Genomic DNA, 144,179 nt, shown 5'->3' on the forward strand with positions numbered 1-144,179 from the left:
CTTCCTGCCAAGCGAMTGCTGTATGGTGTTAAGAGAACTCAGTACAGAAGTGTGTGTCATGCCATTATCCACTCCTATCYGAAGCAATCTCTACATATTTTTTATCACCACCTGGATTCAATAAACAATTCAAGCATTTATCGACTTAGCCCAATACCTCTAATTTTACACAGCAAGGTCTCATGGAGCAACGGATCCCCTGAGGTCTTGAAGTCTGAGGATGGCACAATAAGATTTTTTTATTCTTCTTAGCTTTAAAGAAAATGTATTTAATGAAGTGTAAAAAAATACTTTCCTGTGGTATCTATCTTTCTGGTAAGGGTAATCAGCTGTTTAGAGTGGTCCCTGGAGCTCAGAAACACTTCTTTCCCTTCAGCTCTGGAGCTCAGAAACACTTCCCATAATAATGTTCCTTTTAAAGTCTGGGATGCAATGATGTCTCCTCCTAATTCCCAAGTACATCTGCCGTAGCCCACTGAAATTTCCCTGGTGGTTTCATCCCTTCAACATCTATTTTAAAAAATAAATTTGGGAAGTAGACAATCCTCTTTTGGAATAGTTTTTGATTTTAGCTTTCTTACCTGGTAGCCTTTAGAGCTCATAGTTGTTTATTTTTCTATCCCCGGAAAATGTAGAGACACTGTGACAGACTTTCCACCTCTCCCTGCTGAATACTGAGGCATAAGTAGTAATTCACTTTACCAGCAATATTCCTTTTTTTGTCAAGGTGGCCTCCCTGTTGCTCAGGAAAGTGATAGCTCTCTTCCTGAATGACCTTTGCCTTCCTATATGCCAAATTTATAAAATCTTTTATTGTGCTTACATCTTTTACTGCCTTCTTTTCCTTTCTTGGCTTTTTGGATCATTTTCTTGCATTCTTCTTTCACAATAGGCTCTTGTACCAATTCTTGCAATGCTCACCCTGCTGATTTATAGGTCTCATATTCTTGCCTTTTATTGCTGTTCGTATTTCCCTGGTCATACACAGTGGTCATTTCTACTCCAAATATATTTATTTCTCCATGGTATAGAGATTTCTTGAACTTTGTGGACTATAGTTTTGAGTGTTTCCCCATTGTAGTCTCTCTCTTCACTGTCTTCTGTAATTCGTTTAAAAATACATAGGCCTCTGCTAGGTTTTCTGGGAGTTAAATGCTCTTGCTCTTCTGATTTGGGGGAGTGATCAGTTCCTGATTTCAGAACTCATTAAATTTCAGTCTGCATTTTTATATCTTCTTCTGTTAGCCCTTCTGCATGATGCGTAGCAGATCTGGGTGGGTGCCAACTGCCACAATGCAAGCCCACAGCTTCAATTACGTATTCATAATCTTTGCTATAGTTCCCATATAGCGTGTGAGTGCTTCCCAGATATGAACAAGCTTGTTTTCCCACTGCCCTGTGAGAATAACAAGTATTATTGCTTACATTTTATGGGGAGGGAAACCAAGATACACAAATTAAGATCCGCTGTGAAGGCACTTAAGTGCCTAACTCGAACTCAGCTCAGAATAAAATCTGTTTTCTGATTCTTTGTTTGTGTAAGCTATTCCTTTTTCTCAAAGCCTGATAGCTTTTGTCTGAGAAGTTTTCCCATTTTCAAACTCCCGCTGACTCCCCTGTCCCACATGCAGTTCCTGCCCCCACCGCTGCTGCTTTGCTCATTCCTCATGCACATGTAATTCTCTCTCATCTTCTCCTCTACTCTCAAACAGAGCCTTAATTTACATGTCCTTAATTAAGATGGACTGACGGCCTGGTCAGCCTGCAGACTACATCGCTGTCTCTGAGACAGCAGGCTTTTTCCAGGCTTTTTTGTTTTCCCACACCACCTAACGCACAAAGGGCATGGATGAGAGATGTTCACTTTGTAGTGGTTTAAAGTGTTTAATTCCTCAGCATTAGGAATTTTCTTCTYACACATCCAGAAAAAAAACAGTGAGATGAACACCCCCAACACACCAACATCGATGAATGTAAGAGCCCACCACTGTTGTGAGTCCTCAAGCCCCAATCCACAYGCATTTGAGCTCCCCAGCCCCGATGCCAGCTCGCCCAGGGAGACCAGAAAACCTGCATGTTTCCCCACACTGAAACTCCACAGAGCCCATGGCTGCTCACGGCTGCAGACACAAAACCCATGCCAAGATGTTCACTTACAAAGCTGAGGTCCCCCCTGGCCCCTCCACCATGTCCCCCATCACCTTTGCTCTTCTGCCTGTTGCCYGAGCCCCCACACTCACTGTCAAAGTGGCCCAGAGGGGGCACCCAAAATCCCATGGCCAAGTCCATGGATGTTAAAGACTGAGGCTACCCATGTCTGCCCAAACCCCTGAAACCAGAGTACAGCTTGTACCTGGAGCCTGGATAAGGAGCCTACTGGCCTCCTTATCCCAAGGCATGGGAGGGGGTTGTCCAACCTGAGCCTGGTCCTTGGGAGCAGCGTCTCTCTGCCCAGGGGGGCTCCTGGGCACAACTGGGCACAAACAGTGTCCAACTGTGTTCACAGTGTGAAAAGCAATCATGCCACTCGTGTCACCACCAGGCCTGCAGATATGTGCAGTGAGGGAGCTCTTGCCAGAGAGGCTGGCTACCCCTTGCTTCGAGCTGAGAAATCTTGAGCCAACACAAAGAACCTCAGCTATAACGCCTGTCGTCTCTGGTTGCCAGCAGAAGATTTGAATTTCAGTTTTCCCATTAGAAAGAGCATCCACGTTTACCCTCATTGCATGTAGAGGGTCATGCAACAAAGGGACTCCAAATTTCTCCCAGGCTTTGCTGTTAAAGTTGCTCTGCATGATAAGATTTCGCTATGCGTTTTAACGTGAATCTGGAAACCAGGGATTATTCCTCTTTAGCTAACTGAGATCTAATCCATATCCTGAGTGGAGTTGAGACATCACACCTCACTCTGAAGCGAAGAGGTCCGCATGGCCAGCTGGTAAACCCTGGTGGCACTCACTAAACTCCTGTCCTCCAGCCCCATTAAGAGTGGGGACAACCCCCTCACCGTGGACACGCACAGGAGAGGAACCTCAAGATCAGCCAGGTGAAGCCAGCCCAGGTCTCCTAGCTGGCCAGGCCACCCTTCAAGCCACAGGATCTTCTCGCTCTGTCTCAGGTTCATCAGCGCATCAATGTGCTGTCCCACCTACAGATGCTCCCTGGACAGTCCCCTGCGGTGCTCGGGACAGGGGGTCCAGGCAGAGTCAGCACTGAARAGACAGCAGTGCTCTGCTAAAAGAAGAAACTTCCCAGGTGAAGGGAAAGTAATGAGGAAAAGCAGTAAGGACTTCTGCAGTGGTRTCAGAGCACCCTGCCTTCAGCTGCATCTCCAATTGATCCTAAATGACCCTATGTTATCAGGCACTTAGTAATCAATCACACAGTAAATACAGTGTCGGGTACTTTTATGTCACTAGCCATCTTACTGTTATCATAAGATACCGATATTTTGAACAGTTGGATATGGCCGTGTATACAATATCCCTTGCTATAAAATAAAGCAAAGCACCTGAGATCCCGCTTAACAATCCTACTAATGTACTACTGGAATCAGTGACATATCTGAACAGAAAGAGCCACCCTCGAGCTTTTTAAAACACACTGTCTCTATTACTGAGTTAGGAGCACAAGTGCTCTTTCCATGAGGGCATGTGGTATTTGAAAGGCAATTGCGCCAAAACACGAAGAAAAGAAATTAGATTGTTTGATAAGAGGTGACAGCAAAAAGCTTCCAACAAGTTACTTTATCTTYCCGTACCTGAGTTTCTTCAGCTCACGGACAGTCAGATATAAAACACAAACAGTTTCCTCCAGTGCTCTATCTGCAAAGCCATTTGTGAATCATGGATGGATGGAAACACAGTATTAAAGGTTACAGAGAATTATTCTTAAACGATCTTAGTTGATGTTTATTTTCACAGCATGGATTTGATACAGCAACTGCAGATAAAGCATATATCAAAAATGTTTCAGCAAGAGCACCTGTCACAACCTAAAATATGGAGTTCCAAGAGAGGAAAACGAAAATGGGAAACACAAAATCACAAATAGAAAGGGACAGTAGGGAAATAATGACAAATCAAATACAGCAACATTTTTTCTGTCTCATATGACACTTCTTATCAGTTAGTTTATGTCAAAGGGGGAAAAATATCCTGTGACTTTTTATCTATTAGATTTTGCTCTGAATACCTGGCATGCTCCAGAGCTGTGCCTATGAGTAGATGCAGCTCTGCCACACTTGGCTAACAGCCTTGATYGTTTGCTCTGCAATTATACTCACAAATACTCACCTGCATGTCCATATGACATTCAGCTTCAAACTAATAAGGAAAACCCTCAAATAATGTGAGGGTCAAATAATGATGACATGTGAGTGACTGACACTGCAGTAGAGCCTGCCCTTCCACTGCTGCATCTCCACTTGCATAAGTTAAGTTGCTGATGGTGAGATAAGTCATTGCCATCCACAAAGTGCTGGTGTTTAGTATACAGTATTTATATTTTATGAATGTTAACAAGAAAGAAGCCCTGCACAACTAAGCAGTTACGAGCTCAAAAGGCTTTGTGAGATATTTTCTCTGAGGGCTCATTAATGTGGTCTTTTAATGGAGTACTTGCATATCTGAATCTTTAACTGTAGCTATAAATAGGGTTTATAAGCACTTGACAGTGTGTGGCAAAGCTGTGTTAGCAGTGCTTGCCCAGCTTTTTTTTGCAAGTTACATTTGCACAGGATGTTTAAGAGGTGGGATTTAGATGTTTCCTAAAATGCAAACACGCATACATCCTGATAGCGCTGCATTGCAAGTACCATTTTCACTAGATTTAATGCATTTGGCATGTACCCTCCATTAGCTGAACATCACAACACACAACAAAACAGCTACCATTTCCATGCTAGTGGAGGGGAAATAAGGACATAAAGAGGTCAAATTACAGCCCAAATATTCCTCAGCAAGTCAAGAGCACAGTAGGGATGGGAAATAAAGACCTCTCGCTGCCTGCCCTTAGCATTTAACTCAGAGAGAGAAATTTTGCCATTATCTTCACTTTTGCTGAAGCAGAGTCACACCAGCCATGTAAAGGCGCTCACTTTYCACGAGCACTGGTGTAACAAGCAGCTTTTGCCTTTTATGCCCAGGCTCTGCTTTCCCTRTGAAATGTCCATACTATGCTGGCCACATGGCCTTTCATCCCTCTTGGTTGTCCATTTAGAGAGTTCATATTTTCATCTCACCAGCCAAAATGAAGCAACCTTAAATACAGTTTTGTGAAGAACCAACAGAATTGCTCAACTTAATGTACTATAAAGGAGTGCTTTTTATGATGATATAGTTTTTTTGATGATSTAGTAAAAACTGTTGGATGATCATAGCCTTTAATAAATCACCATCAAGTATTTTCTATAAAATTGCCRTTTCTGTGCACTGCAGAACTGGTGACATCTCTCTTATTTTGTCTGGTCACGCGGAGGGCATCCAYATAACCTGCAGTGTGTGAGCCCTTCTGCCCCAGCAAAGGAGCTGTCTTGGGCCGAGCCTGACAGATCTGAAGGGTTGATTTTCAAAATGYCGACAGCTGAAAGAATCTACCACAGTGCTGCAAGGTACAGATAGGCCTTTCTTCACCTGTCTTGCTCCTTTAACATAATAAAAACAAACAAACAAAAACCCTACAAATTATTGCCTTTTTCCTCGTTTAAAAGCCAAGCCTTGATGGTCTTTGTAGAGAAACACAGACTGGCACATCCACCTTCTCTTGACACAGCACTCTTCCTATATTGTTCATGCATTGGTGTACATCTCCAGGAACACGGCAAGGACTGAAGTCCAAATGGACCCAGCAAGGGAAACTCTGGTTTCTGGACTCAAAGGCAGTCTTTTCCTATTTGTACCTAGTTTCACCACTCTGTTATACATTTTATATATATATATATAAATCATATCATATATATATCATTTATATGTATATATGAAAATATATATTTTTTCAAATAAACCTATTTGAAAAAAATTACATATGTTTGCTGAGGTGGGGGCCCAAATACATTGACAAAGTCCTTTTAAGATGATGATAGCAGAGATGTTGTCCTCTCAGACTAACACCGGATTTAGGTCATTATTTGAATTTTATGCTAGTAATTCTGAAYACTTCCATTTTCAGCTCATCTCTGATGTGAATGCAATTGAGTTTTCCACATGCATACATCCTGCATTTATTTTCACTGTGCTCAGTGTTCGGAAGGTAAGTGAGGATGCTATTAGCCACCATCTATGAATGATGACTTAGTACTTCTTTGGTGGCTTGGTTCAGACGTGTGAGAGAATATGTTAGTTTGTAATGAGACTAGCGTGGGCTGAATTGTTTGAGGGAGCCTATTGTCAAATGGTTACTTTTATCTTGAGGGAAAAAAGGGAAAATCAACCAGAATAATTTATAGATCTAAAGTGCTGAGGTTTTTGTGAGCATGTATTAGATATTTTAACACCATTAAGCTATTGCAAAACAAAATATGATTAAATATTTAACCAAGCTTCTCTCTTTCCTATCCAGGGGTGATTATTTGTCTTGTATCACAATTTTATGCACTTCACATTTTTCAGCACCTTGATCTTTCAGTATGAGCTGAGGATCTCCACCTCCTACAGGAGCGGGCAGGTGGCTCCAAGGATATATCCTCAACAAGAAATCCAGCAGCTACATGCTATTGTAAGAACAGAGAAAGCAACAAAAAAACGAAGAGCTTTGCTTCCTGGTCATTCATCTCTGCCCACTGACCACAGGCATAAGTATCTTTCTTCCCTCTGTTGTTAAGTCACATTTTCATCCCTCTTCCCCACCATCAGTTATCCTTGCCTTGACCTCTGCCTTGCTGCCTTTCCCCTACTCTATGCTACTGTTTGCTTTTCCTTTCTCACAAAACACTTCCTCCTTTTCCCATTGTTTTTCATCTTCCTCTTAATGAGTAAAACATCTCAATCCTTCCAGCCTTTGGTGCTGAGAGCTTCCTAACATGCTCCCATACTGCCTCCTCCGGTCTTCCCTGCAAACCTTCGTTGAAGAGGAGCTCACCCCCATTTTTCCTGTTTTTCACGTGGCTCAAACGCGTTCCTGAACATGCCTCAGCCTGCTGAGCTAACAGAGAAGAGGAAGAGAGGCCAGGACAGGGTGGCCAGATCCAAGCCACRCTCTTTCATTTCTACTGCCTCTCCATGGCCTGGCAGGAGGACCTTTCCCTGGGAAATAATTTTATTCTGGCCTCTCTGCAGGTCAGCTCAGAATCACTCCACTGAAACAGCAACTATATATTTCTCTTTCAGCAATACAAAGCTGCCCATAAATGTTTGCCCCAGAGCCTTAACAGTGTATCAAAGGACAGGATTTGTTTCCTAGGAATTGTTTCTCCTAACATACATATCTGCTGCCACAGCAGCACTTGTTCTGTTCCGGTGTGCAAAAGGTTGCTTTACTTATTGACTCCAGCAACAGCAAAACATTCAGCTCAAGAAAAAGTATGATCATATCTAGATCATAGGACTGATCTAGAAGGCTGATGCTCTCCTTCCTTATTCAGGTATAAATCTGAGCAGTGGAGAAAGCAGGATAGGACCAGGACTCAGTATAGGCAGGAGAAGAGGACTCTACATTTCCCCATAAAGGCCTGTTTCGCTGAGGAAAAAGTAGGTTTCACCCTCCTGGGCAAGGCAGGTAACTCTGTGAGGAGGAACACTTCCTGCAGCAGACCCCAGGCCCCAACGAGAAGCAGGCAGAAACCTGCAATTCCCTTGGATGTGTTATGATCTGGGGGCAGTAAACAACATACTGCAAACGTTTCCTTCCTAGTGAGCCCTCTCTCTGACACCCCTTGATCACATGCTGGGAGCCAGGCCCAGCTGGCCTAGGTGCGTGTGTCCCAGGGGGCAAGAGCAGGCCAAGCTCTGGCCAAAACCACACTGAGGTGCTGACGTTTACACACTACCCCCAAGCACGGGACTCTGCTCTGACGCTGGTCAACTGACCAGCCCAGTCAAACCTGGGGTCCACAGGACAAGTCAGTCTGGGATCATGCGGAGTGCAAGTGGGGACTGATGCTGCTTATGGGTTGAAGTGGTCAGCTTAGGATTCCCAGGGAGGATTAACGATTTGGGTTTTGACCTATTAATCTTATTTAAGAGAGGTGGCTCCTGCAAGCAGTAAGGCTTTGGCTGGGCCAGTTCCTAACTGGAAATTCCTAGCGGCATGAGGAAAATTGCATCTTTGTCCCCAGGGCATTTTGGCAGAAGTAATTGAACCAGTCTGGAAGGGGTGGGAAGTGTCTGTAAACACAGGGACTTTTGAGGTGGTTGTCACTGATTTCTATGGTTGCAAATGATGACCACATCCCTCCTTCCCTTGGTGAGACATCACCAGTACCACAGGCATCTCTTTATAGGCAATTTATTCTCAGCTTGGATCAGTTCTAGGTGATTTACCATTCCTTTTCTCATTTCTGTTGATTTACTTGGGTCTTAGAGGCCTTCCTCCTTTCCACGGAGGTTGAGCTTTCAGCCCCGGTCCCCTCCAGCTCTGCTTTGGGCCACAGCCACCCCCCTATTTTCTGTGCTCACGTTGTCATCCTCCAGCCCTTCAGCAGGCACCCAGGGGCAGATGTGCTGGGACACCTCGTCCTGCGGCCTCGGGCAGGGCCATGCAGCTCAGTCCATGGGAAAGCCAGGCACCACATGTCCCAGGAAAGCCAGGCAGCGGCAAAGGCTGCAGTGGCGCTTCGTGGTGTTGGGTTTATTGCACTTCTATCGGACAGCTGCTGAAATAAGTGAAAGGGTGTTAAGTTCACAGCTAAAAAAAAAGAAGTCTTTCACAGTAAATTTCATGGTTCTCACTACTGTCTGATAACAGCAGTTTTGTACCAGTTTCTAAGCACCTCGCGTCACTGATTTTAACCTTGATCGTTCTTTAAAGCAAGGTGTGTGGTGCTTTTATATCAAATCCCAGAATGACATAAGAGACAGAGCTCTCTGGCCTCCTGAAATGTTCAATAGAAAGCCATTTAGAAATACAAATGCAGGTTATGAGCTAATGAGTAGAACAGAAAGAACAAAAAACAAACTGAAGCAGAGAAGCCAAAATGAAATGACCTTACAGCAATAAGATAAAGATACGGTTAAAATGCAAATACAGCTCTTCTAAAGTGCTGCTAAAGGTAGAAACAAATTACTGAGGAAAAACATGCAGCCAATTATACACATACAACATAAGTTTCAAGACAAGGTCAGGGGGCCAGTTCCCGCCCTCCTTTTGCATATGAATAGACCCTTTGACTTCATTAAGACCAATCACAAGGATACGACAAGCAATATTTAGCTGCAAAATTGGCTGCCTGCAACTACCGCCGGGAACGTGCTGAACCGAAACCAAGGCAGTCACATGGCTTCGCTTCCCCATTTCGGCTCAAGGAGGCCGGCGACGATGCCCGACACCAGCAGAGCATCAGCCGTGGTCAGCACGAGCGGCCGGGTCTTGTCCTCTGCGCTAGCACGCTCTGGTATCCGTGACTTCGGCCTGCTCAGACACGAGTGGAAGCGGCACCRCTTCCCTCGGTGCCGCAGCGACTCTCGCCCAGCTGCCCTCGCAGGACGGCGGCTCTCCAGCCTGCCCCGTGCTCTGGGCAATGCTCCTTCTCCTCTGCCCGGGAGCCAACGAGACACAGGCCTTTGCAGACTGCTGAAGTGAGTGGTCACAGGACTTGCTCCTGGTATTTATGGCATATACGTAGCTCCTGCACTTGCCTGCAGCAAGGTTAGCCAAGAGAAGCAGCGGAGATATGTCCCTTGAATGAATATCCTCATGTTGACGCTGTTGCTCTCAAGGCTGCTCCTCCCGAGCGCCAGGCACAGCAACCTGGCCTGTGCCTTTCTCCATGATGGTTGTTCTCTGTCACGGCAGGGATAGAGGCAGGAGATCAGAGACTTGGGCAGCTGGGTGCATCTGAAGCACCGTTGCCTACAGGCTGGAGGAAGGCTGAATGGTCTTGTTTGCCGGTGCTGCAAGAGCTCTTCCTAGACATGGATGGGGATGTCAGGAGTAAAAGTGCCAGTGTGGGCACAGCCCTGGCTTTACTCCCCCGCACCATGAGCCACAGCTGTGCCAGCCAAGACTACCCTCCTTCTGGTAGCCCTGGCCAGCAGAGGAGGGGTTTGCTGGCCCTGGGTGCAGGTGTGGATGGGCACTGCCACACGCGCATGGGCCAAGGACCTCCTGGCATCTGCCCTCTGGCCTCAGTAGCCGAGTTGGCACCAAGCACATCGTCCTCGGCTACATTTGCTCTTTGGATCTACTCAAGACATGGTCAACACGTGCTTTTGTCTCTAGCTCCCACCTTTGAGAATCCAATCCCAGATGTGGGGCTCCTCAGGGACCAAGAGCCCAGGGGGGCAGCCCAACAGCATTGCTGGATTTAGGAGGCCTCAGGGGTTCTTCAGGGGCAGGAACACTGACCTCCTTTTATTTTTGTCACCCCAGTTTCCAGCAGAGTTCCCACCTCCCGTAGCCCCATGGCTCCCTTTACCCAACTGCTGCAAGGAGGTCTCCCAGGTCTCTTCAGCCATCCTGTGAGGGTGGGGGAACCTCTCYCCCAGGAGAGATGATGATGAACGTCATGAGATGCATCTCAGGCAAAACAAATGAAACCTCTGGGTATAATTTAAGATCAGCGTTTAAATTTTCATGAGAAACTGAAACTGAAAACTGGAAATTAAAAACTACTGTTTGCACAACTGCCTTCTGTTGATCAGATTATAGGAAACAGCAATGACTGAAAAGCAGTGGGGAAACAAAGCATATACTCAAGACACCATCCATCCCTGTTCCCCAAATGTAATAATAAGGATATGTGAGACATACAAAGACAGCATAACACTACACATTGCTAATAAAAAGTTGAAAATATTTGCCAGTATGATGGGAAACTGGTGAACAGGGGCAATACAAACACCTTCTGGGGAGCTGGAAAATGCTCAGGGAGTAAAAACTTAAGAAAAAAAAACACTGAAAATAGAGAAACAGTATTTTTCTTTCTCTACTGGAGAGAACAATCTTAAAAGTATGTATGAAGAAACACTACAGAGTCTGCAATTATCTCAGTTTCCTTCTGCACATAGTACCCAACTTGTCTTATAATTAAAAGCTGCTACCATACAGACCATGAAACCCACTGCCATACTATATCAGCAGCAAAAATATTCATAGGAAATGGCCCTGCATGGTTTATTTATGCCCTGTTAGTCTTTATTGCCTTTAAGTAGCAGGATCCATCCCTTAAAGGCCAGGACACTGTGAAACAGGACCTTTTATACACATAGGATTCAAAAGCAAATAGTCAGATTTCAGTAGTTTAGATTTCTTTTCTGCAATGAGGATTTATTTTTCCCTTCTACTGATAAGGGAAAAACCTTATTAATGATGCCTCAGTGGTAGTTATACTATCCCTGGCGTACTGTAAGAGATGCACACATTTTTTTTTTCCCAAGGAGGGTTTAACTGCTTTGTAGATCCATAAAGATATTTCACAGAGAAAGCTTTATTCAATTGGAGCTCTTAAACCTCCTTTGTGAAATGTTGTGGTATTTTGTGAGATATGTGGCCTTTGCTATACACGTGACGCTGTTATGTTTCAGGCATGCAAGTTCAAGAGCTTTATTTTCCAGATACTTTTCAATCAATTAAGCCAGTTGGTAAAAGCGGGTGCACTTTAAAAAAGGAGGCAAAATAAAAATAACCACTAACGGCCTCTATCTGGTGTAGGAGCAGCTTGATTTGCTGCTGCTGTCGCTGCCTCTCTCCAAGCAGAGCGACTCTGCTGCTGGTTTTGGCTGTTTATGGTTTTGCGGCCCTGGAATGTTTCTGGTGGGTTTTTTTCCTCCTCCATCCTAAAGATTCTTCTAATGTAACGTGGGAGATTCCTAGCAAAACTGTAATAACCCTCGCAGCCCAGCTTATTTCCCCACTTTTGAATAGACAACTGCTGAGCTGCAGAAAACATYGCCCTGTGCCTACAGAATTCTTCATGGAGGATTTTTCCCTTAATGTTGCATTTTTACATGCTTGCACACCCAGCCCCTATGGGGGAGGGAACAAAAGGTCTTTTACAGGCAATCTTTTAAAAAGCTCCTATTGTGCCCTTTAATTGCACCAAAATACGTGTGGGCTCAGCTGCACATGGACATAGTTTTAGCTGTAGGTTGAGCTTAAGCAAGCCACACATTCTATACCAAAGCAATGTATAAAAGCAGCCACAAGAAAAAAAAAAAAGCTTTAATTTAGTCACATTACTCCAGTAAGTAGTAATGCATAGCAAGCAATAATTGGATGCAGGAAGTTTAGAGCAGATGTTCCCTTTACTTTGATTCTTGAGGCAGTGCAGTAGCAATTTCTTCCTTTGTAACAGACATAAATGATTCAGTATTAATAAAAAAGTTGCAAGCATGAAGTTCTTCAAGTGAATAGCTGAGGAATAAAACGCACACCATGAAATGTAGCATTAACAGCTAGGCCTCCGAGTACTCCCCTCCTCCCAGGGAGTATTTTGAGGGAGAGCTGGGTTTTATCCTTGGTCTTACAGTAATTGATTTAAAGCATTATTTCTGCTATGGATTCTTCTTTTTTTCTCTCTCCCTCTATCAGCAGGAGTTTGAGACACTTTCCATGGAGGAGAGGAAACACAGGGCATGACTGGCCCTAGCGGTGGTGACACGAGTGCTTCGAGGTCCCTCCGTCTCGGCCTGGGTCCCCATGGGCTGCTGGGCTCCGGAGCGGGATGTGGAGGCGACGCAGGGCACAGGCTGCCGAGGGGACCCGGTGCGCGGGGCCAAGCGCAACGTGGGCCAAGGACACAGGGGAGGCCTCGGGCATCCGCTCTCCCCCTGTGCCACCTTTGAGCAGTCATGGGATGGGGCTTGAAACAGCCCCTGGGAACAGCTCTGGCAGCGGCTGCACCTGACCCCTGRGGGGAAACAGGGAAATAAAGGCACTCAGCAAGCCCTGGGAAACCAGGCTGCGCTCTGCAGCACTTGCCAAGGTCTAGCGGCATCTCCATATGCCCCACTGCCAAGACCATGAGATGCAACTGTAGACAGTTCAGGGCAGAGAGGTGGGAATTGGGGGGTTAAACCCCAAACTCCACAAGCTGCCTCCTAGGAAGCGGGAGAGGCAAGGAATGAACACACAGAAAATATGACTTTAGAGTAACACAAGAAACCTTCATTTGACATCCACAGGGCCAGTGGACAACACTGCATGACTGACAACTGTGGATAGAGGCCCTGCAAGTGTCCCCGTACCCCCCAATCTTAAGCTCCAGCCTGTGATGACCATAATCAATACTCCTGTATTTGGCTYCAGAGCACAAGGTGAAGAACGGGGACTTCTCTTCACACAGTTCGTTTTGCTTTTGCGAGCTCTGCCACGGAAAGTTATGGATGTCAGCGCTGGAAACAGCCAAGTGTTTGGGGAGGACAAATGGCAGCCCTGAAAAGCAGGGGCTGGAGACGTATGGCCATACAGGCCCCATAAGTCTGAGAAATGCAGTCTCTCATGTCATGGGCCTGCCAAGAGCTTCCCGCCACTTGCTTTCATCCCAGCCCCCCTAGCTTCAATAGAACAGGTATTTTTCACCCAATATACTGCTACATTATGCAGATGGGAAGAGATTTACTTACAGAAATGCTTTGCCTCCACTACTGCCAAGGGAACAGTTTTGGGATGGGAAATACGCAAGTTCCCCAAAACCTGCATTTTCCAAAATGTAAACTGTAAAGGAAAAGCCTTTGCCGGAATAGCTGATCCCTTATGGCCATTTTATCATCTGCCTTCTACGTGTTCAGCTCTCGCAGCTTCTCCCTTCGGCTTGGTGCAACACTGCTGGGAACTGGAAGAAGCTGGAAGTGCAAACACTCAGAAATGAAGTAATGGGATTAATGCATAAGAGACAGCAAGATGTGAAGATCTCTTTCCCTGCCTCTAGAGACAGCATAAGGGAAGCCGAGCTGCTCTTCAATAATTACTCCTTAGGAAAAGGCTTAGAAATTGCACCCCCAAGAAAAAAAAATTGAAGGTTGAGACAGAACTATCAAGACCAGTTGCTAGCTCGCCATGACATATGTTGAGTTCACCCTTTCTAGACAATCTCTGATTCAGAAACCTCCTAAAACTTCTTCCTGGATGAGGAGTCCATTCACACCATTGCTTTGAACACTTAAGCAGCTTCAGAGTAGTATTCTATGGGACAGTGGTGTGATCCCACACAAGGGTCAGCAGATTTTATGGATGCTCATAGCCCTAGCAGCTTCATACAACTATGTCACATGGTACTAAAAACATCAGTATGTTTTTCTGCATTCACCTTAATGATGGTGGTGCCAATTGGGGTAACTCGCATGCTGTACATGTGAACATATGAAGGGCAGCAGGGATGAGCCCAGGGCRGACACGCTCCCGCTGTGGCACAGAATGGAGCGGGCCGAGGCGGCCGACAGGGTCACAGCCAATACCCTCCCTGCCTGTCCTCACAGCCCTCCTCCAGCCACCAACTTCTTTGTTTTTAAAGAACAAAGAAGGAAAACAAAACAAAACAAAAAAAAACAGACATGCAGATCAGCACAGGAAGTTTTGCTTGCCTATATGCCTTAAACTAAAGGTCCATCATTGTTATATTGCTTGAGATAGGGCTGCAACACCCAGTCCTTTGATCTCAGCATATTTAACCTCCCTCCACTAGGATACAGAAATACAGCTGGGATTTCACCTTTCTTCCAGTACTGACAAGGCAACAGGATTAGCTGCCATTTCCATTTCTCCAAGTCCTCCAGGCACCACATGCTTCCTTGTCACTAAAGTGCCCATACTCCAGTGACTAGAGGCTTTTCACCCCTCTGAGGGATTCTGGCAACAAAATAATTCAAAATCTGAGCAGATCCCTCCGTTTTCCCCTCACTCTGTGTGAGGAAAAGGAACCGCAGTCGCGTGAGGCCGGCAAGTACCATGGCTTGGGCCCAGCCGGATCAGACACTTCTGCTTCCCATGGGGAAGCGCGAGTGGAGCAGCGCGATGCCAACCCCGGCCGTGCCGGCCCCGTGTGGCGCTTCCAAGCCCTGYGGCACTGGCTTCCCCACATCACAGTGGGCACTTCTATCATATACAGACACCCCTGGGTGTTTGTAATGAAAAGAATGAATAAATAGGGACTTGTGGAGCTATGTGGTAAATACCAGCTTTTCAGGGACCTTCCTCTCACACTGTCCCCTGACTCAGGACACCCGCCCCACAGCTYGGGTGCCACATCAGGTGCTGCCAGCCAGGAATTGCACAGATGTACCCGCTACGCTTGCTGGGCAAGAGCGAGTGGGGCTAAGATCTGTCCCCGCGCTCGCCTTCCCTCCCCTCGCGCGCCGGAAGGATTATGGGGCCGGCGCAGGGAACGTCTTGTCCTGCCAGGGCACCAACCTTCCTCTGCCGGTCTCCAGGAGGCAGAGAGCGGCTCCAAGCAGTTGCGAGGCTTTGTGCAGAGTTCCTGCAAACATCACTGCTTCCTTTCAGAGCAGAAAACACAGGATGTTACAGATCAGTGGAAAAATGCCCCAGTGCCTACAGAACCCCTCAGACGAGGGGACGCTTTTCTGAGGGTCCCCAGACGGGATTAGGATGAGGCACAGTGTCTGGCTTAGCCTGCGCTGCACTGCTTGACTGCAGCTCTGCCTCACGCACCCATGGACACCCCTGCCCCCTCTCCAGCCAGGTCCATTACCTTCCCTCCTGCTTAAAGCTTCCCATAGACCTTTTGTGTTTTGCTCCTGGCAGGCCCTTTTCAGGCTCCTTTTGTCAGCTCCATCTCTTTGAAGCCCTGGAAAGTTACCAGCGAGCAGCCTGGCTCCAGCTCCCTGCGGCCAGGCCTGGCAGCGGCGGCAGCGGCCCAGGCCTCTGCCAGGCCGTGTCTGTGCCGAGCAAGGAGCGGGTGCCAGTCTCCCGCTCCGGCAGGAACAGAGCCTCCTCCATCACAGGGAACAGGAGCCTCCTCTCATCACACTGGTGGTTTCATGCAGGCGGATCATACCATTCAGCAACTCAGTCTGTATACTGACTACCATAGGTGTTCCAACAGCAACCTCAATGTCAGAGGGCTTCCCAAGACACAATACCCAGGAAAGAAATTTTCTTACTCAGCTTTGCAAAAGAGKCATTAAAGAACAGAAGTTCTTTTTTCCCTCTTCAATTTGAGGATTATACAAGACATACAAGGTCGCAGGTTTTTGTTTGTTTGTATATAAGCATGCAGTTTTTATGCTGTAATTAAATGAACACCAATTGATCTGAAGTAGCTAACGTTCATCAAAAAAACCTGGAGACATTCCATGCATTTTTTTTTTTTCAGAAAACCAGCACTTCACTTCTTCAGCACCCACAGGGCCCATTACTTTGTGGTACCTGAACATCCAGAGAGCACCAGAAGGCAAAAATCTTAGCCACTTCATTTGGGCACAACCAGGCTGCTTTTAATGAAGCTCTGCTTAWTTTATACTATTTGAAAAATCTGAGCCAGAAGGCCTTTTAATTGATTATAATTAGAAACTGTTGATTGGCCACCTGTAATATTGGTGACCACAATAACATCAGCTTGAGAAGAGAGACAGTTACTATTTTGAAACTAGAATTCCATTTTTGATCATGGTAAAATAGCTAGGCAGTGTATTGAATGACATCATATAACTCATATGCTTTAAGCACCTGGGTCCTTGGTCTTGTGCTTTTACAAAGTGCTCTGAGCAATGCCRTAATTGCCTATAAATATGCTGCTGATCCTGCTTAAAGGGACATTGTCAGGCCTGGCAGGACAACAGCTTGATGTAGTGAAACGATAGCCTAAAATGGCCTTATTTTTGCTGTTCCTAAATTGCCAACCCGTGTTTTTGCTTCTTTCTATTATTCCAACTTCTAGGATAAAAAAGGCTACTGGAGAACATTCATTTTTAAAACAAAGGTCCTGTCATAGAAATAGTATGATGCAGGCTACTTGAACATGCCAGTAAAAGAACTTAGCTGTAAAGCACCTTTTTCCTAATATGAATGGAGATAGCTTCTACCCTTACAGTTTGTAGTAAGATCAACCCTCGTTGAAGCAAAATACTACATAGGAGTCTCCATAAAAAAAGAGTGGTGCTGAGAGGATGGGGTGTGGGCAGGACTTGAGCTGTGCCACGTACCCTTTTCCATGACATCTAGCATCTGTCAGTCACTATTCTTGTCCTGGTTGACCAAATGGGGAGTGGATGTAGAGAGGGCCAGGGAACAGGCTCAGAAAGTTGGGGAGGAGTCTGCAACATAACCACATCCTGAGCAGTGCTGCTGGGATGCAGAAGGATAGTGGGATGGGGAGCTCTCTGGAGGAGAGCCCTTTGCTGTCCCTTCTGTGGGCAGCTCTGCAGCCAGAGCCTCAAGGGCAGTGGAACTGAAGCCAGCGATTGAGGAGCTTCTTGACCTCAGGCTTATGAGCGGTACTGAGCTTCTCTCAAAGGAGAATAGCCGAGAAAGGAAAAGTGGCCTGAAATGATTATTATTTGTTCATTATATGATTTGTTTCAGAGTGGAACAACTGAGCTCTCCAGCACAGTTTGTACTTGGTGTGCAATTTCAGAAGAATAATCCGTAGGTGCTATTAAAAGAATATGGCTCATCAGTGTAGGGGACAAAGACTGAGGTGGAACAGAGGGAGCAACTGTCAGCAAAGTKCCAGGGCTTGAAGAGACCCTCCTCAGAGGGAGGAAGTTAGAGCCCCTCTAGCTCTTATGTTTATTACCTTTGCTGGCCGTACTTGAGCAGACATTTCTAAGCTAGGACCCATTTCTGAGCTAGGATTCCCTGGAGTAGCTCCTACATTTGTGATCTATAAATGCTCTATTTAGAAAGAGATTCAAAAGAGTTCAAAAGGTGTTTCAGAAGACAAAATGTGGTTGTAGCCCTGCTGTGACATCCTTCTAGACTCTGTGCTGCAAGTTTTGAAGACAAAGCTCTAGCGTTGCCCAAGAAATATGCCCACAGACAGGCTCCACATTCCTTTCTGCTTGGGAGGTGAAAGATTTACAGATAGCCTAAAAGTGAGGCAGTGTATTTGATGTGCTCATCCATCACAGGCATCTGTCAGTCACAGGACAGACACTGCCTAAACTCTAGGGACTTGAGAGAGAAGCCTCAGCAATGTGCAAAAGAGAAATAAGAAATAACAATGACAAAAAAGCTCTCCAGAGCCTGGTAGAAAGACAGACCTGCAGCAGCCGTGCCTAAACCAGGGACTGGTGAGCTCTCATGGCCAGGGGCAGCACATGAGGTAGCAGTTCCTCAAAGAGGCAGGAAGAAAACAAATCTTGCCCCCAAATTTTTCTTCAGTTCCAGGAAAGAGAATAAAATAAAATAAAATAAAATAAAATAAAATAAAATAAAATAAAATAAAATAAAATAAAATAAAATAAAATAAAATAAAATAAAATAAAATAAAAAAATAAAGTAAATCTTCAGGTCGAAGATCTCATAGGACAGGATAAGGCAAAGCAAATGTCAGCCTAATGACACATTTGGCTCAATGGGAAGTAAGGTGCACCTCACCATTCCTTTACTCACCAAGAGAACAAAGCAGGATAAAGGACACGTCTCCCACATTGGCACTTCTATCACTGGGTGAACATGGACATGGACAAGCATTTAGAAAAAGTCTCATGCTCCTAACACAAAAAAGCCTTAACAGCTACAGGGAAACGCTTGCAAGTACAATGTCTGTGTATTTTAAGAGCTCCCAGCAACCAGAATAAAAACAAAGTGAGTTTAAAGTCTGTATTTTTTTTAATCTTTTTTTTTTTTTTTTTAAAATCTCATATCTCCTGATTTGCTTACTCAAWTTTTTTAAATGGTTGTCCCTGACAATTATAAACTTGTTTTTTTTTCCAGAGGTATATTTTAGAGCCAGTCTCGATAGTCTCATTAAATGTATAGCTGTATCAGTTCTCTGTTATGTGTAGGCAGGGAGAAACTAACTCTAAGGGTTTCCTCTAACAATAATGACTTTAGCTTTGCCACCCAGTGTCTTCTACATATATATGCTTATGTATGGCGTTTAGCATGATGAGGAGTGCCATTAGGGAGTGATATATTATGTATGCTGCATATTCCATCAGATATATTCAAGTTTTGCTTTTTATTTTTGTTTTGTTTCATTTGAAACTACACTTGTGCCTGATCGGAACAAATACGAACCCAGGTTTTACAGGAAGGCAAGCACCTGTAAGCCTCAATCATGAATGTGAAAGAAATAATAATTTTGTGACAGAGCTTTCTAATGGGCAGTATAGAATTTCCCGCTGTAACAGGTATATACATTGAACAGTTTTATTGTGTGTCAGGCACATTATTTTGCACAGCTGCTAGGGAGGCATTGCTGAACTGGTGTTTCTCTTCCATGACAAACACCTATTAAGCAGTCAGCATAAACTCTTCTTGTTACAGCCTCTGACATCACCCTCAGGGCAAGCGGACACGGAACAGCAATTGCTGAATTGCGTATGAAAATTATAGTTTTATTGTCTATACAACTGAAGGTTTAACTCTGATTCCTGCTCCAGTCAGTTCTGTTACAAAGAAGCAATTCTTTCTTGGAACAAACAAGCACAGTACACCATTGTAATCAAAGGAACAGGCACTATTTATGTATTGGAAAGACTTGTTCACAATAGTGCTAACAGTCTAAAGCCCCAGAAGCCACTATTTTAGCAGCTGTAGAGAAAAAAAGCATGACTAACAAGATGCCACACAGAGTTAGATATCGTTTTTTTTAGAGCACAAATGGAATCATCCCTTTTGACACAACTTAGTTTAATATGCACGACTGATAAGTCGGGATCATGTACTTAATGTTTATATAAGCAGTCTCTCCACCGTAGCGCTCGAAGGCTTCCAGTGTCTCCTGAATCAGATCTCCAATATTTTCACGCTTTTGCTGGCTGTAGTCTATCCCATCGCCTGAATTAACTGTTCAGAAAACAAAAGACAAAAGTTACATTAACGTTTGTTCTTAAATGTTTTGAAATAATGATATAGGGAATTTGAATTGCTGGCCAGTCACTGTGACTCTTTTGGAAATTTTGCTCTGTTATAGAAAACAGCTGTATTTCAAAACAGGACCTTTTCAAAATCATTTTAAGGCTGCTGCTCACATTTGATATTCTTTTAAAGTGTATTTATGTACTGCTTACTTTAATATCTAAGTGAAAATCCCCCCCCAAAAAACCCACATTTTACTGTAATATATAGATGGACTCTCTTAGATGATTAATCTCTCAAGATCATTACTACTTCAGTTCATAACATTGCTTATTTAGGACAAAATTCTACTGCCAGATGCCTAAATGCTTATCTACAAAATGTGACTTAAGCTAGCCTTGTTAKGATTTGAGATCCGCAATACATATTGTTTTGGGATTGTTCCATGTTAAACATCATATTCACAGGCTTGTGCTATTTTCGATAGAGGGGATGTCATTTGACCCAAAGGAGACTTTTGCTGTACTACATGGCACCTGTTCAATTCCTGCTCCCTGAAAAATGTATACATTAAGTCAGTGTCAAAAGGACAGACTCTTCCAGCTCTAAGATGCAGTAACGTTTACAGCTTAGTACTTTCTCTAACATGGACTAGAAAAGGCCACATATATTCACGTACACACGGCATAATTAAAAAAAGTCCCACTGTAAATAAGTATGACGACAAAAAATACTAGTAGGAAATAACAGCCTAAAATAATGCCAAGTGATTTAGAGGCAGAAAATATATTCCATTTTGTTTCAATTCAGTATACCTACAGGGTGCAGATCTAAAATCTCTATAGCCCTTACATCCTTTCCTGGATCCAAACCCTCTTTACCAGTAAAAAATGAAGAGCAATGCTCATGAAGGAAGAGCTGATAAACTCTGCAGTAAAAATCATCCTTTTGCTGAATATTCCTCTGAAATAGCTGCTCGTACACCAAGTTAATTATCTGTATCCCTGTTTTTCAAAATCACTATAAACATTTGTCTCTTTTCCTTTTGTAAAATGTTTACACAAATACAGATAAGAAAGTTTAAGAACAAGGCTTCTCAGTAGAAAGGCATTTCATTTTTATGATGATTACTTTTAAACACACAAACACTTTCCTGTATATTAACTATTTATTTCACTGTCATGAGAATCAAAGTTATGATATCAAAATTTACTACAATTGAAATGACTGTAATGTTTGATAAAATGGATTATGGCAGCCTGTAGAAAACACTGAAAGCTGTTAAATAAAATACAATTAATTTATACAAAATACATTATGCGGGAAGGAAAGCACATTAAAATTGAGTGCAGTATTGCTTAAGCMTGATTTGCTCTTGCAGAAAACACCTGATACAACTGTGTTGCACGTGCACTGCCAGCACTCCCCAAAACACCTGGGGGTATTTCTAATTTCACTAGTTTGAGCAAAGGAAACCCTGAACCTTGACCTAGGTCTTGGCAAATATGTAAAGGAATTTCTGACTTTCCAACCATTTGCCATTATCTGTAATTTTAAGCCTACACACATGCTCTGTAAATGAGCTTACACAGCTTTCATCATTCTTTCAGAGAAGTGGTTAAAAACTSGACTCTAAGGAAGCAATGGTGATAAACTGCATAATGGAGAACTAAGCAAGTCTGCCAAAGGCCGGCAGGACATGATGACAATGTTGGTGGCAGAGTGTATTTTCCAACCTCTCACACTACAGTCTTTATTATAATGCATAGTCTCTGCAATAAATGATACCTTAGATAGTTGATTAAAAGGTACCTAAGAAAAGGCAATAGTAATGGAAATAATTTGCAAAGAAGGGTTGCATGTGAGATGTACAGATCTTCATTGCAGTTTTTTTCCCGCCGACCATCTGTGGTATATGAGGGTTTATATCCTCAAAAGAGCCATAATTCACGCTAATGTCATGACAGAGGTTACGATGGACAATACCAGAAAGGTTATGTCAGCTCTGAAGTCACCCGGTAAGTCCCAAAATAGCGATCCTATGCGGTTGTAGGAATTACCAAACCTTTCAGACAGAAAAGATAATGATTAACCCAGCAGGACAACATCCAGCCTAGTACTGAATGTCAGCACTAAATGGATGAGTCAGATGGATCCGCTCAGCACACCTAAGGGTAAATATCTAGTCATAATAATGATGATTAGTTGGAAGAAAATAGTTCCCGAAGTATAGCGGTCTCAGCATGCTCTCCTTTGATTTGACTTCATTTCCAAGTTAGTTTGCACGAGGAGCCAACTTTGTCAGCCACAAAAATGCTGCATATGTAAAGCGTGAATGTGGATCTGATTCAAGCGCTTTCTGAGGTTGTCCTTTGTGAGGGAGAATATATCAACATAAAAATGCAAGGAAGCACATTTGTCATATCCTCGTCCCAAAGTGAAACGTCTGGCGAATTCAGCATGCACCAAGAACTCTTTTCAGAGCAAATGTTATTATTGTGTTTGGAAGAAATGAACTGATGCAGTGCTAAGACATTTAAAGATTAGAATCACAAAAATATCTCATTCTGCCTTTCTGGATCAAGAAGCTAGTTCCCAGTCTCCTAAATTACGCGCCCAAGGTTTCCGCGATGCCTAGAAGTGAAGCAAGAGGCCTTGCCCTGTCGAGACCTGCCTGAGGTGATGAAATCAGGCGCAGAGCAGGGCGAGGACGGCCCTCCCTGCCCTGCCGCGAGGGCTGCCGGAGCCGCTGCCGGAGCCGCTGTCAACGGCTGCAGCCGAGGAAACCCCGCGCTCACCCTCCGGGGCGGAACTCGGCTTTGGCAGGGAAACCAAAATTTCGGAGCCAAAATTTCTGAAATTGACGGAGCAAATGCATCTGAAATATGGTTTGTATCTGAGTCTAGACATGCTGTTTCTACTCATGATCTGGGGTGTTAAGGAAATTCCATTTTTTTTTCTGTATACCATTTCATTTTAAAATTTCAATGTGTTAGTATTACAAATTAAAACTGTAGTTCACTAAAGAAGGACAAGCCAGAATTCTCTCCAAGTGTTAAGAGTTTGACAAATAGGGTGGTTTTTAACTCCTGGATGGGAGGAGAAAGGTAAATCAACCGTTAAAGCTCAGTCAGATCTATTCTTATCTTTGGTGTTTGTTAGCATCCCAAAGCATCCTGGACRTTCTTCCAGTTTATCAGATTTCACTTCAAGGAGCACCAGGTTTTGAACAGAGAGCTTTTAATCCCTCAAATATGTCATAGTATCTCCCTGCAAAGCACAGACATGAAAGCCAAGCCTGCTTGTCATGGTGGTTATTTCGAAGGTTCTTCGAAAATTAAACAAAAATTAAAACACGCACCTGCTATTGGAGGATTGTCAGAACTTCAGCATATGTTAAATATTTCAGGAATGCTTTGTCTTGGAGAAAACAGTAATACTAAGAGATTTCTGAAGAGACTGTGAGGCAAGGCCTGTGCCTGTAGCTTAAGCAATGTTTTTAGTAATGAAATGTAATGATAAATAGTAATGATTGTAACTCAAAGACCATTGTTTTTTGATGGAACTTTTGAGTGCATAGGAACTTCAGCTTGCTGCCTGAACAGAAAATTTTGAGGCCATTACTAGTTAATAATAAAGAGCTCCTATATAATGATTTTTTATACACAAATCCTTAAAACTTCACTTGGAAAAACAATCATGCCCCTCTTTTTGAATCCCAGGAAACAGAGACCCTAGAAGGTAATGTGACTTCCTAAGAGCTGTGCAAAAGGTCAATCACAAATMATATATTTTTTAACTTTTTAGTATAAATAATAAAAGTGCTATTTTGCTAAACTACAACTATGATAAAAATATTTTAATATTTAAGGTGCTAATTCAGTTCTTCCTAGGAAAACAAGTTTTTTAGCAATTAAAATAATTATAGTAATCCCACGTACTAACCGCTCATCTGTAGAAGACTGTTATTCCAAAAATAAATGGAGTAACCCAAAAGAATGGTGATGGTATTGTGAAATGAAGACGTACTACTGAACAGGGAATCTATTCTTACAGAAGAGTCAATTACAGAACAATATACAGTTAAGGAACATAAACTAACAATAAAATATTTGGGGGCAATGTTCGGGCAACGTGGGGGCAATTTATCCCTTCTCGGAGAAAGCATCAGAAACAAGGAATAAACCAAAACTGATATCAGATATTCTGATCGCCGTGTATGTGTATCAGTGCTCACCTCTCAGGTTTACTGCTCAGGTACATTTAAGAGGATAATTCATTTTCCAAAGGTCTGTTGTGAAGACTGATTACTGTGCTATAAGGTAGCTGGCTTCCTGACTGCAGCGGAAAGTGAAGGCTCCTCTGGAGTCAGGGCAGAGACAGGGACAGAGGCCTCCTCCTCAGCGCTCCTGTCACTGCACCTTGAATTGTCCATGCTGGGAAGGATGAGCCTGCTCTCCTGGCCCTTTTCATTGAAAGTTTGTGAAAAGTTCCTGGGATAAGACTCTAAAACACTCCTGTCTGCTAAGAAATGTATTCCTTTTACTCAGATAAAGAAAAGCAACCAGAAGGTTATGATATTTAGTCATTACAATCTAGGACGGAAAAGACTCCTGAAGACTAAAAGCAGCAAAAATAACAGTTTTAAATGATTTTGTTGGTTTTTTTTTTTTTCTTTTTTTTCGAGCTTATGTAGATCACATGCACACAGACACTTCAACCAGCCTTGCACAGGCCAGTCCCACAGCTAGAACATCAGAAAGAAGAGTTCATAGTACAATCTGGGTGGACAGAAAACTCTGGAGTCACCTGGTCCAAACCCCTGCTTAAGGCCAGCTCCAGTTTCAAAGTTAGATCAGGTTGCTCAAGGTCAAATACCTGAATTCACTCTGCACAGACTAATTCCAGATCCAGAAATGGTACAGAGATCCTTGAGCTGGCACAGCTTTTCACCAATCATTTCAGTGAACAGAAGTGCTTAAATAGTGGTCCTACTAGTGCATGCTAATACTAGCACATAAACAAACAAACAAATAAATAAATAAATAAAAGCCCTTAAATTTTAATACATACTTGATGAAGACAGAGAGTTTTAAGTTTCATGAAGGGAACTATTATCTGTTTTAATACAAAACAAAAATAATTTTTTGGCATAATAACAGATTCTAACTTGCCTACACTGTTTTTGAAAGCTTTATCATACACCAGAAAAGAGACACAACATTAGCTGAAAAAATATATAAAAAAAAATGAGTTGAAAATTACATCTTTTTTTAATCATATTTGTATTTTCAAATCCAAATTTAACTTGTCTTTTTCAAAACACTTTAAAGCTGAAAGCAGTAAAGGACTTCAGGATGCAAAATCTTTGGATACGCACAGCCTCTTTTGTTGACCTTGTCAATGTTTAGAGTTCCTTGTGTCTTGGTTAGCTTGGCTCTTCACTCTGTTTTTCATCACTAGTGCTGAGTGTTAATCACATTACTACAGTACGGCAAAGCTTGCAGCAGAATGAAGAAAGCATGGATGCTTAGAATTTAAAACAAACACTAACACAGAAACATTTCTGCTTATTATGCGTTTTGTAAAGAAAGAAAAACTGTAAGCTCTGGGTATAAATTAACTGTTTAATGCCTAAATAAAATGCGTTCAAGATTGTCTTATTTCTTATCAGAGGCTTCTTGCTTTAATGTAAAATACACACTCGCTCTGTTGCCATCTTCCATATCCATCTAGATTTTAGCTTATTTCATAAATTAGCATTTATTTTAGAGTTAGTTTTCTTGCTATAAATACTATTCACATATTCCACGTCAACAGTTCAGTAAGTGGAGGAAGTGCTCTGATTGGAAAGGAAACATTTGACTGACTGACAATGTTTTTAATAATGATGCAAGCCCACTGGAGATACTCTTAACCACTTGTAAATTGCTGCAATATTAAAAAAAAAAAAAAAAAAAAAACTGAAAATGAGCCAAGATAGCAGCTGTTATCGCAGTTTTCCATTTCCAAGAAATGTTAGCAACATCAGATGTAACCCATTCTGAGCCCAGACTTTCTTCTTTTTTTGACTGAAATACTAAAGTGAAAATGAAATCACAGATTTTGTATCAAATGGTATTAACAAACATATGTGACTAATGAGTTAAAAAATGAGAAGCTTTCTGAAGAAAAAAGAGAAGTTTTTCCTTTTTTCTTTTTGCTTTTTGCTTTTCTAAGTACTAAAATACTTACTTTTACTCTAATGAATTTAGACTTTGACATTTGACCGTGTTTGTGCCAGTGATCAATATCAAGTGAAGTAGTGCTAAATAATCTTAGATAAACAGTGTGAACAACAGGGCAACAGAAACTCGAGGCTGAGATCTCTGTGGCCTTGATACACTGTTTACTGTTGCAAAATAATATATTAGGTCACAAACCATGCAAAAAGAGCAACAAGAATTACACCACTTACGTGAATCAGATGTTCTTCCAATTGTTTTCCTATATACAGGCAAGTACAAAGTAACTCCTCTTTGTTAGGTAGAAAACATGTTTGTTTGTGCAAAATTTGTATAGCTTTGCTGGGCTGACCTGAAGTATACTTGCACATTATTTCACATTAACTATTCATCCAAATACAGCAAAAAAAAAAAAAAAAAAAAAAAGCAAAAGGAATGAAAACCATGCAAAAAAAAAAAAACCCTTTTCATTCAGTAAACATTATTTATTGTATAAAGTTATTTAAAGTGACAAAGCAAAGTTTTAAAGTTCACTGATTTTGGTATAAAATATTGTCATATAATAGAATAGTCAATTATTAGCAGCAAGTTAATTCATACCTAAAATCAAGATCCTTGAAAAACCTTCTTCCTGCTCCCCTTGGAATAATTTCATTTATGTAATTAAAATGCTGTTGAGGGCAAGCCGTGGGATTTTCTTTACAAGCAAAAAGCTCAGTAATTCATTACTTTGTGTTAATAACAGTCGGTGTGTTTGCATGTCTGTCAAGTACTAATGAAATTTATTGTGCTTAAGTTCACTCTTCAAAATAGAAGTTTCAAAATCATTACTATTTAAGGACCTTGCCTGGCATAGCTTGCACAGCACAAATTTCTGTGACAACTGAATGACTTCAATGACAGCTTTTGTAACTTAGGGATAGTGGGGTGAGTCCATTAGTGTCATTAAAAAGCAACCATTTAAGATAGGTCAAATAGCCTAAAAATGGGTCAATACGTTGAAAATTTCCCATGATTATTTTGKCATTAAATTGCTAGATATGCCTATAAGTTGTTGAATATGCCTGAAATTGCCAGTTCTTCTGTTGCCTAATTAAGTGCAATAAACAAGAACTTTAAGTTAATTGAGCATTTTTCAGCAGCGATGTGAGCAGGGACAAGGAGATGGCTCTGAAAGGCTGGGTGGACTTGCCAAGAGTTCTTTCATCACCATGGGACAAAGACTGAATTTATGCAGCTTAAAGTACAGATAGCACTGAAAATGAAATGTACTGTTTTATCCTCAAGCCAGATAGAGAATAGTACACTCTCTCCTCCCCAACTATCTGTGCAGGAAGGGCCAGAAAATTTTCTTCTACTATGTATAAAAAAGAAAAAAAAAAAAAGACAAACTGAGTGATTTGATTACTGCTTTGTTTGAGTTTTTCCAACTGTATTGACGTCTATGAAAGATTAAAAAAAACCTCTAAGATATGAATGTGCATTCTTTTCATTTCTTTTCTTTTTTTTATGAATAACAAAAAGGGCATTAAAATAAATGCTCATCAAAGGCTAGTTAACAGCCATTCGTTTTACGGTAAGAAAACCTTGCATTTGAATTTATAACAGTTTTTCAAATAAGCAGAAGAAAGTCATTTTTTGACACAACTATAATATAATGTGTAGTCTTTACTTACAAGAACGTAAAATAGATAAAAGAAAAAGAAAATTGTATCCCCTAGGTGTGCTGCTTCCCATGTTGCTTTCAAAAGGCTTCAACWTTCACAGTTCAAAAGCTGCATTTTCATGGGGAGTGATGGGGGAACCAGGGGTCAGTAAAGCTTTAGGAATCTCTCACCAAATTATCTCTTCCTTAATGTTTTTCAAAATGTATTGCTTTCATACATTTTTCCTGCGTTAAGTGTGAAGAGAGATAAGTGAAAGTCAGATTTATAAGGGAAGCTACATGCAAGTTACGAGCGATACGGAAGCCGTATGGAAAAAAAAATCCAATCTATCAGGTCATAAGAAACTTATTTCGATTAATGCAGCAGTTCAGTCTTCTGAAGTGGTGCTTGAAGAGACTATGCTTGAAGAGAGGTATGCCAGAAAAGGCTCTCTTKTATTTCCCAGCACACAGGTGAGGCCATATGACCACTGTTATGAGAGAACATAGCATTCAGTCATCTGCTACACCCAGTCTCTGTGGATTTTTTTTTTGTGTCATTTTAAATTTATAAAGCCATTACTAAAGAATGAGAGATCTGAAGAACAGGAGATGCGAGAGCTTTCCAGTAGARCTTACAGAGTTCCTCAAATTTTGTTTTGAGTTAGCTTCTTAAAAAAGTGTTGTTTTAAATATTGTCATTCAAATATTTTCCTTCCAAAAACCCTTGAGCACTATTTACTTCTTTCAAATGAACTTCAGAAGCATCTTTTCCCTGAACATGTATTCCTTCTGAGATAAACTTGGAAAGCAARAATTGCTGGCATGGACAGCCCGTCAGTCTATGGGGAAGGCCAAAGAATTTTTCACGGGCGTATCTGGGCAAGCCCATGCACTCAAAGCATTGTATCTTCCTCAGTCCACAGCAAGAAATGCWATTGATACCATCAAATATGATCAGACAGATCATATCTGCATGTTTTTTCCAGCAAACTCTCCCACTACTAAGACAACCTACTGAGATATAACAAACTGAAACATTCTTGCAATACATAGAAACGTAATTATTGGCCCACTTATGCAAATTTATCACATTACTTCCTTTAATATCCAATATAATATCCTTATTTATTGTGCCATTTATGTAATGGGTATCATAGTTTATACACTATATATTTTTTAAATGCACCCCTATCACTTTCACAAAGGGACTGTGTCACAAGTTAGAAGAATGCTTGAATATCACTATTTGTAATCAAAGAAGTACAGGCACAGAACATGCATGTATGGAAATGGTTAGCAGTTTTTTTGAGATCAAAGATTATTCAAAGCTTATTCATATTAATATTTTAAGAGGAAATATTTTAAGAGGAAATTTTTTAAAATTTTATTTAGAGCTGACTTACTCATGTTTGTTATTTTTAGAAAATGGTCTTGTTTCAGTAAAAAAAGTTAATTCAGAATCTCTTTCTCATTTCCAGATAGTATGTTTGTGAAAAAATAAAAAGAAATCATAGGTTCTAGTTACAAGAGAAAAGATTCAGAATATGTTTATTTATTAATATGGTGATTTATTATGACCATTATGTTGTTTTACTGTTAGGATGCATACCAGCAGAGCATACATGACTTTAGGGGGAAAAAAAAAGAAAAACAAAAAAAGAACAGAAATACCCAACGCTGCCATTTCTTGAGCAGCAGCTCAAGAATAACAGAAGGCCCCGCATCGGAAAAATATTACTGAGCATTTTTGCACAATTGCAGCTAATGCAGAATGACAACTTTCGAAGGAAACCACGTGATGTTATTTTAAGGAAAAAGAATAACGCACGCTAGTCTATAAATCCATGTGAGCAAAATTCCTTATGAGTCACCAAGAAATTTCATCACTGAATGGTGATTTCTGCAGTTCCTCAATTACTCTTCCTGGAGCAACCCAAACTTATTGCGTACTGGGCTGGTAAGCAGAATACACAGTTCTTATCCTTGGGACAAGAATATAGACATGTATATTAAGTATAATAAGTAAATAAAAAAKAAAAATAAAGGATGAAATTGGAGGAAGCCACAAGCATTTACTTGGCTAATGAACTTATTTAAGTGTGTTTAACAATAGCTTGTTATACATTATGGATTAGGATGACTATTTCATAATGTAATTTTCAGGATCACACTAGATACAAATGGTTTCCTCTGTTGTTTGTAGTAAAGCAAGGTGGAAAGGCAGCTAGGCTGATCTGCTTAAGATGGGTTGGATCCTAACAATCTTTGCTTTACCTTTTTGAGTAAGAAATCACCTACTTACAAGTTTGCTTTGGGATATGATGAGAAGAAATGTCAACTGTATTAATATAAAGTACAAGGCTCCTACAGAAGCRTATGCTATCTGCATGTGTATTGATTTTTTAAAGATAGGGGTGGTGGAGTGKAGCTGTTGGCTGGTGCATGAAAGGAGAGGTAAGAGAGATTGCTCTTACCTCTCCTCTTTTATTGCCTGCCTTCCTTTAAATCATATGGATTAAAACTAGAGTCACTCAGATATCTCTTCCTGRTTTGGTAATGCCCTCATTATATAGAAGCATAAGCTTTCTTCTCCACTTAATCTCACAAAAAATGCTGAAGAGTCAATGAGTCATCTTAGGCATACTTGTTATCAGATCTAGTGCTTCAGCCATCTGCCAAACAGCTCCTGAAACTGCTGTCATTTGGCACGGAGGTTATAATCACGGCCACAGAATCCTCAGAAGGAAAACACGGAAGGAACAGAGCTAATATCAGTTTGTTTACATGTCCTCACCATTGTCACATACCCACATTCTGCAAGTCAGATTGCCTTAAAAAGGGATAATGGTTCCATTTTTTTGGTGGAAATGGTATGATATGATAAAAACAAGATTTTATAGGAGTCTAACAATAGTATTGCTCATAATACTGGCTTGACTACATACAGCCACGGAACATGACTATGAAAACAGGCAGCATCAGAGACACAGGGCAGATGAGATGATGGTGGATCCTCCAGCAATCAGAAGGGAAAGTTCAGATCAAGTTAGTCATTGAGATACTGCACGTCTGTCACAAGGGCTCTCTGTGAGAATCCGTGGGTATGCACTACATTGCCCCACTCCATGAAACAGGGGTTACATTYCCAGGAAAGCGTCCGAGCAAGGGAGAGGCTGAGCAGTGAGCGCCACAGAAGTAGCCAGCAGGGAACAGCAGGCAGAACAGAGTGACTAAAACCTTCTGTTCCTCTGAAACTCCAGGGCCTGCATCTACCTGGGTGCTGCAGCCCTGAATGTTTCCTGGGCATAGACATCCACTACCATTCCTACTGAGAACTGGGTGAGACCAGCTGCTTTCTTTAAAAGCATGTTGACTCACAAACCAGTAAYGACACCTGATTCCCGTGGATATGTGCCCTTTCTCTGCAACGCGTATTTAGAATAATAAAACAAGTTTTCCATAAGTTCTACCAGCACAAAGATAGTGTAAGTTAAGGCCTGTTCTGACATTCCAACTAATATGCATTTATGTACATTATATATCCACAGTATGTAATGACTAAGTTCTGCTTGCCTTTCTCTAAGCGTGGGCACAAATTTGGATCTCTCCCCTCTACGCAGCTGCTTACTTTGTAAAAAATGTTTCCAGTCTGACTGAACTGGGACAATAGGTCTAAAAGTAACAGGAATTGAGGGATGGGGGAACAGAGTGCTGGGAAAGAAAAACAGTGTGTCCCCACAGGCCTTGCATTATTAGCAAGGCCCACTACTGCCTTCTTACTGTATGAAAACCTAGAGGTGATGCACCCGTCCAGGAAGCAGGCAACAAGCACTGCATTCTTCAGCCTGTACGGCTTCAAATCAACATCTTTCCTCATCATGGAAATCTCAGATAGAGCAATGAGCAAGCCCTAGGAGGAACCTGTTATGCTGTGAACTCGGGACAGACATCCCAAGCTAAGCACCTGAATCCAGTTTTGGATAGGTGCCTACCTGAGTGGGCTGATCTTGGGCCCTCATCAGTTCCAAATGAGGGCTGCTGCGAAGCACAACATCTGTACATGAGGACAGTTACTTAAATGACTAAATGCAGATTTACATAAATATATCTGCCGTGCCAAGTTTTAAGTGTTTTGACTTGAAATAACTTCCTAACAGATGGTTATTCTACATCTATCTTCATTTATTTATGGCTGTTTATGTTTGTAGAGAAGTAATAACCAATCTAAAAGTGATATAAGCTTATTCTTTGTCTTCCAATTTTTTATATTACAATATGAGTTAACGATATTATTGTACTGGGCTTTCTATAGAAAATAGATAAAGATTCTGTGCAGTACTCGCAAGAGGTTTTTCTAAATATTTAAGAATAAAAATCCTGTCACCATAAAGCAAAATGAACAACAATCATAAATTAGATTTTACCATTCTCCATAATGCTGTAAGCTTAAATAAAAATATAACCCCCTGCACAACTTCTGAAAAAGGAGGAAGATACAACAATGTGGACACAAAGCACAGAATATGACAATACATGTGTCAGATGCTTCAGGAAACAGACTTCAGCAAAATTCATTCAAAATTGTCCTATTGTATAAATCTCATACTACATAAAAAGCAGTTCTTCGTACCAAAAGTGGATATAGGTTTGATTTAGGAAATTGTTACTTTAAGTGTATAAATAATTGGCACTAAACACATATTTATTTACATCAAAACATTTTCCTAAAGAAGCAAATAAGGCAAGCATGCATGAAGTACTGAGAAAGAAGAGCCTAACACTGCTTTTCACCTTTCAGCTTTTACTACAAATAAGTCAACAGGTTACAGAAGCCTAAATAAGATGCAGTTAACCCCCATCTTTCCACCACACTGACCAATTAGTTTAATTTTAATATGAAAAGACTTAACCGTGTTGTTATTCCATAACAAAGAAAAAAAATTAGATGCAAACTATAATATCCACTAGGAAAACAACATTTACTGTAATTATTTCCTTATACTTCTGCTACATGCCTTTTTAATATATGCAATATATGCAACTGCAATGATTTGAAGAAGATTCAGAAGATCATTACAGCTGCCAGCACCTTGTCTACACATGTATGTGTGTTGAAACACCATCATATTTCTACCAAGAAATCAGATCTAGAATGAAGCTGAAGGAAATTTTCCCACCAAATGAAAAAGACTGTTTATTTGCACAAGCCAAATGAATTTTTCAGGAAACATAAACTCCAAAAATTATTGATGTAGAACAGTTTTTATCGCATCAGCTGCAAAGCTCCACTGGGAAAAACAGAAAGAAGAAACCCTTAGGCCACATTTTGTGTGACCTAATTCTTTCAAGGGGATGTTGCTGCAAATTTTTAGGAAGTGACAATGCAAATGAACTACCGTTCCCACTGTGATCTTTTCATGGAATCTCTGCATAACCTCAAAATGGCACACATTACACCAAGACTACAGTACTTAGCTTCCTTGTATAGTTTAATTATTTTTGAATGTAAATGAGCAAAATAAACAATTATCACATACACATCCAGTAGGAGAAATGGTTATGCTTCTATAAATTTCTAGTATTCTGGTGCTGAGATTGTCAATTTAAAGCTTTGGTCTATACACTAGTGCTGCCAGTTAATGATAGTCTACTACCTTTTTGTGAAATTGCACTCCAGTCAAGGGAAATGAAGTAAAGATGAGGAAAAGAGAAACTAATATTGTTAAAGTCTAATTGTAAAGATGAGGAAAAGAGAAACTAATATTGTTAAAGTCTAATTAGAGCAGCAGGGACAGCGCTAGACTTAGCTGTGATGAGGTCTTCTTCCTATTAAGTTCAACTCACTGAATTCAGTAAGATCGAATTCTATGATTTGGTTTTCCTGGGTGAAGTGTTAATAGGAATGTGGATTAACCTTTTCTTCATGTTGTGAAATTGTTTTCATATCAATGTAAAGCAAGACACACAATCATTCTTCTCTCAGAGAATACCCTGCTAGCATTAGCCCACTGTCATTCACAATGATTAGTGCTATGCACTTTATTTTAAAGGAAATCACATATCTCTCAGAATGAAAATTTCGTTCTTTCTAATTCAGCATCATCAGCACTAGAACTTCATTTTCCTGACTTCCAGTGTCAGACAGCTGTTTCTTACTTACATAGTTTTAATTCACTCTCACTGGATTCCAAATAGGCATTGAAACCCAGATGAATGCATTTGTATTTAACAGCTTAAATGGAGTAAAGCACCTTTTAGCTATAGTTGATAAAAAAAAACTTGGTAATTAAAGAATATTTTTTTAGAAATGTCACTGGATTTCATCTCAAAAAAACCCCTCAAAAAAAAATGGAAAAATGAATATTGCACTTACCTTGGCAATATACTCTGTATTTTGACTCTAGAACATTTAGACATCATAATAAAACAAGAATTGGCATTCACAGTAGTTTTTTTTTTTAGCCATATACTTTGTAATGCTTGTGATTTCATGATATGTAGGAAATTTTAGAAACCTTCATCTGACACAATCACACTTGGTAAAATAAGCATTCATAATAAAACCTGTCTGCCCATAAATACATTTTATTGAGAAATGTTATGCAGAAGGCTTTTAATCCTTCCAACTACAATTCTTTAATACAAAGTTATCTGAAAAATATATAATTTACATAAGACAGATAATATTTTAAATGAAAAAGTTATTTCACTTTACATGGTGTACAAAGTTTATTTGCACTCTTTGCAGTAGATAGTAAAACTGAGTGCTTAGTCAGCTAGAACTTTAACTATTTCAGATATAACGCGTTATGGTCAATCAAATGGTTTAAATAGATTACTACAACAAACAAATAGTGGCATGTGTGTTTTTATCTCAAATGTTTCCTAAAACAGATTGGATTTGGATCACCTGGCATTGTAGAACACTGAATACCTTGAAGTTTTGTAAAAAATGGGCTTTCCACCTGAGATTGTATGCAATATATACACCTGAGCTGAACCCCATACCACTGTACTATGATTTTTCCATGTCTGGAAAACTGCCAGGATGAATTTCTGCAATTATTTTTACTTAGGAACAACAAACTTGATTATTGATATCCTATCTGCCATCCAAAGACATGGTCTCTGCCTTAAGTATCAAGGTCCCTTAGAAAATGATATTCCCATGTACTTCAGAGATGGTCTTCCTCAGTTGTTCTCTTTCTTATTAATTGTGAAGCTATCATTCTGAAAAATGAAGTCCATGAGAGCAGAAGATAATCTAATTCAATAAATAGAGAAAAAGATTTCAGACCCTCTGTCAGAGGATATCAGCTTGACCCCAACAGTCAACTTTCAGAAAAAGCTGAAAAATCACTGCAAATTAGTAATCTTACAGCCACTGTACAAAGAAGCTAAGAAGAAAATAGGACACAGAACAAGGTGGAAAAGGTGAGGTTAAGAATAAATTAGAGTGGTGATCTATTGTGATTCCATCTACCTAGATACTCAAGTCCTATGGTAGGTAAAATAAAAAAAAATCCTCTTATTTATATGAGAAAAATGAGAAATTCTTTATCCTGGAAAAGGATCTGATGTTGGGGAATGCTGACTTATTAGAAAATAAGATTTTTTAAATTTACATTTAAATAATCACATTAAGTAATAAATATTTTTGTTTTACCTTAATCACAATTTACTTCTTAGCTGTAAAGTTTTCTAAAAAGGAAAATGGTTTAAGTTAAGAAAGTGTGGTATTTAAAATGCATGCTTGTAGTACTCTGTATTTGAAATAAGATATGGATTATGACTGTGTAATTGACTGACATTCAATTAAAAAGCTTGAAATTAAGTAAAGTTGGCTGTGTATTGAACTGTTTCATTTTAGTGCGCTTCTGTTGGCAAATCAACAGATCACTCTTGAACTGTATCATCAAGGGTGTAGAATTATAAGTTGAAGAACAGAGTCTGTAATCAACACGCTTATCTGTCTCTCAGTGCTGTTATCTTGAGTGATGCACATTTCATTTCCATCTTTTGAACCAAACAAAATCTTAGAAAAAGTCAGAACAAATATTTAGATTGTTTTTCACAAAGTTAAACTACAACTTGCATAAAATAACTTCTCTGGAGTGAAGCATTTATATGAGCTGAAGATGACCAAACATTAATTCGTTTATTCTTTTCTGAAACAACAACAAAAAATCTAGCAAAACATAAAGGAATTATAATATAGACCATGAGGAATATCTTATGCAACAGCATTAAAAGTCTGGTATTCACTCAAGGTTTATTGACTTGGCAGAAAAGCAGTTTTATTTGAATCTTAGAATTACTAGTGCATAATATTCAGTTTGGTTTTAGAAGGAAGAAAAAGAGTAATAAAGAGAAATGAACTTTTAAGACCTCTAGATCATGACCTGAATGCGTGATGCAGGAACAAGCCAACCATTTGGTATTTTGAGCTTTCCTGAAACATTCCTTGGAGCTGTTTCACTTATTAATACGGTCATAACCATTACAATAGATTCTCAGCAGCCTATATGAACTAGGAAATGGCAAGGCTGTGGTCTTTATGGTTGTCTAAAGATTATAAAAAGAGGAATCTGATTTTGCTCAGCAAGCTGAAGTAAATGACAAAGGAAAATGTGTTTCCTAGATCTATGATCAACTAGGTCAACTATGATCTAGGTCAACTGCACTTCAGGAATTCCTGCATGTTTCCTATTTTAATTAATGGAGGTGAAAATAGGTCTGCAAACAGAAGCTAAGCTAAGGCAGCTTCTGTTCTAGACAGTAGTAACAACAGGCATGCAAAACCTACTAAATGGAGTTTACAAATTTGCATCCCAATACAAAATGCAGTATACAATAAGTGTAAAATAACTATTTATAATCCTGCAATACTTTGTAATTAATGATACCTTTAATTAATGATTTCTYAATTTTAACAGCCTTTGCAAGTTATGCTATATCTTATTGATTAAAACACAACAGCAGTAATTGCTTTATTTTTCAGAGAAATCAGTATTTCCTTATGGAGGCAGCAGCAAGCATGTAAAACTATTCTACTGTGCACCACAAGTTACCTCYTGCCATATATCTTTTATATGTTCCTGAGGAATTTTATGAGGTTCTTTTTTTAGTATGGTACCCATCACTGCTTTTTTTTTTTTGGTACAGTTAAACTGGTAAAACATATGTGCTTTCTCTGAATGAGGAAATGAAAAGTATGTTGTCAGCATGTTTGTTAAATTTTATTGAATTTTGCATGTATGCTGAAAATGCAGTCTCTTTTCTTTTTCTAAACTGGCAAATCACAAGTAACACTGAGTATAGCCTGCTATAAAATGTATGGATTACATACCATTATATCTCAATATCTATTACCTCCAACTTCATAATCACAATATATCCACCTTTTTTTAATTAGAAAACTTTTTTTTCCTGATGAGTTTTTCCTTTTCTAACATAACCTTCTGAAAGTTCTCTATTTCTGGGTCTGAAAATTAATTTGAATGATGATCTGAATAAATAGAATATTCCTATTTGGCTGGCCCCAAATAACTGAAGAAACACATTCACTAGAAAAGATAAAAACCAAATCATAATCCAAGGTATGAAGGGCTCTGAATTTCAATGGAAGTTGGTTGTCTGCAACATTTCTTGAACAAGCTCCACCAAAGCCCTGAATCCATCTGGGGCTCCTCCTGAAAAACACACTGGCTAGCATTAAATTCAAGAGTGTCACTCAAAAACAGGCCTCTATAATAACCTTTCCTTTCTCCTCTCTTCCCATCTTAATAATTGAAAGTCACTGTAATTTGATGCCTATGTTTACGCTTATGGTCATTTACTTTAGGATTTGCTAGTTGGATGATAAGTTGAATACTATTTGGATGGGTGTTTTCTTTTTTTTTTTTTTTTTTTACAGTTATGCTGTAATCTAGCTTGAAACATGGTTTCAAATTACCAGCTTCTAATCAACATTTAATATAAAAAAGCAGGTATGGCAAAAGGACATGCTGCCAGTCATTTTTTCTAGTTTTACTATTTAGGAAAATACTCCTTGAGCTATAACTCTTGATCACTATGCATACTAACTTCTACAATCCTTAGCAATATTAATAGCAGGAATTCTCAGTATTTATTGCAGCTCTGTTGACAACGGCATGAAAATAAATAGGTGCAGGAAAAAAAACCTCAAATGATCRACCAAATAAGATGCAGGATCTTCTCCAAAATCAGTTTGTCCAAGAAAAGAATAATCTTTAAATATTTTTCTCTTTCTATACAAGTTCTAGAGGTTAATGAAACATATAAAATTGAGTCAGCAGCAAGATTGCTCAACTAACCCTGAAGATTTCTAAGAGACACAAGATGAGGATCATCTAAGTTTATGCTGTAACCGCAGTAACCTGCATGATGAAATCTATGGACTATACAAAAAAATTAAATCAGCTTTAAATTAAATCAGGATAAAGGAAGAACATGTTTCAATATTATTACAGGAGACTTTTAGACTTAAGTGTATGAAGACAAAGAGAAGAAATATAGGTAGCATGGTGAGGTGACCCACTGAGTAGCTTTTCACCTCTGCAGATACAAGCTGAAATTCTAAATCAAGTCATAAAAGAAACACATTTTTGGGGGCCATTCTTGCCCATTTGTTCACTAGACAAAATCACCACAAAATTTGTCCAGATTAATTATGACCAGCAGCTATATTCAAATGGAATGGATCCATAAGAGTAGCTGTGTTGGATGATCAAGCTGCAAAACCAATGAAAAAAGGCAAGGTTGCATGATATTTCTACAACACATCTTTTTACCATGGTAAATAGCGTTTAATTTTTCAAAGTAAAGTGAACAACTAGGACAGCAAGAAGTGAACAAGCTTTCTATTTCCCATTAAGTAAGCGTAAAATGGGAGCCTAGATGGAGGATCAGAAGGCAGTGATATTTTACATGTCTTCCCAAACTCCTCAGGTGGAGCGAAGATTATGTACATTTAAGAGGAAAATCTGAATGAAAGCACAGAATTGTATTTAAACATATGTGTTAATTTCAGCTGATTGCAAATTGATGACCATTATGATGTCAGTAGAGACACTAGCGTTGGCCTTCTGTCATTACTACCTTCTTTTCCACTTTATTTCTTGCAGGAAATACAGCCTAGGTTTACACAAATAGATGCAAGGGCAGAGAGGAATTACCATTCTAGTGGGTAGGAATGACAGTTATTACTTCCATTATTTTCTAACAACAACGATTCAGTTTCTTAGCTAAATCCTGTCCATAGGAAGAAACTGAACTGAACAAGGCACATATCCACTTGTACCATAGGAAATAATTTTAACTGTTTGGCCCCCACTCTCACAAAAAGCAGAACAAATGCACAACTATGTAAGGTAAGCCATTAATTGCTTGGGGTAACTCTTTGGTCACAGCCCTCCATCATTTACAACAATCTGTGGCTTAGAGACTTCCTGAGCTTCGTGACAGCCATTGACATTTTTTTTCTTGCAAATTGCTGGGTAAAAATATTGTGGAGATGAGATAATATCTGAGATTTTGACAGGTTATTTGAGGACTCCTTGGGACACTCAAGAACATGGGACACAGCACTTGATTTTTACTCCATTCTAGGCAGGATAGAGAGAATTTAATTTGAAGGAAGTAGAGCTAGAATACCTTGTTTTTCTAGTGAGGTATATTTTGAAGTATCTTATCATTCTACACATTGGTGTCTTCCTGTCTGACACTTAGTTCAGAAATGAAGGAGATAATTATATAGGCTTTTGCTAGGTCAGAACTACAAGGCTTCCAGGAGAAAAGCTTGTCTTTTAACCTTTCCATCCCTTCCCAATCTGCTAATTTATCTGAAACTTTATTTGAACTCCATCTTGCTTGCAAGATTTCAGGCCCATTTGTCATTCTAAAAAGACTGTTTCACTCTAAGTACTGGATAAATATCCTAACTAAACTAAACTTTTGAACTTCAGTACTTTGAAAAGTTCACAGGTTAATAGTGCAAGTGCTGGCCATTTCAGTCCACAAACATGCATTTTTTTTTAATCAACTAAATGTAGTAGCAAATTTGACAAAAAAAAGAAAAAAAAAATCCAAAAAAACCTAAAACAACCATAATCAGACATTACCAGCCAATAGTTAAATCAATTAAATTCAGAACAATTCTAAGAGCTCTGTTTCTGTTATTTTACCACATTAATACAATTAGAAGATGATTGAGTGCTTATGCTAAATAAGAGGTAACATATCTATATACATCTTTGAATTTAAATTAAGGTCCAGGAGTCAACTCAGAGATCAACTAAAATACTCAAGTTTCGGACTGGAGGGTCCCACTTCAATAAATCACTTAAAGTGGTTAATTTCTTCTCACTTTAAGAAGCATGCTGGCTTCTGTGCTTAACTATAGGTCCAAGCCTGTTGCTAAACTATTTCCCAGAAGTACTTTCCCAAGTCACTGCTGGAACGCCCACTTCCAAACCTCAGCAACACATTCCTAGRCTGAAAATCAAATGCACATGATTTTAACATTTCTATTTATTTAGTATCATGTGAATTTGCGAACACTTTTTTTTTCTTTTCTATACAAATAAATATATTCATTTGTGGTTGTATGGAATGATGAATAATATGAAATGGAATAAAAACAGCACAAATACATAATTAATAAATAACAAAGCAAACAAAGATGCTTTCATTTTCCATAACCATGCCAGCCGTCCCCACAACAGGCAGTAACATTTGGCATGGTTATAACACGTAATGTGTTATCACGGTGTTGCATATCTTACTGTGTGCAGTTGTAACCTGATTGCTAGGGCACAGCAAACATGGCTTGATGGATAGTTCAACAGTTAAACTACATCATCCTTGTCTGCAAATGCATGTTCTGGGAGACAGTCCCTGGGATAATTGATTACTCAAGAATCTTTTGGAATAACCATATGACCCCAGTTTCCCAGCAGAAACCAAAGCTTTAAAGGCTTTTTATCTCCATGTTTTTTCCCTTTTCTATTAGGTGTCAGAAACAGTTGTATATTACTTAGAAGATGCCCTTTAACATAAGAAAGAACACAGAAATTCATCCCTAACTTGAGCAAGGGAGATGGAAATCTGAGCAATCCTTCACACTCTTGGGTGTAAAAACAAACAGAAATTTAAAGTCAGATCCTGCCTACTGCTCAAGCTCAGAGATCCACATGGAAAGTAGAGAAATTGGAGTGTTATTGGAATTTCACTCTAACATTTCCTAAACAGAAAAGCAAAAGGAATATTAAGGATGATTATAAAATCAATACTTAAAAAAAAAAAAAAAAAAAAAATAAAAAAAAGATGCTTTGCTGCATCTGTCTGACATTGGAAAACATTTTTCTTCTTGGAAGATATTCTTTTAAGTAGATTTATTTTTTGACTATTAAGGAGAGTTCAAACTCTGACTCCACTGCACCAGATAAATGATTCTACTGAGTTAGACAGAACTTCACACATCAATAAWTACTTCTGTAATTAGACATATTAACTGTGTGTAAGTCCACACTCTAACCTAAGGCACACAAGATGAAATCACAGAACTTGATTCAAATACAAGTGAATGTAAATTTGAAAAGCAACACATTTTTAACCATCRTGTTTAGCCACACATTGATGCACAAATTCATTTTCATAGGCATTTTAATATTAGCCAGGTGAGTGATATTACATTAAGATTTAAAATCCAGGACAAAATGTTCATTGTTTGTAAGAACACTCCGATTAAAACAAAAAGAAAAATGATCAGGAATGGAATGGCAGAAGTTATCCCTCAACCTTAAGTTCATAACTTTTTCATATAGTGATTCTGTAAATCACTAAAACCACTCATAAATCCCTAACCGCTATCCACTTTTGGAACTCCAGGCATAGATATAATATTTAAAGTTAGATTTTATCTGCATTTTAAATACTCATTATCTTCAACATCTTACTACATGAAATGATTCATTATTTTCCTCATATTGAGTCAAAGAAACAGGTTGTTTTGTATTTATAGAATGTACTCTGTAAAGAAGTGAAATGTTAAGAAAAACTGAAAGTACTAATAAACAATTACGGGATACAAGTTATAGTTTGATGTCCTCTGTTGGGGTTCCTGTTTTAAAGTCTAGAAAATCTTAGCTATCCTATTATCTTCCTGTATGATGGTTTCTATAAAAAGCTTAGATTTTTAAAAAGTTATAAAACTACTGAAGTGTGATTTTTGTTCTAAATTTTATTCCCTAGGGGGAATGACATTTTTGCTAGGAATATATAACACTTTTGAATCCTTAGCTAATAAAATGGAATAATGGCAATTTATCAATAGAACTATGCCAGTTTACATCAGAAGAAGATTTGGCCCTTCTTAAGAGTCAAATCTTCAGAAGTTATGAAATTTTTTTGACTGAAATTTTACTTATRGTTGAAAAATCTGGTATTGACATAACTAGATGGATTTAAAAATAAACAATATCCATTTTGGAAATATTTTCTTAATTTTTAAAATAAAAACTTAATGGGAATCTCAAAAGTACTGTTTGCTCAAATTATTTTTTTTTGTATTATCACAAAAYCTGGAGGCTTACTTTACTAAATCCTTAAGGTTGCATGTTTTTGTCAAAGTATAAAACTAGAAAAAAATACAATATTTTTGATGACTACGAAAATATAGTTGGAATATATTTGCTAGGCATAATAAACTATTTTTAGTTAGATCTAATGATGAGAGCGTATTTAGGCTCTGATCTGCAAAAATTTATGTACCTACAAAGTTTTATTCCTGCAGTTAGTCCAGCTGAAGGGCTGTATATGTGCACACAGGGCTTGCAGACTCGAGGCATCACTTACAAACATACACCCCTAAGCAAGCAGTTGTAAAGCAATACAGATGTCAAAAGATCACTATTAAATTTTAATGTACAGTGAGTAGAGCATGCATGAACTAGAATAGATATGTTATAAAGCAATTCCAGCTTTGCAAAGCCGACTGAAAGTTGTTCCTCTTTTGAAAAGCAGAAAGATATAATCTTGGCCTCACGAGTAGGTTATTGTAGGAAAAATAGAAAAAGCTAAATCTGAGGTGACATATTGCTACAAGCTACAAATTCTTGAACCATAGCACATGACATCGCTGACATTTTTTTCTTTAGRAAGCATAATGAAAGAGGAAAAGGCTTTAGCTTTACCTGACTAAGGTGGTATCTTTACCCTCCTACCTAAGGTAGTAACCTTACCAAGGTACATCTAATATTCTGCTTTCCATTTTATCTTATTCTCAATTCCATGTTGTCATAAATCACTTTTTTCTCCTGCCTGCTACATTTAAAGGAAGTATTTAAAATACTTCCTTATAAAATATTAGTATATAAGCTGATCATGAAACTTTAATGGAAAATGTATTTTAGATTTTTTTTTCCAGGATTTTGTTCTTTCATTTCAACAATAATTTATTTAATTTTAAGCATGTGCTGAAGTGGTTGGTTAAATCATAGCTAAAAAAATCATATGAATGATATATTTATAAATCAAGAAAGGCTAAGAATAGACTCAGAGAGCTACTTTGATCCTTGTGGTAGGAACTCTGAGTCTGAATTGTTTACAGGTCACTGATAATAGATCATGGTATTTATTTTGAGACAGATCCACACATTCACTTTCTTGAGAAGAGTGTTCAAAGCTTATTCAAGTCTGAATTTCATCATGAAATCTCTCAAAAATGGATTAGGTTTTCTGGGCAGAGAGAACTGAAATGTATATTCTGAATTTCTTTCAAATTTTGGATAAGAGTTTATATCCTTGCTACTTAATTTTTGATCAGGTTGTAAAATATTTAATTTTTGCATTAACAGGAATGACAGTATCACAGCACAAAAGCCTATCATAAGCAAAGATAGGTCATCATAATTAAGATAAGCATAATTAAGTAAGTCTTTGTAAATATAGGCAATTGAAGTAAAGTAAGTAAAAATACACTATATATTAGTGTGTTATATGTTATATAGTAGTATAGTTATGCTAGTGATCAAAGTATCCTCATGTGAGAAGGATTAAAAGTTTAGGAAATTTGCATATAAAAGAGAAGAAAAATCTCTCCTAGAATTTAGGTTATTCAGGTCAAATCCCAATGAAAATAAATAAATATAGTCCCAAGCATTTTCTCATCTACTGTCTGACACTGCTCCTTTTATTTTCCAGCTGTTGATAATTTCTTGCTTCATTACAAACATGCCCAGGCTATGCTTTGGGGATGGGACTGGGAATTATTGCCAACATACATAAGTTGTTTCGAACATATGCAATTTGCACTGTTCTAAGGTTTCTGAATCATTTTCTGAAATCCTACATCCTCTCATTAAAACTCCCATAATTGAGTTTTGAATAAATTTGAGAAGTGCACAGAATTAGATTCATTTTTTAGCATTCATGCACTCATCAGAATTTCTTTTGCACATTGCTGAAGTCAGTGGAAGGCAATCATAAAGGCTAACATTAGCCTAAGGTTAGTCTCTTAGTGTCCTCAACCTGTTTCACAGTACATGGAGAGATTAGCTTCCTCCCGAGGTGAGTCACAATATCTAAAATTAGGTTCTTGTTTGGAACTGCCCTTGAGAGAGGCTCTTTCTGCACAAGTGAGTGGAGAGAAATTGTATGGAAATGAGCTTCCGTGGCCTAATTGTTAACCTTTTGACATGCTCTGATTCCCGTTCTACCTCCTTCCCAAGTTCATTTCCCTGTTAAAATCATTTCATGCTCTGGGTGCATTTTAATTTCATTTTAGGTTAGATTTCCATTGTCTTGATATATACAGTGTGTTAGAAGAGGTACAGAATCCTCTTTGGTACTTTTTATGTTTTGAGGCCTTATACGAGGCTGCACATGTGCTCTTATCCTTTCATGGGTCTCAGAAGCACTTGTTTTCCCCCCCTGTTTTCCTTCCTGTGTTACCTCTCTAAATACCTTTCACCGGTGACCTCCTCTTTTGCACTTTTAGGTACTTTTTAATGAAGAAAAAAAAAGAGAGCAATTCCCTCTGCAGTAAAGATGCAAGTTGGCAAGCAACATGCCCATCTAAAATTCACTATTATTGAAAAGGCTGATCCTGGGTCCTTTCCAAATATATCCTTAATTCCTCCTTGCTCATTCCCTCAAAYGAGCATTTCCAGCCCTTTGCTCTGCTTGGGTGCTCATCTTGCACCTCGGCAGGCTCACACGGCTCACTAACTCCGCAGAAATAACACCCGCTTTTTTCTGTTGCTAGATTAATTTTCTGCCAAAATAGCAAGTTGAATCAGCTCTCTTAAGGGCAAGCTACGTGAAGCAGCAGGACCCCATGACCAGGAAGGAAGGTGAGAAGGTGGCTGCTGTTTTCAGCAATGGTGAAATGCAGCAGTCACCCTGTGACGGTGCCCTGTGACCTATTCTGACTGCTGCAACACACTTTGGTTAAGAATGTACCACATGATCCCAACCCTAAAGACTCATCATCAGATAGAACCGCTCATGTTTGAGAGATAGCACCCATAATTATCAATCATGATTTTTTTCTTTTTAGTACATAAAATACTATCTTAGAGCACATGCTGAGTAGCACCAGCTTTAACCTGTCCCTTCCCTACTCACCTTTCAAGAAGTCATTTAGATACTGGCACCAAAACTGATCTCAGCTCATGAGAAATAACAGCACAGGCCCAGATGCAGAGCAATTCTATTTCCTTTCAGACTAGAAGATTCATACCACAAGATTTCATATCAAAAGTTCTTAAAATAGCAAMACTAAATCAGTATGTATCTGCTGTGTGGATAGAACAATCATAGTTGCTGCTGTGTTATACTGTCCTGAGGGCAGATATCGGGTCGCAAATATAGGAGCGCCTGTAGTCTGTCTTGAACCTGCCAATAAACTTTCTTTGCTAAAAATCAATTGGAGTTCTGGCAAGGGGAGCAATACATGTGAGCAAAACATTACATTCCTGAAAATATGCTTTTCAGCCTTCCTTATTTCTAGATACTAGGAAGATASGGAATTTTGCGTCTGAATTGGAAAGAAGGGCATAAGACAATAAGAAAATATGTACTTTTACACACCATAGGTTAAAAAAAAAAAAAGATTAAGAGAAAAATTATTGGTTTACTATATTCTTGATAAATACACTCAGTTCTGGGTACTACTACATTAGTCTTTTGTTTTTCTTGAGGTTCTCCTCTGCCCAAGTTTCTAGCAAGGAAAGGCATGGTTTGCTTAAGACAGAATTAACACATAAATCACACCTGCAGTGAATGAACAGAGGTGTATAAGGTTTATTACAGAGTCTTTAGATAGACATAATAATGTCTATCTTTCTTTTAAAAATTCCCTTAGAGTTTATGAAACCTACTGATATTTTACTAAAAATATTTTAAAGTAAATTGATAATATAGGAGCATTTTTCCCCTCAAATGTATAAACAGAAAATAATAAAATGTCATATTTTGCATGTTGAYGAAATATGAAATAGATCTAAGTCAGAAGACTTAAACCTGGTACAGAAGAACTTGTTAAATGTAAAGCCGTTAAGCAACGAGACTGTCAATTAATTAATAACTAATGAACTGCTACAGTATCCTTCCTTACTAAGCAAAAGTTAAGCTCCCTCAGCCCTTTTTTAATAATTAATTATGAATTGGTTTAAAAGTTACTACATTTAAGATATGTTTGGTAGTGTCAACAAGTAGCTATTCTCCTGCTCCCTCATTCCCTGCAATTGTGTTTTGCTTCATTAKCTTCCATTTTATTACACAAGAAGGTGAAATTTATCATGAGCACACATTAAATGGTGTGACTTCAGCCTTCTGCAACGGGCAATGCAATGATTAAAAAAAGCTCCTGTAACCTTATGGCCAGTTGGAAGGATGCCACTAATTTCAAAGATAATGGTCTTGGATTATGGGTTATTATGACGGAGGGGGGCAGCYACTTATATTCCCTGTGAGAGAAACTGGGTATGGGGAAGGAAAGAGAGTGCCACTCGATTAGCATTTGCAAGTCTAATATGTCTCAGGCTGGCCAGTTGGGATCACTTCCCTTTCAAGAGCTTAAAGAAAAAGGAATCAGTGCTGATTTCACCAAAATGAATCTTACTAATTCAAGGAAGAAGAAGCCTAAATTCCATGTCCTTCATGTACATTCATAGAGACTGAATTTGCCTCTGTAAAGTGTGTAGATATAAGATAAAAGTAAGTTATTCTAACACTACTTTAACTTGCAATTTAATTTACCTTAGCCAGAAAAATCCGAGAAAGTAATAAGTAAAATATTGTGTTTTGGTTTTATAAATACGTTCAGCTTTACATCTAGCCTTTGATGCTGGGATATCATATGATACCAAACTTGTATCATATTTCTAAGTTAGTAAATTATAAATATTAAMAATAGCTGTATGTTCTATTGACATATAGATAATAATGACAATAAAAATATTAGGGTAATATTGATACTCCATGCCAAAAATCTACATGAGAGTCTCACTGCACAGTGTCTACTGCACATTGAAATTCTGCACAAGAAAGAAGAGAAAATTGTTTGAACTACCATTTACTCAAAACATCCGAAGCAATAAGTCTGTACAGTTCATACACTGAATAAGCAGCAGTTTCAGCACACAAGTTAATATTAGCTTAGGAGTTCAGATTTCACTGCAGTGCAGTCAAGAGGAGAATGAATCTTCTTTAAAATACAGCTTAAGGTTCACATTCATAAGTTAAATGTGTGAATGAAGAAATAGAAAAAAATAGACAATACTTGACAGAGGAGAAGTTTTATAAAACAGAAATGGTTTGTGAGGGAATATTAATAGAGGTATATTATTGTAGAGAAGTGGGTTTTCAGTTATAGGTGAATTGATTAGGGATGCTTAATCGAAAAGTCAAAGAAACAAACACCTCCTGCCATAATTTCCTAGCATCATTCTGCAGTTTTCTTTCATATAAGTCATGCATGCAGATCATCTACTGTATCTTATTTAAGAACACTATAAAAAGTAATTAATATTAGACATCAAATTGTTTTTGGAATGAAAGATTTTGCCAGAAATAGGGCTTTTGTTTTTCAGAGTAATGGTGCAGGGAAGGCAATGATCACAGTAATAGGTCCTCATTCTCATAAACAACTATATAGTTTGGGCAATAAAGAATGCACTGCTTCTAAATACATATTAAAAGAAAATTGCTACATTACTACTATATATTAAAAACAACACCAAGGAAGTAAATAATTAAAGTGAAAAAATAGTGACAGATACATACAGACAGGAAAGATGAGAGTGGATGTACCGCATAAAATAGAATAAAAAATTTAAGTAGGATAAAACAAAACTGATATCCTTGCCTCTAGACTTATCAAGGCRAAGTGTTTTTTGCTTATTGATTAAAGGGATTTCCACATACCAACCTCATTATAGCTTCCCTTCCATCTTTACAACAATAATTTCTCTTCTGTAGTCCTTGACGGAAATTGCCCCCTCTTTAACCCATCTGAAGACACAGCTAACATCATCTTCCTAACCTGGGGCTCTGATGTAAATGATCAAACGCTCTTTGAACACTTCTCTGGTTTTCTTTTATCCATCACACTAAATTCAGAGTTCTGCTTCCATGACTAACTCCCGACCATCCATCTCACCCCTCACATGTATCAACCAATTCTACTTTCCCCGCTGTTCGCTGTATCATCCTTGAAGATCTGTTTTATCTATTTTTCCCTACAACTACCTTTGTATTAAATTATACAAATCATCAAAGTTCTTTAATGGAAAGGGCAAACCCCGAGATGAGAGAGAAAGGCTGCGCACAGCTCTGTGGGATGAGCTGGGAAGAAAGCCTTAAAAACACTGCTACCCGCTCTGGCCGTTCAGCTTCCCTGCAGCTACTGCTAAACTCAGTAACTGCAGAAAGTCCTGATGTGTGTCAGTCAGCAGCCTTTCARCAGCCGTGAAGCTCTAGGCCACAGAATTTTGCCTAAATAGATTACTCCGTTTGAGAGTGGCAAGGTGTTTTTGCCAGGAGCAACAGCTAAAAAGTTTCATGTTGACTACGTTAGCGGAAGACAAGCGTTCAAAGCAATCTTCATCCCTCGTTTTGCTTCCTAGGAGCTGCCTTCTTCACAGCRGAGGGACAGAAAAGGGAATTCCGTACTTTTCTTAAAGCTTGAAAAAGATGGAGAGGAGGCAGACCTTGAGAACCTTATGTTTTTCACAAGGTCTTGTGAAATTAAATTGCTCTATTTATATGGTTCTCCTCTATCCTGATCCTTTCTGTGCCTAACTAGAGTCACACCTGCCCCCTTGCCACACCGTTCCCAAGAACAGGCTGTAGGAATGRTGGAGAAAATGAGTACAGAGCAGCACAGAAGACCAAAAACCCACAGAGAACTGAAGACATTGACTTCTSTCTATAGAAGAAGGGTGCTCCTATTTGCCCATAGGCAGTCACTTACATTCACCTGTGGTCACTTATGGTCAGAAAGCTCTGGGAATGGTTCTTTAAATGCATACAAATTCTAGGAGAGTTCTGCAATGCACAAACAAGAGCTCCAATATGTGGGAGTCATGGTTTCAAATATAAAAACATCACAGCTTCACACTTTTTGGGGGACAAAAGGAGAGGTTATGTAGAGGGAAGAGGAAGTGACAGAAAAGCAATTTCTTCTCTAATATAGGTAAGCTTTAACCTTTTTAGTAAATACTGAGACACTAAGGGAAATGTAAAATGGAGAAATTAGTTTTATCCATTTAAAAATTAGCTGTATGTCACAACTCTGAGAAGCTGACTGAATAGTTTAAAATAGTTAAATAGTTAATCAAAGTTGAAAAACTATTTTTTCACAGTCATAAGATGCTCTTTTGAAAAAATGACTTTCATATTAACTTCTCTTTTCTTTTTTTTTTTTTTTTTGGTCAAATAGTTCCATCAAAACAGAGAATTAATTGGAATTCATATGAAGAGCATAGCAGAAGAAATTCTGTGTATGCTAGCTAAATAGCCACCCACCTGAAGCTATAGCAGGCTATTCCAAGCTCTTTAACTTTCAACTAATTCTACTTGCTCAGCATAAAATCTTAATATGTATGGTTTAGTTTATGCTGTTAATAAGCCTTACAGTTCAAGAAATCAGATGTCAATGCAAATTAAGAATGCAAGTATTTATACCATACCTGAATCAGTGAAAATATTGATGCAAGAACAACCACAGAAAAGCTACAAGTAAGACTTATTAAAAATAATGCTTTCCTCCAAGAATCTTAAAGCACTTACGGAGTAAAGTTTATAAAAATGCTGASAAATATCACAGGTAAATAGAAAATTAACCTAGCTAACGGAAGAATATATTTATTTTGTGTACTCATACTGTATATGTATGTATATTTTCAGAACTGCCCTGACAGGAAATAACGTGCCACTAATCTCATTTTATGGACAAGAAAACAGAGCACAGGAAGCTGTGAYAGACCAAAGCTAGAACCCAAGCTTAGGATCCTGACCTGACCCTAATTACAGACACCTCAAAGTCTCTGCTATTAAACATATTGATAGACGTTTGGGGAGGAAGTAGAATTTGCATCAGGACAATTACTCGGCCAGATCTGACAGGCAGTTTGTCATGTTTAAAAAGAGGCTCTAAGCAGCGCGCTGTGATGAAACTGCAGGTGCTGACACAACAGTGCTTAAAGAATAAAATAAYATTTCCTAAGCAAACTGGTCAATCTATTCCCAGTAAGGTAACCATAAAGTTAAGAAGATTGAAAGTATTCAAACCAAGTGATTTCCTTCTCTAATTCCAAGGTAAGGGCAGCTTGTCCCTATTAAATCATCTCTTYGCCTCTCCCATGGTAAACCAGTGCAGGCTGCCTTGTCAATGAGGTTCATAAATCWCCTCATCCCAGAACTTCTGTAGTTCCCTTCTGTAATCCTGGCACAGGCTTCAGGAGTTCTGGATTATATTAAAAGAGAATTTAACTTGCTGCTTACCAGAGACCCAGAGGGACTTGTGCAGCAGACTATGTTGGTGTTTATCTGCTTGTTTGTTTCAATTTGTAGCTCCCCCTGTACTGCTATAAAACCCTAAATTCAGAAATCTCTAATAAATTACCTTTTTCTTGCTCTCAAAAATATCACTACTGAAACTGTGACRTACAATATTGTATGTAATATGGATGACAGTTTTCAGGATCAAACATCATTTTATAACTAATCTACAAAATGAAAAGATCTGAGAATAAAATAAACTTCACACTTAAAAACTCCTACTGAMAAAGTGAATACTAAATAATGAGGTAAACAAAGAACCTTTCAAAAGGTATATATTTTTAATCAGGGTAATATAGTTCTGCTTAACTTGCTGGGTTTGGTCATGGGATAATTTGTTGTACCAAAATAAATCTGTTGTACCAAAACTGCTCTTGCACAATGGCTTAATTCTATGACTGCCTACACTTTGTGAGGCCATGCGTGTGATATAAATACAAGTTTACACCAAATTTGTATTGATTTCTGCTACTGTTCCTCTAATTTCTCACTATTTTGTATTTATAGTAGCTAACTACTCCAGGTGAAGTGCACTTGTTCCAGGCTATGCTCTTCTTTTCACTACTAACATTTCTCATTTTTTTCACCTTAAAAAGCAGCTCCAACATTTGTGTTGGATACAGGCAACTGTCAAACACAGACCAAAGTCAAAAAGAAAGCTATGCACAGTTAATTAATTTGTTCAAACAAATGTTCTCATTAGGAAAAGATATGCAAAAATTCCAATTCTAGCATGCATCATATTTATGTGAAAAAGACAAGTGGGTGTTATCTAGCTATCAGACAAACAGGAGTCATTTCAGTGGCAATCTGCAATTCCTTTAAATGTTAGCTTAGGTGTGACCTCATTTTAATATCAAGAGAAACACTTCCCTATAATATTTGGACAATATTTTGGCCCTTTTGGAGAAGTAAATGAAAACATATTTTTAGCAACCTGCAAGACTTGACATATAATGACACATCAGCAACACGTTGTGAATTTTAAATTTATGTATATTAATCTTTTTCTACGGATACTTTATTAAACAAACCTTCTGAGACTGGAGAACATCTTATCTGCAGAACTATTTTTATGTATTGGTCATTTTTAGTTGTAGTAAATACAATATTATCTTTTTGAGAGTAATGATAAAATGCTGTTTTAGTCTGAAGAAAAATATTCCTAATYAAGGAGAGTTAATTAGAACTTACAGGTCATGAATAATGCTGTAATGATCGTATCCTACCAGCTACTTCACAGTACTTTTCCTACTGTATTTGCAATACTTTTGCTGAGGTGCTCACTGAGTTGCTGAGCACAATTCCAATGTGTAAACATTCCACATGCAGTAATTTGCATTAGTTCCACATAATGTACAGCAGCATTAATTAATAGAGTGGATAGCGTCTGTACATCTGTTAGCTATTWGTCTTTGCTCTAATTCATTAGATCTTTATCATTTACCTGAACAACCCATCAGGAACAGGAAAAGGAGACCTTGTCTCATGTCGTTTGTAGGATAGAACATACAGGAATGTTAAATTCTCTTGTACTTCTCCAACTACATGTACAAAGAATGATCTCAAATATTTTGATAGAAAATTTTGAATTACTCTATTTTTGTGAGCCCAAAATGTGAAAACTATTTAGATGTAATCTGTGCAGATGCTGTTTAAACTATGGTAAATGCCTTTAGAGCCTGTTTAAGCGAACATTCACTTCATCTTTTAATATAACTAACTGAACTGCATTCCTCGAGGCTGCCTTCAAGTTTTGGCCCAATTTAGAGCTGACAAAGATTGCTATTAGAACAATACAACACATCTGTGGAAACCGGTTGCATGCTCTGCTTATTTTTCCCTGATGGGCATAAATCATAGATTTAAATTTAACTGATACAGTTCCTTCGCATTCAACATCATCCTTTATTTTGTATCCTTCTCTAAGGTAATGAAATTTAAATAGGAAACAAAAGCTTTCTCCTGAACTGCAAACATCCTGAATAAAAGTTATGTCAAGAACAATGCAACAAATTACACTGTATACTGCACTAATATATGGTACATGCTAATTCCAGATATCTTTCCAACCTCCAGATTTGAGCGTTAGTTTCTTCAGCAAATATTCTCACCACTGCTCATTTCAAAAATGAAGTATCACATATGCTTTCAAATACACTTTAAAATCATATTATTATTTTGGGATGAGTTCCACCTCGTTCTCATGGGATTCTCCTGAGGTGTTCCTGTCCCATRGAGCGGGTCACTTACACTGGTGGAATCTTACTACAATAAGTAGTGACTGGGGAAAGAGGCTTTCAACAAAGAAAAAATATTCCATTAACGGACCAAAAATGATGATTAGTCATTCTTAGGACTTCAGAGTTAAATCTATGTTTTCTTTGAGTTAGCCAGTAAGGATCTGGACATCTTTGGTATATCTTTTGGCTACAGAGAGGAAAACAGGTCTGACTGCCATAATAACTGAGTACTCCATCAGTGAAAAAATGACTGAAAACTGGTAACAAAACATAATAATAATAAAAAAAATTAAATTATTGGCTAGACATAATGGTATAGAAAAAGATGTTTTCTGTCTAGGACAGTATCACAGAAAAGTATATACTACAAGTATCTCTTTCCTCCATATACAAACATGACTTTTCTCATGGAAGTGATGCTATCAAGTAGCTTATCTATGTGAGCAAGCTTTACTTGGCTTTATAGTGCTTGATATTATAAGGTACAATAACAGCTGTATACAAATGACCAGTGCATTTTAACACACCATGCTTCAAATCTGGCAGGTGCAGAGAAACTTCCTCATAATTATAAGATCACTGCAAACTGGGATATATCTTATGCTCTTTTGTGTCACTGCCACATCCGGGATGAATTATGCAGTGTATTACAGAAACTTTAAGAATATTAGTTAGAAGTCACTGCAAGTCCCCTTCATGATTAGAAATGAAAACTCCCAGTCCAACTAGTTAGGTTTGCAAGCAACATGAATGAAGCAGTAGCTTGCAGGGCAAAAGGAGTAATCGTGAATGTGCAGATAAATGTTCATGCTTTTTTTTAATCCCTCCAGCAGCTTTCAAAGGAAAGYGCAGGTGGATGCTGGTGCCTGTGGCAAAATCCTATCATTCCTTCATAGTTGAGAGGTCTACTCCTTGTTCTTGGACTTGTAATGACTCATTTTCATGCTTATGTCTTAATGTGGTATTGTGACTAAGCTTCCCGTTTAGGAAGTTCAAGCTTAGCTACAACTATGCCTTTATCATGCCTAGCAAATGCCTATGTTGCAATTTGTTACCTGTGGGGGGTTCTGACCCCCTTGCTCTCTTGAAAGGACATATATATTTYGGACTTCTGAATAGGTCCAGCTGAACAGATATTAAAGCATGTTATAGGACTAGAATAAACTATATCTACACTGGCTCCAGGGATAAGCAAGTGCAAATAAACTAAGCCTGCTGCCAACCTTGAAAAAGAAAGGTGACATTCAATCAGTTTCATCCCAAGTAAATCCAGACCACTTAGATAAGCAGAATAAACATACCAGTCCATACTAATGAATCCTCTTGCTACAAATGTGAACTAACACAGCAGCAAGAGCAAAGATTTAACAGATTTACAGTCAAAACTGTGGAAAATCATGTAAGGGAACTAAGGTCTCAATAGCGTATGCAATGCTACCTTTTATTATTCCTTATTTTTTTTGTTAGAGCTTCRGGATCTACACTGCGTGACATGCAATAGACATAGGCAAGAAAATCATCCCTCCCTTCCTCCATTCCCTAGGATGGTGGACRGAAAGTAAAAGACTAAATGGGCTTCACAGATGCACAACATAACATATAAAGATGAAAATAATTTTCCAACAACAGAAGCAACACAACTTCTTATGTTACTCTTGCTCTTAATTGCTCTTAATTTACTCATGGATCACATTAACTTCCTATCATTGTATAGTTTATTCAGGTTTCAGATCTGAATTTCATTCTCTGTCATACAGTTTGCTYGTACAGTCTGGTCACAGCAGATGCTGACTTGTGAAATAAGAATATCTAAACTTTCAGTCTGCTCAAAACCTTTCTCAGAATCCATTGAATCATTTGTATTTTTTGTTCCACTTGCCATTATTTTTAATTSTTTTGCATTATTGGGAGTCAGCTGCAGCAGCAGAATTCTTTGATGTTGATAGGTGCTAAGCTCCTACTGATGTCAGCAGGAGATACGTGGGATCAGCACTGATCAGGTTTCACCAGACGGTCTTTGTTAGGCTGTCAAATATAGCCAAAGCCTGTGGGAGGAGAACCCCCTCTGCAAATTGCTGTGGTCCTGAGTTATACAGTAATGACAGTGACTAGAAATTTAGGGCAAACTTATCTGAAGAAGATCAAAATTAAAACTGTGGTTGTGTTCTAAGCTGTATGAAGTTCAATTAAATGCCACAGTAGGATAAAAACTGCTGACACCAGCCTAAAATGGGAATGGAAGTTATACAGTCAATCAATAGGGAAATTCTATGAACAGTATGAAAACTCTGCTTCTGCAGCTGTTCCCTAAAACACTTAGGACATGTTTTCCACCTTGATGATTCCTTGAAGTTAATAGAAAATTTATCTAAATATAAAATCTATTTGTCTTTAAAAATATATTGAAGTGAAATTTGAAGGAACAGAAATCAAGTTTGTTCCCCAGCCCTCTTTGCATTTGTCCCCACTTAATATCAGTGAGGATAATAGTGGCTGGCACTAGTTATCATTTCCTAATTAAATCCCTAGTGTACACAAGAAAAGATACACCAAGAATTTATTCAATTTAATAGTATCAATGTTATGCTATGATTTCTACAGGGACTTGATTTTCAAGAGACAGAAGGCTATACATGGAGCATTTGTAGTTTTCCAAAAAKGTGTAGTTTCATTTATATTACTGTGTTTCTTTATTTACTTTTAAAATATATCATTTTTTCCCCAAGGAATTCAGTAACTGTTACTCTAAAATACAGTATTCCCTCCTATTTTTCTTCTACCATGAGGTTAGAATTGTACCAGTCTATTATGATAGGTTGTTTAATTTTCTTGCTTAAACACAACAAAGTTCAAATGATTAATAAAACTAACACTTCAAGCCAGGTAGTGGATGTGTTGCTTCCTGGAGTCAKCCTTTTGATGAAGCAGGCCATGAACAAATATTTGAAATATGCTATCATTTTCTAGGATCTTACTTAGTGATTTGATTAAATACTACAGCATGAAGCATTAAAAAAATATATTTTGCTCTTTTCACAGTTATTGCACAAATATGCTCCCTTCTTGAAGATTTTTAAAAACTCCTCAATCAACCTTTCTTTTCAAGTAGTCCTAAAGCATAGTGGCAACTAAGTTTATTTTATAGCGATAGATTCTTTAATGGTCATACTGACTTGACAAAGGTGAAAATTTCCCATTTTAGCAGCTAAATAAAAAATTATACATGAAAACAGGGTAATAGAATAAAGACAGAGAAGGGGCATTTCACTTGTTTAAATATCTTCAGTGGCATAGCCAGTTCTTTACTGTGTTTTTCAAAGTTTATCATATTGAGTTTTAGAGGTCCCAGGTGACTTATGTCTCTTCCTCAAGAGCTTTTTTCCCCAAACTGAAATATCAGAACATCAGATTATTTCCCTAATTTCAGTGTAATGTGTTTGGTTTTGAGTTTCGGCCTTTTATTCACCATCGGAGACTGATGGTATCAATCCATCCAATTTTTCTCTTTCTTCAAAGTGTATGGAATTCAAATACTTGTAAGCTGAAGTTCATTTTTTCAAAGTTCTTAGTTCATATAGTTTTTCCCTATATAACAATATCTCCAGTTTCTAAAAAAAAAAAATTCTTGTTTTTACTGGCCTGTATTTATTTATTTTTTTTGTCAGCAACATTAAATTCAGATATAGCCCAAATACAGTGACCCAAATCCATACATGAAGAACCATGACTTTATTAACTTGTAGATGCTTTGCCTATGYGAGCCAAAACAGTATTTTTTGTCGTCTACAGCACACTGCAAACTTCTTTATTGTCCACCATCACCCCAGTTTGTTTTTATTATTATGGGGTTGTAGGCTATTCTCCTCCATCACTAATTACAGAAAGACAGCTGGATAGAAATTAAAACATGCAAAACCTCAACAACTTTCCTTCTGTTTTCAAGTCTGAAGGGTGCTACTAGAGCTCAAAAATTAATAGTACCAATCTGGGATAGTGTGTGAACAGAGTACCGATGGATGCATTACTGCAGAGCATTTGCAAAGCTCCTTYTATTGGCCACTGTCTTATTAAGCTACAACTACAGTTGTTACTGCCTTTTCCAAGATGTGTGTGGGGACTTAACCGCAAACAGGCCACCTGCTCCTTCTCTGAAATTTCACTTTTACTACTGTTATTGCTGGGGATGTAGAGAAACAAAAACTGTCTGTGCTGGTTAGAGTAACACGGCCTAACGGGTACTGCAAACTTGAACTGAAAACAAACATCTTCCAACCTGAATTTCACACTAGGTACCACCTGGTATTAAGTGGTTCTCTTTTGTCCTCAAATCGTAACTGATCTTTTATGACTAATGATCACAGAGATAATAATAATAAAAAAAACATTGGCTTAAGCCTATTGAATTGTGTCAAAATTACTTATACAAGTGCTAAATGCATAAGRTGGAAAACACAGAGGCAGAAATGGAGTGAGGGAACAACATATTCAGAAAATTTGCTCTGCATCCGATCCTTTATGCGCTCTATGCTATGAAGACTATGCACAGTAGGCTATGTAAAATATAGTACTTAGCTGTGAACAAAAATCAAGTTACATTCTTCGCATCAAAATGTTAATTTTAGTATGAGGCATCTTCTAAAATGGCAGCTTAAAAAATCAATTGTACATACTGGAGAGGGCTAGATTTAGCAGCAGGAGACAATGCCAAGAAAGTATATGAGAAGCACAGATCAAAGACAGGAGAAGAAAATAGAGCAGACGAAGGAAATCTTTAAAAATATGTTTTCAAAATAGTTGGTCAATAATGAATTAAGAACAAGTAGTTTCATACAAAATTCTTTAACTATAGAATAAATTATAGAATTATATATCTATAAAATGAATTATAGAATAAATGAATTATAGAATAAAACTACTTCAGAAACAGCACAACTTTCATTTCACATCACTGTAATAACTTCATTAGTTGAACAGGGTGACAAGAGGAAGAACATATGAAATATTTGGCAGACAGCATAACAACAGCACAAAAGCAGTATATCTTTTTTTTTTTGAAATTCATTCAGTAGATAGGATACTCTTTTCCAGGACACAGAAGACTAGTTCCAGTTCTCAACGAACTACCGCTGAACTATCTGACACCGGAGACCTCCCAAAGAGAGACTCACCAGTTTTACTATTTAAGGTATTAGCCTGAATTTACTATATGAGAAAATGTTTCTATATATTCTACAGACTAAAAACGCAGAAGAGATTGAGCCACACATGCTCAGCACAGAGTACCTTGAAGGTCAGATCACCTTCTTATTGTACAGAACATGTTGGCTCAGAGCAGAGRACAGTGCAGAACCCAAGTTTCCTTGTCAAAATAAGCAGCAACTACTGAAAAAAAACAGTACGAACGATGCTTTTTCCTTATAACCCTCTGCCTGGCAAATCATATTCAGGAAAAGCATCATAGTCTCCAGTACCTTTTCCTTCTCATTCTACTAATAACTGAAAGAAAACTTGTTGATCAGCTTAATTCAATTAAGCATTTAATTYGCTCTAAAATTTTTCTTCCATTTTTTAATGAATTATTTGTACTTCATATGCTCATTTTAAAAATCCAAAAAAAGTAAATTCTAATCTCACCAAAATTTTAGCATATCTTTGAAAGCAATACTTTATATGTACTGAACAGTTCTTCAAAACAATAAAATTTCATTTTTAATGATCAGAAGTCATAGATTGCAGTTGAGCAATTATTTATAATACTTTCCTCTCCTTTCCTCCAAGAAAGACAACTGTTTCTGGTGGTACCAATCCCAATAATTCAAATGAGTAGGCCATACAACTTCAACTCTAAGCTTGTATAAAAATGTTTGGAAAGTATTCCTTCCAATATCTCGAACTCTTCTTAATTACCTATATATGTTTATAACTGCTTTTGTAAGAGAATATTGCCAGTATAACTTATCTTTTCACACAATTTCATTCCAAATTACAGAATTTGATTTTCTCACTGSAGAAGAAAAGACCATTTCCTTCTCCAGAGGAAGTTCTTAATCTCGTATAAAAATGCCTACAAATATATCTCTTGTGAATACAGCTATCCAAGTCAAACAGCTTCAATTTCCTCCTGTATTAAGCTAAAGAATTTGGATATTTTATGATAAAATCGTTATGGAGACAGAGCTTATTAGTATATGAAAAAAAAAAAAAAACAAAACCCAAAACTAAAATCCTACACACAAGAAAAAAAGCCCTGATATACTCCAAAATATCAATGTGTCAATACATAAAACCTAAAAGAAAGAAACTGTTAGCTATAATCACAGTCATTGCTTTGATCTTCTATCTGGTGCCATGAGCTCGTGTGTTGGTACAAGGAACACAGTAGGAATGGAGGGCTGGTGCCTGGGATGCAGGATAGGCAGTGGCAATGGACTTCTCGATTTGGAATCGATATGCTAGATATCGATTTTTGGGTAATCACAACCCTATTTATTAAACAGATAAAACTAGCCTGTAAAGCCTGCCCTGACCACCCTTGTGTACGGAACAGATTCACTGTCTCTTTACAAGAGGAGACACGTAATGCTATGGGATTACTGGAGGAAGAAGCACAATAAAAGTGACTCTGTGGGCCAGTCAGAAGGAAAAACTGTAGTACTTAAAGGCAATATTAAAACTGTAAGTGCTCATGCCAAAGAATTCAGAGGGCAGTATTATTCAAAGCTTTTTCTGGTGCTCTAAGCAAACATACTGTAACACAAGGTTACACAACAAGATTGAAACTCCTGAAAATAATAGCAGAAACTGTAATTTAAGAGTCCTTTCCTTTACTAGAATGAGTAAAAGGAGAAGATATTTGTGAAACAGCTCTCTCTGCTATTAAAATCTATTTTAGATACTTTGAAAATACCCTTCCCTGACAACAGTATGCCTGCAATACTTTGGCCCACCCTCAGGATAAACAAGGTAGAGCTTTTTCAAAATATGAGGAAAACAAAACAAAACAAAASAAAACTTGAGACGATATGAGAGAAACTGTAGGTCATTAGTTTTTGCTTTGCTTTCTTTTCCTTTGCCCCAGAAAGGAGATTCTCACTTTTTCAGGAGACCTCCACCCGAGACACTCTAATGCAGAGACGCAAAGTAGGGGACTGCAAAGCAGAAGGCTTCAAGGCTGCAGTGGAGCCCTGAAGAGGAGCTCCCAAGGCAACACCCACGGATTCAGCTAATATTATGCAGAGATTRTATGAAGATAGGCATTGCTATCGAGATAAATGGGAGAGGGCAGTTTTATTTTAAAATAATGGCTGTTTCTAAATTATTTGCTTTGCACTTCTAAAATATTTAACGGTCCTTTGGTTAATTGAACTAATGCAATCATTTTTATATCTTTTTTCATTATGAAACAGAGGACTATGAAAAATGGCAGATTTATTTATTTGTGGTCTCTAGTACATTTTTTTTTCATGATGAAAACAAAGCTGAAAATAATGACAAAAATATATGTTATGTTTGCTTTGATCTGCTGGGCATCCTGACAGYTAAAATTCCTTGGGTCAATATATTTGAAAATGAGAGGAAGTAATTCCCTTTAAAATCGATGAGTATTATGCCCTTGTAATTTGGATATCAGTTWAACCTTCCTGTCAAAATACTTCCATCAATGAATACATCAAATTTGTCCTTATTTGCCGTATAAGCTTTACTTRTATAAAATATATATAAATAAATATATATAATAAAAAACTTGGAAGTAATACAGGAAAAACATAGTTAGGTGAAAACATGGTGTAAAATTTGTTTTTTACAAGTTTGTAAAAAACAGTTTGTTTTTTACACAGACTTTACAAAAAAGTCTGTTTAAACCTTCTAATATGAAAACGATAAAGTCAATACATTGACATTCCCATCATCAAGAGAATATAACAAGACATTGTTGTTGTCTTGCTTTAAAGACCCACTGTGGATTGGCTGCTGAGAGCCAGAGTTAATATTTACTAATTCTAAGCACATTCAATAACTCTGAATTTTCTTCCTTTAGTGGGGCCACTGCTCTTTTTGTTTGAAGAGGGAGCAAAGCTGTGAATAATGCCTACGAGCAAAACTAACCAGAACTAACTGCTGTTTTTAATGTGAGACCTTCCACCTCAATTCCACTTCCCCAGAGGCCATCTCTGACTCCTTCCCTTGTAACGCTCCCGCACTTGGCAACTGGGGATGCAGGAGCCGACRGAGAAGCTGCTCTGGAGAGAGGTGAGCTCACAGTCCTCTTCTGACACTCGTGAAGGAAGTTAGGTCATCGTCGCTCARAATAACCAATTCCAATAAATAGATCTTAGGAAGTTAACTGTCACTACAGATAGCAAGGGCACATTACATAGCTGCTCGGTGAGCCCGTGAACGCTACTACTGAGTTAAAATAGAGCTCAGAAATAATAATTCGGGATGTGATGCAAGACTTGCTGAGCTGTAATGTACTATACCAGATTATTAGTACTCTTCTAACGAACTGCTAAGATCCAGATAAAAAAAAAAAGGAAGAACTTTCAGAATTATGCACGCATAACAGATATTAAAGAATAGTAATTGAACAGATATTAAAGAATAGTGATTTCACATGAATAAATTAAGATTCTCTCTCTGTGTTACAGGAGGATCAAGTAGTGAAGGAAAAGCCAGACCTTTTGTTGTCTCAGTGTCTCCTGGAAGCAGGACAAGTGTTAAAGGTTGTCAATAATTAAAGAAGACTCTTTTTAAAAGGAATGAAATTAATCATTTTTCTGACACAGACTGAATATATATGAACTGAAATTTTTATTAAAATTTGATTCCTCTTCCCAAGTAAGACTCTTGCTTTTTTAATACGCATTTTGTTTGAGTTGAAACTTATTTGACAGCTTTTGTGTTATTTTATAACATATTTCTGKTTTTGCATGTCTATAAAACATATATGCAGCCATTTTTCAAATAAATTATATGTAAGTTTAATACAGCACAACTGTCCCTCATTCTCATTTCCACTGAAAAAAATGTAGATGGACTTATTTATTTCACCGCTATGAATTCTAGAACTTATATTGATTGATATGACATATAGTTTGTATTCACCAAATTGTTACTTCAGTTTAAATCTTTGCATCTATGTCCTTTTTYGCACATTGCAGCATTGATATCTCTGAGGGACCTTCCTACCTGTGGCTTTTGTAATGTATTAGCTCTCTGTTTCTAGTTTGACTGAAGCACTCAGTAATTGTGCCCTTTGGTCATGAAACAGCCAAAAGGTTCATATGATTGGTTAATGAATTATGAATACATTAAATAAAAAGAAATTTAAAAAATGCTAGGGAATATCCATTAAAGCAGTGATATTATATTCATAATTGGTGGTTCATCTTCAGTTATGGAAAATCACAGAATCACAGGATGGTTGAGGTTGGAAGGGACCTCTAGAGATCATCTAGTCCAACTCCMACCCTGCTCCAGCAGGGACACCAGGAGCACAGGGCACAGGGCGGCATCCAGGCGGGTTTGGAAGATCTCCAAGAAAGGAGACTCCACAGCCTCCCTGGGCAGCCTGTGCCAGGGCTCTGTCGCCCTCACAGCGAAGAAGTTCCTCCTCACCTGGAGATGGAACTGCCTGTGTTGCAGTTTGCACACCTTACCCCTTGTCTTGTCACTGGCCACCACGGAGGTGGCCAGAATAACTGAATGGATTTCATTTTCAGAATTTATCAAAATTTAGAGTAGTCCTTTCTCAAGTATAGCACAAACATCTCCTTCCACGTCATTCACTTATGACGGCAAAASTAAATGCAAACGAAATGCAAAATATAAAGCTGTATTTATAAATGTAACTATTAACAAAATATTTGCATTTTACAAGCTTCTGACAGTCTTATGTAGATTAACACTGTTTCAGGCTAATCTGCCACTTTCCCACAAAAATCTAGTTTTCTATTACTTTTTAAAAATATAGTATTAAAGTCATTGAATTTATTTTCTACAATCTAATAGAAAACTTCTACTTAAAAAATTAATCTCCATACCAAATGCTGTGTTAAATGCTTTATATTTTATGATCTAATTCTTCCTTTAAAATTACCAGGACTTGTGATAAAAGGGAAAGGTGTCAGAAGAATCTATAGAATATCCAGTCCTCTGTCTTATTCAGTAAATGATTTCACAAAGCTCTTCTATATACTAAGACTTGCACTTCTATTCATAGATGCACAAAAATAAGCTTTCCTTTCCCATTTTTTTCTCAAAAAAGCAAAAAAAAAAATCATATTAACTACAGTGGACTGTGGAAATATACTTTAAGCTTTCTCCATGAAAAATAGACTTTAAAAAATCAGAAATACATTTTTTCTTTCTCTCTTTCTCATCCTGCTCTTGCACAAAATACATATTGAAAGATATCAATTAAGATAGTAGTAAAATAATTTTTTAGTAAAAGAAAAATTCAAACTATATTTTCCAAATTATTGGAAAAAAATACTTGATTTTTTTGGACTCGTTCCTCAAGTAAATCCAAGATTTCGATCTACAGTATCATAAAAAATACTTTTGCCTAGAAGCTTTTTTGCACAGGTTTATCTTAGTTCAGGATGCACATACATTTAATATAGCCTAGCAAAGAGAGAGGGTTTTATATATATATATATGTATATATATGTAAATATATATATATTGCAATTTTGTCATCAGATCTTTTTTGTCTAGTATACTGTAAGTTCAACAGTTCATTTTCTCAATCTTTTTAATAACAGTTTTTCTTACCTAATCTATGCTGCAGAACTGGAATCCAGAAAGCCCTTCACCAAGCTCTGTATGTATAAAAGTCTAAATTGAAATTCAGCTCTATGAAAATATAGATTTTACTAAAATATCAATCTCACCACTATGGAATGAACCAAAATTATATCTGTATCTCTGTGAATAGTAGATTTGGGTCAATGCTAATTCTAGAGATTCAAGTTAAATTGCTAAGTACAAACATTTTATCTGAAATTTCTCACTGACTTTTAAATTGTGCTCATACATGCTCAATCATACGGCAAGAAAAATTCAGAAGGCAAAAGAAACCTTGCTCTATGAACGCTGATCAAAAAAAAAGTTACTCCCATATGTCATTAAAAGGCTAGCAGCTGTGTTGATGAAATCACAATTCCTTTTGGTAAGATCCATATGGAATGTAAAACTTTGACATTACATCTAATAAAAGCCATGGTGATGTTTCCTGCATATATCTGTACTGGGCAATTGTCAATTCTACTTACTATTTTATTCCAATATAAAAATGAWTAATATTATGGGTCATATTTTTACATGAAATCCAGAGTTATACTTGGTATGAGATGTGGCAGGCTTTGTTCCTGATATAAAGCAGAATTGTCTACATCACAAAATCGTGGACTTGGACAATCCCTAAGTCACTTAGTTTGAAAATGACATTGGGAGGTCTCTAGCTCAACCTCCTGCTGAAAGGAGGACCAGCTATGAGGCCAGACCAGGTTAGTCAGAGATACGGAGCTGAGTCTTAAAAACTTCCAAGGATAGAGGCTACACASTCTCTCAGTGCAATCTGTTCCAATGCTTGACTGCAAGAATGAAAAACATCTTCCTTCCAATTGTGTAATTTGCAGTTGATTGAAAGGTTAGCATATTTAACCTGTTTCAGAAGTTATTCCTTCATGTTGCAACTATGAAGAAACTATATCTAAGTATAGCTTTATTGGGTCTAGCAATAAATATGAAAATTCTATGTTATTTTTGTCTGCACTGAAATCGCTAAGAGAATATGACAACATCAAGAGTTAAATCCTTTTTTCAATTCCTGTTATTATGATTTATGTAGACAGTTATGGCCTCAAGTGTGGAGAAAAGAACTTCATTATTTGTCTCATTGACTCAAGTCTACCCTTTCAGGAAYGTTCTAATTTTTAAGTGCATAGATTGTTTGTGTTTTGAGGAAAAACACTGAGAGGGTCTTGGAAAACAAGTCCTGCTCCCTTTATTTTTTTGTATAGCTTGAGCTCTCTAAATCAATTTAACAACCACACTTCATGTGATTGCTCAAATCTGGAAATAGTCCTTTTGCATCTCCCTCCCTCTCCTTCCTCCCCCCAAAAACGTGGCCATTGCACTGGAATTTCACAGAATCTAAAGCTCACAATATTTCACCTGTTTTCAGAAGATCGATAATCCAGTTACTGCCACTGACAGTAATGGAGTATCCTTTTCCCACACTGTGAATGATGAAATGCCCTTGATGCCCTGCCATGGAGATACCAAGACATTATGATACAGTAAATTCTTATAAGCAAGGTACAGGATAAAATGCTATGTAAATCATATGAGATGACTATAATAATAGTTTCTGACCTTAATTAATTTATAGATCAATTATGAAATACTTGGAGAAGATAGTAACAGATGATACAGTCAAAGATGTTACTTCCTTCCCGTGAATTCCTTCTGCTTCTTGAAATTCCAGGAAAAGCCAAGGAGGAAAATGACAGAATTATGAGGAAAAGTAAAAAGTAAGAAAAGCCCACAGATCATTTTAACATAGAGTTTAAATATAAGAATAACTGTTATTGGAATTTATATTTAATCTCTATGGTTGATTTGATATTGTAAAATGTTGTAGGTAACAAGTACATAGTAAAGGAGAGGCACCAGCTGTACTCATATGTGGATTATCAGCTTTCTTTCATTGCCCTACTTGATACAACAAGTGAGATGATGACTAGAATTTTTACTTCTATTTAAAAGAGAGTGACAAATACGAATGCACAGTGGAGAGGCAATAGGAGTTTTAAAAATAGMTGTTGTTTGGGGTCGCCTATACTCTGGTAAATGACATTGCCATCTTGGCCAGAAATGAGCTGGTCAGGGCTCTAGGTGCACGAGCCCCCTGCCCAGCTTCCTAGCTCTGGCTCTGGTTCATCACTCTGCCTTTTCTGGGGCTGCTGCTGGATGCTGCTGGCAGCACGTGGCTCTGTCTGCTCTGCTGGGACCTTGTGGGACTGTGACTCATCATCGGTCAGGGCCTGGCCTGTTCCAAGGTCACCTTCACCTCCTATCTTGCCCCCCTTCATGGACCCACAGCACTCTTGCACTTCCCAGGCAGACACAAACATGCAAAAAAAAAAAAAAAAAAAAAAAAAGGCACTTGCAGAACTAGTAAAGTGCTTCCAGCTCACAGAAAAGTAGGGTGGAGAAGCTAGTCTTTCAGTCAAAAACATGGCTGGTGGCAGGTAGGACAGAGTGAGATTACCATCTCTTATTATAATCAACTATGTTATGTCAGCTGCAGTAATGTAATCTGAAATACACTGGGTTCACAGACTGCTGGAATAAAGATATTTGCTCATGGTATCTTCTGAGAATTATTATCCTTTTACTGGGATTTACAATATTTGAGGCTTTCGGTCAACAGTAAAGTAGTATTGGTAGCACGAAACTGGAAAAATATCTACTTGAAAAATACCTGCATAGTGGAGTGTTTATCATACTCCAGCTCTACCCTGCTTAACTTTATTGAAACACCTAAGGGTGTCTGAATTCCCTGATAACAGAATGTTCAAGCTTTGATTACTTTTTTTTTTTTCCTCCATAAAATCCACCGCTGTTGCTGTTTCGCTAGTAYGTAATGGTGGGAAGTCTAGTGCAGAGAGATCACAGGATGTTTTGCCATGCACCTCTTCTGACTTTGGCCTGAGAAGCCTGAGACTCCGCAGCAGCAGGAATGCCAAGGGCCGGCATAGGCAAGCATTCCCGTCATCGCTGACATTGCTGGAGCAGCRCGGCGTGATAGCAGCGAACACTAAGAGCCCATAAATATGGCAAGAATTCATGGAGGAGACGCAGACTTCTGAGGCAGCCTSAGGATGAGGGCCATTCTTTAAATAGTATTGAGCAGGTCTGAAAATTAAAGCAACAGCTGCCTTTTTCATTGAAGAATCAAGCAACAGTGGGCAAAAGTGGGTTACTAAAACCTACCGAGGGACTGGCAACATGTGATTCATGCAACAACAGATTGGCGAYGGATTCACCCATGCAGCAGCATATGGGCACTGCTAAATGGTAGAAAGGTTTGACATTCATGCTCAAGCTTGCGGTTTTGCCAAGAACACCCATCTCATTCTAACACTATATAGGTGTGTGCATACATTTATATATATGTATATGTATGTAAATAYATACACAGACGTATATATGTATGTATGTATGTATATATGGTACAATTGATATCTAGCTGGTACCCTTAATTCATGTGTGGAGATACCTAACAAGCGTCCTTCAGCCTAAGACCATGTAGGGTYCCTCTTCAGCAGGACTCGCGTCCTGGAGCAAGCCTGACCGTTCCCTTCCCAGGACCTGAGCTCGCTGGCGCACAGACAGAGAGTTGGACTTGCTGCTCTCTCAGACCAAAAACCACCCTGCCTKCCTGACTCAGCTACTGAAAAGCAAGGCACTTTGAAAGTGTTTTATTACCTTCATAAAATGCCTAGTGATTATGTAAGATGCCTAAATTTAAAAAGTTAAATCTATTTCTGAACAAATATGCTCAATGTACCAGGGTCTTAGTTTCTTATCAATTTTTTTTCACATTATAAACACAATTATATATATTTATAAGTATATTTAATTTTAAACCATTTTGCTTGCTCTTTTTCAATATAGTGTAAATTATTCACTGAATGGATTTCATTCAGGGGATTGAATGAATTGCCTGATGGCTTTAGTTTAGAAGCCTTTATTGACTCTGTTTTATATAGTAAAGGAAACAATGCACATTCAGTGTTAAATCATTATATAAAAGCACCTATAAAACTGACTGCTGATTTTTTTACAATGACACTTACATCCTGATTTATCTTCTTTAATGCATCACTTGTGAAAATGAGCCTAAAAGAGATGCCTGCCTACAAATGTAGCTGTTTAACTACATATTTATATCTGCATTTGGTGGAAATAATAAACAAAAAAGACAAATATTACCATTCCTACTAGATACCAGGCCTAATGCAGGGCGAGATTTATAGAAGTATAAAAATTAGGAAATATGCACACATAATGGCAGAAAATTATATTTCATTTGTGCTATAATGAAATGCAGAACAGAAAAATACAGATTTACGATTGAGTGTGGCTTACAAATTTGCATAATCCAAATCCTTAATATTGATGCTCCATGTCAATTACTACTACTACTTACACCTACAGGAGCAGAATCATTTCACTTGTAAGTAAATTTTCTGAAACTCTAGGAAGAATTTACAAAAAAAAGAAATGCTTTTTCATAGTAAATAAATTCCTCCCAGAAATTATACTGATTTCCAGAAATAAAATCTATATTAAAAACTGTAGACACTGACTATAGTTCTCTAAAATATTTTTGGGAATGTAGCATTTGTCTCAAAGGTAAGAACAATGATTACAGGAAATGCAAAGATAAGGCGCATACTTGGAGAAAACTCCAATATTTTAAGGTAATAAAACATGCAAATAAGGCACTGCACCAAAGAAACCAGAAGTTTTCTTTACAGTGATGTTATGTAATAAATATGAAGTTATCATTAGAGTATTAATATTAAATAATATCAAGATTAGAAATCATGGTTCAAAATTCTTAAATAATAATTTAATCTAGATGTTAATATCATCAATTTTGGTTCCACAGCCTTTTTCTTTTATTTAAATCCTGATAACCAATACTATTTGTAGATTTGTGTAATTACGACATAAACTTTTGGCCTGTATCAGCATGTTTAATTCTACTTTTTTTTCCCAAAACTTTTTGCCATCTTTCTTTATTCTGTTTAATGTTAAAAAATATATAAAAAAGGTTTGGCTTCACAGTGAAGCCTGCTAGCTCAGTACAGCACTTTCTGTAAGTTATTACTGCCATTAAGATGTGAAAGTAATCACTGTTATTTGACTTGCTAATGACTGTTTTTGATCCTTGAGAAATAGATGAAAAAGACAACTTTAAAGGTAACAAAGATAAACAAATTAAAAAGGTGAACTTGGAAAAAAAATTATCATAATATATTCCTATTTAACCCATCATTTCTACTGGAAGGAAACAACACATTATGTTACCAAAAATTTTATTTTGCCAAGACTTTCTTCCTACAACAGGTATACAGTTTCATTTTTATAACAAATATTTCACAGAAACAAAAAGAATTGTATCTTGCTTTAATTTTTTCGCCTTGAGAAACCTACACCGCGCTGGGTGGTGTTTGCTGCTGAGCACTGGTTGTTATCGGGAGATCGTGAAGAGCACACACGGAATGCAGATCTTGGGCAGGGGCCGCTGACATGGGCTGCTACAAAAGCACGCACGGGGTCAAGGATGCCTGACACATGAGCACAGTTTAGCCTCTGATCTTCGCATCGGTAGTTCAAGTTTAATTCCTTTTTATTTTGAAGCTCATAATGGGACTGAGCATCAATCGCTCTTATGACATAGTAACTGTGCGCTTCATAATAGAAATAAGAGAAAGTTGTGTTGCTTTTGTTAAGTGGAGACTATTTTAAGATGTGGCCAGGCCCTGGTGCTGAGAGTAAGCCTTGCTGTGAGTGTTACAACTGCTGTTATAGCAGACTGTTATAACAAGCTGTCTGTGCTCTATTCTTGGCCTGCCTCCTTTCATCATTTTTCTCCCCTTGATCCCCTGTGCTCTTGTGACTCTATACATTCCTGTCCGATATGCAGGAGATTCACATGGGCTCTTGCTCCTGATAAAATCAACAACATACCTCCATTTAAGGCTCAGGACATTTTTATGAGGAGCCTAAGAGAGAGGCTCCTCTCTTTTAGGCTTTTTCTCTATAGAATGGGTCTATTAAAATTTTAAAATAATTCTTTAAATTCTTTAAAAAACAGGCCGAATTTGTAAACATGACAAATTCTGCAAAAGAGACCTTGCTCACAACGTATCTCCTCTTAACAGAAAGCAGGTTCCCAAACTATATCTGTGTCCAGGCCAATTCATTTAAGCTCAGCGATCACATATACTCTTCACAGCTTTCCTTCTCCAGTATGCCCAAGAATAGGCACTTAATAGGATAAGGCGAGTTATCTTCTCATCTCTTCTGAATTGTCATAGCTAAAATCTGTTTGTCTTGGTTTATGTAAAATGGCGCAGCAGCATATTCCTAGCTGCTGTAGGACTGCATTAGCCTGCAAAGGCTTTGATGCCTTTTTACAAAAGCTGTTAAGTGGCGAAAGTTATTTGACACAGTAAACAACAAGACCCAAAGTGTTTTTTTAAAAAATATTTAAATAATCATAAAACAGTACTGCAATTCTTTTCTCCTTCATTCCACTGAATGCTATAGCATACAGAGACATACTGCTGAGACTACTGGTAAATACCTTGATAATCAGTTATCAAGAACAGTCCTGATCTGAACTCTTTTTGGCCACAGGCCAAATTGTTTAGCTGACAATTTTCCAAAAATTTGACAAGAGGTTTTGCATGCAAGTACAAGAGAGAGAGAATCAAATTCCTGTACTGTAGMAAATAGATGTGACCTAACCCCACAAATGGAGTTGGCAAAAATGAGGATTACTGCCAGAAAATTAGAAAAAAATAAAGGATTTTCTTTTTACTTGGCATAAATGAAGTCATAATGCAGTACTCCATCCTGCAATAAAATGAATTACAGTTTGTAAGTATACTTAAAGAAATGCACATAGAGTGCTTTCTGATGACCATAAACAGCATATATTAATTTGGGTGCTTCTGCATTGAAATACTTGTATATATATAAGGTAAATAGTCATTGATGAATGATGTTATTAAAGAAAATTATCAGGAAAGGAGAAAATCGGATTATATATCACCTATCTGAGCTCTGTCAGCTGAATTAGAATGATCCCTTTACGTTAAATAAGCCATCAGGTGCCTGCATAGTAAGACCTTTTCAGAACGAAGGAAATAGCTGAAGGGTAGAGGGGACTGCAGCTCACTCAGTGAATGGAGGTGCCAGGAGCCGGCAGCGTTTATCAGATCTCTGCCCAGCGGTGCATCCTGTGACAGCCGTGTGCTTGATAAAGCCTGGACCTGTCCAAGAGCTGAGACAGCCTCCTAAACACAGCCTCCTAACCTCCTCCACACCTAGGACCTTACCGGCACAGCTCCAGCTCTGAAGTTTTGAGAGGGAATTTATAATAGCTCCACAAAAGTGGTAGTGGTGGGGCAGAATACATCTCACGTTCTTACAAGGCATGGGAAAATACAGCCCCATGTTTTCAAAACTGATCAGTGTAACAGAAAAAATGCAGAAGAAATTAGTCTAAATACAAAAATTTGGCTAGTAAATCACAAAGAAGCTGCAATAAATAAAGAATGGGTTTTTCAATGTCTGATAAACTAGAAACAGACACACAGCCTATCCCGCAACTCCATGTTTTAAACTATGTATGCTACGGTTCCTGTTACAAACAACAGTTACCCTGTCTGTACATATGAAAACCAAGAATAGGTCTTTTTCAGAAACTATCTGTAGGAAGAACATGCAATTCAGTCAATAAAGGAGCTGGAAATCTTTCCAATTGCTATACTTTATTTAGGAGAAGGATTTTTTGTTGCTTTTCCTCCTTCGCGCTTTTCCTCTTCTATCTTTCTTCTTTCTTTTTTTTTTTTTTTTCCCCCAGTGAAGCATGGAATTTTTCAGCTCTTGCACCTGGTCTGACAAATAGTATCCCCACTATATTTACACTTTCTAAGCCCTAGTACTTTTTTGACAGCTGCAATTGCTGTGCTGTCCAACTAAGAAGCTAAGAAGATCTTGACCTCTACTATTAATGTCAATAGCCGATCAGACAGCATACCACAATAAAAGCACCAATTTCTTTTCTGGTCCTAACGAGAAAGTGTAGAGTGCATCTCAGTAGCAGAGAGCAACCCTATCCTGATATTCTCCTGTCAACTCACAAACCTCACCATAAGCATGATCTAGCTCTGAATTAACATGGGAACATGCATAATTACTTAAAAAAAAAGAACGTATTTTTACAAGGAAATGATAAAGTTYAGAAAATGTTCAGAAGTATGTAAAATACTAACTGGCTTTTAAAGGGTTTCATAACTACACACAATTGTTTCCTTAGAGTAAATTCCATCTTGCAAATATTTCTCCTGTCCTACAAAACATATGTATATTAAAAGAAGAAAAATATAGAAAAAGATCCAAAATTTCTATGTATTCTAAGATCTTCCATTCAGATTCTCAAAGAAAAATAAGAAAAACAATTGCTTATTAGTGAAAAAAGTAGGAAGAAATACATTTTCAAAATTAAAATATCCAAAGTGAATACTGTCCAAAGCTGGAAGTAAATGGAACACATATTTTAAAATTTTGATATTTTCCTGAGATCAGTAGTATATCTCAGGGAAATTGTGTTTTTATGGATTTTCGATTCTTTCTGGAAGTCTTCTTAAAAAATYTGCTTTCTCACAGTTTCTATCATTTTGGTGATTCTACTTTATGAAGAAAAGCAAGGTAAACTTTTAATAAAAAAAACTACACACTGCAATAGAATTTGCAAACTTCAGCACTTAGAAGAAATGAGCTGATTTTACTGAAAAAAGAGTAATTCTCTTTGAATTTTTTTGAAAAAAAAGAGTAAAAATTCTTTTTTAGTAATGTGCACTTGATACTTAGACTGCTATTGTATGRAGTGCTCTCTTGTGGTAAAAGACAATTTAATTCCAGAACGAAGAAAATGAAAACATGCTTACAAACTGTGAAATATATAAAAATCCATGTTCATATGAAACTAACAGGAAATGAAGAGTTGTAAAGCTGTCCACATACACACACACCAAGAATCATTATGCTTCTTTTATCCTAGCCTCCAACAAGCATGTAGAAAATGTCCTTTAAAACAGAGGAGGTCACTGGAGGTCCCATGTTTACTCTAGTTACTTTTGAACAGACTTGTAATATTCTTTTCTGCTACTACATCTTTGCAGCATAAATCAATCCCATTTTCATACAGACTTGTTCCAATAGACATCTTAGAAGAATTTCTTAAATATCAAGAGAATCAAGCTATTTTGGCCTGTTATAATGGCCATGAAAAGAGTCCTTCATGGGACAGAATAATAAATTAAGTCAGAATGAAAGTTTAAGAGATAACCAGGTTATCCTTAATCTGACATGGGGAACTTAACATGGGGAAGGTTTAAGCAAGGTCTTAAAGAATTTCTGGGTGAATTTTTCAGTGCTTGACTTTTAGAAATCACTATTAAAATGTGCCAAAACTCTCCCCCATTCTGTGAGTGTAAACATTATGTTTGATCCAGTACACAAACATGCTTCTTATAATAAAAATAATTTTAATACTTAACATAAACAGCTAAAGGAAGCTATGCTTTCAGCTTTGAGTCAGAGACGCATACTGCTCTGCCTACCAATGGAGAAAAGTGTTCAGATTTCAAAACAAATTATTTTTGAAAGAAATTTGGTAGCATTAAACCACCTGTTATAAAAAAAAAATCTTCAAATCTTCAAGTGTTATAAATGCACTGCTCTTCTGACCAGAACAACTCCCCAGAGGTATGATGCATCCTTCGCTCCTTGAATATAGCATTATTGTGAATAATTGGGTTATATAATCCTATATCATGAAAGATAGAGTTTGTGAAATGTATCAAATTAAGGTTGCTGCGAACATCATATACTTTACATTAAGGTGAACTGATATATTAAGTGTGTAGGTGGAAGGTGTGTAGGTGTAGAAGAACATATGATGTGAGGTCCATTTTGTTTACAAATGCCTAAGAATTCCCTCCTATAAGTTTCCCCTCTGTATCTTTCCAGCATTCTACTGCATAGGCATCTACTGACCTAATGTTCTTTTACAGAACATTTTCAAAGATTGAATCATTACATAGGACTGAAAAACTACTGAAACTTATATAATATCTAAAGGTCCGCTCTTTTTTGAAATAGGCTATCCCCCATTGAGAAAAGCTGAGAAGGGTGCAAGAACAGCACATTTTTCTGCAAAAATTGAATGACACCAGAATTACATGGCCAAACATGGTGACCTGATAGATCAATTCTTTTAGCCCGCTTTCTAACATATCTTAGCACTACACATCAGCTTGATTGTTCTGGAGAGGGAGAACACCTCTGGCTGTGTTGTGCTTCTTCCTTCTCTGGTTTTCTATATTTAAGAACTGCTAAGAAACCAGATCTCCACTAATGCCACTGGGAGCTCTGGATATTCATCCCTACAGAAAATCTGATTTCAGGTTATCTATTTTCAGGACATTCACAGAACTTCCTGACACACAGGTGAAAACAAAAAAGAGTGATGTTGTTTTAGACTTTTAGATGTTTAGCTGCTGGCAATATTTGGTTTTGTAAGTGAACATTTGACTTCACAAGGTGCTATCAGTAAGCTACCAATCTAGCCGTGCTAACCATCTTTGAACGACAATGAGCATCCCACCTTTTACAATACTATATGTTTAGCATGGGAATCAACAGAGATTATACTGATGCTGACGATTTTAAATACTAAATGTGTGTTAGTCACCCAACTCATTTCTATGAGTTTTTTTTTTTAATGCTGTATAAATAGCTTACAGGACAAGTCACATTTTCTTGCAAGGATCTTAACATAAAGCACTGCAGTACATGTGAAAGATAAAGCAGAAAGATAAAACAGATAAAGCAGAAAAGAACACTGTCCTGAATTGAAAAGAAACTTGCAAAGAACTGCAAGATTTTCCTATTTCTAATACACTAGAAAAGACATTTCTGGAGCAAATTGCAGAAACTGCCCATCGGCACAGGATGTACTATTTTAGAATATGATAAAATAAAATTACCCCATATTCTGCCTGTCACACTTTAGGAGAAATTAAGAGTGGTAGATATAATAGCAACATGGCAATTCAGTGATTGAAGTACAAGATAAGAGATGTATTCTTGGCACAGTCAATAGGTGGATATATTTATCTCTAAGATTCAATTTCTTTCTTTATACATACCTTGAAATTGGTCAATATTACCTTTTTAAAACACATATACTCCAGTGAAATACCACAATAACGTCAAAGGCTTATATGATAACCATCCCATCACGGCACAGCCAATTTTCATAAAACAATCCTGACATCCATTACTGGACAATTTTCTAAAGGCTATGAATAACAGTCATAAATATTTACATCTTCTGAATTAAAATTTGGCCAAGTATAAAAGCAGGAGAATTTCTATTTTAAAATTTCAGAGGTAAGTATAGCTGCTTTTGAGTCTCATAGGAAAGTAAGCATTTTCAGAAGCACAGACTCTCTCCAGTACTAAGGTGGATATTATTTTGCTATTGATGCAGCGAAGACATTTTCCCCATAAATAACCAATAGAACTTCTCTAGTATCTTGGCTTTTCCTTTTGTCATTCAGGCGGTTGTTCCTGTGTACACCATCTGACTACCATTTTAATGATATCTCTTGCCATCTTGTTATCTCCATCTTTACCCAGTCTTCCCAGCTCTCTCTGTACTTCACCCTCTTTATCTAATTTGGTTGGTTATTTTGAAGAATTATCTAAAAATATTTACATCCAATGCAAAATCTTGCACTTTTTTTTTTTCATTTTGGAAATGTAAATCTCCAGAGTAAAGAAGCTAGTACTTGTTTATGGTGGTATTAAAAAAAAAAAGGTGTATTGAGAGAAGCAGTTGGAGACTTTTCTTCTTTTTATAGTCTTGGTGAGGCTGATTTTTGAATATTTGTATTGATCCTGTGTGTTACTAGACAAAACTGCTGAAAAATTGGCAGAAATACAGAAAAAAAGAAAAAAAAAAGCTGCCAGACTTTAGAAAACACCTTACAGTGTCAGACTTCAGAAGTTCAGTCTATTTTATCAACCTAGAAAGAAGCCTGAAAGGTAATTTGATTACAGTGCACAAACATCTTCAATAAAATACTATCTACTTAAAACTCTTTGATCTTATGAAGGGGATATCACTAGAACAAAACGTCGAACAGCAAATTGAAATTTAAATGCAAATTGCAAATTCAATGCAGATTAGGCATGCAACTTCAACAGTACGAATATCTGGTTGCTAGAAGAAATGCAAGACAAACAGAGGCTTCAAATAAGGCCTGGATGCTTATTGTGGAAAAGAAAGATCAGTTAATGTTAGTTTTCTTTTTTTTCAATGACAGATATGTGTTTTCATTTATTTATTTATTTTTTTTTCCCCAAATACAAGCTATCAGGCTACAGCATCAGATTAGAGGATCTAGATTTCTTTGAGACCTGTGAATCTGGAGGAAATTCAGCAGTTGATTAGCCTCAGTGCTACCAAATGCATCTATGCCTTCTTCGCCTAATGCCTTAGATACTGGGCAAATGGCTGACTGTTGAACCCAGAAGATTCTTTTGAAGTACTGAATTAAAATATCATTGACTCTTCTGAAGTTAGAAAACCTGCTTCCAGATCTATGGCACAGTAGGAAGATTACCTACTTTATATTGCTAGTAACTATATAACTAAAGTCTTATCAATCTTCTATGAAATTTGTTACTTGTTAAGGTTCCAGGTAACATTTGTCTTTTAGCAAAATTAGGCTCCCTTTAATTTGTCTTAGCAAACAAAATAATTACAAGTACTGCAGAGCAATTCAAGAAAACTAAGAGGTAACATTTGTTGGGACATTTTCTGGATGTTTGGTGCATTTGCCTCACAGTATCAAACATGCGGACTCTAGTACCAATAAAAGGCTGAGAAAGCTGGGCTGTTCAACCTGGAGAAGAGGGGAGACCTGATCAGTGTCTATAAATACCTCAAGGGAGGCAGTGAGGAGGAGGGGGCGGCCTCTTTTCAGTAGTGGTCAGCRACAGAACTAGAGGAAATGGCCACAAGCTGAGGAATCAAAAGTTCCACAGGAACTTAAGGAAAAAATTCTTATCAGTGAGGGTGACAGAGCCCTGGAACAGGCTGCCCAGAGAGGTTGTGGAGTCTCCTTCTYTGGAGATCTTCCAAATCTGCTTGGATACAGCCCTGTGCCACGTGCTCTAGGTGACCCCGCGTGTGCAGGTGCCACATGCTCTAGGTGACCTTGCATGATCTGTAAAGGTCCCTTCCAACCATTCTGTAACCATTCTGTGATTCTGTGATAAAACAAAATGGGAGGAGAGTGTGGGCCAGAACTGCTCCAGAGCTGCCCATCCTCTTTAACTCTTAGTCTGTATCCAGCACAGATGCTGCACCACAAGCAAACACACTCTGGATGTTTTATTTGCTAATACATACATAGCCATACATTCTAGGGCAATATATGCAAGCTAAATCTCATCCCTAAGATCCATATTAAAATACTTCCTTAATAAATCTATCTTCAGTACTGTCTTCAAGGGAATTTTCAAGTTCCCCATTTGCTGTGTATAACTTGTTCCTAAGCATAATAGTATATAACTTGTTCCTAGGTATAATAATTACACTTATAACTGGAACTTAATGTAGTTCAAGATCGGAAGGAATGTTTTTTTTAGTCCATGAAAATCATCTTATTCCTCTGTTGACAAAATGAAGAGCTATTGAGAGTGTCTACTTTCTTTTTGTCATGGCTAGCTATCTATGTCAAAGCACTATGCAATTTCTCAATCTTTTCTCTTGAGTATAAATAAATAAACTGGAGTCTGAGTGTCTACATTTAAAATTTCCACATATCTTTTCTTATTCTAGAAACCTTTGAACTGCTTCCAATACTTCATATCTTTCTTGAAGTTTGAATATCAGGTTTGAACACAGCATTGTCACAATAGCTCATAGCGATATGTATGCAGTCTTCATCTTTTCCTTCTACTTAGCAGATTCCCTCTTGCAAACTTTTTTTTTATCCCATCCACAACACCRCACAAAGAATTCACATAAGGCAGAATTCATGCCACTCTCACCTTTAATGACCTAATGGCCTTTCCCAAGTCGCTATGTCTAAAAACATGCTCTATTACTGAGGTGTATACTTTGTTTCCAGGTTTACTGCTTTGCACCTAGCTCCAGTGATCAAGGTAATTTGACCTGTAGCTACAAGTCAATATAAAGCATAAGCTAGCAGATATAATTATCTAGAAATGTTTTATAACATAATATGTATGATAAATCCAAATTTGATTGACACTGTGTCAAAAAATTGTACCCTGAGCTGTATGTTTGTGGCCATTGCTGTCTTCCCATAAATGATTGCATTTTACATGTTAGTGAGCCAGTTCTTTGAACACCTACTATTTGTCAGATTAATTTGATGTATTGTAATTTTAATCAAAATGTCATACATTTCCAAAACAAGTTAACTGAGAAATCTGTGCATTCTATGTCAACATGCATCATTAAATAGCCTATTAGTAAAAGAAATGCTATGGGTATTTAAGATCAATTGAACTGTCTTAAATGAATTGGGAGAGTATCCCTTTCTGTTTATTCCATTTTCTTTTTGTCAAGACAATCTGTCCAGGGAATTAGAATTACTGTTATTGTTATGAATATGCTAGTTMAAAACCCTCAGTTACACCTGTATTAAAAAAAATATTAAAAATAAACATTGCTGGTTTTGGAGAGGTTAAATATCATACCTTCCTCCCCAGCTCTATCCTCTTATTTTTAGACTGAACATCTGTGAATGCTTTATAAGATCCAACTGGAAGATTCAAATTTTGAATATTTTTTAAATGAATGACTAACAAAGAAGAAATCAGTGGCATAATATATTTCTTTAGGTCTCTCTAGTTTTAACTATTTAAAAATGCATAAATGCCTTATTTGCAATATCTATAAATATGAATAAAATCTCCAGAATAGGCTATGTGCTTATTTACCAACAGAAATATTTCTACAACTTTTTTTTCTATAATTTTTGCAAATATCTGAAGTATATAAGACAACAAAGATCTACCAAACTCCAGAGTGAAATATCAAGCATTTACAGGCAAAGACCATCCATGCTATACTCTTAGTCCCACTATTGTCACATCCTTCAGACTCTTGTCACTTTCCAGATGTTTCACCTGCCCTTATTCTAGTCCCCAATGTTCTGAATTGCTGTATGATAGGATATATAAATTTATATATAAATATATATTATTGATATATAAAAATATTAAATATATATACACACATATATATAAATATATAACAAATRCACACACACATTCACGTATATCCAGCAACACATATAGGTCCAAWCACATGAAGATTGTCCGATACATTTGGATCTCTTCTTCAAATTTACATTATGTGTAAACACATTAATTGTGTTCTACAAATGTGTTTACTTTTATGTGTTAAAAGTAGATGTTTGCYAAATTGGTGAATGAATCATATGTCACGATGCTCGGCTTCTTTAATGTCTGTTCAAAAATTGACATCAGCATCTTTAGCTGCATATTACTATATTTTTGTAGTTTTAGCAATCATAATAAAAACTAGAATGCAAATCTGGCCAATTATTGTGTCCTTTGTTCTTTGTCTAATTTCAAAGGCTGGAAAGAAGATCCTGTTATGTAATAGCTACATCTTATTTTGAATATAATAAAACATTGTTATAGCAAACTTTTCACAGTGAAATTTCTGGTAAAATCCCATTTCTCTCATAATGTTCCAGTACAGCAAAAACATTAGAGAGATTAAGGGCCCATCCAAGAATGATCAGAGCATACTGAATTTATAATACTTTAATTTAAACATAGACAATGTCTTCCATTTTGTGCTGATTTAGGAATATACCTTTGAAACATTTCCTACCTAAATCAATAGTGAACAACATCTAATTCCCTGCAATCATATTCTGACTAATCCATCTAAAAGGCTCCATGAAATGAAAATTAACAGAATGTATTTTGAAATACTGCTTTCTTGATGGAATGACGTTTTYATTTGACACCACAGCATTCTTTTCACTGCATGATTTTGGTGAATTTTCTTGAGTGGTGAGGATGCCCTCAAGGTACATCTGCTAACATTCATTTTTTAAACCTGTAATTCAGCAGGTTGAACAGGTTTATCAGCGCTAAGGGCCAAACAGAAATATCTCTGTTGCTCCACTAGATTATTAGAGTAGTTTCTAGAGTAGTCTTGTGTTTGTGATTTATTTTGTCACAGACCTACCTGTGCAAAAGGTAAGCAAACAAGCTGCCAAATATATTAATCAACCTGTATGTTGTGCCACCTTTTCCACATACATGTCATGTTAACAAGTGGTAGAAAATACAGCTAATCCTTATAGGTGAAGACAGCAAATTTGTGCTCTACCTACACTTTGTTCACATGGAAAATGTGAAACGTTTTTCCCTTCTTGCTGTTTCGGTAACAAAGAAGAAAATAAACAAATACAGACAACACAGGAATTACAGAAGCCCAGATCCTAACAATAGCAAGTGCCAACTGTCTGCATTGGAAAACTGAGTTTAAATAAAGTCAGTGACATAACCTCTGCTCATTACAAYAGTCATGAGTTAATAATGGGTATATTAAAAAAATGCAAATATGTATAATTTAAACTGAAGGCAGATAAGCATTTTTTTTCTAAAGGAAGAAAAGGGGCAGATCTACTCTCAAAAACTGCAAAAGGAAAGGAGATTTTAAAACAGTTTTCATAGACTGTTACATCTAAGTTCCCATGGTATCCCATTTATCCTCCTTCCATTGCATGGTTTCTAAAAGTCTACCAAAGTGGTATCTGCTAAAATTTGTGTGCTAAGGTAAGCCTGAATAAGACATGTAGAGATCTTGCCAATGAGATGAGATGACTAATATGCAGGAAACTATAGGACTCAGTATCCTGAGGCATGAGCAAACTGTCACCGCTGACTGGTGACTCAGAAGTGCAAATGTTTCCTTCAGTCTGAAAAACATTAATGTGGGAGAAACACAGATGTTACCAAGGAATTCAGGACTGCCTCTAGAAGCCTGGAAAAGCTGAAGATTCACTTCTTCTGAGCTTAACCAACAGTAGAGCCCAAAAGAAGTCAGAAACCCTTCAGATTAGGTATATTTCTGTGTTTTTTACACCTATCGTGTATGATTTATATTACTACAAACAGCCTTCCTCGTGCTGCTGCAGAGCTAATGGCCAAACCAACGTGTTGCCGACTAGCTGTCTGAACACGGGAAGCATTTGCCTAGACACTGARGCAATGAAGGTCATTTGCCATTAGAAACCAATTTTACTAAACATTTGCATTTCTATATTTCAACTACATTATTTTAAACTGTAGAATTTGTTATCTATTACCACTTTTTCATCRCTTAAATTATTTTTCTCCATTAACAAAACATGCTTGATCTACAGGATCCATTATTACCAGTGCTTAACAAAGGTTAGAATTGAAAAAAAATGTTACTTCACATTAAAATGTACTTTGGCTAATATTTCTCTTCTTTTAATATATGATGCATGTTTTTAATCTTTAGCACATTTACAAAGCTGACTGCTTATTTGTGTCCTTGCTCAAAGAAAAGTGCTCTCTAATGCACATCTAGAAGGAGTTTATGGCATCCCCACTGATTTTATCTCCCTCTCGCCTTTTTCCCAATTAGTACTGAGTATTTTAAGATTAAATCTCCCTGAAATATGTTTGATTCTATAGAGAATCCACCAACAGCAAAGAATGGTAGCACTGCCCTGGCATTGCTCGGACTGTGGAAGGCTGATAATTGTGCTAGCTCCTCTGCAGGCCGCAGAAGGAATACATGACTTCTTTGGAGATCTTTAAAACCCGCTTGGATGCAGCCCTGTGCCACGTGCTCTAGGTGACCCTGCGTGAGCAGGGGGGTTGGACTCGATGACCTCTGAGGTCCCTTCCAACCTTCGGCATTCTATGATTCTATGATTCTATGATTCTATGACTTTCTAGAAATAAACTAGGTATAAAGATCCGCGCAGCAAATTCTAAGGCTAGTGCTGAGGGGTAGATTTCCTACACATCAAAATTAAGTTTTTACACAGAAACAGTTGCAAAACTGCATGCGTAACAGTGTTTCTTAGGAAAATGAAAAATCGAATGGCTGTTCTGACAACCGGCCTGCGTGAAATACACTGATTGTGAAATCTTCTGGGTCTGAAACTTTAAATCAGATGCAATATAGCAAACGACCGTAGAAAAAAATACCTCATCAAAAAACTCAGACTGAAGTAAACCTGCAATTGGAGCCTGAATTAACTGAAAATGTTCTTTTTCTCCAATTTTATCAGCTAATGAAAGGGATTTCTCTATAAACATTGCCTTTATTTCTAATTGCATTTGACTCTAAAAAAAAGAAGTAATTTTGACAACTCATTGTACCAGATGGAACTGTTCATAATATATTGTAAAATGTTCTTGTTCGGAAATTGTATGTAAATCATATATACAGTATGCTGTACATACATATGCTTACAGTCCCTCACTGTAAGAGGGACTTAAGTATGAGAGCTACTAAGTACCAAAACCTTTTCTAGACAGATTCAACCATAGTGAAAATGAAGGAAAAAAACCACTGAAATGAGAAAAAAAAAAAAAAAAAGAAAAGAAAAAGAAAAAAAATAAGAAAGAAAAGAAAAAAGAGAGAAAAGAGGACAAAAAAAACAGAAATGGCAAAAGTTAAGGTATCCTTTAACTTTTAAAAGATAATATTTTTTTCTTTTCAGGAGTTTGGCTTAATATCCAACATTCTGGTTCCTAAACATTTTAAAGCTGAATGTCCTTAAGAAGTCATTATCATTGATATTTGGTCTTTTGGAATGGGAGGTAAGTAAAAATCAGATTTAATATCTTTTTCCTATGATGCCCAGTTACAGGGCCTTCTAAGCCCTTGCTATGGTATGTATGTGCTATTGCTGCTACTCAATATACTTTATAACATTGAATTTTTTTAAATGAGATTTTCATTTAAGATCCTTAAGATTATTCGTTATTAAATATTATAAACTTAATAATGACTGTACATATTCCATATAGCTTGACATATCTAAATAGAAGGAATCAAACTCAAAATACAGATCGCTGGATTTTCATCTAGGGTGTTTGCATCGAGAGGAAGAAAATAGATAAACAAAGTTAAGTGTTTAYGCACTAACAGCTGTAAATAAGTGCTATTACCTTCAGAGAGTACTGTTTATAGAGCAACAGTAACATGAATATACATAGAAGAACTTTCATAGTGACAATAAAGCAAAAATAAAAAAGATTTCACTAATAAAGGAAAATTATTTTACAACACAGCATAGAAGGTAGAGGCTAGTGTAGAATAAAATAAAATTGTGTTAATGAAGTGCCTCATTCTCTGTCTTACCATCCTAGAGACACCTGAGAGCAAAGCTATTCTATTAAGACTGATGAAGAGCAAACTTTCACTGAGAATGGACCTTTCTGACTGAGGAAGCTTCAGCCTGCTTCTAGCAGGCCTGTTACTACAAGTGTCAAAGCTCTACTTGGAGAAAATTGAGAATCAAGATCATTTTGATCTGCAGATATTGCTGTGCAAGTGATAGATTGTATTAACAAGTCAGGAAAAAAAAGAAATATAGTATATTATTGTAATGTCATTGGCAATAGTTGCATGCAATAATGCTCAGCCTTACATGGGAGAGTGACTTGAAAGATGCAATTCACATAACATGTGCAGACTGAAACAATATATTCTTTGATTCTAAAGAAAAGTAGAGATCTGGTATACAATGATGACCAGTTTCACAAAACCAGAAGCAAAAACTTCTTATATTTATCAAATATTCTATTCCTGGGAAATTATTTTCCTTAACTTGCAACTTCTTACTATTAAAAGCTTATTTGCTTTTTAAAAAGCTTATTAAAAGCAATCATTTAAAAGTGTTTAACAATCCATGTCTTTTAATAACACTATAATTTTACTTACGAACTATTAGTATTTACTTTTCAGCATTTCTCATAAAGCTAACATTTATTTACTAGTATATAGAAACAAAGCTTTGCAATAACATTGTATTTGTCTAAAGCTGTGAATGAGAGGATGATGAACAAGCTCTGTCTCCCAAAGATAAAACAAGTGGAGGAAACTGAAGCAAGTATTGATGGCTGTCTGTTTTTGTATAACTCTATTTAGGTGCTTATTGCTATAAGCTCACTATGTGTAACTCAAAAAGGAATATTTCACAGTGACATGCATTGTAAATGTATCCCCGACCAGCACAGATGGCATAAAATGCTTAGCGCTGTTTTCAGACGGTATGTCATGCTGTGGGAAGATATGGCTGGAATAAATACATTTTATTTTGCCTTCTGACATTTTTCCATATGATTTAATTATTCAGAGAACAGAGCATAAAAGAGAGCTACAGTATTAGCTRGGTCTGTTACATGCTTCAAAGAGAATTCAATACTCTGTCAAACATTGCTTTTAGAAAATAAATTTGCATGGCATGTAAATAATACAACATTTGGTTGCTCTTGGTCTAGCTTATGCATTTTGCCCAAAGCAATAGGTGATTTTGAGTTTACTTTCTCCTTCATCTACATATCCTAAGTAATGCATCATAATATGCAGTTCTTCAGATAACAGTATATAAATTCACAAAATAATTGCTCCATTGGCACAAAAATAACAGATTGATTCTAATCTGTTCTCCCTGTTCTCTTTTGCTGAGGAAAGAAAGAAACGAACAGTAGTCAAATGTAGAAGTAGAAAGAAAAAAAGGACAGATTCTGTGTCAGCTCTGTGCAGATGCACAGGAATCAAGTGCACTAACCTTTTACATGCATTAGTTAAGAAATGGCACTGCACAGATACTGTTTTTTTCTGCCTATTGGAGAATAAAAAGCCTGAGTTCATGCACCACTGAATGTGAGGCATCAGCTTCCCATCAGGGACTGGCTCTTGGGGGGCCCACAGGCAAAACAATGCAAACTGTAATTAGAATACTTTTCCCTCCTGTTCTGGGAATAAACAATCTTTTTGTTGTTCATGTTTACACAAATAACAAAATGTTCAGCTGTGCTGTAGAAACTGTATGTGATACAGTAGCAGTGCTGTTATAAATAATATATATGCCAATGTAAGTGAGGTTTTCTAATAAATGTACAAATTCTCTGAACATTTGCAACCTCTCGAATTACCCAAGCATGYATTTTCTGCACACTTTATGACTCAGATTCTATAATGTCCTTTCTGCTTAATTTTTTTCTAGAAAATGATATTAAATATGATCCCTTTAAAAAGTGAGTAACTTCTTATATTACTTTTTTCAAAGCTTTAGAACTTTCTAGAACTAGCTAATATACTGAGTACAGAGGACTATAAAAAATGATATATCTCCTTGTCTGACCTCAAGTAATAGCTGCAGAATATATCTCAACTTTATTTTGGCGTAATGAAAAAAATAACAGTAGCATTTTTATTCCCTGAAATTATAATTACTTTATAGTCATGAAAGTCTTCACATTTTAGGCTGGAACTTTACAGCTGTTTTTCTTCTCTGAAAGCCCTATCGACTTCTAAACTCATTATTTACTTTAAGAAACAAAACACATGGGAAAATTTAATATCTAATATTGTTGCATAGTCTATTTATAAATGGATGTTATATTTCTGAAGTGAAAAACAAAGCTATTAATGCTTTATTACTACTCTCGGTTATGCCTTTASACACTGTAGAGAGCGGTCCTCCGTTTGCAGGGGAAAGAATGAGTAACTAAAAATACTTTTTATATTTTATTATGATTACCTTTGGATTATTGTGTTTAGAATGCACGCTATCATAACATTAATACGTAACAGTATGATGAGTAATATCATCTAATGTTAGATGACTAATACAGAAGTAATGGGAATTACAAGACATGGTCAGGGTTTTGCAGACAGAATGAATTAACTGCTTATGTTTTGTGTGCATGAGGAAACTTTCCATTGAATAATGGTGCTAAGGAAGCCAATGAAGAGAGGTTCTTACAGTCATGATGGGGGCAGACATTAAGGCCTATATGAAGGTGGTTTTTGTCCTTCCAGACCAATTGGTCTAGCCTTACAAATGGGGAAGAAAGCACCAAAATATGCACATGGATTGATAAGAAGCTCCAGAAGATGARGAAATACAAATGACTCTCTCATCTGAGTAATGTAGAGGATAATGACTTACTCTACTTACCTATTTACAGATACAAAYACAATAAAAAGCATTTTGAAAAAAAAATGATTTCAGATGAAAGAAAGCTTGCTCTTTCTTCAGTGAGTTGTTTCATGACTTAAAGTATTTGGGACTGCCTTTGATCCACAACATTTGCATTCACAGCGAAATCAAGGCAAATGTAGTTACTATGCATGCTAAGTAAAATAATACTCATCTTCATATATGTTTATATTTACATCTATGTAAGACATGACATATGTGCACGTGCGCACATGGTGCAAGACATGGTGCAAATACGATCCTCCTGAACTTTGTGAGATCAATAACGGTCAGGAGATTCTTGCTAGTGCTTGCTTTGTATTAGCATGGCCATTTAAACAGTGAGCAGTTTTCCAATATTCCATCAAGACAGGTCTTTTATTTAGATTGTATTAATTACTATGCTTGAAATGATGGGATCCAATGTACGTTAAAATCCTACATCATATAGAAGAAAGTAAAATAAACATTCATATACAAAGTTTTAAGATATTTGGGTTATCTATAGAGCAGGTATTTTTGCTCTATAGGCAGGCATAAGGGACATGCATAAGAAACAAGCCAAGAGTATGATAAGTAGCAGTTTACTTTCTAATAAAAGGTTTATCTTGAATTTTGAATACACATAACAAAATAGTCCAAACCATCAAAAGGGCATAGAATCTTTTGTGAGAAGACAGCAAGCACTGGATGGATTTTTAACACTTCTTACAGTATATCTTCAGTTTCTAAAATAATAAAGCTAGCAGTCTCCTTATTAAAGCTGTCAAATTTGACTTTGCTAGAATTATGAGAACTTTTGAAGCCTTTAATCCCTCTTAAGTTTCTTTAAATGATATATATCCTTCGTACATGAAATGATGGAGACAAAGACCTTCTCGCTTCTTATATTCATTCCTTTTTCAATTTATGAGCAAAACATAAACTGTACATGTCATGAAGTTCAAATTGGATTTTAACAAAATTGCTTGGACTTCCTGACAAAAATTTTCAAATTTGGGACATAAAATATCCATATTTTAATTTCAGTATCTAAAAATAGACCAACCAATTGTCAGAGACAGGAAGCTACTGCTAGAGAAGCTGAAGTCCTGTGGTTTATGTTCTGAGGCCCTTTCCAGCCTCCCCAGGTCTTTGGGGGCATTCCAGATACATATGAGAGAACTGGTGTTTTAGTACACAGTACTGAAATTCATACAGAAGCTGAGAAAAGTTTCTGTAACCACGTGCAAAGACAGTTATCTACTTCCTAAAWTAGTCCATGAAACAAGTTAAGCATAAATGTGGGTTTAAGCCTCCCAGAGGCACAGCCAGAATTGCAACCTAGAGCTGAACATTGCGTTTACAGTTTTTAACCTATAGATTTCAACCTAGCAGCAAAAATAAAGCAGTTATTTTTGCTGTGCATAGCCATAAGTAAAATAATATGCATATAAGTAAGTTCAGGCAGTCTAAGTTGAACCAAATTTTGCTTATGCAAGACCAAAATTACTTTAGACCTATCAGAAAAATCATTCCTTCACTTCTACTTGAAATTTAAACTTTTCCCTCCAAAAAATGCCCCTGGATCTTAAAAAAAGCAATAGTAAGCAAATGGAGGCATGGCCTTGACCCATCACAAAACAGGCAAGAAATTGCAGCAGTTTCCCTTCTATCAAGTAAAACACAAAATCCATCAGGATACTGAAGTAATATATTCAGGTTTTCTTCAGAGATTGAAAGGATTTCTATGCTACATCTCAGCGAAACTGCTCTCATCATCATATTACACGCTATTYCGAGCTTGAGTTTTCATAGCCACTCTTGTTAAATCTGTTTTCATTTGCAAGGGCTATTTAAATGTTTGCTGAATACAGAGAAAATTTAGGATATTCATCTATGAATATGAAACAATGAAATTCAAGTCATTGTGCCAAATAATACACACATATAATCACAGAATCACAGAACACTTGAGTTTGGAAGGGACCAACAAGGGATCACCTAGTCCAACCCCCCTGCTCCAGCAGGGACACCCAGAGCATGTGGCACAGGGCGACATCCAGGCGGGTTTTGAAGACCTCCAGAGAAGGAGACTCCACAGCCTCCCTGGGCAGCCTGAGGGCTCTGGCACCCTCACAAGAAAGAAGTTCCTCCTCACATGGAGATGGAACTGCCCGAGTTTGTTTGTACCTGCTACCCTTTGTCTTATTGCTGGCTACCACCCAGAAGAGTTTGGCTCCACCCTCTCTACATTCCCCCTTCAGATCTTTATACATATTCATCAGATTGCCTCTCAATCTTCTCTTCTTTAGCCTAAACAGGCCCAACCCACTCAGTCTCTGCTCATATGAGAGATGCTCCAGTTCCTTAATCATCTTTGTCACTCTTTGCTGGACACTCTCCAGGAGCTCCACGTCCCTCTTATACTGGGGAGCCCAGACCTGCACACAGTACTCCAGGTGCGGCCTCACCAGAGCTGAGCAGAGGGGCAGAATCAACTCCCTTGACCTGCTGGCAACACTCCTCCTGATGCAGGCCAGGATCCCATTGGCCTTCTYGGCCACGAGGGCACACTGCTCACTCATGGTTAACTTGGTGTCAACCAGGACTCCCAGGTCCCTYTCCGTGGAGCTGCTCTCCAGCAGGTCAACCCCTAATATGTACTGGTGCCAGGGCTTATCCCTCTCCAGGTGATAAAATGCAATGTATAATAACATCTAGGGAAAAGACTGAGAAAAGATTCTGAGTAGATAGAACATGCTAAGTTCTAATCTACTTTCTACCTAATGGGAGAAATTTGATTCCTCCTATCATCTTTCAGTGGATGCTTTAATAAGTAGACTTTCAAATCAAGGAGAATAGTCCCATGCTGATTTAGAAAGTGCAGTCTCTTCTGATTTTGTTTCTTTTTTCTTCAACTAAAACTACCTATCAAAATAAAGATTGCAAATAATCCTCAAGTGATAAAAAATGAGAGATTTTTAAAATATTAACAATACAGTCTATATTGTTCAGTAAGATTAAAAAAATTAAATTATTTTTTCATTATTATCTTGTATGCTCCAAGCTCAATTTCATTTCCCTTGGAGTCAGTGGAAGTTTGCCATCAATTTTATCAGAGACTTTTGTACCTACTGAATTTTGTATTGATTTCTGATTGCATTATAGAAAAGACAATTGCAGTATATGATCTTCACTTCTAGCAGAATTTTAGAAGTTGTTGGCAAGTAAAATTCACAGAGTGGTAGTGTTCCTCATCTTACTTTTCATTAGTTACAATGCACCTCAGGTACTTTGCAAGTCAGGATAAAGCTTACACAAAAGATTTTTGCATTTTGTTTAATTATAGATGAGGAAAAGCTGCTTTTTTCATTTTGAGACTTYGTTGCATTTTGAAAATGGAAACTAATAACAAGAACAATCCTTATTAGAATTTATTTTAAATAATTCAATAGTAATCCAATTGCTATTACTAATGTTGTTCTAGTTACAGTAGTTATTATAAAGTAGTTGAATTGAATGGTTAATAATATAAACCACTGTATTTTTCCTAACTATAAATTTAATGGAAATGAAGGTSTGATTGTAATTCTAGAGTAATTTTAAAAAGTAGACTCAGTCTCAGGGAATGCTCAAATTTTAAAACTTAGATACACAGTGTAATACTTATTCCTTTTTCAAGTTCAAAGAACCTTAAATTTCATTTGGAGTAAAAACTTCAGTCTTTAATATTTTGCTCAAAATATATGCCCAAACTGCATGCAGTTTAACTTCTCTGGCTTACAAAAAGTGCAGAGTCAATTATTTCATTATTTGAATCCATGGCTCCTTGCAGTCCAACAAAAAAGGGCTCTTTTTGCTTTTCAAGTAATTACTGATCTGCAGATTTCACTCTGATAAGATGAATTATATCCTCTAATAGCACACATGGACTTTCAGTTAGGAAGAGGTGAACCACCAATTGTATGCATAGTCCATTGATTCAGTTGCAATGACTAACTTGGCCACTTTAGTTAATTAAAAGGCAATACAAATTGTTCYTTTACAGGCTGATGCAATTATCATTAAAGTTAAAGTCAATGAGAATTGTTCCTTGTTGAAAACGGGATCAGACTGACATTTGGTGTACAATTTTTGAGGTTGGAAGGATATTATGATCTAAGTTAAAGAAAAAAGTTAAAGCTGTATGAGAGGGGCAGCAAATGTATGAAAATCTAGAAACATCTAAAGAAAAATCTAAAGAAATCTAGTAAAATGAAGTACTAAGGAATTTTGCCTAGTAGTTTTCCCTGGAATAGCCCTACTCCTTCTCTCTGCCATCCCCTCTGCTATCTCTAAAGGAAGYCCACAAAGTCCCCTTGGGTTATAGTTACAGGCAGCAAGAGCAGAGAARAAAATTGAATTCTCTGGACTGCACTGCCACCCTGAGCAGGCAAAAAGTGCAGGAAGGGGAAGGGGCAATAGATTTGTCTACTGGTAACAGAAAGGTATGTTTTTAAAGAACACATTGCATGCTTAATAAAAACAGATGTAGGATCTCAAGGGTATTCTGTGCAGTTAATTTTTTCAGTTTGTGGAACAAAACGAAGCCCCAGTAGGGCTCAGTTAAGGTTAAAAGAACTTTGCATAATTAATGAAGAAGAAATGGTCCCCAGAAAATAGACACGATTTTCTTTCTTGAATAATACATAAATGCAAATGTTTAAGGAAGTCTTTCTTGTARTTAACAGTTTGAAGCTTTGTCTGATCACTGTTATCTGGATTACAAATTGAAATTAAGTTATTTAAGATTTGAAACTAAATTAACACATACGAATTAAGAATTTTTTTAARGCTGTACTTTCTGATTACATATTCCACAAGTTGGCACAATGCACCCAAATAAGATAATTATGGCACAATAGTGCATAATCTGGAACAATATTTCCAAATGATTTTATAGTAGGCAATTTCTATTTTAGTCATTTTCATCTTAAGCTGTCATACAAAAATCAGTAAAAAAAAAAAAACAGAAGTTTTGATATTATAAAAATATATAATGCATACATGTAATTTATATATTATATATAAATGCTGACTATATGCTGACTATTTCTGACTATATAAAATCTATCTATTCTCCTTCATATTTAATTCTTTTTTTTTTTATAAGCAGAATTCTTGTTTTACAACACTGATCAGAAAGAGATGATTTACACCTCATAAGGAGTGGCCAAAGTTTCTTCTCCTGCTTGTCTGCACTGTGAGACGGATGGACTTCTGTACATCGCCCGTGCAACCTGGGGAGTTGTAACTCCCATTACACTCATCAAGTTGTGGCTATGTATGCTCCCCACTGTTTCAGTTCTGACTTTCCCCAGCTTGCCCTCTGTTATCAGTGTTTTGGAGAAAGTGTAGGCACTATAAAAAGTAGCAGATAAAGATGATTCATTTTAGTCAATCATAATTTCAGAAAAGAAAGAARCTAACACCAAAACCACTGTCTAGTTGTAACAATTAATAAACTTTCAAGACAGTTTCAGTTCCACATGCAAGTCAATAGGGTCCCATTCACATAATTGCATTTGTGACAATAAAAAATTGTTCAAGAAAATACAGCACAAATTGAAAACAAGATCACAATACAAAATCTTTTTTTTTAGATTACATTACATGTACCAATAAAATTAAATACTGAAGGAAAAATACAATAAGATATATACTATTAAGGAGACAGAGCACATATGTCAAAAACTATATTAGTATTTTCAGGGGATAACACAGGTCAGATACCATACAACTATTGTGTTATTACTATTGCTTTTAGAAAAAGAAGAAAATACATTACAATATTATAATTTTTTTTAAGTATAGCATTTTCAGGAACTCATAAAGGCTCAGTTGTTTTATTTCAATTAACAGCCTAGAGGTTTAGAGGTAAAATTTTTATTATATAATAACTTACTTCTTTCAACATTTATTTCCCAAGCTCTAAAAAAATATGACCCTCAAAGTACCTACAACTGCTAAGATATTTTTACTTTACTTTTTGACATCTTACAAATGATAAATAGTATTTCTTTATATTTACAAGAAAGAATTTGCTCTTCTAACATGTAAATTAGCCAAATTTCTTTCCTTGAAAGAAATCCATAGAAAGAATTTAAATGAAAATTGAAAAGTGATTTAACCATATACAGTTTGAAATTCATTACTCCAGTGTCAATGTTATGAATACAAATAAAACAAGTTGTTGAAAAATGATCAAATCTACAAATTGTTCGGAATTCTTGATGCAAGTTCATCCTAAATATTCACATTATTGGATTGTATCAAACAAAATAACTGAACGAAAAAGTATTTTTGGGAACTATCAGGTTAGTGTGGCTAGCATGTTAATAAAGAGGCCTCTATCAACAAAGATACCAAATGAAAAATTTGCAGATTTACGTGATACTTCTAGTGCATGCTAACAGAATTCCATTAAAGGAGACCAAATAGAAAAGGGAAAATAACTGAAATGAAGAAGGYATAATAAACAAAAACGAAAAATGTGTCAGGAAAACTTACGGATGTATTTGGCCAAGGACTTTAGGGTTCTTTTTGAAACTCAGCGACTTGTAATTTACTCAAATTTCAAATATATTTGACCGGAAACTATTATATSAAATGAATTTGGTTGTTCAGAATCCTGGGATTCAGTTTTGCCACTTATTATGTAATTTTGAGCAATCATTTTAAGTTTCATTCAGACCTAGACACGCTCTAATCCGGCCCAGCTGAGCCTGGTGGATGGGCTGCCACCTCCCAGCTGCATCTGTTTCCTCAGTGCACTCACCCACTGACAGTTATCATCCCTATGGAAAGTGCCAGCGTAATTCCACTCGCAAACACTCCCTAACCAAGTCCTACTGGAATGAACTAGGGTAACTCAATGACTTTTCAACTCTGGATCATTAGATATTGTCTGTGTAAGGAATTACTACTTAATTTTATAGTCTTTTAAGTGTATGGGGAGAAGGTCTCTTGTTGCAACAAAATCTTTGTCAGACTCAAGGGCAGCCATAAAAAYAGATCTACCTTTACTGCCCTTTCACCATGTATAAGCTGTGGTAACTTCGTAACTTCCAGTAACTTTGCCCACTGTAGAAAAAAGTTAATTTTTGAGATCAATAAAATTATGATTACATATACTCCTGTCAGCTTCTATCCATGCTGATATTTTATATATGAAATAATATACATACACACTGTTTATAAAAAAAAAAAACTTAAAATATTTTTTTCTTCCAAGTTACTGTGAGTTAGCTAAAGTAACATCCTAACTGCACTCAAGTGCCTAAGAATATTGTCTCTTTCTTAATGGAGATAAGATGTAAATCTTAATATTTGTTAGAAACAAAATTGGTGCAAACGGACCACCCTTAACACCACCGGTGTACTTTTGAAAACTACATGGCTCTAGGTATCCTGCTGGTTGTCTCATTCTAATCTTTTCCTTGCATTCAAATTAGATAGAAACAGGGCCCAAATCCCCACTTCAAATACAAACATATTAAAAAAGCCTGCTTAAGCATTATTATGGTGTAAATACATGAATGTCTACATTTTTRATGGACATTTTTGAAACAACAGTTAAGCAGAAACCACAATTTCTCCATGTGGCTGATTCGACCACACATATCTCAAACTGTTTTCATTTTCCTTTATTGTCCTCTAATGATCTCATCAAGAGCACATAATTAGTGCAGTAAACTGCATAACACGGACTCTGCCTTAAAGCAGCCAAGCAGAGTTCTCTGCTAGCCCCTCTCCCACTGGAACAGCGCTGTTAATGGGCCATGATCAGTAGGCAGCATTTCAAGGGATAAGCCCTTTTTAAAATAGCTTGTGATCTCTGGCTTGAAGCAACAGTTCTGGGGCTGTCGCCATCTGTCCCGACATACACATCAAAGTTGTTCTCTATCTTTTGAATAAAGCTACCAAGGTCAATTAAGAATGGCTTTGGGTGCCTGAGAGATGCTGTAAGATGCTGAACAGCTGGATCTCTGTGGCAATTTCTCTTTTTATATAAAACTTTTAATGTCCTTTCTAGTAGGTAACCCTACAACTTAGATCTGCGAAAATTTGAAACTACCTGTATACATATGCTTGACTTATCAAAGTCAAAAACATCATAGACAGATCAGAAATGCATAAACACAGAGAGATAAATATTTTCCAATGGAGTAGCTTTGAGTATAGGTTTACTGTAGAAGCTACTACATTTGGAAGGTGTCATTCTTCCTTGTTAAGAAAGTTACCTTGATGACACAAAGACCAAGTTTTCTTAGATCTACAACATACAACAGTGCTAGTAATGATCTGTGTGATAAAGAGATACTCATATAATATCCATTTTATCTCGTATTATTTGATTTTGGAGATCTGGTTACCGCAGATAGCTATATGAATAAAAGGAATTACCAAACTCTACTTTTGTCCCAAGGTTCATTATCAGCCCCCRAAATATGTAACAGCCTTTAAGTTTCATAAACTCCATTGTCCAGAAGCAACACCATAAAATCACCTTTTCTACTCCCTAACTGGCCTCAGCATGCTGTTTTCAAAGTACATGTGAGATGGACACCAAATAAATTTTACAACTGCAGAAGGTAAAAAGTTTATTCCTATAGAATAGGGTAGTTTGTATGCATGTGCATGAGTATGCATATGTGTATATACACATCCATATACATACACAGAAATGATGTCCAGGACCAGCCATTTATTTTTACCCCTGACATCAGTGAATCCCAGCTGGTGGGACAGTGTTTAGGCAGTGTGCACGTAAGTAACTGATAGAAATATAAGACAGGGAGCAACAAAAGCTGGCAAAAGAATGAGAGAAAAATATGATCTCAGTTACTCTACCATTTAACACCATCACTCCCCTCCATTCACTTACATTTATTGAACCCTGCATAGTAAAATGTCACACTGAGCAGCCTCTTTGGTAGTTTACCAAGGCTCTAATCTTCATCTGCAAGCAGTCATGTAGAATTATATCACTAGCTTAATTTTAATCCCTGTTGTTTATCATGTACAGAGCAGAATACAGACATGCAACGTGATGAAACATGTCTGCCATTTGCCCTAAGCACTGAAAATCTTACAGAAACATAAATGCTGTGCACAACAGGCTGAAGGGCCATTATAATTCATCTTTGAATGCTCTGGCTTATTTTTAAAATTCACACACAGCAGTTGAAAGTTTAGGAAAAAAAGTAATTTTAGAAACAGATATATCTTCTTAGGATTTGCTTACATTTGTTAAAATGTTCTTTTAAATAATTAAAAATTACATATGTGATAAAGCTCCATATATTTGATTTACTACATACATTGTTGCTCCCAACATAAGTGGAAATTTATTGTATTTATTTTGATTTGCTTTATAAACACTTGTGAGTAATATGGCATATATATAAAGCAAAAAGCAAAATGTTCTGAGGATGTGCAAATGAGAAATTAAGTATATTTACATAACACTTGAGAATTGTTTGTCACATTCTTTCCTGGATGACTTTGCAAGCAGCCGGTGCTTTTAAACAATGACTTCCAAAATAATGATTTAGAAAGAAAAAAAATAGTAATTTAATGCACTATTCTGCTCTGATTTATGTCAGAGCCACTTATAATAGCAACATTATAAGTACAACAGCCACTTATAATAAAGCAAAGATGCCTCAACTAAAATTATTTAGTAAATAAAATTCCATAGTGTTTACAAAACTACAAGGTTTATAAAAAATGCATGAAGAGTAATCCTTCTCTGAGTTTTAAAGAAGGCTTAAAAAATTGATAAAATATTCCTTTTTTTTTTTTGTTTTTCTTCCAGATCTAAAGCAGGAAATCAGGATTTCAAGATGCCTCTTTCTCAGAAGAGAGGACAGCAAGTCAGCAGTCACTTAAACACAACTTTCGTGCATAGCTGCAAGTTTTCAGAAGTGAAAGCATGAAAAATGATGAAAACATAGAAAGCATAGAAAATGAAAGCATAGAAACATATAAGTTAAATTTAATTTATATCTAAATGTCTTATGTCAGACCTAGTCTTTGAGGGGAAAAATACTTTTCTGGTTTCGCCTATCTGCATTGTATCTCACCAAAGAAAAAAAATGAAATTTTCTTCTTCATTGCTATCCATCTCTCTGCTCGTTCCTTGAGAGCAGTGTAATATATCATATAAAATGATCTATTGCAAATAAGTTAAAATGATCTGAAAATAGAATGACTTAAAATGAGACTGCCACTTTTGAAAAAAAGAATTTATTATTGAAAATAGKTTTTCATTTCCTGCATTGCAGCTTCAATGCAGTAATTCATCTAATATGCCATTTACTTCAAAAAGGTTTCCCCCTAAAAATATTAGTATTTTTGCCATTTTTAAATTAAAAGCATTTTTAAATGTACATTTTTAAATTAAAACAAATGCCATAATGAACAAAGTCTTGAAATCAAGTTAACACCTCACTAAAGACTAAATTATGTTAAATAATATCTATTGTGCTAAGGTTCAATAAAGCTGACTTAGTGTAGATTTTCCTGTAATTTTCAGCCTTCAAGCATATTTCAAATTTGTACAATTTATATGAAAGACATTTGCCAATATGTTTTGCAAAAAACTTTTTTTTTACAATTTTGTTACATATGTTTTCATACAAATGCTAAATACTTCATCTCAATATCTAAATATGTTAGAGAGAATTCCCAAATTCTGCCTGTACTTGAGATTGTATCTACCTATAGTGGGAATTGTTGGAAGAGAGTACATTCAAAGAGAGTCTGATCCGGAAAGAAGATCAAAGAAGTAATCCAGTCATAAACTGCATAACAATACAGGCATCCTCTGCAATTTCTGAGACTAAGTGTTAATTAGGGAGATATCTGAAGCCATTAACAGGAAACTTCACGTTGCAAGATTTCACAAAAATCTTCTTTTCTTCACTTTTAAATTACATGCTATCCTACTGTGTAAGATAAACAATCATAGTTTAATGATATAATTATGATATAGCAGCAGCTAAATAGGATTTCTGTCCAGCAAAGTACAGCAGAAAAGGTACTTTCTGCCTCAGCCTTGGTCAAAGACAGATGTTAGATAAAAATGTAATTAATAGTCATTAAAAGAAATATGTTTGTTCACTGCCACTTCACAATGTGAACATAATTTTATGCTGAAACAGTAGAATAGAATTAGTGTTCAGATAAATGAATTTATGGCCTGATGACTATCACTGCATCTGGTAATGCAGGTTTTTGCACTTCAACCTTCCTGCTTCTGTTAGTACCAGATTCCACTCTTGTTGAGATTTAAACAGCCCTGCTTCATGAAGCTCCCTAGCTTCCCCAGGCAATATGTTTCATTGGCATGGATAGCTGTAAAAAGTGTGAATGAGGGCATGAGAACTGGACCTATTGCCTGTAAATACCTCCTTTTTGCATAAACTTCTTAATTTTTTTGCATATTGCATACCATTCTAACTACACAAAATAATGCAACGATGGAGACTTCTTTTCTCATAATATTGGTTAATAGTTTTTGGAAAAGAAAATGCATGCATAAATTTGTCCATTAATAGCGTCATATATATCTCTGACGGGACAAAAAATTCAGGACAAATATATCTCTGTGATAATGACTAGTGCTTATATTGGGTCCAAAAAAAACAAACCAGAAATAAACAAAGACAGAGAACAAAGAATTCACAGACTACAATCTTTCAAAGTTAGCTACTACAAGAAAGGCTTGACAGACTTCTTTTTTTCTTCACAGAACCCATGTTCTCCACTGAAACACAGTCAACTTTTTCATTAAAGAAAAAAAAAAAGGCAGAAAGATTTTTTTTGTGTTGACCATTTGTTCCATTTTTGTTGCCAAGCACAGAAAAAGCAAAACACTGTAGAGTTTAACATGACTTTTTAAATCATATGTGCTGAGTCTGAGCTTCTATATCTAATTAACCCAAACACATGAACAAAACAAACCAGTGAAGAATCTGTGTATATTCTAGCCACCTAACAGACCATTTTTCATTGGGAGGGAGTATGCAGACAGTTTAAAGATACAATAATATCTGCAGACTCATTCCTTTGTAGAGACACAGATTGGCAGAGAATCTTTACTGCTTTTAATAATCTGCAGTGCTGTGGATTTATAAATTAACTGCTCAGCTGCCTGGTCACTGCTCCTGGAGAATCTCCACGAGTGCTTCCCAAGAACTGCCACCAGTATAAAGGTAGCAGAAATGTCAGATTGCAATTTTGTTCTATTCCAATTTCTAACTATCCTTCCCTTCTGTATCCCACCCTACCCTAACATACCCAACCCCATGTTTTTTTAGGGATGAGGAATAGTTACATTTATAGGGCAGAGACAGGAGCAAGGGTGTGTAATGTTGGAAGGCTCTTTTCTTCCTAATGCAAGTTCCTGCTACCTTGCCAAGGACAACACTGAAGCAACATGCTGGCTGTTTTAGCATCTTCTGCTGCCGTGTCACCATACACCAGGTAGCTGCAATGAGCTCCCTGTAGCTGCTAAATTCACAGACAGAGAACCAAATCATTCACACAATAGTACTCTAATAGTTGCAAAGTGTAAAGTCATCTCACGCTGGCTTGCTAATTCATTAGAAAGAAAACAATTTAAACCATCCTGGATGAAATAGGAGTAACTGCTTAATTCCTGGATGAATAAACCACTACAGTCTGTCTTTACCCACCTGAGTCCAATTTGCATGTGCATACTAAATACCACTTGGCACTATCTCCCAGGCCCCAGGTGACTTCCATCTGATTCTCAAAAAAAAGAATATTATAATTTTTGTGCTCTCTTCTGTTCAAAGTGTCTAAAATAATGACTTAGCTCTATTTGAAGCCCAACAGAGTGGAGTTTTAATAGCAGGTGAACTAGAAGCGGAATGAGGGCAGGGCTGAGAGTGGTGTTTGACGATGCTATATGTGCTGGAATAACGCTGAAAAAATGCGTAGGATGAAGTACCCAAGTCAGCCAAAACTTTTCTTCTACAATATTTGCTGGAGGAATGATCCTGTGTGTGCTTTACAAATGAAAACAATGCCAAGAAAGTGTTAGTTGGCGCAGACCAAATCCATGTCAGGCAGTGTTAACACTTAAGCAACACTTGACGTTCAAGCTCAGGCTGTGTTTCATCTAGTAGGAAGGATACAGCCTTACTGGTTAGGTTAGCCTACGTTAGGTTAAGTTAGGTTAGGATCCGGTTTGATTAAGTCATGCAGAAAGTTGCTGCATGGAAGAAAGGTTGTCTCTGTAAAGGAAAATTTTTACAGCAAGTATTTACAAAGCTTGATTTACACAGCCTGAAAAAAATTACAAAGCCTGAGGATAAAGGTTGCTGTTATGGTGATGTAGGCAATCTCAGGGGGTAATAACCAATGATCAGAAGTATCTAAAGGCTTTCATAGATCTCAAGTAGACAGTTTAAGATCAGTTTAATTACCAGAGCAGAGAACCAGAACAGATGTGAATGAAAAGATATATATTAGCTCCTTAATGGAACTAGACACGGTCAGCTCTATAGAGAAGGCTTCTCACTTAACCTGTGGTAAGAACAAGAGGTTGGACAGGTGTATTTTTAAAGATGGCAAACTTACTCTTTCTTGTCCATATAAAGAAATGGTATCACCATTTTTGATGAAACATGTGAAGCAGACACATATCTGACAATTCATTGAACTCCTTTTATGTGATATGTCTTAGGCAGAGAGAGTTGTCAAAGCAGTTGAACATGTAAGTACCAGTGACTGAAATTGATGGAATTTTTATAAATCAAATATTAGATAAATCTATGTCGTTCCTCATCATCAGGCTAAGTGTTTACAAATACCTCAAGGGAGGCAGTGAGGAGGAGGGGCCAGCCTCTTTTCAGTGGTGGCCACTGATAGGACTAGAAGAAACGGCCACAAACAGAAGCACCAAAAGTTCCACAGGAACTTAAGGAAAAATTTCTTATCAGTGAGGGTGACAGAGCCCTGGAACAGGCTGTCTAGGGAGGTTGTGGAATCTCCTTCTCTGGAGATCTTTAAAACCCGCTTGGACGCAGCCCTGTGCCMCGTGCTCTGGGTGACCCTGCATGAGCAGGGGGGTTGGATTAGATGATCTCTAGAAGTCCCTTCCAGCCTTGAGGATTCTATGATTCATTCTCTATGATATCATTAATATGCAGTTTTATTACTGTAGTCATTAGGAACACTAGCCACAAACCACGGATCAAGTGCTCACCATTAATGACACTTCGCAAACACAAAATGAATACATCTGCTACTGCCTCAGAGAAACTGAACATTAAGTAGAGAACAAGACATAGCACATCAATAAACAAAGATTTTTGAGAGTAGAGGAGTAACTGTTTGCACTGTAGGTGATTTCCTCAGAATACCAGTAATTCCAAGCAATGCCAAATGCCTATGCATTCTGGAAAAGAGAATCTGAAAAATAAAATGAGGTGATTTGGTGGATAAACATCCAGGAAACTGAAATACGGAGGGAAGAAGATGAAGAAGATGAAGAAAATAACATGAAGAACAGGCTGTTAAGTGCTTTGAAAGTAAAGCAACACATTTGATATACTTTAAAAGGAAGATAATGGAGAGATTCAAGATAAATGGGTCACAGGATAGGCTACAAGTCTTTTTTTCAGTAATTTTATGTGTGCACAGGTGTATTGTAACTACCAAAGAGAGAGAAGACTGTTTAAAGAATGGACATATCAGATATTAGCAAAATATTGATCAGAGTTTTACCTGCTGGCTCTATGCAAATATTCAGTTCTGCTAATCCCACAATTTTCTCTGTTTTGCAATCATTGCATTAATAAACATAATTAGATAAGAAGCTGGATATACCAGTCTTTTTCTGTCATGTAAGAACAAGTACTTTATTCATAAAACAATGTAAGCAGCTGAAGCATTACATTGCTTTTTTTTCTAAAATGGATGTATTTACTTAACCATCTTTAATTAACAGTTCCTAGTAACTAGTTGTCAATATTACTAGTTATTATTTCTGTTACATGAACTGTAGATCCTTTCCAGTATGGGCAGGGAAATAACAAAAGACAACATAAAAAWTGTAGTAAGTAGATATCCCTCCTTCAAAAATTGTAAGGAAATGCTGTTAATCTAAGCTGCATCTAAATTCTCCCGAGCAAGTTAAACCTCCAAGCTGTGGAGAAATCCTGCCCTGATTCAGMAAAACAATTAAAAAGGCTTTTACATGTATACATTAAATATGTCAWTGGCTTAAAGTTAGATTACAAGAATTGTAATGTATGTTCCAGCCTCAATTCTGTGCTATGGCATTTGTATCTGATTAACATAGTAAATTACTACAGTTTGCTTTTTTTTCTTGTTTAATTAAAATAAATAGTCTGAATGATGAGACTTCATTGTAAAAACAAGTATATTTMTTCCTGTATCTCTTAAAAAAATACTTTTTTTTTTTTTATGTGTCTGAAGCAAGAGAAATCTGCGAAAAAACAATCAGAAGATGGTGATGTTGTGGTAAAGGCCCTTTGCAGGGGCACAGGTGGTACTGTGCCATTTGACAAGCTGTACTCTGCACTTTGGCCTAGGGCTRCCCTTAAACTTCATCCCCCGGATCAATGCCCTGGAGATTCAAAGACAGTCAGTAGTGACCGATATGTGTTATCTACTTTACTTTGATGAGACATTAGACTTGGATGATSTCAACTAAAAGCTTCAATGTTGTATTGTAACACACTAATTTTAGGGGAAAAAATAAAAAAAAAAAACCAAAAATAATCTAAGTATATATACACATGTGCTTTCATACATATGTGTGTATACATATATACACACACACACACACAAAATACAACGGATAGCATATTTATTAACAGAAAATAGTTTATATATAAAGTCACTCTTTTTTGGTGCAAGGAAAATATACACATACAAGATTTTGCCTTGTTCTTTTTGTCTTAAGCACATCCCTTGACAAAGTTAATTTAGCATCTACTGCAAAACAGATGTTATAAAATGTCACAGTTTTGAACGATAAATGTTGTAATCTGAAAGATCTTTCAGATGGAACAAATTTAGCTGCAATTATGACTACTTGTCCAAGTTGAAAGACTGATCTACTCCAGGCAGAAACTCAAGAATAAAGTAAGCAAAAAGCAAAGTAAATACGATACAAGCTTATACTTCATGCTAAATATACCGCAATTATGTTGCCTATAAATCTATATATACAAGCTATTACTGTTAATATTTAATTGAAACAATTTCTTCAGATTCTACATTTTTKAAAACTTTGCTCCTGCATCATGAACATATTGACATTAAAATAAAAAGCATCRTATATATTATATATGTTTATATATATATTTATATACATTGTACATATAAAATCAAACATTTATTTTTATTAATGAGTTTTATGAGTTTTAAATAATGAGTTTGGGGCAACACCATGATTAGAGCATGGTTGGTTGGAACAAATTTTTTATATCATTATAAATATATATATATATAGTATTAGCTACTAATACTAGACATGTTTCTAAATTGCTTTTATTTGGCTTGGAAATAYAGACAGTAGGAGTATTAAATCTCTTTCTTTATAAGTATGATATGACATGATGCCAAGTGTTTGYTGGCACTGGTTATGAAGCATTTTGTAGATGGGAGTTTAGGTCTATTTAGCCTGGTTTTAATATTATGCAATCCTGCCATATATAGGGTGTAGCAGCCCCTGAATCACGTAAGAGATGAATGCTTTCGTACCTAACTGTTGCCCCTCGTTTTCTTTTCCTTTCTCTTTTCCAATTCTCAGAACTGGAATTTTATACTTGATAAATCAGCTAGGCATCTTTTCCAACAAACACCAGTGTTTTACTTCACCCTTTAAGTAACACTTATTCACATCATATTAACATCATATAAAAAATATACCTTAATATAATGTGTGATCTAAAGCATTTTGTTTTTTTCAGGTAGAAGGATGAAGTATGGAATATATCTACTGGAATTTGTGAGAATTATTGTGAATGGCCCAAGTGAATTCCCTTTGCACATTTGCAAATGTCCTTGTAAATATTACATTTTCAAGTTTAAGTAAAATGTCATACAAACCCGATACAATGTATGAGGAGAAATTAAGTCAATAGGATTAAGAATGATCATCATTTTTCAGATTTAGTAGTAAGGTCAAGTTAGCCTCAAGATCAGGTGGAATAAACAGTTSTACTGAAATCTTACAATGAAGAGTAAATGTTAAGGAAAGACAATTTCTGAATACTTCAGGATAAATTACTTCTTGATTTAATCTCTGATCACATTACCATTCTGTGTAATATATACATATCAAACTATTTATAGAAAAGGTTTTAATGTTTGTAAGAACACTCAAGTATCATAATCCGCATTCAAACTGAGAGAAAACAAAGAATGAAGAAGAATCACAAAGTTGACAAAGAAATTTTATATAAAAATTATTCTAATCCTTAAAACAGACTTCATATACTATCCATGAACTTGTATATTAAAAAGGAAATTAATCGCTTCAAAGCTAAACTTGAATTAAACACTCCAGTATAAGAAATTTTTAATATGGTATTTTCTGAATATGTTCTGACAAACATACTTGCCTAACTATTTCGTAAACACTTGGTCACCAAATTACAATAAAGGTAGGTTGTTAAATAAGAAAAGAAACTAAGGTACATTTGCAGAAAAGTACAGTAAACATCTGCCAGTAGGATGTATAATATTATCATGACAGTGAAAAATTCAATTCAGTAAAAAGAAATGGAGGATGCTAAGATTGTGAAAAAATGTACAAAATATTTGTGTTATTGAAACAGTAAGTTAAAACTTGATTAAATCTGTAGTATAATAGAAAAAAATAAGCAGGCAGAGCTAAGGTTAAATATTAACTTTGGCATTTCTTACCTTCACTTTTGTGTTTAATTTAATTTTCAAAGAGAAAATAACAGTGAAATTAGTTTGACCTGTAAATGGGGAAGACTTTATATTTATGTGTGTGTGTGTGTGTGTGTGTGTGTGTGTGTGTGTATACACACATATAGTGATTTTTTGAAAACATAAATTCTGATTTATATAAATAGTACTTTTACTAAAATTTTAATTCTAGTGGAGCCAGAAGTTTATGGATTAGATCCAGAGACCAATACCTGAATATTTTGAGTACAAATGCCTAATGTAGTTATCCTAAATGTCTATTCAGAATAGATAAATGATACTCCTAAACTGGTACAAGCCTGTTGAAGAATTCAGGTTTGTCATGTGCTGATCACAGCAYCATGTTTTGAGATTCAGAGGGTATTACAGAAAAAATATATTTCTTTCCTGTGTGCCTAAAAAGGGGGATGATGGATGTGCAATGCAGAAAAAGAAATCAATAGTTCAGAGATATAGTTCCAGAAAACTCAACTTTCTTGTCTAAAGTGTTCTCCAAAATCTAACAGAAGAGGCATGGCTTGAAATGAGATGAAATTATATAATACAGTAATAACTGAAAGACAAAAAGCATTTTAACTACCTGACTATTTTGGTGATTTAATCATAGTGCTATCACGATCATTTATACTCCTACCTGCATCATTCTATTACACAAGACTTTAATCTCTTTCTTTGATGGCAAGAGAGAAACCCCACAAGGAAATATGTTATCCAGACAAGGAGTTTTCTCTCCCTCCAAACCTTCTCTCTTCCCATTCCCTGCTTTTTGATTTGATATAAAAATGGAAAGCCAGGTGCAGAACCAGTTTCTATGATTTTGGCAACTTCACACCAATTTTCAAAGAAATAGTCTCCTCAGAGTAGAATCATAATTGAGCACACAAATTAAAAATATCTGCAATAAATAAACATAACTCACTTAGAATCACTAAATGAACATATATTTTAGATGAATATTTAAAATAAAAAACACGCTACCTTAATAAATGTGACAAGTTGAAACCATATGTCCCCTCAAACTTCAACACATTTGTTTGCAGACATACATGAGAAGTGAAGTGATACAGAAACAAAACATTTTCTCAGTTATTTTACTTGTAGTCTGAAAGTGATTGTAAATGGAATGGGCAGTACTAGTCCAACTAAAGAAGTACTCTCTCAACCCCTCTATATACAGTCCTACTGTGTGAAAAATTTAGACAATAAATCACCAAGAAAGGAAGAATTCTTCATTGAAAGGGTAGCAGCCTCTGTGTTTTAGGATTCYAGATTGTTTGTTAGGGGTAGATCTAGAGAAAACCTTAACATCTTGAAGCAACTACAGGTCTCTCTGCTCTTTGCAAATAGGATCAGAAGCCTCTGGATGTGAGGAGGATGTCCACAGGCAACTGCCCAAGGACACTAACTGAAAATGGAAGGTGCAAGGAGTAGGCCTGAGATTTTGCTTTTCCAAGAATCGTCCTTTGGGGGCTTGAATCAGGGCTTCCAAGAAGCAAAGGCATTTCTGATCTATCTGGGGCAGATATGGAGGGCTGTGAACCCACAGAGCTGTAATCTTATCAACCTGGGCCATGGAAATAGCTGATCCTGCAGGTAGCAGCCTTGACAAATCCATGCCGGTCTGCACCAGCCTTCATGCTGTAGCTGGGACAAGCACAGCAAAGCATTTCAAACCCCACTCCAGAAAAAGAAGGTAGAGATGAAGCGAGAGCCTGTGCAGAGCAGCCAGGCACTGAAACGGCATCAAGGAACTGCAGGTTCTAGTACCAGTRCTCACATGTGCTTCGTTTTTGAAAAAAGCAGAAATACAGTTGCAGAGAAGGTGAATGTAGATGGCTATGTGCAATGTGTATGCATTAGGCTTACTCAAAACATGCCTACAAAATGGGCTTCTTGCATAACTTAGGCACATCCTGATCCATTTTGAGAGTACCCCCATGAGCTGACACTAAGGAAACCTCTAACCTTGCAGAAAAGTAGAGTCTCCTTCCTTGGAAATCTTTTAAAACCCACTTGGATGCAGCCCTGTGCCAAGTGCTCTAGTGACCCGGTGTGAGCAGCGGGGTTGGACCAGATGACCTCTGAGGTCCCTTCCAGTGTTAAGCATTCTRTGATACTATGAAAAGGCAGACTTACAGAGACCACCGTAAATCTGCTTAAGTYTTGTTCTGGATGTTTATATCTTTCTTAAATGTGGCTTTTCCAAACGTGACTATTTCATAGAATATAAATCCCTCAAAAATATTTCAGCAAAGAGTGATACAAATTCTTAACTTTGTGAAAACATCATTTCACTCATACTCTCCTGGAACTTTCACTCATACTTTTCAGGTACACTGAAAAAAAAATGAAGTCTACAAGCCCTTAAACTTATACCATTTCACAGCTACATACACTRAAACACAGAAAGGATGTGACCTTTCCACTACCTGATTTATCTGTGAATTTCCCACAAATTCAGAATTCCTGTAACCTGTGTTTCATCSAACAGACAATCTTCCTTTGCTTTGGTCCAAATACTCAAGTAATTAAAAGCAGTAAAAAGAAAATAGCAGATTCAATATATGTCYTTTAATTTGGTGAACCTTTCGTTTTTCTTTTATCAGGCATTCAAGATGCTGAATTAATTAGGCTATTAACACATTAAAAGTAAGTGCTAAGTGTTAATAACACCAATTTAATCACTGCTGAGTCAGTATTATTTTACACAGACGGATGCTGTRTTTTGAGCTAAGAAATTAGACAGTAATTAGAAATTATCTAGCAATTATGATCTAAGTGTTGTAATTCTCTAAATGAGTTATAAAGCATCTGACAAGGTTTTGATTATACACAAAAAGTTTACTATATCATCAGTTTAAAATTTATCAGTTTTGTATTATAAAACAAATGCCCTCAAAGAGGTGGGTCTTTGTAACTTCTAGTTTTCAGTAATTCAGAATTCTGCTGAATTTTCTTTAACTCAGTATGTAAGAAACACTACTGATAGATGTAGGCATTGACAAGTTTGTACAAAATAAGTGAGATAACAGCTGGTAACTTGGGAGGGTTACTTCCTTCCTAGTCCTCAGTCAGTTTCTGTATGAAATTTTATTTGGGGAGAAATCTGACAAAAAATTGATAAAAATCTCTTTTTTATCAGAAAAAAAACCATGATGTTTTGGAAAAATAACATTTAAAAGATCATTTTCATGAAGAAAAAATATATTAAAACAAAAAATAAAATTCAAGGATAATTGTTAAAGAAATTTTCTTAGGACAATAGTTTATAAGAAGCCTGCAAAATAATATCAATAATTACACCTGGGAATGACAACAATACATTTTATTTCTCACCTATATGATTATTTTTCATTGTAATGAATTTACTATTATTTGCTTAAAAAAGATGATATATTATCACGAGGGACTGTATTTTGGGAAAAATTTAAGTTTYGTGTGGTATAGTGTTCTACCACAATATTTCTAAGCAGATATTCATAAATCAGAACTTAAGATCATTTCAGAATCTCTTTCTGAATTTCAGAAATCACAACTGATTATACAAAATAGAATTAAAAAACCCTTGAAATCATGAAAAAGCTTGCAAAATATTTATAGAATGATTAAGYATATGCCATAGTGGACCATATTAACAATTTCAAAATAAGGATTTAGTATGAAGTAGATATGACTGTTCTCCTAAGTCTAATATATTAATATGCCTATGTCAACTATGAATCAACTATTTTGGGGAAATCTCAATCTTCTGCTTTAAAAAAGTGATAAAAGCATCTAATGTTCTTAGTAGCAGAAGACATTAAAAAAAATACAAAAAGAGAATAACCTAAAAGCTCAAAACTCAGAGGAAAAATGAAGAGAACCTCAAACATATTAGCCTGTAAAATTTGGTATTAAAGTCACACTTTTTCTGGAACCTGACAAAATATTTCTGAATACCCAAAGTGGGCAAACTGCAAATGATTTTAGAATGTGATTGAAGAATTTTGTGTAAGTACTTTTAGATTTGTGGTGAAAGGAGAAGGCAGTTGAAATGTTCTGGGTAAGAGATTTTTTTCAGAACGTATTCAATCACATTAAAGGATAATTGCTGCTTCTTAGTAATAAGCATGAACCTCTCTGAAGAGTGTTGCTGCCTCTGGAATAGACATGCACTTCTGAAATACCTCCATCCCTAATACACAGAAACTGTTACCTGTAGGCACAGTCTCCCACCTCTGCAATCATACACCTCTCATAAGTCTTGCTTCTTCCTTTAGAGTACAGCAAGAACTATGATATCTTGCTAAATACAGCACTCCAAAGCATGTGAAACACCTRTGTGAAATAGATAGGAGACTCTGTTTTCTTAAGCAAAGCATGAGGCCTAACTCTGCTCCGTGTCTGCACACTTGACTGAATGCTACAGTTCAGCCACAGCAGATATTCTCAGCCATATCTCTACCATTTTATTTTAAAGGACTGACGATATAGGTGGAGCCTGCTGGAAGTTTATGTCAGCTCTAAGTTGCTGATGGTGTCGGAACATTTGTGTTGCAGCCAAMACACACATGGGCTTCCGTGGGCCCTGTCACCACTGTTTGCCTAACAGTGACTGCAACAAGTCATACYGGCCAGAGGCACCAAAAGGCACCGGCCAGAGGCAGTGAAGGCATCCGTCCTTCCACCGTGCTCTGTCATCCCAAAACTTTCTGTTGGAGGCTTGTAAATGCTAATGATATTTATTTATTATTTCATTCCATTCAATGGGATTTTATTTCCAATGTTTTTGAAAGCTGTTACTGATCACTACTGAGTAATATAAATTGATGACATGAAAATATCTTTGTGTGCATGAATTGAAGTAGCACAGCTGTTATGACTGCATAMAATAGTTGCCAAACTAGATCAGCGAAGCTTTCATTTGCCAGGCAGGTAAATTAAACAAGAGAAATCTTCTATTGTTTAGATAGTTCAAAACTGTCTAATATTATTAATAAACATTTTTGTTTGTTTCTAACGGTATTCTGGTATACATGCACAGTAACAGCATTTCCAAGCTTCATGGAATCCATTTTGTCCCTTCAATTTTTATTTTCTGTCTACTGTTGCCAAAGAACAAATTCATTTTATTTCTTCTTAAATTGTATTTTCCTTATAACTCACAGATTTATACAAGGCAGYTTTTATAAGCTTTAAGTGAGATGCCCAAGATGAAAAAGTTTTACGATGCACAGAAAGAGAATATTTCTGTTTTATTGTATAAATATTTTCCTTCCTTCTTTTCAAGGCTGAAATGAGTTTCTAAACATACATTTAACTTACAAATATAAGTGAAAAGTGACATTATTGGATTCATAAGAGACCTAGTGATCCTTACTATGACTTGTTTCCTGCAGCATACGGTAGCATATTTGCGTAGTTGTTGGAGAGTTTTCTCAGAGATTTGCTAGTCCCCCCCTCAGTCTGCAGGGATTAGACCAACTGCTCCTACATCTCAGACATATTCCCTAATCACAGAGATAAAGTCATGTTCCCTTCCTCTTATTCCATTGTGGGCCTTACGACTCTGCCCAGTAGTTTCACCCATTTCAATGGAAAGCTTCAATCCATTTTCAGAGCACCCACTATCCCTCACTTTCTGCACAAACACCCGAGATGCTGGAGCACTGGGCAGAGGAGGCAGCATTGCCACCAACAGAACTTTGCTCTTTTAGGCTTTAGCACTCTTTAGCAGAGCACTTGGGAGTCCACATGAATATACATATATCTCCTGTGAGTCAGGGGTTTAAGCTACAGAGAGAGCACAAATTCACATGTATCAAACATGGGTTTTGGACTAGGGAGGAGTCCCTTGCCCACTATTTAGACTCTTCAGAAGTACACTGAAATCTCTCCTCTGCTTTAACAGACAGAGTAGGCCTGGATCTTTCCCAGTGGGATTTGTAATTTAAGTTGTATTGAATTATTTTTAGCAGACAGATAGGGAATAAAACAGATTTGGTGACTCAACTCTCTGAACATATGCTTTAGATGTTTTTCATAATTATACCTTCAAAATTCATTCTGTATCATATTCCCCTCTTTTATAGTTCCTTAAAAATCCTAATAATAAATTCACCTATTATAAGAAATATGAAATAAGATGACACAATTCTTCCACATGCAACCTACATGCCTTCTCTCCTCATCTATAATTCCAGAGATCCAATTACAGAACACATGCCTGGCAATTTCATATCTGAACAATGCCTGTTTTGCATCGCACAAACTCTAAAATGCATTTGGCATGCCTTAATTTTGGTGGCCTACTTAGAGTTTTTATATTTAATACATGATATAAAAAGATTTGATAATTAAAGGGAGAGGTCACAAGCTTAAATGCTTGGACTGTCACTACTGAATATTCCTTTTTAGCAAAGTAAGCTAGAAAACAGAATTAGTCTCTTTCTTCATGTCTATTGATGGATGARTATCGTCTTTCAGTTCTTGAATTCCAAATATGAGCACTTAGTGTAGTAGGCACAAATTCACATAGCACAGATGTCATGCAAAAATGTTGAAAATGTGTTTTAGTTTGATATCAATTTGATCTAAACTCAGGATATGTTTAGGAATTGTTTAATACCTTATTACGTTATGTACTTAGTATACATGAGCTTTCTCTATTATTCATCTGAAACCAGTGCAGCTCAGCTTAGTCAAGAGGATTTATGGCCTACTTCAGGCTGAAATTTGGAAAAATGTGCATGGTACATTCATTAATCAATGAGACCCTTCTTTTTACAGTCTATATTTTGTAGCAGACACTGAAATTGGATCTGTTTAGGGGAATCTTCTAATTCAAAAGGAGCCCCGCAGAAATTCGTTCTGCTCAGTCTATGGATTTTATTCCTATTCTTTCATGACATGACTTCTAGAAAGCCACAGTTCTCATTTGAACCACCTTGTAATTGTGGTGATCTACATTATTGAAAGTATACATTATTGAAATCTAAATCTCATTTAATTCTAAGTTTTTGGACAGGTGTTTTTCAACCAGAAATACAAAAAGAGTGAGTATAAGTCAAAAGACTGTGTGGTAACACAATTAGAAAGTATAATAGGAAGTTAAGTCCTGTAGATAGCTACAGAAACAACGTTAATTTCACTTCATCTGCAAGAYTGTGAGGAGTTAACTTTTTTAAACCATGCAGTTACATGTGAATAACATGAACGTTAGAGTCAATAACTTGGGAGGTAATGAAATGGATAGTATGCAGACAGATTTACTACAGAAACAAAATTATAAATAGCAGTTTGGAGAGAGTAAGACACAACATTTGATTTCCCCCTGTGACTGTGGCCTAAATATGCTCATGGTTCGCTATATTCGCAGTACTATAGTTATTAAGGACTGGAACTGGCAGTGGAGTTTTGCGCTACAAAGAAAATACTATATTCCACTGTGAGTACAAACTCACTCTAAATATCTCTATAATCTAACTTGCTAAGTGAGCCATAATAACTTCAAACACCACTGTTTCACTAGACATTATGTTACTTAAAAGTTTTCTATAGGGAGGAGTTCTCTTGTCCATCAATTTAATTAAACTGATTCCTGCTTTTATTTTTATTCTTTCCTAAACCAATAAGCTAACAGTGATTTTTGCTAGGGAATTAGCACTGAACAGAATCAAAGACTGGACCTTTTACTAGCATACTTGCAAAGAGGAAAAAAAGCCTTTGCCATTTATTAATGTATTCAAAAGACTGTTACAAAACTTTACAATTTAATTATTGGAAGATTACAGAACTGCTTCAGTGCTTCTCAACTGCATTAAATAAGCTGTACGTGCAAGGAGTAATAAATGAAATTGTTAATTTTAGTGCATCCTTAGGGAATATCAAGGGGGGGGGTTACATTATTTAGAGCTCCAAATGGATTTGARTTTATATACAGTAATAAATCTTAACTACATTGTTAATTAACCCTGCCTCAAGCCCCCTTTTACCTCAGGGGTTGAAAGACACAGTGTCTGTTAGGATAACTCACCATTCATATTCTTAAAGATGTTTAGGACTGGGAGGATTTGCCGATAATAGGGCACCAAGGCCTCCCCCACCATGTCGGCTGACACCACCAGGTGCTGGAGGACTTTCAGCGTGATGCAGATGACCTGTCGGTTACGAAGGCTCAGTGCATCTGTGATGTAGAAAGAACCACAGGCAGAAAGAGCAGAATTAACTTCTAAAATGTAAAGGGAGGGGGAGGAGTCCTCTAATGGACAAATTTAATTAAACTGTATGCTACTGGGGATTGCAAGTGGGCCTTTATTAGCCGCTTTGAAAGATCCCAAAGATGGATTGCAGTCCTGATGTTATAAAACACTGCCTTGTCTGATTGTTATTTGTTCCCGCAATTTGTGCTGACTCTTCAGTAACCCAAAGAATGCAGCTCATTATTCCCTCATGCTGCCAGTGTAATGCTGGCCTGGTCCAAAAAAAAAAAAAAAAAAAAAAATCAGTAAGTACCATTTGGGGCCAATGGCACCATACAAATGCAAGACAACCTGCAAAGGTTGACAACAGATACATTCTAGTGCAACAATTAGCCTATTTGTATGTTTGTTCCCATTTATTTTGCAATTATTTTATTCATTTAACAAACAATTCTAGCTATTCGGAGAATCAGTACAATGAAGCAAATGTTTATAGGAAAGGAAAAACAAAAAAACCTTGTAGGCTTTTCAAAAAAAGACAAACATTCTAGAAAAAGAAAAAAGATTTCTTCTTGCCTACTTAGATTTTTCTCTAAAAGCTAAGCTTTCAGTGTCATGCTTTTAATCTTATGACAGTAACATAGTTCATGAGTATTGTTTGTTTCTGTTCCTTCTTGGTTTTAACAAAAGAAAGTACTTTGCATTCTCTTTTGCAATTAAAAATGAATCATGCTTGAAAAGTTTTGTATTTCTTTTTTCTTTTTTTTTTTTTCCAAAATCTCTCTAATGGTAAGGCCTCCCTTGAAATCATGCACTTGGGGGCAATTGTCATGTTTGGGATGCTATTACTTACTTGTCTAATTCTTCAGTGCTTTACCCACTTACACAAACCTTTATATCATTGCATTGTGAAAGCAAAATCTGTAAAAGCTAAGCTCAAATTCAATGTCACAGATGTCAGAATCACTGAAATATATGAAAATGTGACAATATAATCTAAGTATAAACATTTCAAATAAAATATAGTCACAAATACAACTGAATTTGAAGAAGGGCTACTTGCTAATAACTTCCCCAAGAACTCTCTCTTTTTGCTTAAGTAATRGGATAGAGCATTTCCAGCAAAAAATTTTGTCACTATATATAGTATACATTGTTCCATAGGGAATGTGGTAGCATTCTGACATGACAGTGATGTCAGTTATTCCACCTCCTCAAGCAGGGGCCCTGTGCCTCATTTGCTCATTTTTTCATGAATACTGATGGGTAAAAAACATCATGAGGATGGGAAGGACAGATTTATTGCATGACATGAGGAAACAAGTCTTGAAAATAAACTAATAATAAGTGATGTCTCTTTTCATGCCTCTTTGCATGCTTACTAAGAGCACCTTAACAATACTCTTGCTATATGACAGTGAGGAAGTCCCAGGTATAAAGGGGCTCTCGTGCATCACAGGGCAATTCCAACTCATTGAAGTGATATTAAGTGAAAAATTACTGAGATTAGGATGTATATGTAATGTATATTATTAAACTGTCATAAGCAGAACTGAACTATGAGGGAAATCACAACTATTCCCTGTAATTTTCAATAGAAAAATTATTGTAAAAATTGTCTTAGCAGGTATCATGACCTCTCCGTCTTTAGCCAATGCATATATTGTACCCACTTCTATGAATGATTCTTCCTGACTGCAGAAGCAGGCCTCTAGGATGAGGGCCCTTACTTTTTGGCATGCAGAGAGAAACATTTAAGTGAGAATGGGCTGTCCAAGAACCCACAGGAAGTCTTTGTCTGCAGAAACCTTTGTCTCCCAAAGGTTTCCAGACAGTTTCCAATTTTCAAAATTCTGCCCTCTGCAAAGGCAGCTCTGTGCTGGGTGGACACTGGGACTGTCTCTTAATAAAATCAAATGTGCGAAMTGTGTCTGTGCAGCCTCAGTTATTGCAGCAATTGAGTACTTGCTGGGTCCAGAAGAATGTTTCCAAAGAACAGATCATCACAGAAATCATCATGCAAGTAAGGATAGATGAATGTTTCCTTACATCTGAGCTGTGCTACAGCGGTACTTACTAGAACCTTGATTGGTAATACTGGCAATTATTTCTTCTGCAATTAGAAAAATAATTCAGATCTCTATCCCTGACCTCACAATATTAGAACATCTTCTCACCAGTTTGACACACACAGCAAAAGAATTTGGATCAAGATGTTGAATGCCAGTGATGGATATGGTAGAACAGAACAGACTGCAGAATTTAAGCCTGAAGCCCTTCAAAATTGCAGAAATTTGCAGTGTGCGTTAGGAAAACACTTGTAAATATCAAAAGTAAGATCAATTTGACTGCAGAACTGTTGTTGTTATTATTAAATATTTGGACTGTGGCATGCATAACAGTCAACCAGCTCCTGGCTTGATTATATTAGGCACTGTATAAACATTTAATTAGAGACAGTCCATGCCCCAAAGATATATAAATTTTAAGCATATGTTTATTTTTAAAAAATCTGGTAATTATTATCTATGTACTACCATCGCTGTAGACCATTCTCCCACATGAATCAAGGGAAGAAAATTTTGATGTTATATAGGAAGTAAGTGCATTTCAACAGTCTGGAAAGCTTCAGTGATATCTGCAGGCTGCTTAAAGAGTAGCTAGTATGAAAGTACAATAAAGCACAATAACAGTTATGAAGTTTGAAAGTTTATTTGCACTACTGTGCACGTTTTTACAAAAGTATTTCATGGTGTTCTACATAAAGCTTCTTAGCAATGAGCTGATATATACCACAAATTCACTGGTAGCTGCAGTGAAAAACAGTTTAATTAAGGTGCATTTTCAATGTATGCAAATTTTGAATTTTCTTTTGTAAAATATTTTCTAGCAGCAGAGACTTTCCTTCACATATGTGCACCTTGCTTGCTTATCAGTTTAGGTGGAAGAAGCTTATGAATGTATCCAAAAAAAAAAAAAAAAAAAGACTATTTTAAAAAACTGAGATCATTTTCTGGAGTAACTCTTCTAACATTTTGAAGAAGAAGACCTAGAAGCAAACAAAGTTATTTTTGTTTCTATCTGGCAGGGTGGAGAATGCTATGCCAGTTTCAGATGTCACCTGTAATAGAAACTTCAATTCCTATGTTTGGAATTCATACATTCTGAAAGTCAGGAAACRTGATTGAAAATCTCCCAGTATACAGTGAGTCTTCCGCATAACACAAAGAATTTTCAGTAAAGACGTCACTTCAGAAATTTCTTTCCCAGACTGAAAGCCTAGACTTTCCAGAATCAAATTCTACTCCACAAATTTCTATCTTTTCCCTAACATTAAAGTTTAGGTATTGGTAGTTCAATTAAAATTATTTGGTAAATTATTCCCAGAAAATTTAAGCTCTCCTTTCAATATTTTCAACCCRTTTTTCTAATACACCTGTGAATCTACATTTAGAAGCACAAGCCAGTTTCCGTTTTCCATTTAGATCTCAAAATCTAAACTGAGTGGCSCACTTGATCTTGTTGATTTTAAAGCTTACGAGCTTCTTGGTCACAGAGTCAGGCTTAGACAACTACTAATATGAAGTGTCCTCACAATGTAATTGATACTCTCTTATCTTAAACAGCTCTTTGTACAAAGCTTTCAAAATGCATAATACTTAGCKTCCTGAACTGAAATACCACCTGAACTGAAACCAAAACCAACCAACCTCATGTTCTGCATTGTTTTTGAGAAAGATAATCTCCTGATCCAATGTAAAATATAGCTGTATAAATATTTGTTCCAGCACAACTGAAGTGATGTGTTGCAGTAAGGTGACAGGAAGAAGGAACTGGGAGCAAGGAAGTAAAACCCTTGGGCAGCTTTGTCACCAAAGACTTAGTTTTATAAAACCAAGTCTAAGGCACAGAAGAGATCCATCATTAAGCTACTGGCATTTGCAAGGGACATGATGTAGCAGAACAATGAAGACAAAGTCAAAGGCTTTTTTTTAAACCTTAATTGTACTTTTAATTGTAGTGCTTCCCTGGACTATCACCTGAACTCTATAAACATTGGTACTGCTCTATTAATTAGTATAAAGGTACAGCAAGAACACAGTCCCCAGAACCTTATTCTCAGTGGCTGTGTCAGTTTACTGAGTTCCCTTCTGTCTATAGATGTATGTTCCTTCCCTTGTGCTACCCTCAAGCTACGCAGCTGTACTGAGGGCTGTCTCCTTATAAACAGCCTTTTTATCACTGAAATGTGATACTCACTTTAAAAAGATCTGGGGAATTGAAAACCAGTAATACTAACATTGATASTGCAGAAATTAACAGAAAGTATTCTACTGTAAGCCCTTAAAAAATAAASATGCATGTGTACAGGAAAAGTTCTGTAAAACATTTTTTTTGAATTTCTAAAATGTATTTGACGAGGTGACGAGGAAAAACATTATTGTCATGGTTTTGTCATACAAATAAATAATTTTTAAGTAACAAGAAATGAGGGTAACAATAAATAGTAAGTTTTCATAGAGGAAGGCGTTCACTAGAAGAGCATTGACTCTGATCAGTGACTCTGATTTGATACTAAATAGGGATTATCCACACTATTGTCCAGGACATAATTCCACAGTTTACATGTGGATAGGGAGTAAAGGAAAACAGAAATCAGTTTGATGTAGTAATTTATTAAACTATTAGCAAGCACTCTTTAAGTCATATTGATGGAAGATTGTTCAGTGCGTTTCTCTGTATCTAACCCAGAAAAGATCTATTTTCATYAAGGAAACTGAGCTTTCAACAAAGCTTACTATATCCTTGATCTACTTTGTTAGAGAAGACTTTTTTAAAACCACAGAAACAACTTTTAAAAGCCTCAGAAAATAGAAGTCCAGTATTGTTTAAGACAGAGCTTATTCTTTTCTGACTCATCAGCGTTGGTCTGGCTGCAATTTGTCAGACTGGTTGCGATTGTGAAGAAAAAACAGTCCAAGTAACATTTTGAGCAGSAAGATGAGGACTGTTCCGTAAAAAAAGTGTTTAGCACAAGACTTGAGATTTGCTAATTTCTAGGCCTAAACTCAGATTATCTGCAAGTCCATTTTAAGATTCACAAAATGGAACAAAAAGGGTTTATGGTCAGTAGCTGCCCTGCAGTGCTTAAATGCTTAACTTCACATGATTTTCTTCATTAGCAAAGCTGTATCAAGAAGTTCCTACTGATCACCTTCAATTATTTATTCTAACTCCTGTGCTATTGCATGCTATTACTTAATTTACAGCTTCACTAGCTATTGTAAAAGTAACTCTATTTTTAAAYGGTTTTTATATATATWTTTTTTARTTTGGTCTATATCAGTAAATCAGACCACAGAGATGCTCTGCAAGCAATTGTGTTAGCACAATTCAGTTGCAGTGGAGTGTGGGAGCTGGATTTGAAGCTTGGATGTGAGGAGGTTACAGCTGTATGGCCAGCAAAGAAATTGTGAATGGAAAGACAGTTACTGCTAATAAAGAACAATAGGTGCCTTTGATAAATGACTAGGTACTTCTACACACTGTGTAGGATGTCCCTGATATTGTGCATAAAAATTCTGGAAAAGCTGTACCTAACATTCAGTGTTTATGTTTGTATGTGCATCTCCCATTGAAGGTGGGGAATTCTGCAATTTCTACAGGAATCCAAGAGCTGTGAAAGCCTAAGGAAAGCTAGTGAAAGGAATGATGACTTCTGTAACTTGCAATGTATTATGCTTTTCATTGCACAKCAAAACTCACCTATTAAATAAATTATAAACTGGATATATGCATTATTTCAATCTTACTCCAACTGTCTTCAGAAAAAAAAAATCTTGTGTCTCTTAATCTCAGTTACCTCCTTTTTGTTAGTCACTTTACTTTTTTGCATAGCTGGAAGAAAATTCATAGGAAGGATTTGGCTTACAATAACCTATGTGTTCATTAAATAATATAATTTTAAAGCTAAGTGTATACCTTCACAAAGTGTGAACATTAGGCAAGAGAATGTGTCTTGGAGAGCAAGATGATTTTCTCTTTATATCATTAAAATATAATAGAGCTATCTTATATTTAATGTCAAATGTCTTTAGAGAGCATATTCTCACTAATAGTTTCTTTTAATGCACATGCAGGAGTGAAAACTGCTTTTAAAAGAACTCTATTTATAGAGTTATTTTTCTGTCTTTCTTTTATCCTATTCCCYTCTGTCTCACATGTTCCCTTGCCTAACAATCAATTGGATTCTCTTTCACAGCAGAAATATGGTAGTGGTCTAGATGAAGACTGGCTAATCAGATATAGCTCACTCAGTGGGACACTTTAGAGACATTAATATGTATAAAACATAGCAGAGTTTATTGTGGATGCCACTGAGTCACAGAAGTACACAGCTCTGACTTTATTGCTATATTACACACTCACAGAAAAAATCAAAACTTCTGAAGACATACATTTCCAGATTCCTTGAGATGACAGCATCATTTTAAATATTAGTATGGCTTWAATTAGGGAGAAATTTTATCACTGATAATATTTAGACTTCAAATAAAATAATAATCTGTGTGTAATAAAATACAAGAGAATCATCAACTAAATTTAACTAGTAGATTTGTGAATGTATTCCAGGACCTTAAATTATAATTCTGTTTAAAAGACTATGTATCAATTCTATATAAATATMCTTACTTAGCAATCTCTTTCTAATGTTAAAAGCTATGTAGGAGCTAAAGCTTTCAGGTAATCATTTATAAGCTAAATTCAAGTCTCAGCAAGACTTTTAAATCCTAACTATGGAGCCATGATCATAATCTTGCAGTCTTTTCTGAAGGAATGATTTCAGCCTTTAAAATATTATGTTACTATAAATACATTTGGATGTTGCCTGTATCCAGATATGTTACTTTTTAATATTAAAAATACAGACTGAAACAAATCATATGATTTTCAGATAAACCATTTGATATAGTTAGTGGATAATGTATAAAAATCAGCTAAGAAAATATTGTATCACACTTCCAAAGACCAAGAGTCTATTTATTATGTTAAAGACTAATGTGGCAGTCTGTTTTCTCGGGATTAGTGCTCTTATCAAGTGATTGAAGGCATGAGCCTTATGGCCTCATATCTTAAAATTTACTCAAGTTAGCAATAATCTCCATGAAATGCACAAGCTGACTTGTTTTATTGTTTAATTAGCATCTTCCCTTCCCTCTCCTCCCCTCCCTTCCCCTCCTCTCCAGTTCCTTTCCCTTCCCTTCCCTTCCCTTCCCTTCCCTTCCCTTCCCTTCCCTTCCCTTCCCTTCCCTTCCCTTCCCTTCCCTTCCCTTTTCCTTTTTTCTCTTTTTTCCCCACATGTTCACTTACTTTTTATGGGGATAATGAGCTGAGGAACAACAGGAAGAATCTTGTTGCCACCATGTTCCAGCATGTCATGGATTCCTTGCCGAGCAAAAAATTCATACGGAAATGTCATTTCAGTAAGCCCATCAAAAAACAGAGGTAGGTAATAATGATAGTCCAKCTTCTCAATCTCTACCTGAAAATACAGAAAAAAGAAATTCAATTGAACAAAATCAATGTAATGTGATAAGACCAACAGGTATTTCATGCCATCTGCATAGGCCTCTTTGATAAATAATCATTTTCTTCRTATTTTTTGCAGGATATCAAGTCTCAATATGGTTTGTGGCCTAATTTCTACACTGCCCCATTCACTTGGTCTTTGGTTAGATTAAATTAGAGATTCAGATATCTGAAATCAGCATTTGAGAGTTTTCAATTAAGTCAGTTTCAGATTCTGATAACCTTACTTATGCGCTTCATTTTGTAAGTTGCCCACTGGAAGCAATCAAACTGTTTTCAGAATGATCTGCTTGTTTCCAGGAACAGAGAAAAGATCTTTACATATTCACTTTGTCGCTTGAAAAACAATAGGAAGAAGAATCTTATAGTCAAAAATCAAGCACTGTACAAATATCACCACCAGTGCAGAATTCCCATCTTTTTAGAATAACAACCTCCTTTTATTGATTCAGAACAGTATTTTAAAGAAAAAAAGAGCTTCTTGCATAAGAAGCCTCACATGTTCAAAAGCTCGCTTATTTTTTTCTAGTGATAAAACATGATCAATAAAAGACATTACCTACATATACAAACGCTGTTTTACTATTCCCATGAACACATTACAAATACATCAGAATGTAATATGATTTCTAGGTTCAAAAATATAAATTTGAGTTGTACACATGACACAAAAGTCYGATTTTGAAATAAACACCTCGAAAATCCAGGTATTACAAGCTGTTGTTGATCCAGCATTGCGTGTACTACTTGGTTCCAAACCCATCAGTGGTTGGCAACTGGCACTGCTGTGAAAAGGACTCTGATTTCTATCTCATTTCTTGAAGTGTCAGCTGTCTAAGCATAGAGCCAATTTTACTTAGCATTTTTGTGCTCTATAATAACTCCCACAATATGGAAGCCAGAAATATTTTGCCTTACATTCTATGGCATGAAACCTTTTCCTTCTGTGTTTATTATTTAGCTTTCCAAAGTGGCTATTATACAGCTGTTCTGAGAAAAATGTGATTTTTTTTTGTTTACACCCACAAAATTCTTTTGTTATTTTCATTTCCACCCACAAAAGATGCTGATTAAGGCTCAAATTCTTGCCAAACTTGCCCACATCTGACAGCAAGGCTACAATGGATTTCAACAAAAAAATATCACAGTAATTATTATGAATCTCTATACTGCTGTTTTTTTTGTTCCAAAAACCCAACCTCTGAATTTTCAGCAATTAGGCCAAAAGTTACATAACTAAAGAATAATCACACAATGAAAACTGTTGTATTGGAATCAGTAAGAATTTTGCACATTCCATGAAATCTGCATGATATCTCTATGTATTATAAGCAGTTCTAGGCGAGAAATGAACAATATATCATTTATGCTTTCTGTTTTGTCAATGTACACAACAAACCAATGCACAGCAAGATGTGAGTAAAAAAATGGCAGTATCACAATTAGAAATATTCTGTCCAGCAGAAGATGTGTTCCTGTGAAGCAGGCTAAGGTGAGAGGAAAGTTTGTTGAGATAATGAGAAACCAGACGAAGAATCTATGGGGTCAGACAAAGAACCCAGACAAAGAATCTATGGCGTCAACAGTAAAAAGATGCTTTTTGGCATAGCTGCCTGTTACATAAAGAAAGCAAACTGTTTGAGAGAAGGTATGGGGCTTGACAATAAAGATATCATTGGCCTGTCTTAAACAGTCATACTTAAACTAATCTGGTAACCTATAAAGTGAACATAAGTTTTAGAACCTAGTGTTTAAGGTACATAAACAAATTAATTTTCCATACCATTTCACACAATTAAACTCAATTGACCACATAATGCTATTTGTCTTGGATGTGTGATTTGCCAAAAATAGGAATAAAAGCATTTACCTAGTTTTTTGGACATTGAATGAAAAATAAGTATATTAGAATAAAGTATATTAGAATAATCAGAACTGCTGATTTGAAAAGGACAAACAAGAATTTTTGTAAACAAAGAATAAATCTTTTTAAGATTTGTTTTCCATTTTGTGCCATCTATGGTTGACAACTTCTAGCTATTTCATCTCTATTTTCTAGGTTTATGGAAAGAGAAAAGTGRAAACATTCATGAATATCTTTACTTTTGAACTTCACTAATTTGAAGCCTATGTATTTCATGGCTTTTATTTTCTTGATGTTAGTAGCTTTGTCACTTGATTCATAACTGGATACCAGTTTTAAGCATTATTGTGGAGTAATTAATCACATTAACACTTTCTGGACTTAATTGAATGTCATTTTTAAAATAAGAACTTATCATAATACGATAATTTAACTTTTTAATCTAGTGAYTTATCAACATATGGTAACTTAACTAACAAGACTCTTACTGTTCACAACTCAGTTTTGTATTGTATTTAATAATTTTTWTTCCTTGTAAGTTTTATAGAAAGAAACTGTTCACTATTTCAGTCTGCTTTAGTTCATCTTTTAATACAAAACACAGAGGCTGATACTACAAAGATTTTGAGAGAATTTTAGTTAAAATTATTGTGTTCTACTAAAAAATGGCGACASAATTGTGCCTATATTTTTGCATCCCATAGTAAAGTGATAAAGTAGCTATCTTAAAACAAGTAGGAGACAAAAGATTWTCAACCTCCAGGAGAAAGAGATAATGACAGAGCAGAAATTAGACTGACGCTCTAACACAAGTCTTTGCAACTTTGCCAAATTGAATTTAGAGCCTCATCTACATTCTATAGATATCTGTGTCCCGCAAGAAGTTAAATGACAAAAGAAAATATTTACTTTCCATGGTTAAATTAAAGGAAGCAATAAAAATCTGTTTTTGGAGTATTACCATGCTGAACACCTGTATTCAGCTCTGCAACAGCAAGTATTCCTTTATGTAAAAAGGAAAAAAAAACTGAAATTTTACCAAAAAAAATTTAAAAAAAGTAATTTTGAATTTAATTCCTTCCCTATTGGGTTGATGTTAGTTACTAGAGTAAGGCTACCATAAACAAAAATAGCTGGGAAATGCTAGGGAGAGCATTGATCTATTTTATTTTCTAAAACAAAATATAATTCTTTTTTTTTAATCGTGTTTTCTATATCTTTATGTCCTATTGCTCTATTAAAGGAACCTTGAACACAATAAAATCTAAGACTAAAAACACTGGAGAAATGTATGATATGAAAAGGTTCACAATTCTGATGCATTCTGATGCATTACCTAGAAAGTAAAGTAAATGCATTCTAAAGGTTTTTGCTTTTTCTCTTTCCTAGCTTAAGGGCACACAGTGATCCTACAAGCTCCTCCGAAATGAAGCACTACAACCATAACTCCTTATCCCCACACACGAATTGACCCTGGTTGCCTCTCTCCCTCACTTTTCTATTTTCTCCCAGTTGAGGCTGCTACCAAATCCATGTGGATTGCTTTCCAGTTGTAGATAAGGCTCATAATAAAAGGCATCTACTTTCTCCTGGTTCTGGCATGAGACCCATGAATGAGCAGTATGGCTACAACCRAAATCTGCAAGACTGTAAAACCAGCCTATTGATAATCCACCATAAGCACCACTGGCTGGAGTTAGATAAAGAGAAAAACAAGAAATACTGAGAAAACTACCCAAACATAAGTCATTACAGCAGACATTCCTCAGATACCATTTGCAGGACAATTGCTACTAGCATTGCAGAGGCCCAAATGGTGCTGCATGAGATAACCAAAACATTTCCTTCCCAAACAGTCACCAAGCCAGAAGGAGATAGTACAAACTCACTAGTATTACTGATAGGGTGAAAAAAATTAATGGTCAAGAAGAAGGACAAAAATGGAGACAAGGAAGATCTAAGTTCGTGTAAAATGTTTCCCAGACAGAGAAGAGGAAAAAAGAATTGCATTATTCAGCCAGACTGAAATCTACAAATTCAAACTAAGAATTAACATTTATTTAAGACATGGAGTCTCAGCTACATATGTGAATCTCTTAACACTCTCTTAGCAGTACCACACAGAAGCTAATGTAAGAAATTAATGGATTTCTTCCATCTTTATAAAATTTTGTAGTTGTGCTGCCTTTATTTAGATTTCGTAAATATACACTTTGCTGCTGCTACAGAACAGGCAGGTCTTGCCAAGGCTGAAGAGGGCCAGATTATCATACAGGAAAAACAGGATGACCAAGAAGTCTGGATTTAAGCCTAGCATTATAGCATGAAGTGTTAAAGTGATGGACTAAGAGTAAGAATTTCTGTTACAGTATAGAAGTTCATCAGAATGACATAGTAAGACAGGAAAAGACTTGAGCAGAATAATTAATCACTATGAGACACCAATACGATACAGATATGAAAAGGGCACATATGATCTAAGATGTATCAGATATTTCTAGTATAGATGTGGAATCRTTAATGCTATTATATAAGGCATCGGTGAGATCTCAAATGTTATTATCATCAATTTGCCTTATGTGAGACATCTAAATTTTATTCCCATTAATTCTCCAGTGAAAATAACAGACAAATTGATACCTAAGATACCCAAAACTGAAAAAGGAAATCAAATATTTTAAACTTATTACTGTTTATTTGGAGTTTGATTAGATCAGATCATCTGAATTAAGTGGCTTCTTAAAAGAAATGCAAAATACATTAATCTTCTAATCAAACAAACAGCTACACACTACGCTTAAAGGATTGCTTTCTATTAATTGACGAAACGTATTATGAACGGAAGCCAAATGTACCCGGAGAAAAGCATTCTGTAAACATCATTCAAACAAATGTGGAATGAACTCCCAAAACTGTTTGTGTGAAGCAAATAACGGGCCACGCTATTTTTTCAGTAGCAGAGAAAAAACCCACCACCACCTCAGGCTCTTTCTTTTTATAGTCCTCTTGCTACTCAAGACCTGCTGGCACCTTGTTAAGCACTGCCATGATTTTTCTTTACACAAGTTACAGACATGTTGCAAGAGTTCACCCAGCACAAATGYGAAACTGTAGGATACAAAGAACAACAGGCTTTGACTTGAGGAGATGCATTACTGTTTGCTAATCTTTTTTATTTGCAGTTGCCTAATACAAGCTTTATATGCTGTGTAAAGATAATTTGCATTTAAATAATCACTCAGTGTTGTGTATATGTGATATATGAGTACAGTGGGAGATGAACAGCAATGAATGGCTCCTCAGAGCACCGTAGGCCCCACTAGGATTAATTTTCACCTTCAGTTACGACACAGAGGGCGGAATCTGTTCCATCACTACAGAATGAAGGAAGGTTTAAGACCATGAAGAAGCTTCCAATTTTGCAGGCTTTTAATTAGGCTTGAGCRGACCCCTTCTCTCTGAAAAGGGAAGCAAAAAGGAAAACAGTGTCCTAGTAATAGGCAAGAAGAGGAGGTTTTGAATTTTGTCCCTYACACAATCCCCTTCTCTCCAAAGAAGAACTTGAAGTCAGTAGGATTCTAGGTGGCTTCAAGCCTATTCCACTATGTTGTTCATGCAATTATGTTGTTCTTGGTTTATCTATTTTGAGCAATACGGAGATCATCTTAAGCAGCATTTGTTCATCCCAACAAAACACATACAGTGCAGTACTCCAATACAGAACTCTTTTTAAAATTATTTTTTAGAGAAAGAATCTCTCAAATAATTTTTGTTATCATTTTAATAACAGGKAATATAACAGTATTTTAGTTTTCAGGAATGATTAACCAGGGTAAATCCAGAGAGAACATCAACTGATTCAATGCCACTCTGAAAGCTAGCGGCCAAGCAACTCTTTTCTTATTTTTTGGTATACATTTTTGTTTCCTATGACATTATTCATGCAAAATTGTCTGTCAAATCAGCACGATTTTTTTGGTTTACCTGAAAATAACATAAAAACAATGAAAGAGCTACAAYAAGAGGGAATACTGAGATAAAATAAAACCACATACACACAAAAAAAAGATTCTGAAGGCAAAATTGAAAGTAACTATCTGAAGATTAATATTGTTTGAATAATTAAGCCAAAGCATAAAATACTCGGAGATCTTTTCAATACAATGTATAACTAATATTGCCCGTCTACCCAATTATGTTTCAGACATACAAATAGTGATGCATTGACAATTTTATGGCTTTAGAAATTGGGGAAGCTTTTAAGCACATCATTATACAATACCATTTTCATATTGATTCACAATATTTTTGAATATAATAGAAACGAGGAAACAAAACAGCTCAAAGGCCAATAGTTATTTTTATGAGAGTTTTGCATGAGCCCATTCTCATCACCTTTTGAGTCTTGAAATTGAGCAAGAAAAAAAGTAGAAATGATATAATAAATAGAATAAAATGGTGATAGCATGATCAGTCTTCTCAACAGGAAAAGAAATAGAGACATTTCTGCAAATGATTTAAGGTGAGTCTACACTGGAGAAGCTGTGCAATGTCAAAATGAATTCAAAGACAGAACAGTTGCATTTTGTGTGCAGCAAATATACTTTTGTATATAGATGTGATAGAACTCTTTCTTATTTAACCCTTTACCAATATTATTTTTCCTGAAAAAGTAAAAAAGTTACTGATAGCTTTATGGAGGAACATAAAAATCTTACTCCTGCTCACTAATTCAAAAATTAATGGGGGCAGTTCTGACAAGTATCAGAAATAAAATGCAAAGCCAACATTTGCCTATTTCAATATAAATATAAGTATATATATATTTCTTTTCCTGCATCATCAGCACAGGAAAAATTCTTCCCTCATATTTTATGGCTCTCCAGAGATGTAACTACGCACTCAGGGATAATTTTATTATTAAACATGGAAAATGGTACAAAACAGAAATATAGACACAGTCTTCTCAGTAAATTCACAGTCTGTTCACTCATTTCCTATTAATTAATCTTATTGATTTCACACCACATTTGCAAATTTCTCTTAATGAGAACAACCTGCTTTTCAGGTTGATTTTTTAAAGAGATCTATAGTTCTCAGAAGTATAGTCAGAACCCTAAATGTACAAGAGCTCAGTGACTCAGCTGGTAGCTTCACAAGTTTAGCAAGACTTGACAAGCTGTCTTACGACACTAAATGTCTTGATAATGAAAGGTTTTATATATCTCTAGCTTTACTRAAACAGGATTGCTAGAGACAGAACAGAAATCTATGGACTGTGCTTTGCAGATCTGCCTTGTTGAAAGCAATCTAACAGACAGTTTTAACAGTTAATAAAATAATAGATAAAGGATATCTGGCTCTGCAGATATTGAATTAGCATTTCAAAAAGCTTTCAATAGAGTCCTTTCCAGACGATTATTAAGTTAACTTAGTAGCCACAGGAGGCAAGATGAAGTCCTTTCTTGAATTAAAAGCTAGTTACAGYAGAAGAAACAAAAAGGCTAATAGCCGAGTGCCCTAGGGAGGAGTAGTAGAAATGATTCTGCTTCATACATTATCACAGGCCACAATAATTTTAAACTAAAAGTATTGTTTAGAGTGGTAGAAATTATGTAGTATTGCAAATAATCAAAAGCGGTTAACAAAATGAAGCGAGTTAATACTGTTGTGAAAGATGAAATGCAAGACAGAAAAGTAAAACCTGTAAGTTGTTTTTTGAACTTAAAATGACGCAGCTTCTGTTGATGTCATTGATCAATATCAAAGCCAAACATGTTGGTAGCTGTACGGACATATAGGAAGGATGGTCCTTCTTTCAATATTTGCAGCCAGCAGTCTGATCTGCTTTCTAAAATGCAAGGACCAATAACACAGGCAATATTAAGCAGGATTATATTATAGTAATATGCATGCTTTCTAGAGTAAAGGTTTTTAAAATCATAAAACAATAAATTGTTTTGATTTTTGTAATAGTCTTTTCTAATTGTTGCCATCTTCCATAAGTGATAAAATTTTCTATGACTTCTGGAATACCATTTTATAAGAAAACTCAAAGAGATACAAAGAGTGCCAGCCAAAGAAGATGATAAAACACTGTTGTCCAAGAACTGCAAAGGAACAGTTCATTAAGTTCATGTAAAAAAATGAGACTTATCTGTGAAGAAAAGTGAGAACAGTGAGAACAGCACTCTGCCTTTAGGTTTAGATTTTCCTTTATGAGACTAGCTTTGCCCGGTTTGTCACTGGAATGAGTCTTGTAGGAAGGAAGTTCAACACAAAAGCATCAGTGAGAGGAATCCATCAACTCAYGAGCCATTCTAGTTCTAGTAATGCCACTTCCCTAGGCAAAGGCCTAATCAGTTGTTCTTGACTAGAACTAAATGAAAGTTTCTGCTAACTGAACAGAATTATCTGGGACAACACCTGCACAAGAAGAGCACCACTCTTCTTGGTTGGCAAATTCATGTAGGTGCTTGTTACAAATTTAGTATGAATTTAATTTTGCTGCTGTTGGGTTACAACTCTTCCACTATTAATGCAATAGACATACAGAATCTCATGTCTACTGCAGTACTTAAAAACATGTAGGAAAATCCAAGTAATTTTCAGTATAGATTCAGATGAAGCAGAAATTTGTCACTGCATACCTCATTACATACTATGCAACAAAGCAAGTCTCACTTCTCCTGTCAGTATATTTGCTGAAATAATTTCTTAAAGGTACTAAAGAGATAGGCAAAAAATGAGCTTAAAAATCAAAACTTTGGCATATACATTTGCACCTAATCTATTTAATTTTAAAAGTCAAATAACAAATGCAACTAAAATACACAGACCAGTGGACATTTATACATTTCCTGGAAGCCCGAGCATATGACTTTTAAATGAACTTTACTTCTATATTGATTAAGCTTATTTGCAAAACAGATTAGTTTAAAGGTGGCCCTATTATTCTTGACCTCTAATCAGTAAATCTCTAGAGCTTACTGAGAACTATTGGGTTCATTCATATAACTAAGTAAAAAATGAATTTTCAACTGGGTTGCAGAAACTGCTGTTGTTAGCAGTACATTTTGCTCATATTTTAAAGCATATAATGTAAAACGACTGCTCTAATATGAGAGCAGTATGGCTATATATGGCAAAATTGTTTATGTAAGGCTRGATAAGTTTACTGTATTTACTGGAATAGTTCAAGTTGTTAACTTCTGGAATTCTTCACTCTGGCGTACGTAGCATGAGAGAAATCACTCTTCCAGAAGAATGGGGTAAAGAGTGGGTAAAAAATGTCTCATCTATCTTGTGGCTGCTCCAGAGGTGGAAGAATTAGGTTCAKCTCTATAATACCTAACGGGTTCTCTTAAAGTGGGGAACTGTGKTCAACTAAATGATCTTTAAGACCAAGGGGAAGACCAAAGAATTTTAAGAGTGCCAAGAAGCTGTAATGTCTCTCAAGTATATATTGATAAAGCCAATAGATATTCCATTGTCTTTATGGTTCCTGACAGTTTTCCCCCATCTTTTAATGAAAACTGTCATTTAAAGCCATCTCCATTTGAGGATCTCTTCTATTGGCTCAATTTGTGTAGCATTTCGTTCGTCTGCTTATGATGATGATATTCCTCCACAAGTCCAGATAATTTAAATGCATACTGAACATAGGCCAGAAACTCTTAGCTTCTTACCAACAAACGGAAGTTCTCCAATCACAACTTCACAAAACAACCCTGAGCAACCAGGGTCATAATATGTGATTATTCRCTAACTTCAGAATTAGTAACTTCAGGAAAAATAAAATTTGCTCACTGTTAGTGTGTSTGGGAAGGAGCTTGCACCAAGAACAGCTTTGGAGCAGAGGCATGGTCTAAGAAGAGGCTCACCAGAAACTCTTTGCTCCTTGGTCTCCAAGAGTCCTAGAAGATGACTCTGAATACATTTCATACTTTTCAGTGTGCAATGAAATGCATTAGACAAAGGGCTGAAAGCTCCCAGAGGTAAGCTACAGATAGCTGAAGCAAATACTAAAAGAACCAGACCCAGAAACTGACGGAGCCTCAAAAATGGAAGGGAACACTGCACCATCTGCTGGCTAATACCAAACATTAGGGTGGTGTGGTCCTCTCTATTTCAGGAGGAAATTGTAAATCAAGAGAGGAGATTACTATAAATTTCAAAGCTAAATTTTGGAACTTTCTATCATAAAAAAAGTTTAAAGTCTCTCCTTGTGAAAATCAGTGCAGTTCCAAACAGGTCAAAACTCAAAGTTGGCACACAACTTTCAGAATGGAGAGTTACAGTGTGGCTACTAGGTTTCTACATGAATGGCATCTCTACTTTTGATGACAACAGCACAGAAGTCATCCTCTGGTACCAAGGTCCAGTAGTATCAGCTCACTTCCATTCAACTAAAGTCTTAAAATCCAAAACAGGGTGGTTGTCTTTAAATGGCACACTGTGAATAGCCTTGGTATTTCCTTATAAAGATTCATGGACGAGCATTATCTAGGAGAGCTCCACACAAAACCATGCCAGGAATCATGCTACCTGTGTAAGGAGCATGACTGTGTCAATGACCAATTGCTTAATTCATCAGGAAAAATGCGTAGACAGAGCTCAACGTAACTTACACCAATTTAGGTAGAGTAGTGAAGAACATGAAAATATTTGAAAAACAGGCTTCTTACATAACTTTTTTCATAAATATGTATCTGAACAAAAATTTGTGAATATTACTCGAGTTGAGTGATAYAGAGATGAGATGATTAGACAGTATTACTCTCATAAAGTAAAAACTAATCCTCTTTACAAGGAGATTACAGCCATTTGGGGCATCTGACACTAATGCCTGTGAACTGCGCCATTTAACACAACTCATTCTGATGGTGACATGGAAGTTGACACTTTGCAAGTGGAAAAAAGGCTTCAGATGTCTTATGGTCAATGGTATMAACATGACTTTTGACAACAAATTCATCACAAACTTAAATACATAATTGACTTATTTACTCTTTTCTGGACATTTGGAAATATCTGTGCCAATTTATCTAGTAATAGCTATTCACATTATCTGTGCAAATATACCCATCAGCAACAAACAGAAATGTTCTTCAGACATCTGATACAGTGTTCATATTATGAAAACTGAGCACAATTATCCAAATCAGATAATTCAGCAAAACTTTCTGAATTTAGTATCCATTTTGTATATTTAGATATACAAATGGGCAATCCTTTAAAAAAATAACTGTTGGTCAGATAAGATACTGACTTGAGAAATTTGAAATGTGTTATTTCTGATATAGAACTTTTTTTGTCAGGCTAGTTGAATCTCCATGTGGAGATTATAGAAAAAGGAGAATTTTGATAGTAAGAGTATCAGATCAACAACATTAGTATATAAAAACACTCAGAGTTCTAGTKGATCTTTGGAAGCAATAAAAAGTGCAAAGCAAAGATATATCTGTGGAAAGCAAGCCACTCTTAAGTAAAATGCAGTAAATGTTTGCTGGTACCCTGCTTTATATCTCAAGAATTACATTACACAAACCCTGGTTCATACAGTACAGCAATTCAGATTATATTACAGAGAATCATTGTCCAGTTCTTTGTCTAAAAATTCCATTTATCAGTGAAACATGAACTGTATCTTCTAGTATGTTGCAAACAATGTGAAACAAACACAAATTTTTCATCTAGTTTTTTACTAGATGAAATGAAACRAGGTCATTGGATTTTTAAATTGTCCTTGAAACCAATACACAGAAGAGATCAACACATTATGTTGTATCTAGTCATAAATTTTAGCAGTGATACGTGTTGTGATTATTTATCCTTATACATTCACCCAATAAGACTTTTCATAGATATTTTCAAGTATTTTATGTGCTCTAGATTCACTAAAAATACCATACTGGYTTTCCATTGACCAACAAAAGGCAAAAGTTTTATGAGCAGGAAAGTCATAAAAAGGCAAAAATTGTAATGAGTAGGAAACTTGAAAAATAACTATTATAAATATTAAAATGAAATGGAAATAATTTCTTTCTTGTCAAACACTTCCTTGGTCACAGATATATTCATTTACAGTTAAGTTGCATAAATAGMACATGAGTAAGTCAGATATAAAACTTAAAGAGACTAAAACAGTATTACATATAAAAGTAAGATTACAAGCTAAGAAATGCCTATTTGATTCCCACATCATAAGAAATATAACTGTATAATAGARGGGAAAGCAAGTTTATATAGGCAAAATAACTGTCCTTGGTTTTCGTTGTTAAGAATTAGATAATCTTTGGTGTCCAAAAAAAGGCCACTAGAGCAAATAAAATGATTCTCTTTAACTCTAGAGCCTTTGAGTCTAGCTCTTTATGGAGAGAAAGACTCTAACCTTGAGTCAGAGTACTGTCCAAGAACTGAGATTTCTAACTGCTCTTCACAGCTCTTCAGTGTGTATAAGGAAGCCAGTTGTTTTGCTTGTGTGTCCCACACTGGGCTAACTTGTCATATGAATGCTTATGGTTGATTTATGAACCTATATAGCTCTGTGACCARTTTCTAGTTGTGTCCTCAGTTCTGCTTTCCATTTTAATTATTATTATTAAAATAAAAAATTAATATGTATTATTTATTAATGGGGTTGTATTGGTTAGAGTATCCCTATTAATGCAATCTTTCTGATGCAGACTGTAAAGGGAGAAGAAAGTAACTTTGAAAAGCAAAGACTGACAGCTAAGCTCTGGTCATTCTCCATTTAAATAATTTTTCCTCGAATGCAAATATCCACAAAGTCATTAAACTCTGTTAATATCATGTTCTCAAATACATTCTAAGTAATGAGATAGTCTTTTTCTTTAAGCAATCTTTAAAATAAAGTTAATCGTGACAGTAAAGACTTCTGATTAGCCTACTGGATCAGAGGAATAAATGAGTAGAAAAGCTGGTTTCTATAGATTTTGATGGACAGATGAGAAAGACATCAGGATGGAAGCTGACAACCAAACATAGTTGAGAAATTAGAATTTTTCTTTGAATACTGGAAAACCCCAGGTACTTTGATATAAGAAATTACTGTGAAAGCCTAACTCTTCAGATGAAAATACAAGAGAAACCTGCCAACAGAATGGCTATAAATTCAGGCACTGCTAGTGTCACCAAGTGCAGAAGTTTCAAATGTGCTAGCATTATCAATATCTTCTAAAGAAAAAATAATGTGAATAAGTTGCCATATAGTCTGGCTTGGGTGAAATGGTGTTTGGTGTTTGGCAAAACATTTCGAAGGCAATACATAAGAGACTATGTGTACACTGTACTAATCAATATTGAGTTGACTTTGAATATTCACATACACTGAGCAGTTCCTACATTACAGAGTGCTTTCTTACAGAAATTCAAATGTAGAATAGTTTAACCTCAGCAATCTCAGAATTCTGARTTTGTCCCAGAGAAAAAGAGAGTAAAATACCTGAAACTCTACCAGGGATTGAGTCCCAAAGTAATAACACTACACCGTACTTTAATTGACCACCTCCTCCCCATGCCTCCGTAGCTTCCAAAATGGCATGATGCAATGGAGCTAAAAATAAACRACGACTTTTTTAAAAACATTGTGCAAATGTTTTCAATATTGGTTTATTTTATTACACAGTGGCTAAGGGAAATTGTATCACTGTATCTATTTTTACATGGTAATATTACTTTAGAAACTTAAATATGCTATCTTGAAGATACAGTGAAGTGGTATGTCAGTGGCAGATTTTTTTAAATGAATGTCTCTCTGGACTACACTGGAGCATTTGCCCAAAATAATACTTTGACACTGTTTGTATTGTCTTAGGGAGGAAATTAATTTTGCTGCATAACAGGCTAAAAAGGTTTGTTATGGCATTTTTTCCACACATTTTCCTTTTGGGAGTAGGTTTTATGTATCAGTGAAACCTTGCTTGCCATCCTACTGCTATTAAGCTCCATTGAGCCTGAAATGTAATATAAAAGCCCATATAAAAACATATTTGTATTAAATGTAATATCAGATCCAAAAAGTGGGAAAATAAGCAGGAAGGAAAATAGAATCTGTTAAAGATTTATAATAATAGCTGCAGAGCAAACTTGTAAGCAGGGCACATGGACAYTATCAGACCATTATACAAGACCTATGATCTATTCTTTCTATTATTTCTCATGCTGTCATTCTAAAGTGTCAGTCATGATTAATGAACATGTATGTTCATGGATATGGATACACTCGTACATAGTTACATTAGCACATTGAATATTTCTTCATAAAAGACAAGAGTTCTACTTCTGTCAGATCTGCAGTAGCCACCCTATTACCCCCATTTTTGCAGAAATCAAAGTTTTAAGGAGGCAATTATTCAAAATRCTCTTAATCACTTTTTAAAAAGGGTAACAAATGTTTTCATTAATTTAGTAATCCAAATTATATTTGCTGGACCATTCGGTAGCTGCTATAATAGTTACAGCTTTGTTGATATAATATGAAATTCAGTAAGATCAATTAAATCTTATAACAGTTTAATCTAATCGCACTAGACAAGCATTCAAGATGAATATTCGCATACAATGATGAATACTAAAAGTAATTAAACATATTGAGATTTAAGTGATCATAATCAAATTTAAGACTTAATACTCTGTTAAGATTGATGTTTATGGGTTCATCTCCCATGGTATTATCACTGTAACAAAAGATTTCTTTTTGAGAATACAATATTAAACAAATCAACATCTTTAATATCTAGATATCAACAGTTTCCAGTGCAACAAATACTCTATTCCACTTCAGTAATCACAAATGATCTTATATAATAGTAGAAGTCTGAAGTTTCAACTGAATATTAGAGGACATAATGTTTGAATAACTTTCTATGCAAGTGGAGACAGGAAACTGAGTTTTTTTTATATCTGAGCCATCAGTTCAAGCTTTAATAGCCCTCAATGAAAGTTCAATAGATGTTTCTAGTTCATCATGAGAAGTCAAGTCAAGTCAAATGGAAATTTAAATGTGACTTTAAATGAGTTTATTGACCTACAATTACAGAGAATGAAACCTACATTCTAAAGCCAGAGCCCATGTCTCCATTTTTGGACTTAGGCACAATGTGTCCCTACACAATCTGGTACTCACTATAATCCAAAACACTGGATGGTCATTTATGGCATTTTGCACATGAGCACTGGGAGGAAGAAAAAGRCAATGGAACGGAAAAATAAGACTAGCTAGTAAAATTAAAAATCACAAATATAAATATGCAAATCTGTAAACATAGAAGGTAAAATAGAAAGTCAGGGATTACTACAAAGTACATCTGGAGAAAGAAACCAACTGCTGCTTCTTCACGTAGCCTCAGTCTAATACCTCCAGAGTAACCTCTGGCAAGAGAAACACTCAAAACTAAACTCTTCACATCTTTACGAGTGGCTTATATGCAAGATTTGTTTTATAAAATGTAGTTAGCGTTTTGGGGAAAAATATTGCTTGATGGCAAGTGAAATATAGTCACTGCAATCACACTAACAGTTCAGTTTTGAATTCAGACTTCTTGTCATGCTCTATATGCCAAAACAAATCCAACTCAGAGTAATGAAGATATCCATCAGAAGAAAACAGCAAAAAAAAAAAAAAAAAAGAAAAAAAAAGAAAGGAAATTAACAAGCTATCTGTTTTTTGGTAGGGTAGATTCTGTATTACAGATAGACAGCAAAGAAAGCCGTAGTTTTGCGAACAAAACAAAAATAAGCATAATGTCTACTCGCACTGAAGTGTAAGTTATCAAAGAAAGCTTTTCATTAGCTGTCAGCTCAGAGTAACTTCAAAAGGTGTCCCTGAGCATCCAATAATATCTTTCTGACAACCTCCTTATCTCTTACAAGCTTTTGTGAGAACTGAATCAAATCATCATGTCMTGAAAACTGTTTCCTAACACTGTAAATCAAAAGAATCAAATGTGCCTGATCAGTTAACTACCCTTTTCAGATCATCAAAACAGTTTAAGTTTAAAACATGAACAAAATCACACAGACAATCTTCTTCTGTCACCTAAGCTTTTCTGTTTCTTCTTTTCTTTGTATGATAACAAATAGCGTGTATATATTATAACTGTGATTTAAATAAACAATTCAAAAACTTGCAGTCCTGCTAACTGAAKTGTGTTTTTACATTTTCACATTTAAACATCACATTTTGAAAACAGAGTTAGAAAATTATCTTGGACTAAGCTTTCACTTTTCAGTTCTTTCATKTGACATATTACTACTATCTGCATTCACATCTGCTCCGTAAACATATTTGCATTGACAGCTTCTGAACACATTGCTGTAACACAAATTCAGGCTGCGAAGGCTGAAATTATGTAATAAGTATTGGTTGCAGAACACTTCAGAACTTCAGATAAAAAAACATACATTTGTTTCGAGGTAGGAAAATTTGTAGGAAAATCAATGGTATATGGAAGTTTCTCTTACTCAGTTTGTGTAGCCTTTATGTTTACCTAAAGTTGCAAAATATTATTTTTTTCTTCTCTGCACAGAAAAAAAGGCATAGGATACTAGGCAAACTCCTTCTGTAGTCTGAGAGCAATATTGATTATTAAGCATAAATTCCATGCCTTCTATAAAATAATTCCACTATAAACCCTGTAAAAACCCAAGTATAAATACGTACACCTTATATATGCTTAAATAGTGCCAAAAAGGAAGAGTCAAGGAAAGGAGCTCCAGAAAGACAACTGATGATGGCATAAAATATTCTGCAAATGGCAAAGAAAGAAGGAAATCATGAATATGAGCAAAAAAAGAAGAAAATACCTAATTTGTTGAAGAGGTTACATGTTCTCAAAATTGTAATTTCCAGACAATTTTCAATAGCCATGACACATTTCTAAAGTGCCTACAATAAGATCCTCCGGTTGCCACTCAGTCTGCCCCAATCACCTGCTATTTCCAAATTATTTTTAATACACTTACAGGAACTGCAGTAATAGAGGAAAGTGATAGATTTGGAAGTGAACATCTGGATGACCAAACTATTACAATTTTCCCATTTTCAGGAACAGATTGATTCAACAAATTTTATTCCATGCATTGTAGATGTAGACATTAGATGACAGTCATCTGGTTACTCATGTCTACTGAGAGTTGTCAGCTTTACTTCCTATGCCTTTGAAAGTCAAGAGGTTTTAGAGAAAGGTGCCAACTTCACTGTTATCACTAGAATTCTGCACAACTCAGTGATTTCAGACTTAGTGAGTCTTTTGTTGATTCAATTTTGTTTGCAGGTCTAGGGGCACATAAAAAAAAATGATCTAAAACTGCCAGCAACCAAAAGTGACTATGACAACACAAAAATTAAATTGTGAATTARTAAACTTCCAAGCACCTGAAACTTGACTGTCTGAATATGTGAAATAAACAGCTTGGTAAATCTGACTTTTATAGAAAGTGTACAATATTGATGATATTGTTAGAAAAGWCATTTCAGAGTAGCATAGGATTTCTTAATATCCTCTATTCTTCAGCAGCCTCTAAGGATAGCTTTAAAAAATGATAGTTTTCTTTTAACTAATATTAACAAAGCTTGGAATTCAAATGAAACACTTTATCCACAGAAGGATGACTATTTGGAAAGATTTGAAGTTTTGATCCTCTATTGTATAGGTCAAATAGAGAAAAAAATATTTGTGAAGGTAAGAAGAACTTTTGCAATCATAGATATAATTACAATTGCATTTTGTCCTATAATGACAAATCTTGGAGTATARTTCTAAATGGCTTACGAGAATCAAGAAACCATACATATTTACACAAAAAGTTTAGGGAGGATTTTATAAAAAGAGACAGAATTTAAAAATACAGATGATCTTCTGTACACTGCAAATTTTGATTAAAATATGCAATAATAACATGTGCTCACTATGCTACAGGTAATAAATAATGAACAAACTTTGTCATCTGTTCACCTGGTTAAATATAAGTCCAGAAAACAGGATTTTTTTACTAATTATGTGCTTTTAATCAAAAGCTATGTTTTTTTTCTCTTGGCACTTTARCATCATACTATAACAATACCTCAGTATTTTATACTGAAGTAAGGGGTTAAACAGTTCCCAAATCTGTTAAAATAAGCATTTTTAGCCCACTTAATTTTATTTATGTCATTTCTCCTTAGAACTTCATATTTAAAAGAAAAGCCATTATCATGCTTTTTCTTGTTTGTTTTCCTGTTTTCATAAACCTCATAACCTCATAACCTCCTAACCTCATAAACCTCATAAACCTCATTCATTAAAAATATGGATATATCTCTATATTTTCACTTTTACTGCATACTGATTTCTCCAGTAGCTATTATGTTCAATGGCCTCAATCATTTTTTCTAAGCCACAGTTAAGTTAATAATGAGATAACAGGCTGGATCAGATTTTACGGAAGATTTTAGGGATCAGATTAGATCTGATCCCAGRGAAGAGGGAAAGCTAAAAGAGATGGTGTCATGCATGTAAGCTATCTCTAGCTAAATTCCCCTAATGTTCAAGTTTTCAAGACCTTAAACATTTTTGTAAAAATAAAAAAAAAAAGCACTGAAAACATGAACATATTTACAAGTTTCTCTTCCTAAATATGCACCAAACCTTCAAATCTGCTTAACCACTTTGATCAGAAGAGATCATACTAGCAGGCACAGAATATGAAAGAGGTGTGTTTTAGATAACATGAACATACCTAAAGAAAAATACAGTAAGGATATTCATAATCAAAATAAGTAGCCCAATAGTTATTTTCATATACAGATCACAATGTAAAGCTCTGCAATATACTCATCAAAAGATCCATATAAATTCAAACATTTTTGCAGAGAGCAGGATACATACAAAATCTCGGAAGTCAAGGCAAGGTAAGACCTTGATTGGCAGAGGGCCAATGGAGATCTCTGGAGAGGTCTTCTCTGTCTAACCAGCTTTGCATGGGCAAAAGTTCTCAGAACACATGGGCATTCAGCTAGCTCAGTGACAGTCAGCTAGAGTGGAAGCTGGAGATCAAGAGGGCTCTAAAACTTGCTATGCAATCTTAATAACTCCTTGTGGGAAAGCAAGCAGCTGCTAGTAAGAAATAAGGGAGTTTATTACAATTTATATTAAGTACTGTCTAACACGTCTGATGGAATATTTGACATTTATGGTTTATTTGAATGCTTAGAGCAAGTAATTTATTTGGTTTCTAAGAAGAAAAAATTAAATGAGGAACTAACAACTGAATATATGATTTATTAAATAGACAGGAACAGATGCTCATAGAAATATAACAGCTTTTCAAAATTTCAAAAAACTGTTCTTACATGGTGTGCACCAAAATTTCATGCAAGTTATTTTGAAAATTAACCTGTGGCATTCAAGCAAGAGGTTTGAACACACAAAAAAGTACCTTATTTCATCACCTCCTTGAATTTACTCCTGCACAATGCATCAATTCCAGGTTTTATTTGGGGTTCTCTACTAAAATTTTGGGTTAAAACAATGTTAGTGTATAATGAAGAAATTTGATTTAAAATAAATTGGCAATTCAGCATATGAGAGCTTAGTTTTCTGTCTACACTATATGGATAGCATAACGGCAGTCATTTTATCTTAATCACAGCAAGAAAGAGCAAAAACATCTCCAGAAGCTGCTAGAGGAAATTAAGTTCAACAATTTAGTGGACTACCTAGCATTAACAGGCTGGCAAACACAATGAAAAATAAAAGTAAAAGTTTTAAGACTACGTAATCAGCTCTTTTTTTCTGTAAGCACAAAATATAGTTATATTTCTTCAGAGACATGCTAAATTCACAGCTCTTTTCCTAGAATAGCTAAAAATTACATTGACTTTGACTTATGAGATAGTGTCTAAATTTTTCTGAGAATATTTAATTCTCTAATTCAATTTGCTTGGGTTATTTGTGAATATAAGTCTGCACTACGGACTAAGAGGTGCTTATAAGTGAAAAAACATCTTAGTATAGAAGGTGTCATCGCGTCTTTTCCTGTTTAAATTTGAATGATTGACCTTCAGTAGAGGGAMAACAGGAGGGAAAGAACAAGAAAGCAGGCGCAGTCAAAGACTTAAAGTGTTAGGCAGGCAATGAGGCCTAATCAATATAAGTTTCCCACTAATATAAAGAAGGCAATTTCAGTTAAAAAAAAAGTAAGAAATAATGTTAATTCCATATCTTAATTTATTATAGCATAAAATATGTTACAATAAGTAATAAATACATAACATGTAAAAAAAAAAAAACAGAAAAACTATCATCAGGTGACATTGCCTATTGAGTATTTGATTTTTAGTTTGAAAGATTCCTGTTTCTGAAGAGTAAAATATCAATAAAAGTTTTTAAAATTAAGAATGGCTACCAAAAATAAAATAYTAAACTAAGAAAAGTGAAGGATTAAAAGTACTTACTCAATGATGTARAAAAAAAATCCTTTTAGGTATTTGTAATTGCAAAGTTGAAGTAATAGACTATTGCTTCAAATTCATCGTTGACATTATCACCTGCATTTTTATTCAATGACTTGCGCATATTTATATCAATACTGATAAGTAAATATACACATATTTTAACATTCTACACATTTCAGAAATGTTTAGCCATTACCATGAAAGAAATAATTGTGGGAACTGTACTTAGGTTAACATCACAGTTCCAACTGTCAGTAACAGTGAATAAAACACCTTAGCAATGATCTTACCAAAGCATATATAGACAGTACTGCAGTGACAACCACCAGAACAGAGCCATCAAAAATATTTACTTCTACTAGTCCACAAGCTGAAACAGCAGTTACCAGCCTGACATCTCGTAATATTCATTGCTGCTACCCCAACTTCTGCTTCTCCTGCACCCAATTCCTAAATACTCCTTAGATCCCTGCACACATCCTCCCCACCTCCTTTTTCCTTTTATCAGGTTTCCAGTTATCAGCTTGCAATCTGCTCACTACATCCATCCATATAATGTTGCACAGTAAAAACRTATACCATGCTTGTTAAAAATCAGTATATACATTGCAAATTATTTTGCCCTTTATGTATCAATYACCTTTATTTAAAAGAACAAGTTTTAAAAGTTGACAAAGATTTATTATGAGCCAGAATCCTTAGACCATTATCAATCACCATGAACTCTGTTTTTTATCAAATATAGTCAGATTTGCTGTAAATGYCTAACTACAACATACGAATGCCTAAATAATAAGCATTTGGATAAAGAGTGATTCGGATTGAGCACTCTGCACCATCTGGCTCCATCTACAATCAGTGAAGAAATGCCTCTGGCTACAGACAAGCTCAGTAGTGTGGAGACAGCCCCAAGATCCAGGAAACTAGTCTAGCTCAGTCAAAGAGGGGAAGGGGCTGATGCACATTGCGCTCCCTTTGGCATAATTGCGTCCACTATTTTTTTTTTTTTTTTTAATTTACTGAGAGACCAGGGCCTCTTCAATGCAATTCAATCTCCTGACTTGCCACAGCAGGCACATAAGTTCATTAGTGCCACAATGAATGGCCTATAGTTCAGCCCATTAGTTTCAAAGGATTGAGTTCCTTGGAACACAGAACCAGCACATACCTCCCACTCCCCTGAAATGATAGGCAGATATGTAATGGAAAAATCTGTTACATGAAGTTCCAAGGTGATGACAGACAGTTGACCATGCTGACAAAGATGAAAGCTGAAACTCTGTGAAAACCCATTTAAATCTGACCAATAAAAGCTCTTCTCTTACTCCAGATCTGGTGAAACAGACCTTGATTATGCAAGTATATTTAATGTCCCACTGTGAATACTCTCTTGCATCTTTTATTGTTCTATGTTAAAGAAAATTCTTACCTTTTTTTTTATCATAAGATAGATTTGCCATATCCTTGCTCATTTTAGTAGCCCTCTCTGTACTTGCTCTGGTTGTAAGATCATCTGGAGATTCTGAGAACAGATTGCAATCTGTTCTGCAAGGTCTTATCAATGTCTCACACAGTGTTACTAAAAATTCTCTCTCTACTAAAATATTCCATTCATTTCAGAATTCCACTAGCATTTTTACATTATGCTCACAGTTTACAGTCATCATAAAATCATACAGTCCTCTTTGATCCCTATTATTTTCCCCCACTTCTTCCAATTGTAGCGTCCCTTGTGTGAAGCAAGCTATCTTACTGTTCCATTTCATTTCACGTTAATTATTCTAGTTTTTCAGGTGATCCAAGTTTTCGCTAAGAAGATCTGGGCTTCTTCAGTAGTGGCAAAAACTTTCCACTTTGTATCACTTAGCACTCATTAATTCTTCTCCCTCAGTTGCTATGGGACTCATTAAATACATTGGTCCTAGGTCTGATACCTGACAGGTTTGTTAGAAATTTCTCTGYAGTCCACTAATTCTCTTTTTAACAATCTCCATTTTAGCTACCTTTTATCAACAAATCCATGCATTATTTTTTTTTTCTCCTTTTCTATCTGTTACCATGATACTGTCAAACTATTTTACTTTAGGGTTACTGTGTAAGAATAATGCTTTACTGAAGCAGTCAGTTTTGAGGGTATAATTTAACTTCACGGTGTGATTTTAACCATATACATTGCAATCTAATGCTGTTATTCACTGTGTTCTTTATTTATCCCAGCATCARCTTTGAAAGGGAAAGATCAAAGATGAATCTGTGAAGAACAAAYTAGAAGCGCTTATTCACTAATAGAAAACTGGAAGTCTATTTTAATTTACATCCCTATAGAAGATTTCACTGATACTTCCTCTTTGTTTCTGCTACTCCAGATTTCATTTGACGTTCTGTAGATTGAAGTGCAAGTCACCTGTTATAWGGGAGGAAATAAATACCACCTCTGAAAGATATGATAAGGGATAATAACATTTGAAAGTGTACATAACTCTAACATTCAAAAGTTGTTACTACAGCTTAATCAGATATAGATTATCTTAACCAATAAAAGAGGGAGGAATTTTTGGCAGCTTTGAGGAAAGAGAGAAAAAAAAAGCAGAGAATACAGAAAAAAAAAAAATTCAAAACACAGTGAGCATTTACTAGATGACCTCTGAAGGTCCCTTCCAACCTTAAGCATTCTATGATTCTATGATTTTATGAAGAAGATAGTTGTCAATTTTGGAGGATAGAGCTCCTTAGGACTGTTCTACAAAAGCAGTAGGAGAATTGCAGCAATTTTTGTTATTATCATAARGTCAAATCTATGAAACTGATATTTCTAGACAAATAGACTCTTTTTTTTTACAAAAGTTTTTTCTTTCGCTGATCTCTAATGATATTTATGAAAATTGGCTGCAAACAAATTCAGTAAAATCCATCATCTGCTTTTAAAAAATGGAAGACTCTCATCTCTCCATATCTCTATGCCATTTATCCCCACTTCCTACCTGCTGAAATTCACATGCCAGTAATTACACACAGTTGTTGATTAACTATGTCATATTACTTCTGACATGGTAATGTGTTACATCTTTTCCCATAAAATGGAAATTTTAATCAGTATGGAGATTATATTCAGAACACAGTTAACGAAATCAAAAAGAATTTACAAATTTGCATGAAGGGATTCCTAAGAATATTGCATTCTTCTTGGGGAACTAGTTGTCAGTTTTCTGGATAATAAGGGCTAGCAGAGGAAGAAAAGTGATCTAGAGTGTGAATTTTATCAGTCTTCAAACCTCATCAATCACCTCCTTCAATAATACAGATTTTCAGGCTATATTCTGATTGAAGTTATTCCATCTTTCTTCTTTTTGTGGAGTCTCAYTGTTTTAACTGAAGCTAGGTAACAGAATTAAAAATATTTTTGTCACTAGTGTCAGATATGACTCAAATGCCACAGTAGAAATAGATCTACTGAATAAGGAGTTGATATTTTTATATAATCACTTCTCAGAGTAGATATTTGTTTTGATGCTGTCAGGAGGTGTTTYTAATTTATATAAAAAAATGAGATAGGAAAATAATATATCCTAGTTAAATGAATATGAAAATGATTGAATGAAATATATACATATAAGTCCTTTTCCTTTAGCAAACAATGTCCTAGATGAGTAG

The 144,179-nt window shown here is 36.2% G+C and overlaps 1 protein-coding gene across 1 annotated transcript; it reads right to left on the reverse strand.

The window, feature by feature from the left end:
* Window positions 1-19,630: 19,630 nt before the first annotated feature.
* On the reverse strand, window positions 19,631-120,151 carry LOC112951977 (parkin coregulated gene protein homolog). Its single transcript, XM_026044746.1, has 3 exons — window positions 119,986-120,151; window positions 112,449-112,598; window positions 19,631-20,067 (listed from the first exon to the last, which is right to left on the reverse strand). The coding sequence occupies exons 1-3, from the start codon at window positions 120,092-120,094 to the stop codon at window positions 19,907-19,909; spliced, it is 420 nt and encodes a 139-aa protein (XP_025900531.1). The 5' UTR covers window positions 120,095-120,151; the 3' UTR covers window positions 19,631-19,906.
* Window positions 120,152-144,179: the final 24,028 nt, after the last annotated feature.

Source organism: Nothoprocta perdicaria, unplaced genomic scaffold, assembly GCF_003342845.1.
Source record: "Nothoprocta perdicaria isolate Ctin4 unplaced genomic scaffold, notPer1 scaffold_38, whole genome shotgun sequence".
Taxonomy (NCBI): Eukaryota; Metazoa; Chordata; class Aves; order Tinamiformes; family Tinamidae; genus Nothoprocta; species Nothoprocta perdicaria.

What these genes read in the sequence shown, in the direction of transcription:
- LOC112951977 (XM_026044746.1), bottom strand. Translation starts at nt 120,094, where the DNA reads ATGACATTTCCGTATGAATTTTTTGCTCGGCAAGGAATCCATGACATG. An exon ending in GCTCATTATCCCCATAAAAA is followed by an intron (nt 112,599 to 119,985) that starts GTAAGTGAACAT and finishes TCTACATCACAG; the next exon opens with ATGCACTGAGCCTTCGTAAC. An exon ending in CATCTTTAAGAATATGAATG is followed by an intron (nt 20,068 to 112,448) that starts GTGAGTTATCCT and finishes TTTTCTGAACAG; the next exon opens with TTAATTCAGGCGATGGGATA.